The sequence below is a fragment of the Hippoglossus hippoglossus genome, chromosome 16, assembly GCF_009819705.1.
Source record: "Hippoglossus hippoglossus isolate fHipHip1 chromosome 16, fHipHip1.pri, whole genome shotgun sequence".
NCBI classification, from domain to species: domain Eukaryota; kingdom Metazoa; phylum Chordata; class Actinopteri; order Pleuronectiformes; family Pleuronectidae; genus Hippoglossus; species Hippoglossus hippoglossus.
Window position 1 is genome coordinate 2,900,731 of NC_047166.1, and position 125,869 is coordinate 3,026,599.

The following is a 125,869-nucleotide window of genomic DNA, read 5'->3' on the forward strand; positions in this document are numbered from 1 at the left end:
GAGAATGAACTGATTGTAAGTTTAGGTGTTTTAACAACGTGTTTCATTATTACTGTAAAGTTTGACAAGCTGTATGCAGTATCAATAAAAATATAGCTTAACATATATACATGTGTATTTAATATGTATATACATGCACACACTGTAAATGTATATGAGTATAAAACCGTTACACAACATTCAGTGTAGATCTGTTTGTGTGTGACATCATGAGATTAATAATATGAATCAGTGTGACATTGTGTAACGTTAATTATGATGACATCCGCTCACATCTGTTGTGTGTGTGTGTGGAAAAAGGGCGAAGGAGCAGAAGCAGGTGTGAATGTTAATGATGCGTCAGATTAGCAGGTCCACAGATGGCGTCGTGTGCAGGAGCGTTCACGGTGGTTTAGTGGAACAACAACGTTTGAGGGTATCGAACAGATGCAGATAACATCTGTCTCATCTGGATATACAGTATAAGATATAGGATATACATTTTTGCATATTTGCAAATTTCCACAACGCAGCGTGAAGTTCATCATTTCTTACTTTTGCTATAATCATAAATAATGTGGTTCTTACTTCTTATTTAAGCTGCTGATGATTGAAACTCTTTGTTTTTAAAGATATTTTTAGAGAAACTTGGCGGATTCACTGCTGTTCGAGCTCAAAGTCCAGTCTTTCATTTTTCCACTCAAAGAATAATCCGAACATATTTGACTTTGGCCTGTGAGAGGAAGTCGCTGGATTCAACGCCGCTGTTCCACCGTGGCGTCGGGATTCAGTTGATACAAATGACTGAATTACTGTTATACAACCTGTGTTGAGGTTTAACGAACACAGACGCTTCAGTGACTGGTTTGAGCTGCTTGAACATCATGTGATATGTTCTGACCTCAGTCACCTGATCCCGTCGGATCACCTGTAGCCGACTGGGAGTGACGCGTTCGATGACCTCATTGAAACAGCAGACGACTGGAGGAGTAACGTTCAGAGGAATCTACGAGAGGAAACAAGTGCCGACGCCCGATGTTGTTTCTTTGATTTTATTATTGTGCTTTATTACTTTTCCCAGTGTCAGCGCTCTCTGCTGTATGGGCCTATTTGGAATTGTGCTTCTGCTGTAACGCGGTGCTTTCACTGATTAACGTGACAGTGATTAGACAGTTAACACGGTTTCGGGCTCGTTAATGTTCAATCAATTTCTATAAACCATTTGTAGACGAGGAGAGAGAATGGGAGAGGAGCAGTGGGACTTGTTTTTACGAGGCCCTGTGGGGTCTCATCTGATTCCTTATTACCTGCACCGAGGAGGTTATGTTTTCACCTCTGTCTGCTTGTGTGGTTGTTTGTTTTGCAGGATTACGAAAAAAACTACAAAATGGATTTCTGCCAAACTTGGTGGAAGGAGGTGAGATGGGTCAAGAAAGAACCCAAAAAATGTTGGTGCAGATGCGGATCAGGGGGCAGATCAGATTTTCACTTTCTTCAACGTTGAGAAAAAGGACGTTTTTCGGACATTATCACAGATTTCTCAGGAAATAATTCATGGATCTTGATTTTAGAAATCTGGAATATTTAGCAGACAGATGTACGAGCGTAGGAATCCTTCTAAAAATCTGGATCTCTTGAATTGGGAGTTATTTTCAGCTGCTGTTGGATCTGGACGAACGCGAGGATCCATTAAACTTTTATCCCTTTCTTTAATATCGGGGCCTTGGCAGATAAACGCGCTCTACTCGGGGCCATTCTAGTTTCTAATGTCTTTAGATTTAGTGCAGAAATAAAAGCCGATTTAAACTGTAAAGCCTTTAACTCTCTTGACTCCAGACGTTAAAAAACAAGAAGATGATGAATATAATCGTGACCCTGTTAAAGTCTGAGAATATTCTCCAGCAAGCATCAGCTCCCTGTGCTCCTCTGCAGCTTTAATGATCTGTTGTGTTATTGAAGCTTCCCACCGACGTAACGAGATGAGAATCTGACGTATTGATCGCGGTGGAGAAGGATGTGGCCTTTACCTGTACATGAAATGCTACTATTAAGTGGTGAGAGAACGCCGCCCGGGGTCTCGCTTAATGGAACGAGGGAAATGTCGCTCAAGACGGACGATCGATGACGCTGTCAATAACAATTGGATCTCGTTGTAATTTAAAAGAAGAAGGAAAAAGGAGCAGAAACAAACCAGCAGTCGTCTCGTCCTCGGCAGCTTTTTTTAAAAACCCAACTGACGCCAGTAAATTCCCAGACTCGTGTAATGAAGTTATAAATATCAGCTGATCGGTTTAAACAGAAAATATTTGCAGCTACTGTGGTTATAATACAATGTAATATCTTAGAGCTAATTTATCCTCTGAATGTGAGTCTGTCTGTGTTTTGCTTTTTTATTTTCTGGATCATTACACAAAAAGCACTGAACCCATTTTCTGTCTGTTACGACCACAAACTGCAGATAAAGATGGACGACGTGTCTCTACTTCCTCCCACTATCCAGGAATATGGCAAAAATATCCTGAATTCAAACGCTGCCATCTTGTGTATTTTGGACTTTGGGTGGAGCCACGGTAGCGAGGTCCCGCTCAACCAATCATGGGTCGGTCTCAGCTGTCAATCATGACGTCTCACCTGGTTTTATCTCATCAAAAAAACTGAAACCAAATTCATCAGGAACATGAAGACTCGAACATCGGTGTGATAAGAACGACCTAAAGTTACAGACGCCGTCCTAGAGAAAAATGCTGCAATAATTTTTTCTACATTTCCGTCAATTTCTTAGGAAATAATCTGTTGCTCTTGATGTAGAAAAATTCTTGTAATTTTAAAATTTTATTCCAGACTTTGGACTCTACTGTTGTGAAAGAACAAAAAGCTCTAAACATAAAAATATGAAAAGACAAGTAGTAATGTCTGAAAAACCAGAAAGACAGAAGATAAATGAAGTGAGAACATAAATATTCACTCTTCTTCTTCTTCTTCGCGCGGCCACCGGGTAAAGAACGAAGCTGAATGAATATGATCACATGCCAGTTCCTTATCATCACAGCGCCTGTGCTCTCGTAAGAATTTGTTCTGTTCACTGGGTCGAGGACAGAATTGCATCAGCAGTGTTCAGAGGAAACCTGCAAACTGGGAAAACACCGGACGACTCCAACGCCTCACGGCCTCTGAGCTGCAGCATCTGGAGTAAACACGTGATTCTGTTACAGTTACAACTTTTCCTTTGCTCCAGCTTGTTAAACTGAGCTGTTCATTGCAGCAGTTATTGGTTATTTTATAGTGTTTGATGTAGAAAAGAGGGGAAATTATGTAAGAATTTGCTTATGCACAATTCTGAGCATAACGGCTACGATATCCATTAATTAATTAATGCTCTGTAAAGTGTAAACATAAACAAAAGTTATAACACACTTTCTTTGACTGACTTTCTGAAAAGTGCAGAATGAGCGAGATCCAAGCAACAAAGATGACAACACTGAAAAAGACACTGTGACGATCATCAGTCAAACTTTATTCTATAACTTTAAATCTACGTTTGTTCTACAGATACGAGTTTTATCTTTGCATGAACAGTTAAATCAACACATCGTATTCGTCTGTTTCCTTCTTCTCTCTTCGTTTGCTCGGTGGCAGATGGAAAAAACTGAACAAATGTGATGCTCTCCCTCAGCAACACAGATTCCTCCAGTGAGTCATTCTACGATAACATCACCAACTGTCCGCACAAAGTGTGTGTGTGTGTCTGTGTGTGCGTGTGTGTGTGTGTGTGTGTGTGTGTGTGTGTCCTACTACATACACATGCATGAATGCACAAATGTGGGCACATGCAAACACACGTCACTTACATGGAATCAGATCTGTGTGATGTTCTATCCTAACTCAGTATTTGCATGTGTTCTATGTTTCTGGAACCAGGAACCGTCGCTTCCTGCCAAACCAGTTTAAATAAAGTTTGATTCCCCAGGAAAGTCGGATTTCCCAGAGAAATAAATCTTGATGAGTAGGTTTCATTTTCATGAATTTAAATGTGGTTCCATGAGGGACTGGGGCCTTGGTGGAGGTATATGTTCTCTCAGTGACCTGTCAGTTAGTTCCTGTTTTATTTTGAAGCTTTCTTCCTCTTCTTGCTTCCCTTCCTCTCTGTGTGTGAGTTTCCTGTTTCCACCTCATGTGTCACACACACCTGAGTTTAATTAACCTGCTTCCTCCCTCTGCTCTGTTGGGGACGTCCCAGCTTTTCCTCCCACTTTGGTTTGACTGGTTCTGTCACATGTTGGATTCCCTGGTGTTTCCGTCCTTCTCCCTGTTGTGTCTCAGTTTGGTCTTTTCCACGTTGTTTGGACATTTAGATGATTCACCTTCCACCTGCTGACTGAACCGTGAGTCTGTTTTAATTCATCAAGTCCAACAGCTTCTTTCCTGCTCATCTGCAAACCTGAAACATGGCACTTCTTTTCCTTTTTAGAGATTTTAACTTACTGCTATTTCTCTGTGTATCATATATTTTTATAATGTCGTTGCTTATTTATTTCCCTAAAACTTGAATTATGACCTACGTGACCTAACTGCTGCTGCTCTGTTTCCTGTTCCTCTGTTTGTTTAATACTGAAATGCTTCTATTGTACTAGAAGCTTTGTTTATTTTGACCGTCTCATTCATGTGAGACCGAATCTCTCCAATCTTCTCTTGTCAGCGTGCTTTTAAGTACAATGTGGAAAAACATGGAGGCTGTAAACAACACACGTTGTATTTGTGTGTCTGGAGCGTTTAAACAACACAATGACGCCTCTTTCCAGGAATGAAGAGCAAAGAAGAAGGATGAGCTCCGACAGGCTGATAAATAAATTTAAAATGTATTCACATGAATCTCTACGAGCTAAAAGGTGTAAAGTTAGGTGCTTGTGAGAGATCAACACAGTTTGACATTAAAAGCCACGATTTAGAGCTTGATGTAAGATTCAGTTAATTGAAGTGATGAGTGAGGAGTTACTGTGATAATCAGATAGTTTGTGTTTATCCATGAATCGTTCTCAAGATCCCAAATAACATTTATCCTTTACAACTTTAAACAGTCACCTCCTCCCTTCATAGATCGACTCTCTGAGTCCCGATGGCGTCGATCATCCCGACGCCACGCAAACACACGTAATGTTGTGTGCACACGGCGGACGCTTTGAATGAAACTCTTCCACTAATGACCAGTGCTCCTCTAACATACTGAGAGATTAGCTGGAAATGGCAGATGCCCCCCGGGCTCATATTAAGTGTTCATACATTAACGTCACTCTCTCCCAACTCCTAATGCTGCTCCACTCCTGCCCGGGGACGTACACACTCGGCGAGGGAGACCCAGCTGTCGTTACCCAGCAAGAATCAATTTGGCCTGCGGCCTCCTGGGAAGAAGGACCCGGGGTCGGCCTGTGTGCTCGCTCAAGACAGGACCTTACGTATGGTCCCATTATGATACATGGTGTTCCGCAACTAGACTCGCTAGGCTATTTATAGCGCACGGGGCCAGAAGTGGGGGGGTGGAATTGATAACTGTACGTGCTGCTGTCACAGGCATGGATGGTGACGCCCCCCCCCCCCCCCCCCCCGGTCTCGGTAACGTACCGATTTGATTGGCTGTGTGCTGTTGTAACGTCGATGTGGGAATGTGATGTTTATTCTACGACCAATCTGCTCGCGGCAGATGGATCAAGATACAATATGTGGTGTTCAGGAATGTGTTGGAATCATCAGTTTATACCCGTGTGTCATAATACAGGCGACATAACCAGAGACTCACATCCTCTGCACAGGGGACTCACCTCGTCACCGGGGTTCTGGAGCTTCTAGATTTACTCTTCTTGTTACTGGTCTTTGTTTGGTCAGTTGGCATGAACCGCTTTTTTTTTTTTTACTATAAGCTGAACAGAGAAAGAAAATCCACCAAATAATACATTAATATGGTTTCCCTCGTAGACTTTATACAAACTATAGAAAGATGGATAATAAGCCAAATATTTAGATTTCCAAGACGCAGCCTCCTCCATGTTGGCAGATGGGACATGAGTCAAAATAGTTTAGTTATTTGATGCCACCAAAAACGAGGTGAAACGTCGTGATTGACAGCTGAGACTGACTAGCGATTGGTCGAGCACATTAATTGGTGGGACCTCGATACGGCTGCTCCGCCCCTCGACCACTACTGTCTTTGTATTTAGTCTTTTTTTTTGTATCATTAAGCCTTTTTATATAAAACAAACCCACATTTTTATACAGTAGATTTTTGTGTACAAGTCAAATGAAAGAGATGTGTTGTTTGGTAAATTTCTGAACTTTGGGAAAGACTCAGACAAGCTACTTAACCACTAGTCAATCTAGTCACTGGTTTACTCTGATAAAAATCCTGTTTAAGAAGTGAGGGACGACTTCTTACGCAGGTTAATGAATTTAATATAACGAGAAAGAAAGTAGGATCGACTCTATTCTCTGTATTGATGTCGTCATATCAGCAGAGTGCGTATGCAAAGCTTTTGGTTTTTAACGTTCTCTACTTCCTCACTGTTTGTTTCTGTGCATGTGTCCAACGCTGCTGAGTCACAAAGCAAATTTATTGCTAAACTGGTTTAACTGAATCACATTCGCAGCCACCGTGGAGACAAAGGGATTACATTATGATTCTCATTGATCCGGAGTGGGATGCAGTCAGCTGCCGGGGTGTGTGTGACCCACATGTTCGATGACTTCATGAGATCCCCTGATGATGCAGGTCCGATGCTGTCAGCGCTGACGGGCCTCGTCTGACGTGCGTCTTTTGTGTCATCTGCATGTTTACCACATCCTGTACAAAGAGGGAAGCGTCACAGAGGGAGGTGGTGGTTGTTGTTGTGTAGTGCGATGACGCTCAGGCAGGTGAATGTCAAGATCTAGATTCATCTACAACACAACCCTTAGAAATACAGAAGGCTGTCTATGACATCAGATCATCTCTTATTGCCTAAATGTAGACCACTGACACAGGGGGTCGGTGAATCAGTGTCCAGCAGCGGCTCAGAATAAATTAAGTTGAATTTAACTGCAGAGAATAAAATGTCTTCTGAGAAAAATCGTAGGAATTAATTTATCATTGTTGGAAGTTTACAGATTAACATTAGAATGTGGTTCAAATGGTAAATGGTCTCTATTTGCAGGACACTTTTTGCCATTCACACACATTTGCACGTTGCCCAAGGACACTTCGGCATGTAGAAGGGGAAGAGTTTGAACCAACAACCTTCTGTTTAGAGGACGACCCGCTCTACACCCTGTCTCAGTGACTGCTTTATTTTAGGTGTATATGATATTTTTTTTAATCTTTATTAGCTGATGTTATCATCAGGAACTTCTGTTTGTTACTACTACCACTAAACTTAACCTGCAGAATCAGCATATGCAGGCTACTGATTGGTCAGGGTATGGCAGCGAGGAGGAAGTCGTCTCTGGCTGTTCCGTTTACCTGCTGGTCCCCGTGTTTCACAGCTGAGGTAACAGCACGAGTGAAAGTTACTGTGCAAACACGGCAATAAAGTGAGCAACAGACTGCCTCCTTTATGCACCAGCACCACAATATTAACTTTTACTACAATTAGTTATTTAAAGACCTATAATCTAAATACTGTGTACTGTGAGTCCCGTTCACTGCTCGTCCCTGAGGAGCAGATGCCCTGTTTCCCGCTGAGCGTCACATGTGAAGGACGTGTCGATACTTCAGCAGCTTCTGCCTCTGACACAAATGTAAACACCCACATGACCTACACAGACGGCCTGGAGGCAGCGCTGAAACACAAATGTTATTGGCACACTGCTCAGCTACACACACACACACACACACACACACACACACACACACACACACACACACCCACACACCGCCCATATCTGGGTCATTGTTCCGCGATCTTTCACGAAAGTCGATCCGTGCTGACGCTGGTGGGTCGGTGGCTCCTGCAGGTGGGAGGCTACATAAACGGTGCGAGGGACTTAAAGGTCGTCGGTGAGCTGATGAATGAAATGTTATACTTTTGAGGTTTGTTTCAGGAAGCAGCTCAAGTCTTTTCTCCTCCGAACAATGGGGGCAGACGCTACTATTGAGTAACCTCTGTGCCTCCTGCAGAAAGGTTTGCTGTTTCCATAAAGGTGGAGATTTGTACTCCAGCAGTTCCCCTGGAGGAGCTGGAGGGTAAATGTCTGGCCCCTGATCCACTAGTCTTTTAAAAAATAGCTGCCGAAGAGTTGGTGCTTTGCCCAAATTTCACACCTTTGCCTCAAGACGCTTCACAACCAAACTAGACGTACGAGGGGGAATTGGAACGTGATCCCTCCCTCAGAGAATAGTCAGGTAGTTGAGAATCGGAGAATGTGTTGAAAATATTGGTGTTTTTTGTCGTATTCTTCAAATGATTCGTCTCCATATAAATGAAAAGGTCACTGAAGCTACTATCCAACCAGAGCGGATGATAAAAGTAGCCAACACAGTGAAAACTTAAATTTGATATAAGAATAATCCAAAAACCACATTATATAAATAGTCAATCCATCCTGCTGTAATGTTTGGAGTGCCACATGGCTCGATACTTGGTCCGCTGCATTTGTTATCTCATTACCTCCATGACGGAGGTAGATTTCTAACGAAAGACGTGGTATAGGGCTCACGGAAGAAAACAAATACATTTAGCTGTAGATATCTGGGGCAGATCCAGGATTTGAATTTAAAGGGCCTGTATATTTATCTTATATAAATATCTGGTAAATCCTTTAAGATTTACTTCCTTTTATTATTAGGTTGACTGACCTTTTCTCTTTGGGGTCAATTCCATTTTACGTCTGTCGTAATGTCGTGTAAACATACACGTGCATCCATTTACAGTTAAAGTAGCCGTATACATGAACAATGTGGATTTAAATGCTCGTCCTGTAATAAATATTTATTGTTTCTATTGATTTGTTTTGTGTTCATTGATCGACCTCTTGTTAATGTGAGCAGTGCTGAGAGAGAGTTTGTGCCTTTTTTTTAAAAAACGCAATATTATGAGTCACATTTTTCTAAAATATGCAGATTTTAATTCCCCCCCCCCCCCCATGTTCTTTCTTCTAGCAGTGTTTGTTTCCTTTCTGTGCCAACTTGAAGACTTTCTTACATTTGATGTGTTATTGACGAGGCTCTGACCCCCGGGGCTCATTGCTATTGATCGCTTCCAGTGAAGCCACCTAAGACACTGAGCTCATTCCGACGTGCGCGCTCGTCGTGCATCTCTCGGGACAAGTGAGTCGACTAAACGCCCAAAATGTCAATGACGCCGATTGAAACATATTTATGATGCATAAACACGAAGCGGCAGAATCTTCATTTCTGAATAAAATTAACTGAAAACATGTTATTTTATCCTCTGAGATGTGACAAGTCTTTTTGTTGATTGTCTTTTTTTTTTTATCAACCTTTTCTACGGACGTCAGACTCTTGATGATTCGTGTCTTTCATTCTTTTGTGTGTAAAGACAACAAAGGTGTGGAGGTCAGGGTCATAGTGGTTATTATTCTATTATTATTATGATGATGCTTGTTATCCAGAGCAAATCAACGTTACTTATGCTTCTTTTACGTGTTTATATTGAAGATGTAACAAGATAATACTCGATCATATCTTTAATCTAATTTATTATTTGGCCACCGACATTGGAGCTTATTGGTTTTTCACCAACACTGTGGGACTGTGTCCAAATCCTGAAAGAATTGTGCATTTTATTCTGCATTCATAAATTCTGATTGGATCTAGTTTTTCATTTACTCTAAATAACAATTACAAGGTTTTTCATTTCTATATTTTATCTCCACATTTTGTTTCTGCTTGAAATGTATTGATTTCAAATGTAAAATGAATTCCTGTATGAGAGCTTTCAAATCTCCTTTTTAGGAAACAAATTGGTCAAAGAATCCACCCTCCTCCTCCTCCTCCTCCTCCTCCTGCCTCAGCTTCATCCTCTCTCTCTCTCTCTCTCTCTCTCTCTCTCTCTCTCTCTCTCTCTCTCTCCGTCTTCTCTCACTCTATTTGTCCTCATTTCTCATCTTTTCATCTCTTTGTATGCTCCCCCCCCCCCCCCCCCCCCCCCCCCCCCCACCTCTCTTTTTCTGTTCTTTCTCCTCAGTCCTCTGGAGGAGAGAGATCCCACCAGTTGCTGCATTTACCGCCCATCGTGCTGAAAGCTAATGTGGCCGGATGACTGATGTGTGCCACCGTGACCGGAGAGATGGAGATGGACTGAAAGAAGCAGAGAGGTGGGGAGTAGAGAGAGAGAGAGAGAGGGAGAGAGAGAGGGAGACGGAGGGAGAAAAATAACAGGAGAGCATTGGACCTCAGGGTGTTTCAGAGGAGGGAGGGGAAGGTGAGCAGCAGAGCGATGGAGGGATGTGACGCGAGGGAGCGGGAGTATGGAAACTGATCATTGCAGGCAGCGCAGCGTTGGGTAACTCTCTCTCTCTCTCTCTCTCTCTCTCTCTCTCTCTCTCTCTCTCTCTCTCTCTCTCTCTCTCTCCCCTCCTCTCTCTCTCTCCCTCACATCCACAGTGATGCTGCTCTGACCAGAGACCAGACACCGCCGGAGAAAAACAAACACCACCCATCATCCTCACGCTCGCATGCATCAGAGAGGAGCTGCTGCTGCTGCTGCTCCATCTCCTCCATCCTCCTCTCCGTCTTTTTACGCACACCCACTTCAGCCGTGCAGCGGAGAGAGAGAAGAGCCAGAGGAGGCGATGAGGAGCTTCATCTGAAAACATCTGGCTGGACTGGAGGACGCCTCCCTCTCCTCCTCCTCTCTGCAGCAGGTGAGCAGCGTGTTGATCTCTCCTCTCTCGTCTCTATGCTGCTCTGTGTCGCAGTGTGGCCACGGCTGCTCCCCATCTCCTGTCGCGGCATCAGCTCAGATCTTGTTGGGGGGCATTGTTGCACATGGAGCCTCCTCACTGCAGCACTGCAGCACAGAGGAGCTGGTGTGATGGAGCTGGATTCAGAGGATGGCAGCCCTGTGTGTTGTGAGGGGTGCACTACAACAGCAGGAGCACACACGGCACGCATCGCTACTACAGTGTATGAAGCTGCTGGAATTATAGACTCACAGGAGACAGATGAGATGAATGAGAAGATTCTCCATCAGCTCCTTTTTTGTGCCGTCATGTGCAGAAACATGAAATAAAGACACTGCAGATCATTTTCTCGCCTGAGCTCCAGGGGCAGATCAAAGTTTATGCGAGGGAGGCAGATTCCCACGCACCCAGCGTGTTAACGCAGCAACACCGGTGGATTCTCACTGTTCTGACTCTTGCTTTTTATGTGTATCTACACAGTAATAACGATGCTCTGTTCATAATTTATACAGCTTATGTTTATGTCACAGCCTTTTCCTGCAGGGGTTGTTGATGGTTAACATTTTCTGCACATGCACACACACACACAAACACACACACACTTGCATAACAGTCCTCACAACATTGATGCCTAATTAAAACCACATTGGTGTTTGTTAGCTACACACATGCACGCAGAAACGCACACATCCTTCACATGAATGAACACGTCCACTTGTTGAGCTAATCATGAGCTGGAGGAATGATACACACACACTCACACACACACACACACACACACGATTGTACAAATGCACGTCCGCAGACCCACACAGATGCCTGAGTGACACCCACGCTAACATGCACGCTCATTACACAAACCAGAGGGAAAGCGAGGTCATGCAAAGCTCGACAGCAGAGCCGTGATGTTGTTCTAATCAATACAGCGAACAGGGACTGATGTGTGTCAAACTGATAAATCAGCTGGTTAACGCAAAAATATCACGTCGACACTTTGCTTCTGTGACATGGTGAATATTTATGAGGCGAGTGATCCACACTCTGACATGATGGAGAATCTCAGCCTCGGAGCACAAACCTGCTAAACCTCAAATTCAATTCATTCTTTTGCACGTTTTGGATTCATGTGATTGCTGCTGTGTGTTGTGCATCGTTCTCCCCTAAAGCAGCTGGAAACCTTGACTTACTGTATGTGACATAACGGTCGACACATCGTGTGAATGGCTTTTGGCGAAAACTCTCGCAGAAACACTCGTTTACCGCCAATGAAACGCTGGATACTGGACTCGGTTACAGAATATGAGTACCAGCCTGCAAAAAAACATTTTAGCTTGATCTCCATCATGTTGTCATCATCATAGCAACCAGCCGAGCTGATGCAAGGTCGTTTCAGAAACCAGCTCCAGCTTGTGAAGTGTTTTATGCCCAAATTAGCACAAAAACATTTAATGAGTAAACAGTTGAATTGATGTTAATTTATGTTTTTTTTTTTGTCGCTGCGGTTTTTTCTTAACAGAAATGCAACTTGTGATATTTTCTTGTCGGTCAGAAAACATCCTTGTGGATATTTTATGCGTTAAAGAAGTGAAAACGTGTGTTTACATTAGGAAGCGGGATGATGGGATGATTTATTCTGCAGTCCAGATGTTGCTAATTGGTCATTATCAGGTTTATTCGATCATTTTAACAGTTATTGGATCAATCTGTGACCTTTTGAAAATCTAGACATATAGATATAGGATGAGTAGAATGGCACCCAGCATGATGCACAGCTCCACCAATACTATGCTTTGATATATCAATATCTAAATTGATTCCATTATTCCTGAACCTTTCAAAATGCACCATGTTCTCGTTACGACCAGCAAGCGTCTCCCGTTCGGTGTCAGTTCCGCCACGTCTGTGCTGTTTTGTCATTTTCTCCGTCATTAAGTAAGGAGCTGCTAATGGGACAGGTGATCTGATGTGTGCTGCTGTTCCCCAGTGTGACGCCCCGCTGCGCCCGATGCTCGGCGCACGGAGAGACGAGGCCTGAACACGATGAGCTGCCAGGACAAATGGGTCACACTGACCCCGGCTGAGTTTGCCCTGCTACAGGAATACACCCAGTGTGAGTAGAGCTACTCTGTGTGTGTGTGTGTGTGTGTGTGTGTGTGTGTGTGTGTGTGTGTGTGATGTCGAGGAGATGCTGTAATTTTTTTGTTGTCGTTCCCTTCTCTGTGTGAAAAGTCCTTTTCCAAGTCACATCCTGTACCCCACCCTCAGGCTGCTTTCACAAAGAGCTGCCCACTGTGCTAAACTTTTTCACTTTCAAATTAAAGCTCGTGGTTAAGTTCAGGGATGTGTGAAACTGGAAGAGGAACATTTTGTCTGATGAATGAATGTCAAATTATTATGTGTAACGTACGAGCGGTTTCCTGCAGTGACAAAACCCGAAGTCTCTTTTTAACAGGTTTTGGTTTTTACTGCCCATTTATGGTTTTGATTCACACCCTCTGTTCTCATCAGCCCTGATAAATACACGTCTGACAGGTGAAGCTAAACTAAACTACAGCTGATGAAGAAACTCGGCCAATAGCAGCCAGTTATTCCCTGAACCACTCCCGGGTCATCAGTTGCACGCACGAGTGATTCAACAGACTGCTTCACACATTTTAGTTTCTCCAGGTGCAAATAGAAGTCACGTGTCAGTCGGGGTCATTTACAGATGATCTCCCTTTTTCCACGGGGGGAAAAACACTTGACATCAGGAATCTGAAGAATCCCAAGTTAGAAATGTCTCCGGCTTATTTATTATACTTTGGATTCAGTAGAGTTTGGAGGGAAATTCTCATATTAAATGAGATCACACTTTATTTCAGCTCTGACAGCGACGCAGCCGTGGTCATATTGTCGTCGTTCTGCAGGTTTTACTGGATGTGAAATGTTTGGCTGTTGATTTCTAAGAACAGATATTTAAGGTTTTGCAATTTGAACTTGTTTATGCATATTCTTGATAATGGAAGAAAAATTGTTGGAGATGTGCAATTGCAGATTGCATACTCGATATTGAAATCTAAATCTGCACGGCGACGGTCGTCAGATAATTTGCAAAGATAATTTTGTAAAGGAAATATTAGAGGATTCTACATTTATCTTTTTTTCATGGATTCTTTGTGTGGTTCTTTTGATGAGAACCTGAAGTTACCTCCTTTAAATGTTTGGATTTTAGCAGCCATCTTGTTTAGAAGGTGTATTTTTACCTCTCTTGATGAGGTTTAGCTGTTTGTGCTAAGCTAATGTCTTGAACCAGTGTCTCTAAAGAACACACTGACCCTCTTCAAGTGAATCTTGGTAAGACGACGTACAATCTTTCCCCAAACGTTGAATCTTCCTCGTCTCTTTCTTCGTGTCTGTTTTGCGTCCGTGCCGTTTCTTCTAGCTAAAAAAAAGTTGTCATTGTTTTGACGTGAGGTAAATTTTCCCTTTTATCTTGAGAAAAGTCAGTGCGACTCAGATTTAAGCCTCTAAACCGTCAGTGTTCCTCCTCCACAGACGCGGAAACACTGCTACAGCCGCAATTCAATTCACTGTGGTTAATCTCAAACATCCCCGGCTTCTAATGATGAATTTTTGATGTTTTAATCGTCGGCCGCGTGTTCGTCTCGCTGATGCTCGAGCTGCTCGGGCATTTAATCCGTGTGGTGCCGTTAGAGCTCTGAATGATTCATCCTCCGCCCCGACCAATGGCTCCCCGGCTCAGCAGACTGTGCTCTGGATGCCGGGAGTTTATGTTACGCTCCGAGACGTTGACACATTTCATCATTTGAAATGGTACCAGGGATGGAAAGTATGACGCTACCTGGCAGGCTCACCGCAGGATGTTGTGCACCGCCCACACACGCCGAGGTGTCGGGGCGGCTTTGAAAGTGCAAAAAACAACGTCCGTCACAGTAAATCGTTTGTGGGAAGACGAACGATGGCCAAGAAAGTCTTTTGGACGTCCAACGTTTTTTTAGATGCTGAGTGCTTCCTTGTCCGCTCGCTGTGTGATTGCAGCCCAATGCGAGTGGCTGAACAGTATCTCAGCTATTTTTAATGCAACGTCCTCAAGCCGTTTCAAACAATGTGTGTTGTATCTGCTCTTAAGAGAATCTTAATAATTAATGCTCTTCACGCAGGATCTGTTTTACTTGATAAACACATTTCTCCCTTTAATTGCTCTGTACCCGTTGACATTACACTCTAAGGGAGCTCTCTCTCTGTCTCTTTGCTACACACAACAGCCAATCAGCTTCTGGTCATGGGTTTTCATGTTTTGCAAATATTTGATTTGTGGGAGGCTCAGGAGTTGGTTGAATGAACGTTTCAGCGACGTGAGGCTTCACAATGCAGCTTCGAAATGAAAAATTGTGTGGGAATAATAAGCAGAGAGCAGAACTAGGAGGGGTGGGGGGGGGGAACACAAAGCATCAAGAGAGAACTAAAGTGTGTGTGTGTGTGTGTGTGTGTGTGTGTGTGTGTGTGTGTGTGTGTGTGTGTGTGTGTGTGTGTGTGTGTGTGTGTGTGTGTGTGTGTGTGTGTGTGTGTGTGTGTGTGTGTGTGTGTGTGTGTGTGTGTGTGTGCAGGCATTGTGTGCACGCGAGACAGATTTGGATAATCATGTTTCAACGAGCTCCGGGCGACTCTTTGTGTGCTGCCCTGCTACAGGTCATAAAATATCCCGTTCTCTCTGAGCAGCAACAATAGGCATCACATCACCTCACCTACTCATCTCTCCCTGCAGCCCCCCACCCTCCCCCCCTGTCTCTCTCATTAAAGCCGTGCACACTTTCATAACATTTTAATAGCTGTGCGCCCAGTCACGCACCTTAAGATCTGACTCACAACAATTAGAGTTTCTCTTTATGCGATGTATTTGCTCGTGCATGTGCAAAGTGCAGCAGAGTGCCACTTAAGAGATTTCTACTTTTTCAAAGGTTGAAAAACATCTTCAATGTGTTTATGATCCCGAAAAAACCCCGACGTCCTGATGACTCGGAGCCGCACACTGGTTAAATCATCAGCCTGATGGAGAGAATAAATTGTAATTTAGCGCTGGTGAATGTGACAGGCAATCAGCGGACACATAATCACTGTGCTCCGTAATGGTCGTGTGTGGATGGCGCGCTAATAATGATGACACGTGCTCGTTTAGTTCCAGACACTGATGGTAAAATTCACCCTGAGAAAAGAAAAGACACGAGGCCATTAGTGCGAGAAGGAGACGACATGAAGCTTTGAAGAGAAACTCAAATGCATCTAGAGAGACGGAGGTTTCTCTCACATTTATTCTCCAGCATCTACAGAATGTAAACACAAGATGTTATTGTAACTCACAGATTAACAGTGTGGCTCCAGAGGCATAAATCCCATTACTTTTATTATCTGCCATAATATTTTAACAGTCCACAAACTACGTGATTGTAAAACAATGTTATGCAAAAGTCACAAGTCCATGATGTCAACTGCATTTTAAGTAAACGACGAGGAGGACTACACTACCCATAATCCTTTGCTGTAGTAGCGACATCTCTGATTGGTGGAGCTTGTTGTTTCCATGGAAATGTTGACCACAACCATGAAAGTCACATCTGCTATGATGGGATGGACGGATGAGATTTTAAGGGATGAGAACAATAACCCAAACGGCTGAAAATCACTACAACAAGGTTTAATTCAAGAACTGATCATTTGCAATGGTTTATGGGAAGTGTAGTTCCTTCCCTCTCTATAAATCATGTACACCGTCTGGTACCTTTGCCTTTTTTTCCATTTTCCAACATTTATTAGCTCTTAATCAAATGTTTTATGGTCGTGATTCATCGTGTAGCCGGTCGTCATCGATCCACCATTAAAACTAGGATTTTCTGAGACGTCGAAACAGCAAATGAAATAAAAATTTACGGTGGGAACCTGATCTGTTCTAAAAGAGCCTGGTTCTTTATAAGCTTGAAATCGAATGAAAAACAAAAGCTTATGAATTATTACATTTCTTATTCTCTTCATCTGTGAGGACTTTTACTGTAACGTTCGTAACAAACCCAGTTTCAGTTACCTGCCGAACTCACCTGCTGATTATCCATCAGTGACACGCTGTGCGGTTCCATGAACGCCGCCACCGGAGGGTCTCCGGCTGCTCCATCGCTTTCGTTGGGCCTCGTTAAGGAAGAAGAGGAAACTGATACGAGAACTTAAACTAACCTCTTAATGTAATTTGCTGTGAGCAGCGATTGGCTCGTGCGTGGAGATGAACCAGGCCGTCCGGCGCCTGTGACAAAATGCTTCTTCTTATTAACTCCAGTAACATTAGAACCTGGTATCTGTGGCGCGGGGAATTGATTTAGCAGTAGGGCTCATAAACGCTCGGCAGCACGCGGTCATTATCACAGTGACTCTGTTCAAGTTATTTCCGTCTGTAAACCGAGTCGCTCTAATCTTCACACAAGTGGGGACACGTTAGCCTGTGCTTAGTTCAAATTTACACATTTTCTGGATTCGTTTAAGATTTTTCAACTCTTGACGAATTTTGACAAATATAATGACAGATTTAACTGATTATAATGATCAGAATGCAAACACTGGACGATTCGGACAGAACGTAAGACGACACGATCTCACATTGACGTTTCTATAGACAAAAACAAACATGGTGGAGGGTTGACGTCGCCTAGCAGAGGTTTACTGGAAGCAAGTTCATAAATATCCCAACCAACCATATCTCATTCATTTCACCTGTTTACAAACAATATACAGCCTAAAAACATGGTATTGGTTTTCTATGACCAAAGACATTTTACGGACATCTTTCTCTCGTGACATCATTTGCCAGCCACTAGGGGGCGATCAAGATGTTTTGGCTTTTCATGTCATAGCTGTCATGTCGTCCATCTTCGGTCGTTTTCCCAAGTTTTCCAAATGCTAACTTCTGTCTCGTTTTCTGACCAGTGTTGATCCTCTCGGTTCTTTCATACCCGTTTATCAGGAATTTACCTGTTAGCTTAATTGTTCCGTAGCTGCATTTATTTGAGTTACACCAGTTTCCTTTACAGCTGACACCAGTAAAATCACAACGTTTACAGGTTTGTCTGCAGGATAGTGGATCTCAAGTGAGGAGCACTTTGTGTACCGACATGACCTCGACTGTCTGGCTGCTTATTCACAACCTCCGACTCACAAACAGGGGACGTGCGCGTCTCCCTGCAGATGCTAAGTGAAAGTTTTAATGTCCTCACTACATGGGGAATCCAGTGTGTTTTTCTTTTTGAAGATTAACAGAAGAACATGGACACACATTCACTAACTTGTCCTGGATGTGTTCGCTCAGACTCGACCAAGAAGCTGAAGGATGTGCTGCAGGAGTTCCATGGAGATGGTGTGTTGGCTAAATACAATCCAGAGGAGGTATGTTCAGTTTACATTACATAACAGATGCTTTACGGCCTATTCAATCCAGATCGTCGTCATATACACACACAACAAAGGCTGTGTCTTCACATGCACTTGTTCGCCTTGTTGCTTTTCTCACAGATAATTAAACACCATGATTCAGAAGTATTCATTTTTTTAGACGAGCGGTTTCCTCTGCATATTCTCATTCACACATTTTCTGAAAAATATTGTGACGCCCAGGCTGAGCTGTAAGCTGCCGTTCTAGCAGGTAGAATAATTGGATTTACATCCCTGCAGCTGAATGGTTTCTCCAGGTATGTCACCATAATAAAAGCATTTCAAGGCTGGAAATTTTCTATTTTGGATTTGACATTTTGTGGGAGAATAATGAGGTGTGGAGAATAAAACTTTATTAAACTCTTGATTTTATAACTTTTTTTATATAGAAATTGATATCTAAATGAATATATATAATATCGAGCGTCTTCTTGGGTGCGGAGAGAAAACCGCAGCCTCAGTCTAATCCAGCTCACGGCTTTTAATCCAGTTTATACATTAATAATTGCTGCGTGATAGTTAAAACATCCATAATTCAGTGGCATTTTTATTGTGACTCTTTTTAAATGCAATATTTGCACGATGCATCCGTGAACTTGTTGGGTTTCTTTCCCTCTTCAATGCCACAGAAGCAGGAAATCCTCTGCCAGGTAACTGAAGTCTCCTCCTCTCTCTGTTGTTGCTGTGTTTTTGCTAAATGTTCATAAAGTTCCTCGCTGAATAACTCAACTGTCAAGCTGTGGTGGAGCAATAAAAAAAAAATATATATATATATCGGGGGGATGCAACCGCTTGCAGGCAGATATTACTCACCTGAACAGTCGCTTACACAGACTGGTAATAAGTCAGTTTCCACAGCACAATACAGCAAAATGCAACATGCAGGTCCACTAATGTGTCGTTCTGCACACGACTCATAGATTCAGGCAAGCAAGCAATCAACAGGACGGATGAAGCTGTCAGAAAAATAAAAAACACATTACATGCATTGTAAGCGAAGGAATGAGCTGCAGAAACAAGTGAACTACTTTAAGACGGATCTCACCACTTTCTCCGGCTGCAGCTGTAATTCCTGCAGCACGTTCTGAAAACCCAGTGTGTTTCTCTGCAGCTCTACCATGACACACAGCGTCTTCTCTTCCCGTTTGCAGGAGATTGACTTTGAGGGTTTTAAGGTCTTCATGCAGACGTTCCTGGAGAGCGAACTGCCAGAGGACTTCTGTCAACACCTCTTCATGTCGTTTAGCAACAAGGGAACCAAACCCAGTCCCTCATGTTCTGACAAACCCAAAGTCTCTGGTAAGTGTAGAGATGAAATATTTACTCCAACGAACGTTCGGAGTGTAAACACGACATCGTCCTGTGTCCGTTAATGATATATGAATCTGTTCCAGCGCCAGTGTGACAATTATTCTCTGTCCTCGCAGCATTTTAACAGAGTTTTAAAATAACACAGAAAACTGAGCTTCACCTCATTGATATGTAAAATAGCCTCTTTCTGTTTCGAGCCTTCAGACTAATAGAGCTGCTGCCAAGTCCAGCCGGATGGAGAACAATGTAAATCGTAGTGTAGACGCTGCCAATTGTCTTGGCAAGAGTCTTGTTTGTTTATAAGATTTTACACTAATGTCTCATTCTTATGCGGTGATGACTAACTGATGCATGGAACAGGACTGATCGTTGGTTCAGTCAGGAGGAAATACAGCTGTTCACTGACTGCTTGTGTAAAGTTTAATGAAACTGCAAAGTCCCACCAACCTCCCACACTTTGTCTAACGTCAGTTTGTGATGTTAATTCAAACAAAGTTAAGTTAAAGGTAAAGTGTGCATGATTTACGAGGCTCTATTGGCAGAAAATGAGTGTTTTCTATGTGAAATTCCATTATATTCAATTTTTAACAATGCTTTTGTATCATTGTGAGCTATAGGGCACAGTAGAAGCCCCATAAATGCTTGGAGTGGGAGGGGTGAGGGGAGGGGCAGCGTCCTGCACGGGGTCTTTTATTCAAACCAGTAAATCGGACCCGACTCGTTACCTCCAACTATCTCCAAGTGAAATCTGGACCCGCGACCCCATCACCTGTGATTAAACACACATGCTCCACTCCCAGTCGCTCACTCCAGATGGGCTCCGGCCTCCTTGTCCTCCTGATTCAGGCTGAGTTGTGTCTTGGAAGTTGTTGCAGCACCTTTGCTCCTGTCGATACGTCTCCTTAGCGATGACGTTGCTTAGTTTGTCAAATCTCGTACTTCTTACAAGCAGCATAGCCACTGAGAGCAGATTCACCTTTGGCTATTTCTATCTTTATGTAATCAACACTTTTTGGCTTCGCGCTTTGGAGCTGTCATGTCGTCCACCATTATATACAGTCTATGATCCATGCATCCACTCTCCGCTGCTTATACAAGTATGAAGGACGTCTCCTTAGCCACGTCTTCCCCCTCTTCAGGGATCTGGAGGTGCGTCTCAGCCAGGTTGGATATATAATCCCTCCAGCTTCTGTTCTGGGTCAGCCAAGTGTCTGCTCCCTCTCGGACTCACACACTCGTGTTCACCTCCACAGGGAAGCTCTGGAGAAGCCTCCCGATCAGCTGCCTGAGCCACTTCCACTGGCTGCCGCTTCACAGCCAAGGAGTGGTTCTCCAAACCCGTCGACTCCGCCTGCCAGGGAAACTCATAGAGGACGCTTGTGTTCATATTTTTTATTTTGGTCACTACCCAAAGCTCGGGAGCAAAGGTTAAAGGTTAGCAAACTGAATATTTCATGTAACAGAGAAAGAAAACTAGCATCTGCAGCACCACAGGGAATCCTGTATGTAAACTCTACTTTGAGATGATCGGCCATGTTTGAGAGAAGAACCAGTGGTGTTAATGACGTATCGCTCCTCATCATTAACTGTTAAACTCAGTGAGATGAGATGGAGACGTTCTCGTGTAGAATTCAAACAAATCCACAGTGAGAAAACGTCCCTGCTCCCAAACACAAAGCAAAATACGACTCTGACCTTTGGTTGAACTGGACACGATTGATCGGTTGAGTAATGCCAGGCTTCCTAACGCAGCAGGTTGTTGGGCTAACATTAGCCGCGATGCAGAGGATGCTTTGACCTTTTGTCTCCGTCCCCCCCCCCCCGCAGGGTTGAAGCTGATCAAAGGGAGCTCCACCCCCCTGAAGATGGCCGCTCTGCCGCAGCCTCTGGACATGGTGCAGCTCAAGGACATCGTGTGTTACCTGTCGTTGCTGGAGGGCGGACGTCCCGAGGACAAGCTGGAGTGTGAGTGTCATCCGGGGTTTTATTATCCTGTTATCATACAGCAAGCATCAGAGGCGCAGCGGTGTGCACACGGTGCCACTGCTCGATTCCTGGATCTCAGAGAAAACACACATAAAAAAGGTGAAATACAAAAGCCAGACGTCTGAGTTAAAGGGAGCAGATGTGATGTGACTGGTTGAGTAAAACCTCAGCGGGTGGAAAGACAACGTGAGGTCAGAGTGAAGCCCAGAGAAAAAGGCAAAGGGTAAGTGAGGACGGAGCTAATGCCACGAATTCTTCCTCTGCTGCCCTGTGGAAAAACGCAGCATCGAGTCCCCGAGAGCTGCAGAGTATCGGATATAAAAACAGGTGGATGGAAATCCTGAGTCTTATTCTGAAGACATCAGCCAATCAGAAAGTCGCCTGATGGACCAGAAAGTAGTTTAGTTTTGTCCACAACTGCATGAAACAATTTTCCCAAAAATGTTTACCTGTGAATCCTGGAAAAAAAACAACTTCTTATTTCAAAAAGAACGAAGTACATGAACTTAAACAAGCTCCAATACAGGAAATACTCGTTCAGCTTTTCATCGGAGTGAGACACTTTTCTCTTTTTCATTGTCATTAACAAGCACCTTTAATCCAACGTTTTCCTTAATTCAAATAAGTAGCTCACAACCAAAGTTTCTATCCCTCATGTTTTCATATTTTCTGCTCTGGAGCTCGTCCTCTTGATTTATTTCCAAATGAAATCCAGGTTATTCACCAGTTTCTTCTCTTTCCACCTGATCTTCTTTCTCTCTGCAGCTCTGATTCTACGAAGAGACGTTTGCAGTTTACTGACACAAATTCCCACGTCTCCTAATTGTGTTTATCACATCATTTATTCACAGGGTTACGCTGCGTAATTGGACATCAGTGTGATTCCTTTTTTTTTTTTTTTTTCGTGTTGCTGTAATTCTCATCCAGCTGCTGAATTATTGAGAGGAGCAGCGTTCATTAAGTGCAGGAACGACTAAATTATTCAGCTGCATGTGTGTGAGCACATCACGGATTTAACTGTGGATCAAGTCTCATTGAACATTAACTCCCTCCCTCCCTCCCTCCCTCCCTCTCTGCATCCCCCTCTCTCTCCCTCCCTCTCTGCATCCCCCTCTCCCTCCCTCCCTCTCTGTGGTCCACACTCATGTTCTGTAGTGGAGGGGTCCCTCTACTGGTTTGCTTGAGAAATGCTCCAACTTTATTTATACACCACTTTTCCTAACAGTGTTAGGAAATGAAGAAAAGAGGACGGAGGCCGAGAGGCTCAACGCACTGAAAACACAGACGTTATAAAGATGCATTAAAAATTAAAGAACGTTAAAGAATTAAAAAAACAGCTAAAACAGAATAAGTCAACATATAGTGACTTTGATTTTCTATAGAGATTAAAACCAAAAGGTCACAGCAAAACAACAAATCTGTTATTTAAATATCAAGTTATTAAATGTAGATAATAAACAGAGTTTGACTTGGATGCTTCTTTAAAACTTTAACTCCAACAACAACAAAATCCAGTGGAGACTCTGAATGACTCTCAGACATTTGGTAAAATCTGTTTTAAATACAGTCATCTGTCTTTTATTAATAGCAGCATTTTGTGAGTATTTGACTGTCTGAATAAAATATGAAGTGATTCAAATACAGGAACTCAACCCAAAACACATCTCGTTTCAATTAATACAACTTTATTTATCTCAAATCATTGCTGGAGGAGCATTTATAAATATATTTCTAGTTTTTTCTCATTTGGACTTGACACAGAAGTCAACAACAATCATCATGACCATGTTTTGCACTCTGTTGCCTCCTGGTGCGTCTTTGCGTCACCACAGGCGCCTTCTCGTTACACCACCAACATCCACCTCACCCCCGTTTCCCCCCCCCCCCCCCCCCTTCCACTCCTCCACTCCCTGTGCCTCAAAAAGTCTCCGTCTCTCAGGAAACTGCCAATTATCTCCTGGTTAGTGGCCCTGACCGGCCGCCATGTGACGTCCATCACTCCTCGTGATGTCAGCAGCCAATTCTATATATAACGGTCACTAAAGAAAATGATCGGCACACAGGTCGTGTTGTTGTTATTACAACTCGGCTGCGTTTAGACTTTACTGTGTGTGTGTGTGTGTGTGTGTGTGTGTGTGTGTGTGTGTGTGTGTGTGTGTGTGTGTGTGTGTGGGGGGGGGGGGGGGGCTCGTCATGACGCTCAGGAACGGCCAGTCACAGCTGGGATACTGGAGGTGACTGGTTTCCATGGTGAAACACCTGAAGTTGCAGGGGGGGTGCAGGTTTTTTCTAGTATTGGGTGAACAAGGTGAGAACAAGGTGCTTCTCCAGTAACTGAACTTCCCCCTGCGGGGAAGAGGAAGAGGAGGGAGTCCAGGGTGTTGATGCTGTGACCTGATGTTGTTTTTGTTTCTGTCTCCACAGTCATGTTCCGTCTCTATGACACCGATGGAAACGGGTCCTTAGACAGCTCGGTAAATATCGCTCCTCTTCAACTTTACTTCTTTTACTTTAACTGATCCTATTCACCAAGTCAAAGGGAGACAGGAGATATCATTCCCATTATTCCTAATTAGTGAATGATTTTATAAACAGAAATCTATCTTTCTATCTCTGTCTGTTTCTCTATCTTTCTCCATCACTCCATCTCTCTATCTGTCTGTCTCTCTCTTTCTCAACTTAATTACCTCTGTTCTCTCTCTCAATCATTCCTCTCTCTGTCTGTCTGTCTGTCCATCTATTTCCATCTCTCTATACCTACCCATCCCTTATTTATCTGTCTTTCTATCTTGTCTCTCTCTCTTTATATCTCTTCATCATTCCATCTCTATATCCCTCTTTGTCTAATACAAACACATGGTGCAGGTAAACGAATGGATGAAAGTAATGGTGGTGTGGTGTGATTATATTTATGAATGAGAGCATTAGTGTTATGTCTACATGTGTAGATATGTAGAAAGTGTAGAGGAGGGAGTGAGTGGAATATCGGGGTCAGGAGGGAGTGTGGAGGGAGTTTGTCATGGATCCAGTTATTAGTCACGTCCCACCATTACTTCCTGAAAGAGGAATGAAGTACACCTTGTAACCTTGTTTAGAAAAGTGCTGTACAAATAAACTTATTATTATAACATGTTTTTTAATTCAGTGACATATTTTTAGGACTTTTGTGGTTACATTTTTAAACGTGTGACCTCTTGGTCCACTCTGACTGATCCTCAGCATCACATGGCCTCACTTGCCTCCAGATAATAATGTCACCCCCTCTGCCCACCCACTCTGCCCCCCCCCCCAAGAAACCCAACCATTGTAATTAGCCCCTCAGCTCCGCAGCTCTTCCCACGCTGCCTTTGTTTTCCTGCGTGCAGCTCGTCTGTGCAGAAGAATGACGTCCCCACCCCTGTCATTACACACTGTGGATCAGTCTATTCAGGCCGCAGACGTTTAGTGACACGGGGTTTGTAAGGCTGCAATATACTGGAAAGGTAAACACAGTGTTTGTGTGGCTCTAATGATCGTCTGTGGTCTCGCCACAGGAGCTGGAGCACATTATCTCCCAGATGATGCACGTGGCAGAGTACCTGGAGTGGGACGTGACCGAGCTGAAACCAGTAAGAAAACACAGCCCCTGAATTAACACACAAAACTCCAGAGGCCGCTTCAGCTCGCTGTTCGATCTTATTTTTAGCTTTATTTATTTTTTATTTTTCAGACAGAGACCGTCCTTGTGCAGTTTTATCTTGTTTTTTTTTTGTCTTGGCTGTTTGCTTTATCTATTTATGTATCTCCTCTATTTTAACTGCTCAGCACTCGGGTCTGTGTCTCTATAATGTGTCTGTTTTTGTTTTTATTCTTATTTTTGTTGGTCATGGGGTCGTGAAGTGAGTTCACACCTCTGCACAGGCCGAACACCTCCTTCCACCTGATCCTGATCATTACGTGAATCAGCAAATTGTACAAACTCATAAATCTCAACACCTTAAATATGACTGATCTTGTTTTAATCCAGATCCAAACATTACTTCCCGAAAAATAAGGGAAATTATGAAAAATTCTGATAAAAACATAATTTCCCATGTAGATAAAACTTGATTAATACAATTTTGCTAAAGTTTTTTCCTACACAAAGAATATAATCATGCGATTTGCCTTGTGGTGATATCGTTCATCACGATAGTTTCTGTTTCCAGATCCTCCAGGAAATGATGCAGGAGATCGACTACGACCACGACGGCACCGTGTCCCTGGAGGAGTGGATCCAGGGCGGGATGACCACCATCCCTCTGCTGGTGCTGCTGGGCCTGGAGACGGTGAGTCCACACATCTTCTCTCACATCCTGCAAGATAAAGTTACTTAATACTTCACATTTCAATAAAGTCCTGGTTGGTCACTCAAACACCTCTAATGGCTATTTTCCATTTATACTGGATCATTTTAATAATATCCAGGATCCCTGCTGGTATACTCCCTCAAACCATCATCAGTTCTGTCTCCAGTTCATTATTTACCCACTAGATAGCAGCATTTGACCATCTCCAACAGAAATCCCCACCAGATCTCATATTTTATGAATGAGTGTCACTGCTAAGACCTGAACTCTGTCTGTGCTGCACTTTTGTTTAAAAAGTACAATATGATAGAAAATACTTATTCATAATATAAAATCCCTCATCAGGAGATGATCAACAAGCTGAATGACAAATAAATCGGTGAAAAGAAAAGCTGACGATCCTCAGAGACCACGAGATGATTAAAAGAGTCAGTTAATTGATATAGATTCAGTTAACTAACGGATCATCTGTTCCTCTTGCTGCAGAACGTGAAAGACGACGGTCAACACGTGTGGAGACTGAAGCATTTCAACAAACCAGCGTATTGCAACCTGTGTCTCAACATGCTGATCGGACTGGGGAAGCAGGGACTCTGCTGCTCATGTGAGTGATTCACACCCGAACGCTGGAGGATGTCCGGAGAACCGGGTCGGGACTTTCTCTGGAGTCTGTCTTTGTAGAAATCTCAGCAGGCGGAGGCAGGACGTGACGTATTAATGCACCTTAACGTATCTGCTGCGGAGAGATCACCTGTTTTTGTTTACTGCACATTGACACCAGCGTCGGCTCTTATCACCCAAAATCTCTCTCGACATCTTCTACATGTGTGACACAACTTCTTCATCCTGAGATATTTGTTTATTTCGAGTTAGAAACGTCACCAACACACCCACTTCGCTCTCTGTGAATCCTGCAGAGAATCTCCTGCTGTGTCGGACCTTCTGTGGACTTCAGGCTTTCAGGAGAAACTCCACAGAAAGTCTGGAGGCTCTCACTCAGACATTTGTGTCCACGGCCCCTCAGGAGAAAGTCAGGAGATTCTCCGGAGTTCAGTTCATGTCTGAGAATAGCTTAACTTTGAAGGGTTCGACAGATTCAGCCTCTTCAGCTACAGACACACAAACCTTTTGTTTATGTCACTTATAACTCTATGAAAAGTCTGTTTCTCTCTTTTCTGTGAGTGTTAAAAACTCTTCTCTTGTTCTTTCCCAGTCTGCAAGTACACGGTTCACGAGCGCTGCGTGGCGCGCGCTCCGCCGTCCTGCATCAAAACCTACGTCAAGTCCAAGAAAAACACGGAGGTGTGTCCGATTGGAGTGTTTGGCAGGTGGCACGCTTGGATCAGCGACGCTCGGCGGAGCTTAGCTCGAGAGTTTCTCTTCCTCTAATGGAATTAAAACAGTCTGCTGCGAAGCATCGCTAATGACTGAGAGCAGTTTGAAGACACAGATACAGAGAGCAACGCTTCTTTCTCTTTTCTTTCCTTCTCTCCTTCGCCTGAATTTCCTGTGGGATCAAAGTATCCATCTCTCGATATCTATACCTCTATCTCTCATTCTCTATATCTGTGTATCCATCTTTCTGTGTCTCTCTCTCTCTCTCTCTCTCTCTCTCTCTCTCTCTCTCTCTCTCTCTCATATCTCATATTTGTCTCTCTCACTCTATCTCTCTATCTTTGTCTCTCTCTGTCTGTTGTGTGTTGTCTCTGCATCTCTCTCTCTCTATATATATATATGTCTCTCTCTCCATCTCTCGCGCTCTCGCTCTCTCGCTCTCTCCACATCTCTCTCTCTCTCTCTCTCTCTCTCTCTCTCTCTCTCTCTCTCTCTCTCTCTCTCTGGTTGTGTTGTGTACTTCTTGTTTTTTCCTGCAGCAGGTTTCTCTTCTCACTTCTCTCCTGTGTGTTGTCTCTCTCTCTCTCTCTCTCTCTCTCTCTCTCTCTCTCTCTCTCTCTCTCTCTCTCTGTCTCTCTCTCTCGTGTGTTGTGTACTTCTTGTTTTTTCCTGCAGCACGTTTCTCTTCTCACTTCTCTCCTGTGTGTTGTCTCTCTCTCTCTCTCTCTCTCTCTCTCTCTCTCTCTCTCTCTCTCTCTCTCTCTCTCTCTCTCTCTCTGGTTGTGTACTTCTTGTTTTTTCCTGCAGCACGTTTCTCTTCTCACTTCTCTCCCGTGTGTTGTCTCTGCGTCTCTCTGCAGGTGATGCATCATTTCTGGGTGGAGGGGAACTGCCCCACCAAGTGCGACAAGTGTCACAAAACCATTAAGTGTTACCAGGGTCTGACTGGGCTCCACTGTGTGTGGTGTCAAATCACGGTGAGAGGCAGCCACCTCCTCATTATATTCCCACTGCTTATTGTTGTTTAACTTGTATTTCTGGAAGTCATCTCACCAATTTACACCCAGGAAAACACGTGTTTGTGGCTGAAAGTTGACACGTGAAACGCAAACAAAGTCCTGAACATGTACATAAAAACCTTTTGTGGTTAATAACACGAGTTTTCCCTCCAGCTCCATAACAAGTGTGCCTCCCACGTGAAGCCTGAGTGTGACTGCGGACCCCTGAAGGATCACATCCTGCCCCCCAGCTCCATCTGCCCCGTTGTGCTGGTAAGAGCTCGCTCCTCTCCGGTCAGGGCCCCCGTCACGTGGCCGACCTCGTTTGACACCGCGTTGATCTGAGAGGACGTGATGAGGCTTCATCGATCGTCTCAGGGGAAATTCACTCGCTACGGCGGCTCACAAGTGGAAGAGAGAGAGAGGATCCAGTCGTCGGGCTGCACATTCAGCTCTGAAATCACAATTATTGTTCTCATTCCTAGAGATTATTTCCAGAACGACACGAGCAAAGTTCAGGAGAAAAGACGGAATAAACTGCTCGTTGAAATATGAATTATTGATGCGTTTTTAATCTTTTAAAGGTTCAATGTGTAGGGTTTAGTCAAATCTAGTGGTGAAGTTGCATATTGCAACCAGCTGAATATACTTAGCTTCACCCTCTTCTTCCAAGCGTTGAGAAAAATTTAAGGTAACGTAAAAGAAAACAGGAATTATTTGGTTTGTCTGTTCTGGGCCACCGTAGAGAAAAGACTCGAGAATTTCAAGGGCTAATACAAAAATATGATGATTCATAGTTTCATTTGATTATATGAAAATTATTATTATAAGAAAACATAAAGATGAATATTATATATTTGATTTTGGTGATAGATCTAAATCATACACACTGGTAATTTAAAATCTTTTATTTGTTTGATTTATTTGTCCATTGAATTACATAAATTTCCCTATGGTTAATAAAAAGCAGTTCCTCAAAAGGAATTACTCTGAAAATCTAAATATTCTCAACTGAAATAGCTTTTCTCAGAACTGTCCCTATAATTAGAACGAGCTCAAAGAGGTCACTTCTAAAGTAATGAATTGTGGGGAAACTACAGTTTCATAAATCTCACCCTGTTACAGCAGAAATACCCACAAAGAAACTTGCTTTGCGATACGATACAAACAATGGTATTTTCCTAATAGTACAAATGATTTATTAATTTCTTAGTGGTTTGAAATGTAACGTCAACAATCACTGCTTGACCTTTGACCCCAGGAGAGACAGACGACGCTGAGGAAAGACTCCAGGTGCAGTCAGTCGAGTCGAGGGAAGATGCAGAGAGCGAACTCGGTCACAGTGGACGGACAAGGGCTGCAGGTAGGAGAAATACAGTAGGGTCCAAATATACAAAGTAAAATATGTAATAACAGTTTGATAAAACGTCAGTCTTTTGTTTACAGCTTTGTAAAATGAATGGAAACGGTAAAACACTGAATTTGACTTTGTCACAAGTCTGAACTGTGGATCTTTTTAACCCGTGGTTGTCAGACAGACGCAGGGAGATTTCCTCCATCTCGTATTTGCCAGCACAGATTTGATATTGTTAAAGTAAATTTAAGAGACTGTCCGAGTATAAAACCTTTTGTCATCGTTGTATGTCATGTTTTGAGCCTGTGCCTGGCGTCGTGTGGTCCGAGGGGATCTGCAGACGCTCAGTCGTACGTTCGAGTCCGGCCTGATCCTCTCGAGTATCTGTCAGCGATGGAAACCTGCCGTCGTCTGTGGCGACTGCTCGTCTGCTGCGCGGCTGAGAGAGAAATATGATGAATCATATCCCAGGCACATCCATCTCTGCCTCTCGCTGGCTAACCAGCGTAATAATCAAGATTATTATTTATAATTACAGGAAGTAATGGATCACTCCAGACTGGACAGGGAGCTCATTAATTCACCCTCGGCCTGCTGGGATAGCAGACAGGGGGGAGTTAAGCGCTTCATCTGTGTCAGGGTGAGCGCGGGGCGAGTTGTTGCAGACTAACTGCAGGAAGGACTCAAACAGGGGCCCGCTGGAGCAGCGCTTGTTTACGTGATGCCGTGTGGGCCGGGCCTCTGTCCGTCCACGGCTTCACCGGAGAAAACACGAGACAAGCTGCCCCGTCAATTAGGACGGATGAGACCGACGACCAAATTATGAGTCATGAGTTTTCCAGTTGAGAGGACCGAGGAAGACGAGGGTTGTTTTCACCGTCAGGTTTACTGAAAGTGCATCTGCTGAGCAATCATTCACATCTTCTACAGCAACATCAATATTCTTCATCAACTTTAATATCTGCTCAGTTTCGTGATGATTGATGTTATTTATTTTAGTGCGACACATCTGTGGTTCTTTTATTGTCCTTAAATATACTAATCTGAAAACGGCTGTAGATTGATGCACTGCAGACTTTTTTGCGGATATTCGTACATTTCTTTAATCGCACAAACCAAAGTCCATTAACTTCTTTCCCATTGAGCAGAGAAGTTTCAGTTTTTCCCTCAGTGCATCAAGTTCTACGTCACAAACACACAACAGCATATAGATGCTCTCTGAACTCCCAGGTTTTGCTAAATCAGCGCCTTCACCAGGTGTCGCAGCTGATTTAAAAACCTGTCTCCTGCAGAATCATTTGACCTGAGAGGGAAGCTGGATTGTGATGTTTCCTGCAGACACAAGCCAGATGTTAGAGGCTGTTATTGGGTTTTCTGACCAGTGGAAAACAAGCATAACGACCATATCACTGAAATAAACTACAGCAGAAGAGGAACATTGATGTTGTTGTGAAGAATACCCTTCCTGTGATTAGATCTCATGATTAACAGTAGATTAAACTCGTTCTGAAAGGTGCAGCCACACCTCACCTCCACGAGCAGGTATCAGGAAACCCACGGTTTCGTGAAACGCATGTTGCTCGATACGCCGTCTGAGGGGATATGGCTTGAAAGTGAATTCCTGTGAAGCATCCTGCGGTCTCCCAACACCGACGGTTTGTTTTGACATCTCCCATTCAGATCACAACAATAGAGGGCACTCATCCTCTGCTGGTGTTTGTCAATCCGAAGAGCGGGGGGAAGCAGGGAGAGAGGTGAGCGCACACGATCTGTCTCAACACGCTGCGAGAGGCCTCTCCAGCCCTGATCCTCCGCCACACAGCGGCGTGGCCTCTGGCTGCCGAGTGCTTTAGGCTCTCTCAGTCAAATAAAAACACAATAACATTTACCTAACGCTGGCCGCCTCCACCGTCACACACACACACACACACAGTCACACACACCCACTCACACACACACCCACACACACACACACAGACACACACCCCTCACTGTCACGGCCCTGGCTGGTCCCCCTTCTTTAACCCAGGGCTAATTGGGTTATTACTGAAACATATTCATTCACTTCTTATTACGCCGGCCCTCATTCGTTTAAATTATGAGATCAAAATATGACTTCAGCCAGTTGATATAATGAAATTGAAATTAAAATGAATTAGTCTTTCTAATGGTTTCTCCTCAAGGGGACATTGGCGATGTCCCCTCCCCGCTGCCCGGTCCGCCGCGGCGTCACGCTCTGATTGGACGCCGCCTGTCGCTGACACTTCTGACACTAAATCCATCTGTTTTTTCAGTCACATGCTTCGGTTGTTGTTGTGTGTTTCTCTGATGTTTTCTCATGTTGATCTCTTTGCATCTTCTCTCCTGAAGGATTTACAGAAAGTTCCAGTATCTTCTGAACCCGAGACAAGTTTACAACCTGGCCAAAAACGGACCCATGCCGGGGTACGTAGGTCACTGTCCAGAAACATGGACAAACATTAAAGTGTCTTACATTTTAACAAACTGCTGAAGGTAAAGCTTTGAATTGAAGTGACAGATTAAAGTAAAAAATCCAAATAACACGTTTCCATCGAAGAAATAATATATTTTTTGAAAGAATAAACAATATTGAAGCTTTAGGGTTTTTTAGTTTTAGGTTTTCAATAGTAAAATATACATGAAGTAGATTATCCATGACTCTTTATCCATAAACTGCAAAATCAATACTTTACATAGGAAGGAAGGAAGGACGGAAAAAACTAAGGAAGGAACAAGGGAACAAAAGAAGGAAAGAAGGCAGATGGTCACGATTCTTCCTTATATTTAAAAAACCATACTGACTAATGATGTGTTTACAAACACGCTGCTGTTTTCTGCTCAGTATAATAACCAGCATCTCATGCAGGAGAGGAGGCCGTCGGTATTAGAGCCTCCTCTCCGTTCCCTCGACCTCCACACACACAAATGAGGTGAGTTCCCTCGTAACGAATCCTGCAGCCTCGGACGAGCGGCGGCTCCTTATGCATAAAGTCTGTACGTGAACGAGGCGCCGCCGCCACAGATGAGGGGTGAAACTCCTGCTATACCACATGTGACCACGCATACAGACGAGCAGCTCTCTGCCGGCCCACACCTACAGCCGGCGTCTGGTTTCCTATGGTTCACATCTGTGATTAAGAAGATGAATGGATCATTTACATTCATAAGGCTCCTTCACTTTGCCGTTTGCGTCCAGCGGCGGCGAAATGCACAGGAATGCCTCGCCGCCGTGCTGCCTCGTTGTTTGGCTTTGATTAGCCCTGAGAACCACAATCTTTCTGCCTTTATACAAAATAAATACCCAGCGGCACACGCAGGAAACAGAAAAAACCTCCACGAGCCCCAAGTTTTTTGGGGGAAGTGACCTTGTGTCCTCTGTTATGTTTCGGCGTCCGTGCACGTGGCCGGAAACATCACCTGCTGGAAGCCGGAGCTCCTCCCTGTGACCTCACCCCGCTTGTAACCTTGTTAATATTCAGTGAAGAGCGAGGTGAACGGTCACCGTCGGACGCTGCAGGCCAAGGGCCGCCGCCGCCGCACGCAATGCTGTCAATTAGCTGCCTCGCTAACGCAATTACGGCAAATTAAGTGTTTGTTTCTTGGTATTTAAATATCCCCAAAGTTGCCTTTCATGTTAGTGGCTGTCTGTTTTGAGGCTAACGTGGTTTGTGGTCCCAGTCGGAGAGTAATTGAGCGAATCATTTAGCCGCCATACGAGGCTCGGAGGCCGGCTCATTCAGTTAGCGCTTTGTTATTGTGAAGGAACGGAAGAAGTTGGACTGAACATTGCCCGTCATGATCCAATTAACCCTCCAGCAGGCAGCGCAGCCCCTGAATGAGTGATTGTCGATGCCACATGTGTTACTTTGTGGGATCAGAGCGAGTTGTGGATGTTTCACGGGGGTTTAAGATCTGCTCGTGATCTGTTTCTCTGCGTCTGTGAGCAACAAATAGGCTGAAAGGTTTTAATTAAACATCCTTCACCGGAGCAGCTGTGGTATTTTTTTAAAACTGTCTCGGAATGAGAAGAAAGTTCACGCACCTCGAGGGATTCGACATGAAAAGGCAGTGGAGGCTCCAGACAACGATGATGATAACATACTTTACTATTAATGTTAAGTATTGATATATAGAGTATTGAAGTATAAATAATGTCATAGTTTACAGGAGTTAGTTTACTTATTTTAGCTCTTTAACTTAATCTAAGTTCATCTTAACCATCATGTTCTGTTTGGCCTCTTGTGAGGTTGTGTCTTGAATCTTTATTTCTTTCTTTTAAACATAATAACTTTATTATTTTATCATTGTAATGATTCAATAAATTCACTGCAGTTGCAAATTACACATTTACAGACCTGTTGATTCATGTTTTTAGTCCTTTAAACATGTGTTTATAGGAAACACTTAACGTTTTTTTAAATATGTTATTATATCTCTGTTATTTTATCTCTGTTAAACATTAAATATGTTCTCCAGAGCAACGGAGAAGTAAATATACGACTCAAAAAGTAGAAAGTAAAGTAAAGCCCAGCCTCTGTGTGTTTGTTCCAGGTTGAACTTCTTCAGAGACGTTCCTGATTTCCGAGTGTTGGCCTGCGGAGGGGACGGCACCGTCGGCTGGATCCTGGACTTCATAGGTACAGAAAAATATATATTCAAGATTTGTGCTGTTTGAGTTATTTTACAAAGAATTGCAAACTCCCCCGACCTCCCACTGTGCCACAGTACATGTATCCTACTGGCCCCCCAGATTCTGATAATGTACAACATGGTCCAAGTTAAACACCCCATTTCCTTTTCTTTTTTTGGAAAAAAATTGTTTGTTTTTTATTATATTTCAAAGCCGACTGCACTCTTGTTGTTCAGCCTGAAATGGTAAAGCGTACTTTATGGTTTGTGTATAAACACTTTCATTACGTCCGAGCCTGCATGTTCAGGGGAGGTAAAATGGGACGATTACGTGAGTTGGAAAACAACATATTAGCCGTCATTTGAAAAAAAGAATCACCCAGCATCCTCTCTGGTCTTGAAGACGCGTTACTTGTTTGGGTTCTCATAAATTGCCTCAATTTTTTATCAATCAGAACAAGAGAGGTAATAACCATCAGGCAAAATGCGTCTCTTGAAATAGACTGTGCAACTGGACGCTCATATTGACTTGTCGTTTTCTAAGTGGAGCCGCAAAATGGATTTGATGCTTCGTTCGCGAGTCTTTGCAGTGACTTTGTTTTCTGGCTTTGTTTGGCGCGGCGTCGTGATATTTGTCCCTCTGCTCCAGATAAGGCCAACCTGGACAGGAACCCCCCCGTGTGTATACTTCCTCTTGGCACCGGCAACGATCTGGCAAGATGTCTGCGGTGGGGAGGAGGTACCGACAGAAAATAGACGCTTTACAGTGAAAATACATTGTCCTCAATTAACCTCATCGCATTTATAGTTATATATAGGTCTGTACCTCTGATCTGCTCTGAAGCTCAGGAAGTGTTTTCTCTAGATAGAGCTGCAGATCACTCATTTTATCTAGTGAGGATTTTCTACATCAATCGTCAAACCCAAAGAAATAGATTTTTGGAAAATAGAAAAGCGGCAAATCTTTAAATTTGAGATATTTCAATGAGTTTTTCTTAAAAATACATCAATACATCAATTATGAACATTTCTTATAGATTTTCTGTTGATTTACTGAGCAATTAGTCAATTAATATTTTCTGCAGTGCACTAAACTAAACCACTAAGGGTTTAAGATTTAAAGATATCAAAACTAAATCATTTGCTGCACAACCTCAGGAGATTTAAGGACCAATATTTGTATTTATTCTCTAAATATAATGATTTTCATGTCAGAAATTGTAAATGTTATTCTCTCTCTCTCATCTATAGGAGAATCAAACCATCATGGAAACTAAAACCTATTTTTTAAACAGACACTAGGATTCATTCATTATAAGAACCACATCTAAAGCACATTTTGGATTTGATAATAACAAGGAAATGGTAATTAAAGTAAAAGTGTTATGTCTTATCTCAACAAAGACCAATACCAGTTTTAAAAATCATTTAATTAAATCAGAGTTCTTGATTATTGCCACTTGAAGGCTTCAGCCACATTCTGTCCTCATCTAAATGTCCAACCTGCTCGTGTGGTCTCTTCTTCTCGAGGATACGAGGGCGAGAGCCTCCTGAAGATCCTGCGGGACATCGAGAACAGCACGGAGCTGAGGCTGGACCGCTGGAAGATCGACGTCACGCCCACGGACAAAGAGGAGCGAGGGGACCTGGTGCCTTACAGCATTATAAACAACTACTTCTCCATCGGAGTGGTGAGTCCCACGTCAGTATCAGGTCTGTAGGCACACAGCAGCACAGACAGGGAGTGAATGAGCAGTGGGTGGATAAACGTAGAGAGAGTTCGGCTCTTAACACCACTCTCTCCAGTCAAGGCATTTAACAAATGCAAACTTGCAGGAAAGAGACGAGTCAACGTAAATTACAGTTTGATGTGTCGTTTTGCCTCCACACAAGCAATTGACAGCATTTTGTCTTGTTGTGAAACAAAGACACGTCTTCAAACTCAGTGCAGCTGAGATTCTGCTGATTCTCACTTTGAACGTGACAAATTCCAAAGTGGAAGAAAAAAGTTTCACTTTCTGATCCTGAGCAGCTTTTTTTTCATGAATTCAAAAGACAAAACTGAAAAACTCAAGTTGAATTTATAATAACTTAACTTTGTCACAGTTGATGCTAGGATGTCCCACTAAGTGCCTCACAGAACGACAGTTAAAACAACGATTGGCCTAAAAACAGTATATAATTAATTCGATATTAATTAAAAATAAGTACTAGCATAGACTTGTTTTAAATAGTTGGGATTACATTATTTGTAAATACAGACCGTACAATAGTGTATATTTGTTTGCGTACAGTAAAAGATTTGTACTTCTGATATTGTGTTTTAAATTCACAGTAATTCACCAGATTCCTCAATTAGTAAAACATTGTTTACATGGTGATTTTTAAAAAATATATTTATATCACCAGTTTTTTCCTAGTAAATGTCAATATAAAGTGAGAATTAAAAGCACAAAGATTATTATTGACTTTAGGTCATAATCTTATTTATTGTTGTACCATCGTGGAACAAAAAGATACAGCTAGAATATATCTGAATAGACTTTCTTTAAATTCTATTATTTCATACAAATCATTTTGTCATTTCTAACTGGATCGACTCCAGATTGGTTTAGCGTTAAACCTCCGAGCTGTATAAAACAGGCTGGTATCAGATATATAAACATTATAATTAGTACTATGATAACCACACTGCTCTCGACACAATGGGAACTACACTTGACTGTCGTTTCACAGTAGCGGTGAAGGAGACGACGCACATGACGCCTTTTCCAACCCTTCACACCAGAGGGAAGTTTATTCAGTGACAGAGAATCAAAGCTGCTGTAAACGATGAAAACACAAAACATTACGACGACTCTGAAAATCAAATTCTCTCTGTAAATAATTCCTGCGTCTGTTGTTTAAGGTGGAATTAAAAAAAAAACCCAGAATAAAACAGTGCACGGCAGCTGCAGTTACACGGTAATGACTCCATTTATTTGTTGTGATCACTTTCTGGTTAGGCCTTTATTGAGATGTGCTCAAGCCTCAACCGTCTGATCAATAAACGAGACTAGTTGTGCGTGGCGGCCGTCAGCGCCACTCCTGTCCATCTCCCGCGTAATGACACTGATTTTACATAGCTCATGTTGGCCATTACTGATAAATGTCAGGGGGGAAATATGGTAATTGACATTTGCAGGTGGCAGAGGAGGGAGCCACTCCGTTGCCGTGAGAGTCGTACGGACCGCGGCGGGGACGTAAGTGATGCATGGCCTCACAAATGTTAGTTGAATAACACCTCCAGCCCCCCGGGCCCCTAATGACGATGTTGGAGGATATTAGAGGAACAGCTCTTGTTAACATTGTGATGGAGGAGAACAGTGGTGCGGATCGGTCTGTGCACAACGTGTGGAGATGTGAAACTACCAGTGTTCATGTCAAAGTCATCACAAAGTACCAGTTACTTCATGTTTTAATTCAAACAACATGTTGAATGAGGATCTAGAGGATCAAGTGCATTTGTCGTGAGGGGGTCCAGATCAGATCAGATCGGATCAGATCATCTTAGTCCCACAACGAGGAAATGTTACAGCAGCAGGAGGGCGGTCAAACATATAATCAGTATTAGTATTATATTATTATTATAAGTAATAATAAGTAAACATACAATACTTATAACTGTAAGGAAATACAAAAAAATATAGAAAAACTAAAAGTTAATATATACATTGTGGGAATATATACAGATTCTACCCACCATGCAATCATTAGTGATGTTTCAATAAATTCAAACTTTAAATTGACTAGAGATAGATATTATAAAATGTGTTTTTCTGATGATCTCTTTATTCACCTTGACCTTTGGCTGAACCGCTCCCAAACTTAATTAGCCTGAAAAATTAATGTAGTTATTCACGGTAGAACAATTATGAAAATCCAGGTATCCCAAAGAGGGTTTTTGACCACTAGGAGTGCTGTGGAGCAGTGTTTTTTTTGTGAGCGAGTGGTGGAAACTGTCTGTATGTGTCTCTGATATCTCAAGAACCGTTCTTCTAAACAACTTCATACTTTACACGTGTGTTGTTCCGAGCTCAAGGAAGTGCAGTGTTGATTCTGGTGCAATTGGGACGTACTACACGTTCAATAATGTTGTGACCAGTCGAGCTTCACTGACCTTTTACAGTTTCAACCAGCACAGGCCCAGAAAACGGCCCATTCCCAACTGGCAGGTTCAGAACGGACACTGCACTGGTGTATTTAAAACTCGCAGACTTTTTATTGAGGAAGGAAATACACAGCACAATTATTGGGCCTCAAGGAAAAATAACATTAATGAATATAAAAAGAAAACATATGTATATGCACTGTTTGAACTGCAGACCTTCTGGTTTACGACCCTTCCTTTTAAAGGGACCAGTTGATTCCTTGTTGCTGAACCAAACTTGTGTTTTTATATAAAGATAAAACGTCTTTGTCCTGTCTGGCTGATAAAGTCGTTACATCCCCTGGTTGCTGTGTGTGGGATTAGTGCCCAGCAGGCGTGATGATGACAAATGAAGTTGTTTGTGGGGGATTACGGAGACTTTGAGCTCTCTATGGATTTAAGTGTGATATAATATTTTGTTGGCATCGAATTCTGTAAAAAAAAATTACAATAAAGATTATGCGACAAGTCAAGCTAATAATTACCTCAGAGATTATGCAGATGTGCAGCAGATTGTTTCTGTAATGACGCCGTCGAGAAAGCGAAAGATCAGCGGCGGCGGCGGCAGAGTCACGGCGCCAACGCTCGCTCGAAATCCGAAGTCAAGTTTCAATCTGTGTCTCGTTCCTCTGATACCAGACTCAAATCCTCGGTGACAAACTGAAATATTTACAGTAAAAACCTAAATTTCTAATTGATTCAAATCCCACAGATCAAGTGATTCTCCTCCCCCCCCAAAAAAAGGGCGATTCTAACCTCAGCATCTGCCACGGCCCCGTTCGGACGGAGAATTGATGGCGCCATCCCTTTGGGAGGATGTGGAAGTGACGTGAAGTGTAATGATCTCAATCAGGGCCCAGGGTGAGAGACAGAACTAATCACTGAGCACGCTCCACTACCATAATGCAGTCAGTCGCCCTAACGACCCTGGCCCTCCTGTCAAAGCCATTACTCTCCCCTGTAGTGAAAGGCACATCAAACCGCTGGGGCCCACTCATAATTGGACTAAACTTTGAGCTATGAGAGGACATTACACATGTCCTGTATTAATTTGGGTGCCAGATTTTTACATTGGTAATTATTTGAGGGCAGCTAGGGGGAGAGAGAGAGAGAGATAGAGAGAGAGATGAAGACGTCCCACTGCCGCGAGGAGGTCAAGGCTTGAAGATGTGTGTTGGTGTCGCTGACTCGTGCTGTAACCTTCAGGTTTCATGGTTTTGTTTTTTAAAATACACAACCAGGCTCCAGATGTTTTAGAAGTAAATAGAATTCAAGAATTTAAAGCTGACAATGACCACGAGGTCCCTTTAGCCGCTGTTCTCAAGCTTTTCACTCACACCACTCGATGGAGTTTCTCTCCAGAACGAACCTGCACGTCAACTTTTCAGCAAACGTGCAAAAGGAAAGATTGGGATTCAAACATCTGCGTCACGGTGAAATCTGGACAAACTCAATCTGTCAATGAAGAAGCTCATGTGATGCAGTTGAAAGATCCAGACCAGGCTCTGTCATTGTCTATCATGTGTTAAGAAACAGCAGATTTCACATTTTCCCGAAAACTCATTAAAAAGTATTTACAGATGTTGAAAACTAAACTCTTGAGCTCGACTTGAGCAACGACCTCTCGACCTGAAACGAGGTAACATCTTCTCAGAGGAGGATTCTCAGTTCAAACGCTGTAAACAAGCTCGAGTGGCAAAGTTTGTTCATTTAATCCGAGAGAGGAACCGAACTACTCGAGGATTTTAAAGGAAATTCTGTAATTAAACCCAAAACAACAACAGAGTGTTAATGTTGTTACCGAATTCTTTTTAACACACGTATAAAACTTTCAGTAATCTCTTTGTTTACTGTTTCTTTACTGTTTTATTAAACTGTGCAAATCACAGATTTCCAACATGGAGGTCGTGATTATACGCATTTAGTTTTTTTAAAGGATCATATTTCATAAAGTTGAGAACCACTCACCGCTCAAATAAATGATTTCAAGCATTTTGTGATTATAACCAAACAAAATAAGTGAAGTTGTGTTTTATATGTCAACACAGATTCATCAGTTTTATATATACATACCCATATTCAAACAAAATCTCTAAAATATGAACATATATAAACATATCACATATTTATTTCACCTCAAGGCAGCGTTTGGGCATCTTTGCAGCTTAGAGCGTTGCAGCGCAGCATCACTGCAGAACAACACGATGCTGTATCCACTCTCAGTTGCTTGAAATCACTGTTTACTGTTGCAAAGCTGCAGCTGCACTTGTACAGATCTCAGATAATAGAGCCCAAACCAAAGGGGAGACAACCTCCCCTCGCTTTTGCTCTCTTGTTTGCAGCTATTGTCCTGTTTGTTAGAAAAAATCAAGATGCCGTCTCTCAGATACATCCATCATCTCACCTCTCCGGCTCGTAGTGGAGGCGTGAGGCGAGTCTGCGGGGATCTTGAAGAATTCTTTTGGTCTTCTGCTTACAGCGTCTTGAAGAGACATCAAGAGGAGCTCCATTGATTTTCCTCTTTTTGGCTTCTCCTAAATTTCTGTACAGAGAGCTAGCAGGGGGTCCTCCCTGTAGGTGCTGTTTCAACGGTGCCACTCAAAACGGAGAGCGGGTCAAAACAGATTGCTTCAGTGGAGGGAGGAGAGGAACAAGGCCCCCCCCTCCCCCCAAAAGAAAAGTTTGGATCAACTTTCTCCAACCCTTTCTTGAGCTGTTTACAGAGCTGCACAACTTTCATGTGTTTTTCTTTTTCCTGTCGACATTTTCCTGTTGGAAACGACTTAGAAGTGGAAATTAAAGGAAATTTTAGTGTCACTTTTGCCCCTTGATAAAATCTGTTGACAAAAATCCAGTGCATCTTTATGACAAAGCTGATCTACAGTTTATGAGTGATGCAATATGCTGTGTTCTTTAAAGTTTATTACAACAAAAAACTGCCATTTGTTTTGCAGATTATTTGATTTATATCTAAATCCTTTAAAACCAATCGTACGGATGCATCGTTAGTACTTGATGATGAACACTCCACCTGGTGTTGTATGATCTGAATCAATATATAAACTGATGATATACGATCACGGACGTTTACTCCTGGTATAGATAATCTTACTTCATCGCTTTTTGTCCGTTTGTCTTCAGGATTACACAAAAACTACTGAGCTGATTTTATTTTAGAGACTTATATTCTTTGACAATTGTATTTTGATATAATCCAATTTGTTATTAAATCTATTAAATCTAAATTTATTTAGCTTCAGGATGAGATGATTTTTAGGAATTTTCTGGTGTCACAGGACTTTGTTCAGATTAAAACTGGTTTTGTTTGCTGTGACCGTTTCAGCTGTTTTTTTGCTGTAACACGAATTCCAGATCTAATTTCACTAATCGCACAACACTGTCCAAGTCCTGGTTGTGTTTAAGTGGAGCCGTGCGGCGTCTGTACATCCCTATAAATACACCTGATGCTATGAGTTCACGCTTGAATACTATATCACAGTCTTACCAGCCTGAGATGGTGTTGATACACTGGTGCAGCGTCTCCGTCAGTCACACCACGCTAACGTATCTAACATGAGCGGTATCGTCTTAACACCACGACTCCGACGTGGCTGCACTTTCTGCCCCAGGTCCTGCACAGAGAGAGACGGGGTGAGAGAGAGGTCGAGTGACATATAGCGAGAGGGAGGGAGGGAGGGAGGGAGAGAGAAAACAACTTGGTTGCCACGGCGTCGGCAGCATCCTGTAGGTAAGTTGGGAGCTGTGATTACTCGCAGTGCGTTTAATTAATTAGCCCGTGTGGAGGCGGCGTGCTGTTCATCAGGGTTTCTGTCGATACCGCTCCAGCCCGGGATCAACCCTGCTGCCACCTCCTGCACGCGGATCCCTCCATCTCACAGAAAGACACTCAGGGGACACACGGGGGGGGGGACTGCTGAAGTCAGGAGAGTCGATTAGAAAGAGCGCCACCTGGATGTGAAAGAGTTGTTGAGTAACTTTACACGTTGGCGCCAAAGGAATCGAATCCCAGAATAATACAAATACAATAACACATTTATAAACTGATGAGCACATCATAAAAATTGTTATAGTGGCTTTGGAGGCTTTATTTTTCCGGGTTGTCCATCCTATCCTTATGAACATGATATTTTAAAAACATCGTGAAGGAATTTCTTCAAATCTTCTACAAACGCCCAGTTGAACTTTTCCATGACGTGATTTGATTTTGGTGTTCAAACGTCAGGGTCGCTCAGTTTTGCATTGTGAACACAACATCTCAGGAAAACCTCCAGGAGAATCCCTTTTTTTTGCTTTATGAACGCGGTGTCTTAAAAACAACCTCGACAGAATCCATTAAAACTTGACCGAACTGTTCCCTCAGACTCGTAGATTGATTGATTCGATTTCGGTGGTCAAAGGTCAAGGTCACGGTGACCTCAAGAAACTTGGTTTAGGCCTCTTGGAAATGAACTGCTAAGATTTGAGGGGTCAAAGGTCGCGATGCCCTCATATGAGAGAAACTAATGTTTGAATATTTGCATTGTTATTGTCCCTTTTAATAAACATCAGGTTTTCTCTTTCAGGACGCCTCCATCGCACATCGCTTCCACGTCATGAGGGAGAAACATCCCGAGAAGTTCAACAGCAGGTATGTTTGTGTGTCTGCTTCTTTTTCTCCAATATACAAATGAAAATGTATGAACCAAGAATTTGTAGATATCGAGATATTTTAATTTATCCCCAAAAAAACCTTCTTCAGAATCTAAAATCTAGGAATTTGATACCCCAATTTTTTGGCGTAATTTCAAAATATTTTTTAAACCAATGACCCTGATGGAAATAAATGTAGAATAATAATAAAAAAAGATTTAAACAAATGAAATCAGTCTGAACAAACCTGGACCTCAGCGTCCTCAGGACACGCTGCTGTGGACAGCTAGCTGCTGTGGACAGCTAGCTGCTGTGGACAGCTAGCTGCAGCTCAGCAGGACCAATTGACGAGCGTCATATTTAGCATTGGTGATTACCTCGAGGAGATGTGTTCACCTTTGGAGAAGAGCAAATGTGGCATCTATGTTTCCATCAATATTTAACGTCTCCGATATGTCTCCACTAGCGCCGGGGAGTAATTGCGAGCCTAATTGAATTTGCTTGGCTAGTTTGACATCATGGATCAGTCAGAGTGATGACACACGGCGTCCTCATAATCCCATTTGTACTCATTATCATATTTTACCCCGGCCTTAGTGCAACGTTTAGCCAACTGTCCTCCTGCTGCTCACGGCTTGAACACGCGCATGCACCAGAGAAACGGTCCAAAGTGAAGAGACGGGGACGGACACGCGCGACTGTGATGTGATGGTTACCCATGGTTACAAGGGATGTGCCGCAACGGTGGAGAAAACACCAAAGAGCATGAGATACAGAAAACGAGTTTCTCAATCCCTCCATTTACTGTTTATATATTCCACTGCCACCTGTTGTGCCAAAATGAAGCCAGGAAAAACTCGCATGGGGGCCGCCATTTTGTGCTTTTGACATTATTTGGGGGCCAGAGGAGTAGTGGTTGTAGTTTGGAGCCACGGTTTCGAGTTCAAACACGAGTTGGTCTTAGAGGTCAATCGCGAGGTTTCACCACGTTTTCATATCACCAAATAACTAATTAAAACCTCAGCCATATATTTATACATATATATATACACAGTCAACAAAGAGCGTGTTGAGTAATTCAAACATGGCGGCACTTTCCCACTCGGTGTTGATGAACACTTTTCCCTCTCGGTTCAGATTCGGTCACTTTGGACACACGGACTCGTGCACTCTGTTGTTTTACCCCCTTTTTTAAAGCCTCTGTGAAAAATGATTGAGATATTTTAAGAAAATTATTCTGTCTGTTATTTGAAATCCCGTTAATAATTCAGGAGGGGGAATGGGTTTAGGATCTCTCTATTACACACTCTCCTTGCCAATTCAATAATGCATGATTATAGTTTTTCAAGGTAGCACAGATTTTGTGGGATTTGTCCGAGGGGCTCGTGTCCATTGGAAGTCTAGATCGCAACTTATCACGGAGTCGTTTTCCTGCAGCCGGAAGCTTCTCTCCCAGGAACTCTGGTGACACTGGAAGCAAAGTGCCGCTCGTCTCAGGGGGAATATTTTATATTTCAACAGTAACAGGTCCAAAGGTCTTTGTCACTGGAATGAATGAGGAGGATAAAGAGCAACTGCACCTTTTTCATTAGTTAAAAAACAGCATAAAACTCATTTACTACAGCAATGCACTGGAATTACAGTATATTTTGGTTTGTGATTCTTAAATTAATGGATAAGTAATCTACTGTTTCGGAGACTCAGTCATTATAAAGCATAAATCTGTATTTTACGTCTCAACATCTTTAGAGATGCAGCTGACTAACAACCTTGGCCTTAGTTATACAATAGTTTTATTCCAAATGTTGACCTCTTATTGTGAAAATTAAATAGTGTCTATATATACTTACATCTTTAAATGGTTATACATGTATAATATACTGCTATTTAGTATACTATGGTAGATTTATGCACACACACGTATATTTTCATATCTGCCTTTATACCTATAATAGTCTAATATGCATTTATATTTGTGTATTTCAATATCTCAAGATACTAACGCACAAATATAGTTTACAACCTCCAATCATTCTGTGCCACTGCACGATACTATAATTGTGTATTATGTTCATATGATCTGTATTTTTCTTTCATTTGTATTTTCAATCTATTGCGTTTTTATTCTCTTGTTTACCTCATTATGAATATCTGCTGCTGTAATAAGTGAATTTCCTCAGTTTAGGATCAATAGAGTTTTATTTTATCTCATTTTATCCCCAATAGATTTAAGAACCTTAAAAAATTGAAAATGCACTGTCTGCAAAAATAAAATATTGTATCATACAATCAGACATTATGCATTAATAAAACTTGATGATTATTTGTTCTCATGTTAACATTTGAAATTCTTCCTTAGCTGCAGTTTTCAAGGTCAGAATAAATCGTCAAATTATCATAAAAGACACAATCGGAAAGGGACAAATGTCAAATATTGAAGGATTTAGATTTTAATCTGGCAGCAGTAACGGCTCCGTACGTCTCACATGAACCAAATCTATACATTTTGTCACAGTTTGACCTTAAAGAAACTGAATATTTAATCAGCTTTAATTACCAACCAAACAACATCATGTAGCTTTTGTTAATTATGGCAGCAGAGGATTTTGTTGATGAAATGCAGAGGGGCCACGCTCTCTGTCTCCCGTCTCCCTTCCTTCTATCCGTCTTCTGTATTTGCACCTTGGGGTGATTACCAGGGTGAAGGTGTGAAGATTTGACACTCGGCAGATAGATTCATTTACTGCCACTGCCGGACCTGGAGGTGATAATGAGGTCGAGGATTAAAAGCAGACAATCAGTCGGCCCGTGACGAGGGCTGCGCCACCTCCTCCCCCGTCGCCACTCCTCCTCGATCGCCTTGTTAAAATACACTATGTGTTTTTGCTGAGCTCTCATGTAATTACACACTAATCTCTGACCTGGGGGGGAGGGGGAGGAAGGAGAGGAATAGAAAGACGGAGGGATTGGAAAATTAAGAAGTTTCTATTTGTTGTATTGCGTTTATATTTATGTTACTTTATTTCAGTTTCTTTGACCTTCGGATTGTTAAATCATGAGCCACACACGACTTCTCTCTGATCCCGATAACCAGTTTTCAGTGTGTGTGTGTTTGTGTGTCTGTGTGTCGCACACCCACTCTCCACAACCTTGCTTTCCACCTCACTAGATATAGGACACATTACTTCCTGCATTGGCAGTGAATGTTGGCACTGAACATAAATGGTGAGGTGTAGAATCCTCCAGGATGAAAACAAACTCCCTCACACAAAGACTTCCGACTGGATTCATGTTCCAGATCAGATGAGTTATTAGAAATATTCTCTTGTTAGTTTATATCTTGGTTTAATTTCTCGGGATCCTTGATGTGTATTTTCTGTTTCACCCAGATCATATTATGAAAATGAAACCGGAGAGGAACATTTTCTGATCCTTGTTTCACTTTGGATCCAGATCCAAATTGGTAAAATACCCCAATTTGTTATTGAATCTTTAAAACACATTTTTAGTTGAGTTTAGTTTCATCCCTTTTGCACAGTGACCTCACAATGTCCTTGAACTTTGACCTTCAACCACCAAAATCCAATCGGTTCATCTTTGCGTTCCAACTGAACATTTGTACCAAACTTCGAGAAAATTCCCGTCCGGCGTTCTTGAGATATCGTGTTCACAAGAATGAGACAGACGGAAAATCATAATGCCTCCAGCCACTAGATGTCGCTGGTGCAGAGGCAAAATACAAACAACTCGTAACGCTGTTGTAAAACAAACATGTTGGACAATCTCCAATGTTCCAAAGTGAAATAAAACATGTTTCAAACAAGTCATTTGTTTAAATATTTACATTTACGTTGTGAACTGTGCCTGTAGAACATCAATGACTCGTTTAGCAGCTCGTACAGTCGCAGCTCAGTCGACCCTGAGAGCAAGCGAGTGAGCACAGAGTTAATTAATGTCACGGAGCAGTGACACAACTCGTGGAGGAAGCCCTGCCCCCTTCGGCACATTGGAAACGTCCATGATTTAGGCCTGGTGGTTAATTAACGGTGTCATTCTTGTCTGGTAATTGGTCGATGAATCACAATTAAAATGTGTTATTACGTGATTAGAGGAAGAGGAAATCTTGAAAATCAAGTTATATATATATTTTTTGCACAAAAAACAATTGTTACAGTGAAATAAAAGATGACTCCCCACCAAATAAACTGAATTCAGATTCGATAAAATACTTTCCACGCACATTAGATATCTGTATCTGTATTGGGACATTAAAAGCTGCCGTGGCGTCGTGTGCAATGTTTTCATTCTGCCGCATCAGTCACGGCACCTTGATGTTCCCATGATATTTGCTCTGCATACCCAGATCTATTTTGGGTCTTGAGACATCTAACACCGTCAGCGCGCTCCTTCAGAGCCGCTCTGCCCCCGTGCGCCCACAGCCTCTCGCTGTGCTGTGTAACCATCCCGAGTTAACCTTTCCTGAAGGCACAGGGAAGCCCAGGCATGGAGCACTCTTTAGCATAATGAGTATGTTCATCAAAGCGCTGCGATGGGGCCGCCGGATTCACCAACACACACGCACCCATCAACACACCCGTGCTAATGTGTGTGCTCGCATGTACATGTGTGTGCGTGTTTCCCCGCCGAGCTGGCAACGGGGCCACAGGTGATGTGGCTCTAAATTACACATGCACTCGCACTCATTTACACACACACACACACACACGCACACGCACACACGCGCATGCATGGTGGACCTCAGCAGCGGCCGCCCTCAGACCTCATTTAAAGATGAAATCGTTTATGTGACCAAAGTGTCATCTATAATTAATGATCACTTGTGTGTAATTTAGAGGGATCTCACCTGTGGCCCTGTCCCCTGCTCAGTGGGAACACACACACACACACACACACACACACACACACACACACACACACACACACACACACACACACACACACACACACAGGCCTCTACGTGCAGTAGTAGGGCTCAGCAGAAAAAGAATAAAGCGATGGTAATAAAAAAAATGTCAATGGTATAATATAAACATTTTTAGATTTAACTACATTATTGTTATAGAGATCACGACTCCCTGATATTTGCCGTGAGCAAAAGCTAACGGAGCATTTTCAAAACCTTTTTTATGGAAGAAATATTAATACGTTTAGAAAATGAGCAGAATTGTGATTTGCAAAAAGCACAAAATGCCGTCAAACCTGAACAACCACATGTGTTGTTTGTCTTTACACACACTGTTAAGGTTGTGGAACAGCCGCATGTTTGCTTATAGGGACAAAATCGAATTGGTTAGGTTTATATAAAGATCATGGTTTGGGTTAAGATCAGTACCGACAATGATAAACACATGGTTAAAGGTTATGAGACACTCGTTGCCTTTAAATGTCGAACCAGAGCATCGATGCTTCATCGGCCTTCGTGTTCTCAACAAGGTGATGCCCACATAGTCTACAGGTTAAGTCTTATTCAATTATACAGCATACCCACATTTTGTATCCATGCAGCACAAGCATGAATATAAGAAAAGATGTCACACAAAGTAAAGTTTGTGTCCTCCGAAAGGAAAAGCAAAGAAAGTTGTCATGTCCAATTAGTTTACTGCAGATTTGATATTTAAAATCTTGTGTATTTACGACCTTTAACTTTGTCAAATTGTCATCGAGGAACTTTAACTATCAGCACAACAAACTCCTCTGAATGTGACTCTTGTCGTCCTCTACATCCACCTCATCTCCGACTTGCCCCTTTGCCCCTGTCATACGAACTGTGACCACTGGGGGGGGGGGCGCCTTCAAAATAAGATTTAACAATGTTTTTGTAACAGATGACGTGTGGGGCGCGCTAAAGAACGTTAGCGACTGATAGATAGCTGTGAAGAGCCATCTCCGACTGAGTCTCACTGTGGAAGCTAAAGAAACTTCTCGCTGATGAGCTGCTGGAGGTGTCAGACCTCAGATAAACACGTCGCTTAAACACCTCGGCTCACGTAAACAATATAAAAATCGTTAATTAGCACCGTTGCTTTGATAACGTCATGTCAGGTGTCAAACAAATCCCCAAAGTGAAAGCTGTAATCGATATATTGTGGTAGTACAGTGTCAGAAATAATTATCGTTTCAACTTTATGATGTACTGGTTTTGTTATTTACATATCTTCAGGTTTTCATGTGATATTTGGCTGAGTTTCTATTCTCGTGAGTCGCACTAGTTCAGTTGTTTGATTTCTTCCTAAAGATGTTGGAGGTTTTATTTCTCGCATCAGTAGCTACAAAAAAAACACTACAGGAAAAAAAAAGAAATACATTTTTCAAACCTGCTCGCTGCGTCTCTGAAGGCAAGACGACGCAACTGGGGTCATTTCTCAAACTGCCAGTCGGAGTCGGCGCGCTCCAGGCGGTGTCATGTTAAACAAAACAGTGCGTTGATGCAATGCACAGAGTTGGTTATGTCAATGTGATATTTATCACCTCTGATCAAGAAGGAATTAGTGTGAAAATAAGGTCGTAGATCATCGTGGGTTAGATTAAGTGTCAGAGGGGGGGAAAAAAAATCAATGGCGCTGTGCCTGGTGCTCGGTTTGTCCAGTGGACGGTGCAGCTGAAGGTGCTGTGGCCTCAGGACAGTGACGCTACACTGGAGCTGATCGTCTCCGACGTCCTTTTAATACGCCGACCAGACAGCGCAGGCTTGATGAACATGGGTTCAGTGTCAGACTGTTTGAGCCACATCTGTCTTCCTGATGTCCAGCCAAGTGGGAACTGTGACTTCACCCATGGGTTTGTGAGCTGCTGTTTTCAAGCCGTGAGTTCGGCATTTTGTCCGACGCCAATAGTAACCGTGGAGCCTGACTGGGAGCACCCCCACCTACACCTGAGACCCGCACCCATTGGATGGTCTTTCAATCACACGGCGTCCATGCTCCAACGCATACACTGCTTTCTGGTCTATTTGAGTCTAAACTTCTAAAAACTAGAGATTGAGAGGGTAAAGAAAATAGAAATGAAGCTAAAATATCCCAGATACAGACGGAGCCAGAGACTGTGCAGCAGTGATCGGGGGATGGAGCTGGAGGTAGCAAGGCCCCGCCGAAACATGCGCTCAATCACCGATACACATGCTTGACCAATAGGGAGTCAGTCTCAGCTTTCAATCATAACCTTTCACCTCAAGTTTATATCATATGTTCTTTGACTTTTAGTTTGGTCCATCTCCCAACCATTAACATGGAGGAGGCGGGATTTATGACCTATACAGCAGGCAGCTTTAGCTTCACTTTTGGGCAGTAGTCTTGTCCTCCATCTTTACGTAAGATTAGGTATAGAAATGTACTTAAAACCGGTGTAGTCGCCCTCTGGTGGTCAATTGAGAGAATACAGGTTTCAGGGACTCCCTCATTCGCTTCAAATCCTTTTTTATATAAAGTCGAAGTCGAGGTCACTTATTTACTTCTTCCTCTTTTGGTTTGTGATGGTTCTTTGACCTCGTTGTGTGTTGTTTTGCCTGCTGGCCACACACTTTGTATCTGCGCTCTTCTCTCGGTGTCGTATCATCATTTGTTTGTGCAAATCCTGTAAATGACTCCTCAGCGGCTCTGGAAACCCGAGCCAGTGTTTTTCTTTTGACCCGGCAGCTGCCACTTCTCCAGCCGATCTCACATGCACAGCACACCGCTATAGTTATCATTGCAGTGCACTTTGCATCGATACACTGCAGCTACGATCACAACCGAGGCCTTGTGGCCACTTGGGGAACTTTACAGAGAGAAGCAGCTTTATTCATGAAAAAACTCAAATCGCTTACAGCAGATTTAATGAATGAAACTTCTGAGACGTTCCTGGAAGGAAGCTTGACGTCAGCCAACATTTTAGGGAAATTGACACTTTATGTTCACTTTTATTGCACTTACCATAAAGTAAGGTTCCTCCTGATCCACCTTAAAAGTATCATGTTACTCAAATGGACTCCCTATTAATCCTGGGACGGGCGGGCCGCTGCTGAAGACCCAGTCTGTCTGTGGGATGAGCCCAGTTTGAGTTGATGAGTTTAGCATCAGTCGGCAGATAACAAACGACAATCCGATCCAGCCAATGAGATGCTCCTAATTACCTAATGAACAGGGATAGGAGGTGATTTGTTGCCATGGAGCGCTTGTTAGGTTAAGTGGTGGGAATCGACAGGACAGTCAGATGTTGTCTCTTCATCTCGATCGGTTCTTTTAAGGTGCTTCACTTTTCCTGCTTTTGGCTCCGGTCGCCCCAAGTGCAGTTTCGTTTGCTGTACTTGTAAAAGCGGAGATCTCCTAGAAGACGTCGAGCTGTAAACTTTAATGAGAATCACTGGAGTGTAAGAGGTTTCCGAAGTCTGAAGCACAAACTTCCGGTATTTTAATAGTTTAATTCGTGCAGAACTTTGCCTCAGTTCACCTACGGACCAAATCCACCCTTTTACACGTGCACTCATGTCTTTCCATTTATTTTGTATGCACCTCAAACAACAAAGAGTCCGATGATCCAAATCCTTTTCACAATATGCGGCTTCGCTCCCTCCATCAATCCCCAGCCACGAGTTTTGAATGCGCTTTTCAAAGTAGCCGCCTTCATTTGCTTGTTTGCAAAATGCCCCTGACCTGTGCTCGTGTGCTCGTCCTCCTGGGTTTGTCCAGAGACGTGAGGACGTGTTGTTGTGAAGAAGCCTCATCGGCTGCACGGCCCTGTCGCCCTCCTGCCTCTTCCCACCTCCCTCTGCTATTGACCAGGTTGCACATTATAAATCAACTGTGAGTTGAGCTACCTTGCAAGTACCCTAATGAAAGCTCATTTATAAAGTGGCTAAATGGTCCTGACAAAAGTCCTAATGAGGAAATCAATAATTCAGTGATTGTTACTCTGCTTATACTAATACGTCCTCCTTGTAGTGCTTTGATTCCAGCTAAGAGAAGGACATTTTTTACCCTTTTCACTTCTGCATGTCAGCACTGTTGTTGCTGTTTTTTTTTTGTTTTTTTTCTGCCCTTGAAGCTTTGAGATAAATCGTCTGTTGCTTGTTGGAAAGATAGAAATCCATCTGGGACCTGTGCTTCTGTATAGAATTAACCTGCACTCTTTTCTTATGAGAAATAGATATGAGTGATAGATTTAAAGGAGAGAATAGTCAGCCTGAGAAGATTGTTTTTTCACTCCTGTCCCTTTGTTTGGTTGTTGGTTATTTTGGTTGTTTATCAGCAGGATTATACAAAAGCTGTGAATGATGGGACGTAGGATGTGAAAGAACTGATTAAGGAGCTGATGCAGGAATTTAGTTTCTCTTTCTTTAACGTTGCAGGATCAGGTGTTTTTTCACAGATTTCCCTGGAACTAATGAGTGTATCCTTATTTTAAAAATCTGACATATGCACAAGCGATGTTGGAGAGTGACGCTGAAATTAAACGCTGGACTACTCAACCAATCATTCAGGTTCAGTGCTGTAGACCACAGAGGTTCCTGAACTTTAGTCCCATCCCCTGAGCAGGGACGTTTTTAGGTTAAAACAATTTTTCAGTTACTCCATTTAGACCCTGGTCCCTGTGGTCCATGCTCACAAAGTTCCTCCAGTGGAAACGTGGCTTTAGTGAGTTGAAGAGTTGTGGTTGTGGAGGGAAAAACCACGGCCACACATGAGGAACAATACTGGTGACTGTCTTTTATAGAAAGTAGCCAAGGTTTGTACAAACAATTTGCAGCTCTGTGCTTTGTGGAGAAAATAAAAAAACTTGCTGAAGGAGAAATCTGGAAATGTAGTGACTAAAACTGCCAAGTCAGCAAAATTGCTTGTAAATTCCTTGATGACGTAATAGGACGTGTTCCTTCACTTTGAAAGAGCAAAAGTCAGTCGTGACTGTAAAATGAATAATTAGTTAATATATTTAATGTGTTATATATAATTTTCTCCACATTATGTCTGTTTTGCATGATTAGCACGACCTCAGACACCAAACTGCTGCACTTACTAATACAAATAAAAACTAAATTAGACCAAGAAAAAAGCAACTTGTGTGTGATTCTCGCAGCCATGAGAGGACGTGAGCAGGACCCGGACAGATGGTGACTCGCCCCTGCAAGGTCGTTCATCACCGGCCTCGGTAATGGGAGTGTGTGCTGGAGGAAGCCCGGGGAGCAGCACCCCAGTCCTCTGTTAATTGCAGGGGCAGCTAGACGACCCTCTTACCCCCCTCACGGGGCCTTAATGTCGGGCATTGGGTACCCGGTGACCACCCTCAGTTCCCCTCCTTCACCGGCGTTAGATTCATCATCAGGCTTCAATATGTGATTAATGAAGCACATTATATTCTGTGGAGATTAATGACATTAGACGTTGGAGGTGTATTTCCTGTGTATTTTCTTCTCAAACATAAATACACCTTGTACAGAAGAGTCTGCTGCTGCTTCTTTCATTTTTCCACTCACTCAGCACTAAGAGAAGAGGAGACTTTGAGATTTTGATGTGTGGGGGGGGAACAAAAGAAACGCCCGTGTTCGCTCTCTTCTTGGTCCCATTGCAGTTCCTGCTGTCTTGTCTTTTTCAGAACAAAGAATAAGCTGTGGTACTTTGAGTTCGGCACTTCGGAGACCTTCTCGGCCACGTGCAAGAAGCTCCACGACTTTCTGGAGGTTGAGGTAAATCAAAACCGTGTGTGTTTTCTGTTTGTGGACACGGAAACGGAACAAAGAACAAGTCTCTGCTTGTGTTTGTATCGTATTATTATTATCACGAGAATCCGCCGCAGAGAAGCTTTCTTTGTTTTTATTAGGAGGATTCGAGTGAACGTGAAAGGCCCTGAGAGGAATAATGGTGCGTCTGGAAATTATTCTGGTCAACCAGTGTTCCATAAATAGCCCCAAATTTATACTAGTTTCAAATTCACCCAGACAAAGTGTTGATGGGTGAAGGCTATCTGTGCGTCTCCCCACCCGCTTCTCACTGAACCTCAGTTCAACACACAGGTAATTAGCCCTACATGACCCCGCTGCGTGTGATATTGAGTGATAATGAAGATGGTGTCTATACAATTCATCTTCCCCCTTCTCAGAGCCGTCCACACAGTGTACAGCTCTTTATTAATTAGTGTTGGAGCGGGAGCCGAGGTGAGGACAGATCCAGGCGGGTTTAAAAGCTACTGCTTTAAATATTATCCTTTTATTATAAGGCTGGGTGGTTCTGCTGGTTAAATTACCTGATCAAGCCTGCACAGAGGAAGTCTTCACACTTTTAAACACGACCCCAGGAGGAGCTGTAACGCCAATGTCCGAATCAGTCGGACCACACCTTCAGCAGACTCTACACCGCCGGCTCCCCCGTGTAATGTTCGATTGAGCCGACGTGTGAATGGAGCAGGTAACAGTTCGGAGGAGTCACGGCGAGCGAGTGGGCGCGTTGATGACGCTTCTGTCGCTCTGCCCGGGTGCCGCCCCCCTCCCATACACAAGAGTATTTTCAGAAGGTGAGAACAACAAGCGGATCTGTGGGCGCGTGCTGCACGTGTGAAAGGGCAACTCTGGACAACGTGCACACCTGAGTCATGTGTGAAGACAGCCACAGGGACAGACTCAGATGGCTTCAGACTGAGAGACGGGTTCAATCAGGCTCAGATTATACATTTAAAAGTTAAATGACCTGACCTGTTGAATTCTGCATCTTCTCCACCAAATTCTGTCTTTGACCTTTGTTTCCTTCTCCTTTTCTCACAGTGTGACGGTGTAACTCTGGACCTCAGCAGCATCTCCCTGGAAGGCATCGCCATTCTCAACATTCCCAGCATGCACGGCGGGTCCAACCTTTGGGGCGAGAGCAAGAAGAGACGGGGACACCGAAGGGGGGGAAAGAAGGGCCAGGACAAGAGGACGCCGCTGGTCGACCCCAAAGAGCTCATGTTTGCAGTTCAAGGTAACACTGAAAGTATCAAAGGCCGTAGAGAGGACCTCCCCCCAATGTTAATATGAAGTATTCAAATATAAAGGAACCATTTAAGGGTAAAGAAACCAACAATCCGTACAATTTATGATTTTAGCATTTAGCTCAAATTACTGAGAGCTATTAGAACGGCTGTAGACGCACAACCCTCTTTTGTAAAAGTAAAAAATCCTGACCCAAGGTGAAATAGCAGCACTTTCCAGGCCCTGAATGTATTTGACGGTGGTTTGTGCAGTTGGACATTAATATTGTGGATTAAACAGGTCTGACAGTGAGCGTCTCTCTCTCTCTAAAGCCGTGTGTGTCCTTGCTCCTATGAGACACATCAAAGACTAAACTTTGGGCGAAACTTTTCTCGAGCACATGAATATTTCACCCACGACAAGGTGAATCATCGCGGAGCAGCGTTTGTTTGCAAAGAAGAGGCACGTCAGTGTTTGGAGCTGTCACCTGTGTGTTAATGCTGTGTGTGTGTGTGTGTGTGTGTGTGGGCGCCAGTGGACGGGCTAAGTTAATAGGAGCGGACTTCAGGGGGTGTCGGGGCAAACCCCTGAATCCATTTGCGTCAGAAGGAAGCCCATCAATGGGAATACATGAATGAGCGGAGCAGGGTGAGTCCGCTGGGGAAGTGGTGGGAGCCTCGTGAAGGAGGTATTAGGAAAACTGTGGATTTACACCCAGAAGATAAATCCTGATCATTTTGATGTTCTCCTGACTTTTCATCTTCCTCCACCATCAACTCAAAATGTGCCTGAAAAGATGGAACGTTAAAGACTTTTTTAAAGATTTTTCCTCCGACTCCACCAGCAGGTCAAAATCTTTAATTCCTCCCATTGTTTGGTTTACGACCAAATGATTAAAATACCCATCAGCCTCAGCTGTTCTCTGTGTTTAGTGCTAATTAGCACATGTCAGCATGTCCATATGTCGAACTCGGGTTAAGCATATGGGCCTCAATATGTCGAGTCAGTCCAAATGTCAAAGATCATTCGATTTCAGCATATAATACACACAATAAACACACAATATACACAACACAGGATGAGAACTATAAACCTGACATTTAAATGCTAAATCAGGAGAAACGAGTATAAAATAAAAGTGTTTTAACATATTTTTCTCTTCTCACAAACGAACGACTGCTTTTTCAGGTTTTTAGATTTCTCTGTGTTTTATCTTTTATTTCCACGGTTCCGTCTGTTTGGAGGTTTCCTGCTGTGATGCTGTGTTTGTGCTCGGGGGTGAAAGTGGATGTTACGATCAGTGTCGGGTTTCAAACATGACGAGTCAGTGAGGACGTGCCGGTTGATCCCCGATGAGGCTTCACTGGTCAGAACATGACTGGTTGGAAAAACACGTCTCTGGGAAGCTGTCGACGAGGCTTTTCCATTTTCTGCTTCCTGATATTATTCAGTTTGTTGTTTTCTTTGGATTTAAGCAGCATTAACTCTTCTAGAGGAATCAAACAAACAAAACATTGGTCCTGACAAACACCGCTGCACATTTAGATGCTTATAACTCCTCTAATGCGATAATGTGTCCGTCATGCAGATGCATTGTGGGACAGATGAGGACGCACCGCGGGACACTGATCAATTCAAAGCTCCATTAATGCTCGAACAAAAATCAATCAGTTTGTTGTTGACGGTTTAAAAAGAAAATAGGCGACAGTCCGAACCTGGGAAGGCACTTAGTGTTAGTGGGGAGTGTCTTTGTGTGCCACTGTGTCTCCTTGTATGTACGTACCCATCTGTGTGCGTTTTATTGACGTGTGATGGAGTGCATGTGTGTGTGTCTGTGTGTGTGTGTCTGTGTGGACGTTCTTTGTTGAAGGTGCCCCCAAGGTGAGCGGCCCAACTTGTCAGAGCAAAAGAACGGCGTATTTAGAGGTAAACACGGGAGTGCATTAGCCCAGAGGGGGAACCGTGGAGCACGTTGCATGGATCAAACTGCTGGCAGGAATTGTGTGTGTGTGTGGAGTGTGTGTCTGTGTGTGTGTGTGTAGGTGAGTGGGTGGCTGGGACATGAAGGAAGAGGAAAAAAAAAAAAGCCCTGACCTTTCGGGAGCTGTTAAATCGTCCCGCTGGTGACGCCAGGAGACAAGCCCCTCAGGTGGAAGGGAATGGCTGCGGAGTGAATTATTTAGAATGGGACTGAGGTTTCAGGGTGGGGTGGGGTGGGGTGGGGGGGTGTTGATACGTGGGTGGAGGGGGTTGATTCTCGGGACTGATGCCCCCTGACAAGCCCCCGTGAAGCTTTCATTGGACGATCGGGCCTCCACACACACACACACACACACCTTCCCTCATCTTCCCGCCATTCCTCTTTAGTTTAACTTTCAGCTGATCCGCTCCCTCGCTCTCTCTCTCTCTCTCTTTTTAGTCCCCCGCTCTCGCCCTGTCGCTCCACATGCGTCCGGCCTCGACGGGTCTCGTCCCGCCCTCTGACGGGAGAGCCACAGGGCTGCGTTGGGTAAAGTCCCATATGGACGACACGCGTCACGGCGTCTGTGTTTGTGTTTATGGCTGTCATCACTCGGGTGAGGCAGATGATTGTGATTGTTAAGCGTCGGGTGTTTGTGTTTGGCCGCCAGCTGCTTATCTTGTGTGTTAATAATTCAACCTCCTCCTGGTGTAAACAGTCAGGTGACTCGGTTTCTCTCCCAGTTTATCTTGGGACAGTAAACACGGGGATTCTATATTTGGAAGGAGTCTGTTTTTTTTTTATTTTATTGTTCCAGGTGTTTCATTTGCTCCACTTATATGAGAAATAATAGCCGGTGATAAAAGATAAAAATGGAAATTAATGAAATCTGACTTGTTTTGAAATCATGTATCTGCACTTTAGGAAATACTAGATAATTTTAACATTATTTGTATTTAATTCATCAGCTCCAGGCTTTAGTTGCTGTGATTCATTCAGTTGAAATGTATTTCTCTACAGTTCTGACCCTGGATTTTGTTCGGTCACCAAAGATATTATAAACAGAAAACTTTATTTCAAAATAAAGCTCTGTAATTCAGCTTCTAAAGAACGGTAGCGACAAAACAAATGTTGTGCTTTTACTTAGAAGACAAATTGCTACAGAGGAAGTGATTCTCTGAATGTTGTTACCGTGACGATGGTCAGCACCCGTGACTCCCTTTAATGTCTGTGTCAGTCCAATGTTGTGAAATAGAAATAACCGGATCATCACATGTGATTGGCTGCAGGCTGCTGGTTGCTGGTCGCTGCTGTAGTTAATCCGAGGACGTAGAAAACTGCTGAGTGCCGCTCGTCTGTTTATTACACGTAAACCTATATTGTGTGTCTAAATCGCACTTAATCCAATGCTGCTGTTCCCTGAGCCATTAACAACACACATGCAGAGTGTGAAGCTGATAAGACGAACGCTTCGGCAGAGAGGACATACTGGAACCAGTAGGCAGACGTTATCTGAGATGGTGAGTGTGTTCAAATAGAGTCAAATATTGTCGTATTATCAGTGAAGATTCATATGAAGGTTAATAATTAAACCCAAAACTTGCAGGACAGAAACATTTTGCTGTGTTTTTACTGATTTAACTCACAGGCTGGAGCTCGTCCTCTGGTCCTCGTGGCCTTCAGCATGAAGCTCTCTGCTCTTTCCCACACTGAGCACTCTTGGGAATATTGTGTCTTTGTATCCCCGGGCAACGAGGCAGCCCTAACGCCGTAGTGACGCTGTCCATCATATGTGTCAGTGCAGGTCTGTGTGAGCTGTTTGCGTTAACGTGAGAAGTCCCGAGGGGGAGGGGGGGGGGGGGGAGCAGCTTTAAAGCCCAGTGTCAAGAGGTCTGCTGTGTGTGTACACACACCGCTCCACTCCGACCCTGGAAAGCACCGCACTCACAGTCCAGCACTCAGATAGGGACGGACGCGTGTCCATCACCATGGCGACAGCTGGACACCACAGCTTGGCAGCGACAACAACACCTCACGACAACAGCAACATTAGCTACGACACTCCCTCAGGAAACCTGACAGCGACTGAGCAGCACCGGTGACAGCGAGCTAACTCGCCCGCACGCACCCGGCGCCTAAAAATGGGTCTTAGTTTCAATTAGAGTGCGTGCGCTCCCGACAGCGAGGCAGCAGCTTCTTAATTTGTGGAGGGACGAGTCGATGGAGAGTCGGAGGCAGAGCGGCCCGGTGGAAACAGATGGGCCCTGCGTGACACGGGGCTTCCAGCAGGGGCAAAATCAATGCTCATAACTGCAAAACAAGAGAAATTAATAATTATATGATCACAAGATTGCTTCGCGTTGCCGGTGCAATCTAATTAATAACTGTTCTGTTTGTAGCTTGTTTTTCTTGATGCCATTTCTCCCTTTTTTTTAACAGCGAATGTTAAATGTCTCAGAAGAAGGTTACGTCTGAAGTCGTCTTTTATCCTCCTTCACTTTCTTCTTTTCTTCCCCGTCCTTTCTTTCTAACATACATGAACATACACGTTGCTTTTATTTGATATTTAATCATCAGCTCTGCTCCCAGTAAACCACATGCACTATGCAATATATGAGGTTTTAACAAATTCAACTGTGCAGTAATCGTTTTCTGTCTCTGCAATTTCAATTCATATAAGTGCAAGACTGTTACGCTGTAAATATTCTGTTTACTCTCTACATATCATTTTCTTTTAATATTTCCCTGGGTTGATATTGTATCTGTGTTCATTATCTCCTTTGCAGCCGTAACACAGCAAATGCCCTCTTTTCTTTCTGAATCATTACAACATTTGTGTAAAACACTACTTTGAAGTTATTAATGTCTTTAGTGTGCATACATTTTGAAACTTGCAATATTTGTGTGTGTGTGTTCTTCAGACCTGTCTGACCAGTTGCTGGAGGTGGTGGGGCTGGAAGGAGCCATGGAGATGGGTCAGATCTACACGGGCCTGAAGAGCGCAGGACGGCGTCTGGCACAGTGCTCCTCCGTGACCATCAGGTCGGTGCAAAGAACAAAATGACTTCATGTCACATGACAGTTGAGTTAGTCTTCAGTGTGTGTTCATCACTTCCTGTCCAACATGTGTTACGTTCTTACACAGATTGTGGTTTAATTTGTTTTCGTGACGTTCCACTGACACGATGTTTCCCTTCGTCACTTGCAGAACCAGTAAATCTCTCCCGATGCAGATTGATGGGGAGCCCTGGATGCAGACTCCCTGCACAGTAAGCTGTCAAATCTACTTCAGAACACATGCACAGGGGTGGAAACATAACCTCCTCGCTGGTGGGGAAATATGACAGAAAGACTCAGTGTTCATTTGGGTCTGAAAGGACTGATATCAAAATAAAAGACAGTTCTGCTCCTTCTATCTGTTCCTTGCATTTCCTCCACAGATAATTCACAAATACTTAATGATGCATGCATCACTTCTTCTAATTTGCTTAACGTCAACGTCTCACTCGTGAACCTCCACAAGTGTTTGCTCTCTATCCAAGTTTTCCAAATGAAACTCCTCGGTTTGTGTTGATTGCCGTCGTGTTTAGCTTTAATTACAACACCGCTGCAGATGAAGTGCTGCACACATTTACATACGGAAGCTAAAGAAACCCGGTGCATGACAAAATAAGTAGCCGCCCAAGTGCTCTTGTGTCTGCACCGAGCAAAGTTAGGATCTGACAACACATCTCTGTGCTGCAGTGAGATATTCATACTGTACCGTCGCAGCTGAATCAGTTGACCTGTTAAATGCTCATAAAAACACTAGAGATTAAATGGGATGTCATCTTACTAATTATTAACAACAACTATGCAAATGCGTCTGGGTTCCTCGGCATGCATATTTAACACCATCAACACATTTGCATTTTTGAAGTCACATATGACACGTAACTGTCTCTTTGATAAACAGAACCTGCAACAGCTGGAATTTTAAGTCTTGTAGGTAATTACCTCACATGTCTGTTGGTTTGGATCCTTTTTAAGGTCTCACACAAGAACAATAACAGATACAATACAATACACTGGAGAGTTTTGGGGGGCCTGTACCGTAACACTTCAAATAGACAAGCATCACATTTTAAGCGACACGACGTGCGATCATGACTATGTTTCTACAGTTGAGACCGAGTCCTCACCAGGTCTGCAGCCGGTCTTCACTTCCTGTAGCTCAACAACTGCCGTTCAAGAAAAGCTACAACACATCACCACAGTCCAAACACGCATGTTTACAATGAGCACTGCAGCAGTGAATGCAACTTCGACAAGAAGTGCGACAAAGCCTCTGCCGGGAGGAGATGAGAGCTCCACTCCTCGGTCTGTTGGAGTGAAGGAGTCAGTCGATGAGTGGCTCAGATTCAGGAAATCTTCTGTTTCCTAAAAAGCAAGAAGACAAGACTTGTCCGTGAACAAGTCGATGCTTTTAAAATCAAAGTTAATGGGAGCATCAACTGGTTTGTGGATATTTCTTGTCTTCTGGTTTCTTCATGTACTTTCTGTGGGTGTGAAGCTTCCCTATTCTTCACTGTGTCCGTCAGCACCAAACTAAATCTCCCTTCTGATCCTTTCTCACACCAGATTGAGATCGTCCACAAGAACCAGGCCCCCATGTTGATCGGGGTGCCACAAGGCCGGAGCTTCTTCTCCTCCGTCATCAGGAGGACGCACGCCGAGAGCAAAGACTGATCCGCCGCGGTCCGAGACCTTTGAGTCGTCACGAGCTCCCGCAGAGCAGTTGGTCCCAAGTGGACCTCCACTCGGCCCGTTGGTGAAGAGGGTCGTTGATGCCTGTTTGATTTCCCAGCGTACAGTAGCAGACTGTAGGTTCAGTGTGTGTTGCCTGCAGCATGGAGACCTCAGTGAGACGTCCTCGTTCACTCCGGGACGAGGTGTGTTTAGGACGCTTTGATCTACCGTGTGTTGTGTAGTTTAGCTCCGAAAATACTGAGGCTATTTCTGTGGGTCCACTTCTACGAGTTTTTTTCTAAAAGCCTGTTTTTATTTTTTTTCTGTTGTGATCTGTGCCAAGTGGGATCAGTCCACAGTTGAATGTGTTTTTGTTTCATGATGAAATTTTATTTATTCATATTTGGCTGCTATTGATGTTTTTTAAACTTTTTTTTTTGTGTTGGTTGCATTTGCATTCCCCCCCCTGCATGATGGACAGTGAACGAGTCGTCGTGCCGTTGTTGGATCTGACATATCTGGAGTTTGCGGCTGCCGTGTCGAGTGTGTTTAGTGAGAAGTGAAGTTTTCTTTTGCTCGGGCGTTTCTTCGGCGCTTCAGAATCTCTCTCTTTTTTTTGCTTTGTTTCTTTTACCGGCGCCTGCAAGTCATCTTTGTCATGTGTGGATCTGCCGTGTTGCTGCTCCGTGAGTGGAAAGATTAGGAATTATTATTGATCGCTCATAAAAAATGCATGACACTCTTTGTTTTTGTTTTTTTAAACGTCGCACGGGAGATTTCCGGACAGTTTTACCAATTGTGTGCACACGTTCTCCTGCATGAGTGACCGAGATCTGTTTTGACACTTGTGGAAATTGATCGTTTTTTGAATTTGCATCGACGGCGCCGCTCGGTTTTAATCATATCATACTTTATCCAAGAGAAGGCTGCAGTTTTCTGAGATTGTTCGTGTTTTCTGAGCCGATATTCAGGTACTTTTAAAATAGAAAAACGTAAAAAAAGAAAAGAGTCCAGTGTTTTACTCAGTTGGTTCTTTGACTGTTTAGTTGGACGTTGCCAAGAAGCAGTTTGACCTCCTCTGGTCATTGATTTGTTCTGATGTCTGTTGGGTGTTTATAGTCTGCTGCACATACAAGCCTACATCTGCCGATTAAAGTCTCAATGCAAAATGACCACTGACACATTTATAAGATTTAAAACTCGACTGAAAATCAATCCCATCCAGCGATTCGAGTTTTCAAGAGGCATTTTGCAGCCGCTCACGTCTGCACATACCAGCTGTAAAGTATTTCGTAGTACACTGGATGTTTTTCAGTACATTTCTGCAGTAATATTTATCTCACTCAGTCACACACCACTTTCAGATTTTTGCTGATTTCTTACACACACACACACACACACACACACACACACACACACACCTGCATGTTTTAAGACTCGACTGTTTTCAGTTTTTAAAAGTGCCAAACACCTGTGGAGACCGATCTCTCGTCTCTTTTGCTTTGTACGATGCCGCGTTTGTACAGTGAGGTTGTATTTTTGTACACAGTATTATTTATTTTTCTGCTTAACGCTTCACTCTAGAACTCACACCATGTTGTTCTGCCTAAAAAAAAATTATGCCTGCCAGTGTTGACTGAGAAATGTGATCATGGTAATAATAAAAAAAAAGATTTTGTTGTTTGACATTGTGTTCTCTGGTTCTGTTTGTATATTGATATCTTTGAGTGTCTATAACGATGCTGCAGCTGTTGTGCAAAGTTTTTCCAGTTTGCAAAAGAGAATAAAACTGTTTGTGACATATTTGTGGCAAAACATATTTAAGCATCAAGCTATAAACTTCACAATACATTTTTCAACCAGCCCATATATGTAGTGTCAGTATTGGTGCTAAACGCTGTCTCCTAAATATAATGTTTCTAAAGTATCTGGATGTGAAGATGGATGACACGTCTCCAATTCCTCTCATTAACCAGAAATGAATGCAACATTTCCCTGGCTACCGATGCTGCCATCTTGCCGAAGACGTCTTTTGGAGCCAGAGTCTGTGTCCGGGGACGGAGCCACGTTATCGAGACTCTAACAAAACAAGCGCTCGACCAATCACGGCTCAGTCTCAGCTGTCAGTCATGGCATCTTGTCCAGTTTGTATAATACATAGGTAATTAAAACCAAATTTACTGGAAAATGAACATAATATAAAATATACAGACAGACTATTTAAGAAAAATTTCGAACTTTTTAGTTTGTCCCATCGACTAACATAGAGGAGGTGGGGTGTATGACCTCTACTGCAGCCGGCCACCAGGGGGCGATCAAGATGTTTTGGCCTCACTTTTGTTGGGGCAGTAGTGTCGTCCATCTTTACATAGCTGTGTGTGTATAGAGAACATTAATGTGGTAGAAACATTTACTGCTGATTTCTCAGTTTCCAGTTTTACAGACATTATTAAACTGGAGAATCTTCAGATCATTTTCGGTAAAACCAGAGAATCTCCCTCTCCTGTAACCCGGTGGTGGCACTTACTGCGTGTCTCGGTGTCCGATGGGTGGACGCCTGCACTTGACCTGCGTTTCTCCGTCCTTGGGGGGGGGGGCGATTCAGCAGGAGTGACACGGTACTTCACTTCACATCCACTTCACCGGCCTGGTAATGGACCCCTGCCTGGATCCAAGATGGCATCAGTGTGACCACCACTGACTTCCGATACGTCCGTCTCTCAGTCAGGTGTTTAATGCAGTGGTACAAGTTCTCTCTCTGGGGTTTGGGCTCGATCTTCTGTGCACGAGCAGGAAAGTTTGATTGTTGTAATGTAGAGATACAATTTGAACTTGGCCACTAAAATCCAGCTTCGTTCAGGCAGGAGAGGAAACGTTTCATTACCTCCGGGAGGTTCTGATCTGCATTAATTTATTTATTTTGTCTGTTATTTAGAAGTATTACACAAAAACTACAAAACTGAATATCACAAAACGTGGTGGAAGATGCAGTTATGAAGTTACTTTAAATCAATTTAGAGAATTACTTGCTCTAAATCTAATCATTAGATGTGTTGCATTGAAACTAAAACCTTGCAATAATTATTTTTAAAGGATAAAATGCTTAAAATTTACAAGACGTATCAGGAGCAGATACCAATTTGGCTTTTAGTGATTAGTAGAGAATGTAATTACGCCTCTGAGAATTGACAGTTTGTGTGTTTACGTGCTCCTAGAAGGTCCTGCACCTCCCGAGCTGTGAAGTTGTTCTGTCCTCAGTGTCTTCATGTGCTTCAACATGTAGAGAGAAATCAAATCCCTGCAAAACAAACTGTTGTGTTTGTGTATTCGGAGCCTTTGAATCACACCTTGACTCGTCTTCTTCAATATTTACATGATAATGAAGAGCAAATTTGTGACGGATCATTTTTAAAACGAGCGTATTAATCACAAAAGCATCTGTATCGGCTAAAAGGTGGTTCACAAAAAGTTCACATCAACAGCTTCTATTTTAGAGCTGATTGTAAAACTATGTTCATTGGTTTTCATGTGTTTATTATTTCAAAGCATGAATCTGCAGCTGAACAGCCTGACACCAACTGAAGCAGCTTGGGGCTTGGACCCCTCCACCCTCCACCCTCTCATCCCTGTGTGTGGACGCAGTGTTCGAGGCCCTTTTGGACGCTCTCCTCGGTTCTGACCTCAGTTGACCTGAGCTTTACTTCCAGGTCAGTGTGTTTGCGCAGGACTCAAACAAACGTGTCCCTCGCAGGAGGGGGCAGAGCTTCAAAAACACCATCACCATGGACACGCGCTCCACCAGGAGAGGAGTGCGTGCGTGTGCGTGTGCGTGTGTGTACATAGAGGCATGTGTGTGTGTGTGAGGGGTGTAGGCTCAGTGCACTTTGCATATGAGTGTGAGTGCAACTTCTGAAAAAACTTGATAAAACAAACTGAAGCTCGGTTGCAAATTCAATATCATTTAACAAAAAGAACCACATTACGCGCACGTTGCCTCCGACCTTCTCCCGCGTCTCGCCGCCCGCAGCCGTGCGCGATCGACTGCCAGCGAAGTGATCCAGTGAAAGACACTGACGACCAATAGGAAGCGGAGCGCGGCTTGTTTCCGAGGGGAGGCCCCGGGAGGCGATGCCAAGCCGCTCGGAGGCGACTCAGTGAGCGGGGGGAGAAGCGCAGGCAGCAGCCGGGACCGTGGAGATCCTGCAGCCGCCTCACGGTGCCTGTGCGTGCGGGGGAAAGCGGCGCGGGGTCGCCCGGGTAAGAGCTCCAGGTTTTCATTCTTCCTCTCAACTCTCAAAAAAATAACACGGACACATTTCCGTGCGCTTTTTTTGTTTGTTTTTTGGCTCGACGCGCTCCAGCTTTACGCACGGATTTTGCAGACGGTTCCACGTAACTTTGCAACATTTGCCGGAACTGACTGTCGGTAAATCTGCTCTCGGAGGCTTCCTGATCTGTGTTTGAATGATTTCCACTCATCCACGTCCTCTCTCCCCCCCCCCTCTCTCTCTTCTTCCAGAGTGTGACGCCTGAGACGCAGCAGATTGATCGTCAGTTGGAGCCACGGTAGAGCAACATGGATGGATTTCATGACCAGCAAGTGCCTCACTGTAACTCCACAGTGAGTCTAAAGAAAGTTCCACCCTGACCACTCTTCATCGTCTCTAACTCTGAATCTAAGACAAGAAGCTCGCTCCTCATCTAAAGTCTATTTTCTCCTGTTACTCTCCATCTCTCTCGTCTTCCTCCTGCTGCTGCCAGGACTCATTCCTCCTCAGGGACCGTTTAAGTTTCATCAGACCATCAGAGATAAGCAGCTAAACAAGGTCCCCGCTACTTTACACAGTAGTGCTGGTTGTGCACCATGTTACCACTTGTTAATTAGGCTATGTCTGATGAGTGCAGCACAGGTCCCTGTGCATGTGCCAGACTTTAGAAGTGTGTGTGTGTGTGTGTGTGTGCGGCATCAATGAGTGGCTCACTGAGGCTCCTCCAGTCGTTCTCTCATTTAAACGCTGAACGTGCAGCCAAGAAAACACACTCTCTGCTCCAGTGAGGAACAGAAAACAATTGATTCGTGTGTGTCTCTCTCTCTCTCTCTTTCTTCTTTCCAGCGGCTGCAGGAGAAGACGAGGAGCTGCGAGAGGCCAGCAAATGACAGAAAGAGAAAATTCATTAAGTCCGACCTGGCTCAGGACACTGAAGGTAGGCGCAGGGCAGAGAGGGAGAAGTTAATTTCACGGCTCCTAAACATTTAGCAAAATTCAATTGGTTTGTGTCCACCTGCACTGCTAACTACAGAATCTCAATTACAACACGGCGGCCTGTGATGATTCTCTCAAGCCTCTGTCAGAGGTCAGAGACACAAATTGACTTGTTATTAGCTGCACAGTTGCCCACAATGCTCCAGTGGCACTGATGGCACATCAGCAGCGCCACAGTGGACTCAGTTGTTTCTGATGCTTCTCCTGGGCTTTGACTCCTTCTCCTGACTTGCCCTCTCTCCCCCCCTCTCCTCCTGCAGAGCTCTTCCAGGACCTCAGTCGGCTGCAGGAGACCTGGCTGGCAGAAGGTGAGTGTTTTAAATCTCCCAAGTAAAAAAAGGAACGAGGGGAGATGGGTAGAAACTGAGAGGTTGTGAGGGGTGAAAAAAAAAAGAAAGAAGCTGCCTGGAGTTACATGCCTCGCGTCGCAGTCCAATTAAAAGCCTGTGTGGAAGAGGCACCTTGTGTGTCATGCATACATTAGAGACTGTGAGCGAGGGGTCTTGAGGGAGACAGAGGAGGCTCTACCCAGAGAGTGTCATCACAAATTACCAGGAGAAGGCTCTCCGACGCTCACTGTCTCTTCTGCTTTTGGCAGGAGCTAACGCGCCGCACGCCAGCAGCCGCCACCTCCACCTCCACCAGAGCTCTGCTGTACTCCAGCCTCTCTCTCCCTCCCTCTCTCTTCCTCCCTCTCTCCCTCTCTCTCTCTCTCTCCCTCTGCTTCCTCTCAGCACACCTCTCTATCTTCTCCAGCTGTACCATCACCTTGTCTTCTTCAATTTCATTTCCTTGGCGCCAAAAAAAAAAAAAAAAAGAAAAGAGAGAATGGATTTATATCTTTTTTTATCGCAGACTTCCAAAACATCAGCCCTGGTCTCTTAGAGAGAGATTTTTTTTTTTTTTTTTATATAGTCGTCCTTTTCTTTTAATTTTTTTATTTATAAATCTTTTCCTCTCATGGCAAGACTTGCTCATTGTGGTCCGACTGAGACGTGATGCTTCAGGATTTAAGTACGAGTGTCCTGTTCCCGCCGTGTCTGCAGCACCGAAGTTTTGGTTCGTGGTGAATATTGCTCGTCTGTTGTTGTTTCGTGTGCATGTTTTACTGTTGGCTTGACTTTAGTGTTTGCACCTGACTCAGAATCGTACATGGAAGCTGAAAGTTTCTATTTCTGTAGTGTAGGAGTTTCATATTTTAGAGTTTGGAAGATTTGCAGTGAAAATCAGTAAAGAATTGTGGCGTTATTGTGAAAAGACAGACGTGTAAAGCTGATGATAACTTGCAGAAGATGATTTGAATTTAAATCTGACGTCAAACAAAGTTGTAGTATCTTCTCTGCAAATTTGCTAAATCATTTGAGTAAAATTATGTTTCTAAGACACATTAGTACAATAGTAATGCTGCTGTGTTATAAGGTAAAATAAAACTAAATATTTAGCACAAAACGTTTGCGTTAAGTTTTACATTCAAGTAAAAAGTATAGAATTTAAAAATGTTCTTAATTTGAAAGCGTTAAATTGCTGTTTTGTCCCTATACTGAAAGTTAAACAGAGAAACTACAAGAACGGTCTGAATAACATACAAATATCAACGTTTTTAAATATGTTTTTACTAAATATATGTTTTATTTATTTAAGTCAATTACAATTTTTTTCAGATTTTTTTTGGGCAATTTTATTTTCATGTTTTAATTAAAGCATCAAGTGCAAAAAAGATAATTTATATTTGAACATATCAGAGCTCAGGTTGAAAAGCTGCAATTCTTCTTTCTTCTCTCCTGTCATAAATATAATTGAATCAAGTGCAGTACTTTAAAGTAAAAAGAATTGAGTTGTACTACAGTCGAGTAGAATCGTAGCTCTCACTCTTCACACAGGTGGAAACGACTCTCCATCACTTACGGGCTCCATCTATTCTTTAACCCGTTTGAAAATGCTGCGAGTGCAAACCAAAGCTTTTTTTTTAAAAAAAAAAAAGAAAAGTATGCGATCTGGAAACAGATATTGAAGCAGCGGCGCCGACTCGGAGCAGCAGTCAGACCGTGAGGTGGCGCGGCGCCCACCGCAGGGCGTGTAAAAAGAATAAGACAGGATTTTAATATTTCAGTATCCAAAGTGAGAGGGGAGACGGCGGCGGGCGATAAGAGGTATTACTGTTAAGGATTTACAGTTCTGCCTGTCGTGGATCAATGTGATGATGAACGCTCGCAGATTGTGGATTTAATGAATGACTTCCTGTCCATTAAGATGAAAAGGAATACCTTCCCATTTGTAAGATTTATTAGTTCAGGTAATTGGAACAAGAGGAGGAATTATGAGAGACGGACTGAATTTCCGACTCCAAAGAGGTTGGAGGAGCTCGCCAGCTGACAGGCGTCTGTTCGACCCCCCCGCCCCCCCCCCCCGCCCCCCACCCCCGCACCACAGCGACCCGCCTCCTCCACTCAGGCTCCTACACTCATTTAAGTGTCTTTTTCATTCCCGGGAAAATCGTTTTAATCTCCAAATTCTCGCTTTAAAAAATGCGTCTCTTTTAGTTTAATGTTAAATCGGGTTAAAACCCGTTGTTGCAGGTTTTAGGAAAAACGCCTCCAACAGACTCGGGCCTCGTGTTCACAGCCTTTACAACTCCTCTCTTTTCATCCTCACTCCTCTTTTCTCCCCCCTCTCTGGATTTTTTTTTGTTTTGTGAATGGCGGCAGACTTCCAGCTCTGCCGTTTCTCCCCAGGAGTTTGTTGCAGGGATCAGCTGTCTCATTCACAGACTGAGGCCGCTGACGCATCCGTCCTGCTCCTCAGTTTGGACACCGATTTGGCTGCTGAGGTTTTTCACCACTAACGGGGAGGGGGGGCGTGATTAGACTCAGAGGGACGAGGGTTTTTAGAGGGTTTGAGTATGAAAGACTGTCCTTTATATCTTTTTTACTTTTTCTTTAAAGTCTTATGTCGTTACCCTTTAAAAAAAAAGCCGGCAGCACATCGGGAGTAGAGCAGCAGACGAGTCCCAGATCCTTCAACAGTAAATCAACCAGGCTAAAATCCAAATTGCATTTAAAAGAATTGCCCACAATAGTGTTTGAATAGGTTTAATTAGAGCAGATTCTAGAGAGACTTCCTCGCTGCTCTCTTCACCCGCCTGAGAACATGGAGCAATTGTCTCCTCTTGATCTGTTGATTGTTTACTCTCCTCAATTCACACCTTCTGCCGAGAAACAAAAAAAAAAACCATCCCCGATCACATCACGAGCGGCAGAGATGGGAAACCTGTGATTTCTCTTTTTTCTCTGAAGATCTCCAGACATGTGGAGACATGTTGCTGCTCCTGTGATAATGAGGATCCACCTCATTGTGCGTATAAATAGACGTGCTAATGACACATTTAAATCTCCTTTTGCCTTTCGCCGGCGAAGTGTCGAACTTGAGGGACACGAAGGGAAATGTCGCTGAGTGTAAATACGTGCCACACAAATGCGGACGTGCCCTAATTGGAGCCGGAGCGGGGCGGGCTTCATTATTTTAGCATTAGCCCGAGTGCAGGGGCGTTCGAAGCGCAGGTGAAGCGTTGGGAGGTTTGGAACAGACCTGACTCGGTAGGTACAGGTGGATTCAACAGTAGGGAAGAAGCCAATTAGACACTGTTAACAATGGGTGCTTGGCTGCTGGCGAGGAGCGAGAGCCGGGCCGCGGCGCTCACGTTTGACAAGGCGACCTCAGGAAGTGGAATTAGGAGGAAGTCAGTCACCTAAAGCAAAAAAATATCATGTCCCTCGCCGCCCGGCATTCCTAATTCCTAGTTAATTAGTTAATCATTGAAAACATATTGCTCAAAGCATTTCAAGGTTATTTGATGTGTGTAGCGCTGTTTGCTCATAAGCCAGTTTTTATTCTTAAAGGTCAAATTGTAGTAAAATAAGTGTTAAAATCTTCTAACTTGGTAAATTATTTTCACTATAAAACAACAAGTTAAAAAAAAAAATGTTTATACTGATACAAGACAAAAGAAAGGATAAAAACAATATTTAGATTTTATTTAATTTAGTTAAATTTTAGATCAACATGGATAAGAGATAATTTAGGTGCTTAGATTAAAAGGGAAATATGTATTTGTCTTTGGAGGACGACAGTGTGATATGTTTGAAAAGCTCCAGAATTACAACTAAATGGACCCTGTTGTGAGATTTCTATTTTTTATTAAATATTCCTTATATTTTTTCACATTGTTTTTAAATACGACTTAATAGTAGATATTAAAATACAGAAAATTGAGACTGTCAAAGGATTTAACATTTTGTTGCACATTGTAAAATAAAAATAAAAAACGCGGGCACCAAAGAGAAAACAAACGGATCCTCGCCCTGATTTCCTGTGAACTCTATTTCCCCGCAGCAGCGGCAGCAGGCGGCGCTGGGATAGGCCGAGCTCGCGTCCCAGGAGCCTGTTTGTCAGAGGAGGCTATTGGACCGGGGAGAGCTGTGATCAATGCTGCGTTGTCCATCAACATCACAAACAATCACGCTCTTTCTTCTTCTCTGCTTCTGTTTGCAGCTCAAGTTCCCGACAATGACGAGCAGTTCGTTCCAGACTTCCAGACTGAAAACTGTGAGTAAGAGACCACGTTGTTTTCCTCTCTGTTGTGTGTGTGTGTGTGTGTGTGTGCGTGTGTGCACGCATCACTGCTTGTGTTTACGTGTGTGTATATGTGGATTTTTTTTTTCTTTCACTTATCTCGACTGGTGTGTTTGTGTTCTGGGGGGGGGAGTGCACGTGGCGCTGTGTGTTTTTCCGTGCCCTCACCTTTGCTTACACAAGTGCTCTCTGGAGAGCTGCAGCAGTCTTGCAGGTTTGCAGACAGGTGCATGGGCAGGGGGTTATCTCTCTCGTTCTGTTTGTCTCTCCCTCCCTTCTGTCACCCGTGCACCTCTTCACACCACGGAGAGATTATCGCACTGTGACTTATTTGCATAGAGAAACATCAAAATATTGTGGTTGATGTTTTTCAGGGGGGTTGAAGTGATATTTTTAACTCCAGGTTGGAGAAACTGCTGTCAATCGATGGCTGTTTTGAATTTTTTTTAAATAAAATCTTTTAAAAAAAAATGCTCCTGCACGACCTCTCCTCAAAGTGCTGTTTGTGCAAAACCCTCCAGTGTGGTTAGATTTTCTAAATCAGGCAGCGTAATATTAGCTATTACCACATTTATCCTTTTCAGCTGCAGGTTTGTTGGCCTTCACGTGCACGGCCCAACCTTCACTGGGGATTTTACAGCAGGAAAAGAAGCCTTTTCACATATTCTCTATTTTCTTCCAACTAAAAGAACAAATTCACTCCTCGAGCTTTGATAAAATGTGTCTCTTGCAGTGATGAGGCAGTTAGCTGCACTTCACCTGGTCGTGCACGGTGGCTGCACACAGTGACTGGTGACTTGGCACCGTCCACTTCTGGAGGAAGTGGTGCCAAGATGGGGACAGAAATGGATTGAGTGGAGCTCAGTGGGACCCGGAGCAAGCACATGTCTTTCTGATGAGCCAAAACGCCCATGAAACTGTGAGAAAAGACACAGATCTGTGTGTCCCCAGGCTGCGTCTTCCCTCTGTCCCCCCCCCCGTCCTTTAACCTGGAAACAAGAGTTGAGGAAGGATTCTTCTCGAGAACAAAACGACAAGGTCACCTTAGTGTCAGTGTGGACTGTAAACTTTTAAAGGTCACAGACAGTAATTGGGTAAGCGGGGATGGATCTGGCACCGAAGTAGATCACACACCCTTTAACCCGGTGTGAGCCAGATTACAGATCCTGAATCAGGTTGTCCAAATTAAACTAGATCCTATTTGCACCAGCGCATTGTTTCCTTTCATTTGTCTTTGTTTCGCTTTGTTCAGCCCACGATCCAAACAATGAACCCAGCAGCTGCATGACAGATCAGGTGGTGAATTAGCCCTTATCCTAAAAAAATCCAAGATGGAGGAGCGATGCGTTTGTACAGTAGAGAACCAGAGGTCACAGAGACTTTCCCGTTGTCCTTCAGAGGTATAGCCAGGGTGGGTGGCCGCGGTGGCAGGAGACCGCTGACCATCTGAATTGTCCTGTTGGCAAACCTGCAGCAGACTGGAGAGGCACCGACAGATGGCGGGAGGGTGAGGGCACCGTGGTTGGGCGCTCGAGCAGGCGTCCCAGCCGGCAGCTCTCCCATATGGGTTTCACCGAGCCGAGAGATGGAGGGGCGGACGGCGAGATGGAGCGACGGACAGAGACGGACAGAGAGAGGGATAGAGACAGAAGTTGTGTAGAGAAGACAGTGAGAGGAGACAGACAGAGAGGTGCCGATGCTACATCTACCGATTGTCAAGCTGGAAACATCCCACGTTTTCCCTGATGTCAGCGAATTAAAGACAAACAGCGATGAACCGATCCAACAAAAACAGTTCGCTGTACGTCAGTCCTCCCACCTCCCCCCCCCGTCCTGCTGCCGCAAATACTCACTACTGCACTTAGTGTGTATTTTTGCAGAGACTGAAATAGTGCACGTTAACTGGTGTTTGTTAAAAACAGACAACTGCAGCGTTGTAGTTTATTTTGAGTCGATCCCAAATAAACAGGTAAAGATATTCCCCGACAAATGTGTCATTTACTCCTCAGGCTGTTTTGGCAACTCGCACAGCGGCCTTATAAAAACTAAAATTACTGTTTATACTTGTGACTTTAAAGATTCTCTCTACGTCTTTGAGTTAATATGCTGTTGGATTGTTGTTGGATTGTACTGACATTATAAATGATGGAAAATATCTGTTTTAGTAGCATAGTTAGCATTATGCTAAAAGTAGCCTAATTTACCCTTTAGCATCGTTAGTGGAGCTATCCAGTTAGCTGTCTGTGCTAGCATTAGCTAAAAAGTAGCGCAATTTTTTCATTAGCATTGTGAGTGTAGGTATCAATTGTGCTAGTTAAAAATACTGGACAATTTCTTTTATAGTAGAACAGTTAGCATCAGCTAAAAGCTAATTAGCATTAATTAAAAGAAGCATTCAGTTGTATTTTTAGGAAAAGATTATATTCAAATACACTTAACTATTAAAATATATGTGTTTTAAACTCACATACCAAGAAAACAAGATTAGCGTTAAAATGTTAGCTCCAATTCTCTGCTTGAATTTTACATCGGTAGTTGCAAATTTGCTTAAATGAAATGAGCAGCTCACGTAAAGCGACAGTATTTCACAGCCTTTTGTGTCAAAGTGGAAACTGGATAGAAGAGAAAGAGAAAAATTAAAGGAATCTCGATGGTTACTGTCGATCCGTCTTTTCCCGTCGGTGTTACTTCACATTTTCACGGAGTTAACGCCTCTCGAGAAGCTGCGTCTTCCCTCCACGTCGCAGCGTGTGAGCGTGGCCTCGAAGCAAAAGTGTCCTCGGGCTGAAGGAGAATTTTTCTTTGTCTCCAACTCCAACACAGATGCTTACCATTAGCATAACTTAGCGGGGAACGCAAGGAGTAGAGGAGGTGTAAAATGAGGCCACACGTTACCGGCAGATCCGAGCCTCCATCATTTAGCAGCGGTGGCGAGCACCTACAGTAGGTGAAAATGGAACGGAGGGGTTTTTTTCGCTGTTGCCAAAAGACCTGTATTTTCTCCTGAATGGGCTGGAGAAGTATCTGCCAAACGTCGGCTCGGGCTTCTGCCAAAACACACAATTTGTGGCTGAGTTTACACGACGTCCGGCGCCAACGGTTCTTTGATAGAAAAAAAATGTCAGATAAGGAAAATGTGAAATAATAATCTAGAGCACAAATTATTTCCTTACACGTATAACAGAGCTTGGGGGGAAAAAAACACGTTGTTTATTCCATTTGCGGCCGAGATTTCCGTCGAGTCTGAACAAACAAAGACCAAAGAAAATTACAGATTATTTGAGTTAATGGCACAGGGGGGGGAGAAGAGGAAAAAAAACAACCACATTTTGCATTCGAAATAGAGCCAGTAATTGTTCTAACTGCTTCTTTTTTTAAACACCCCACCATCGGAGTTAATCAATATGTAGATAATGAGAGCAATCAAGCAGTGATGGGCCTGACATTCTGGACTAAAAAGGAAGTCTCTTGTTTTAGTCGGAGGCGATGCCCCTCGCTATTGATTTGTGTACCTTGGCCCCCCACCGACGAAATCTATTGTGACATTTCCATTTCTAATTTAAGGCCCTGAGCTGCAGCGCATGTGAAGCTATTGTTCATAGCTGCTGTGACGCTGAGAGTTACACACAAGATGTCAAACAGATAAAAAGCCCAGTATCTGTTGATCCAGGGGTAAACGTGGCATTGAGCTGTGACGCAGACGTCCAGGGAGTCGGCTGAACTATAAAAAGAAAAACATATTCCTGTATGTTTATTGTCGCGGGTAATTAAAGTGACAGTTATTGTGACGTGAACAAGGGAAAACGCAAGTATTGCTTTGACTCCGCGAGACTTTTCCATGTCAGCGTCGTCAAAAGGTCTCCCCTCAGGAAGTGTCTCTTTGACCTCCGATCGATGACCCAGAAAGGTCAGGCCCCCAGCGAGGGCTGCGAACAACCCCTGAGCTTTGTCCTGCCGGGGCCGTGTGGCCCGTCCCCCGGGGGCTCGGCTGTGCATCAGATGGGGTGTTGGCAGATCGACCCCTGCTTGTACGACAGCTGTCAGTCAGCCGTGAGAAAAACTCCCCAAAACATCCTCCTCTCTCCCCCCAGCCCCTCTCAGCCCCCCCTCAGCCCCAGAGAGCTTCCTGCCTGTGGCTGGGTTTAAAATAAAAATACTCCCAAACCACAGATTTGGTGTTTTGGCTCATCAGATGTCTAAATGTTTGCTGGACCAGGAGTTGATGGATTTCCATTCGTGATTTCAGTTTTTAAACTCCCCTCAGCCTGAAACATCAGTTTGAAATCCTCCCCCCCCCCCCCGACCGCGACTGGCCCTCTCTGGTGTTCGGCAGAGCGCTGCGGGATTGGCCCCCGCCGCTGGTTTGTGTGCGGTGAGACGGCGATTGGCAAGGCAACCCCCGAGCCCGACTTCATTCTGACTGACTGGGGTTTTTTTTTTCGTCAGAAGCGCAGCCAATTGGATTAGCGTTGATCATGACTCGGGATGATGGGATGTTAATCAGGACTGATCAGGCACTTAACAGCCGCTCAGATGCATCGGGGCTCGTCGGCGGCCATAGGTAGAGAGCACAGCCCCCCCCCCCTCTCCCTCCAGATCAATGGGCCCGGTTGTTGTCGTCTGGAAGGTATTGACAGCCAGCTGAAAGCAGATAAAGCTTTCATAGGAGCTCGCCGCACACCCAGGTTCATGTTTGTCATATTTCACTAAGCGAGTCCCCGTCAGGAGAAAGGACGAACAAATGAGATTTGAAGTGAGCTGTTTGTGTAACTGATGATCTGAGATGTCAAATCCTGTCGGAGGACGGATGCTCGGAAGAAAGACTTTTAACTTAAACATGTTCATCCTGATCTATGATGGACTCGCTTGTATCTGTGCTGTAATATGGTTGTTTTTAAATCCAGGCTCACATCATTCAATGTAGCTACGTCTAAAATCTGCTGTATGTTTTTTTAACAGAATTGATTCATGTCATCACTTTTTTTTACAAAGGCAGCAACAATAATTTTAAAACGGTTGAAAATGCCTCTCTATAAATAAAATTGTAAGAAAAATCATCTTTATCTATTATTTCTGAAAACGTTCACGCTTGAAAACCTCAGCCATGAAAATTAAATTGCAGAAATGTGTCTAAACAGGGACAGAAATTTATATAAATTGCTGCTAACACTAAATTACTAAATTAATCTTTAACCTGTTTTCCTGCATAAATTCTATTTCAATTCCTTAATTCGCTTCTCTAAAAAATATCCTCTCGCGAAAAATGCAGAACCCTGACGTTCGCATCTGTTCTCAAAAGCCACATTTATACCATGTTCATTTGATTTATTGTCATGCAGTGTTCTGGAACAGTCTTCTCTTCTCCTGTTGCAGTGGCGTTCCACGGACTGCAGCTGAAGATCAAGAGAGAGCTGCACAGCCCGTGTTCGGAGCTGAGCTCCAACTGTTCTCAAGAGCGGCCCTTCAAACTCCAGTATGGAGAGAAGTGCCCGTACAGCGTCAGGTGAGCGTCTCTCAGAAACACCTCCGAGTGACACCTCGTTCACAGAGACAAGATCTGTGGTTCCCCATTCATTCATTCTTTAATAAACTAGTTACAGATGTAGAAACAGTTGAGAAGTCATCTCCTCATCTGGAGAACATATCCACACTTTTATACTTTACACTTTTTCTGCATCTTCAACGATGAACCTGTTTTCTATTCATTTTCAGTCATAAATCATTTTTGTCAAATTGTTATTTTTACTGTTTTTATCCATTCGTTTACAAACCTGATGAACATTTAAAATTAGATGGACATGGACGTGTCTCATTTTGAAATCCGACGCACATTGTGATAAGTACAGTCGTGCTGGGTGAGTTCTCTTGTGTTGCCTGGTTACACTCTGATTTGATTTGTAACACATCGCATTCATTCCACATGCGTGTTAGCGTAATGGCCTCGTGTGCAGGGAGTCGTCGTGTGTTTTATTTTTGGTGGTGAATCACATGTGAGGTTCATTTGCTCACCTGCTGATCAGAGGCTCAGAGCAACAGACAAACAGACATTTGGCTTCACGTGGAAAATCTCCGCACTGTAAAGATTGTTGTTGTGTTAATTAAAATGAGGAAACAAAAACGCATCTGAGCTCATATTTGATTTTGGAAGTTTTGGTATTGAAAGATGAATGTGTGGCAAAAAGGAAAAGTTTATAATAGTGCAAAAACAACTATTCCCTTAAATGTCACCTTGTAAATCAGTTTTAATTTGCCTTCTTTCCACTATAACTATCAAATAAAGGCCACAGGACAAAATATACTTAAATATATAAGAACCAAGTATATTTTAATCTATTTATATATATATTTTTTCCATCTGTACTATCTTCCAAATCTGGGCAGCATCAGTAAAGTATGTTCTAGTTTTACCAGAAGCTTCACTGACTCTTGTCTCTTTACCCCAGTGCCTATGAGCAGAAGCAGCCTGCAGGAATGAAGCCCTCCAGCCCAGTGACGCCCCCCTGTAGCACCCCTGTGTCCCCCCTCCACCATGCCTCACCCACGGCCGCCCCGACGCCCAAACCAGACAGGACCTACGCTCACATCCCGTCCTCCCAGCCGCTCGCTGACAACACCTACTCCATGGACCACAGGTGGGTCTGAGGCCTTTAGCTGCCGGTTCGACTCCGACGGCAGCAGATGCACATGATGTCGTTTAATGTCCGAAGTGACGTAATCCAGAATATCAACATTCTCTGCTTGTGACCCATTTAAATACAGAAATGTTGCATAATCTGTAACTTCACTGAGAATTACTCAGAATAACTGAAGCTATGATTAAAACCAGTCAGCGTAAAAATGTATTTATGTTGAGGAGGATTCTTGAGCTGTGAGAACTTTGCACGTCACAAAATTATCGCGGCTCAAAGACACGATTCACGATATGTTAAGTGTCAGTAAGTGTGAAACACTCAAATATAGTAAATAAGTCAAAAATACAATAAATACATAAGACGCTATAAAAGGTAGTCATATATACAATGTAAACAAAATATTTACAGTGTACAGTACATTACAAATATATGATATTGAAATTCCACGTATGGAAAATTATAAGTTTTGGTTTTAGACAGTTTAGAAGCTTTTGGAGCTTTCAACTAGTTAAATTGATTATTAGATTGTCATTAAAATGTCATTTCCAGCTTAATTAGTGGTTTTATTTGTTTTACGTGATAGCTCAGTGTTTTTCTTGAGACTTTGAAGATGTCAGGATGGGATTAAAGCAACTGACATTTTCTGATGTTTCATAGACTAAAGGTTTATCAACAAAATCAGTTCATGTCAAATTCAATTTCTATTCGCAAACAACTTGGCTTTCAGTCGCCTCTCGTTGACTTCTTTAATAAAAAAGTGAGTAACTGGGCCTTTAAGCTGATGTTGTTTTGCTCCGTCTTTAAGAAAAAACTTGTGATCAAAGATTTAAATTCTCTCTTTAACTGCTCGTTTGAAATTCATTTTCCAAAACAAGATCAAAACCAAACACTGTTAAGTTTCCGTCTTTGTCTCCTCTGGTGCGTCCGTCCTCCTCAGATTCCGACGTCAGCTCTCCGAGCCGTGCCACTCGTTCCCCTCCCCGCCCACGATGGCTCGGGACAGCCGGCCCATCTACCACAGGCAGATGTCGGAGCCCAACATCCCCTTCCCTCCTCAGGGCTTCAAGCAGGAGTACCCCGACCCGCTGTTCGAGCACCCGGCCATGATGGGGGCGCCGCTGCCCCACACGTACCCCACCACCATGATGATCAAGCAGGAGCCCCGGGACTTCACCTATGACTCAGGTGAGAGGTTTGCGTGTGTGTGTGCGTGTGCGTGTGCGTGTGTGTGTGTGTGTGTGTGTGTGTGTGTGTGTGTGTGTGTGTGAGGTACAAGAAGTGAAAGCAGCGTTTTTCTTCTGCCGGAGCGTTATCATCTCAGGAATGGGAGAAGACAAGGGAGGAGGGGGTCGGCGTTTATTGAGTTTGCCCATTATTAGGGCAGGGGATCTGGTTTTTGCAGGGTGTCTGCACCGGTCGCCATTTCCTGTGGCGCTGTAATAGAAAAGAGGAGGGGTGGGGGGGGGGCTGGGGTGGGGGTGGGGGGGGGGGGGGGGGGGGGGCTGTGCCTGTTTACAGTCCAACATCCACCCTCCCACACTTGTTCGCTCCCTTTAGTCAGAGTCAAGGGACCTAATCCTCCGCCTGCGGCCTCTGAGGAGCCCGAGGCTACACCAGGACATGAATGAACATACGCTGGACGGCTGGGTTCATTCACCAGGCGCTCAGCGACGACCCGGGAGAGAGCGTGTGACCAGTCAGGAAGAAAAGTAACCTCTTCCCGCGCTGATGAGCTCTGGGGCCGAGCTGTGGCTCCGCTCTCTCTCTGTCACGTCGTGAAGGAGCCTGGAAACTGGAGATCAGTTTCCAGTGGCAGGTTTACTTTGCCAGTCGTGTGTTTGCCGAGTTTCACAAAGACGCTCGGCTTCTAAATGCTAATTAACACCACTGGGTAATTTCAGAAAAAAACAGCCTCGGTGATAAAACACTTCCTCCTTTTGACAAACAGGTTTTAACTTGATATGTGACAGATTGAGTAAAGATCAGGAACAAACTGCAACTGAATTACTTTTTATTATTTTATCTAAAAAGCAGAGACAAGGTTTAGTTTGATTACATTTTCCAGACATTTAAGAAGCAGTGAATAATTGGTGTGTTTGCTTGATAAATGGCTTAAACAATTAATTAATAATTAGTGATCAAAGTTGTTATCGAATGGGCTCAGATTAATTTCAACACTCTCTCTTTGTGTCTGATAATGAGAGAAACAAAGGAACAATGGTGAATTATTAGTTTATCGACACTGAAAAATCTGGGTTTCTTTGGGTTCTTGAAAATAATCTGAATTTTACGCCTGAACAAATCTTGAATACCTTAGAATATTAAGTTAAATACTTGGTTAAACAGACGTTTTGGCAGTTTGTATAGTTTGTAATTTCTTCACGTGTTGTAGTTCAATTACATAGATATTAACACGCTGTGATAAAACTACAAATAAGACCAAAGTGGAACTGAAAACTAACATGGAAAAAACTATGTCGTTTGAGGGATAACGTGGAGTTATAGATTTTAAATTTAAATCAAAATGGTCTTAAAAAGTCTTAACTTGCTTTTATTATTTTTATTATCAATAAAGTGAGTGTAGGTAAAGAGAGGAGAAAGAATATCTCCGTCCTGTCCTGTGGATCCAGGACGCAGCATCCGAGTGGATTTATTATCCGTCACAGTGGAGCATGTTGACCGGGCCTGTTGGGAAGGATGGGAGGGGAGCTGGTAATTTCATTAGCAGCAATTTCCTCTACAAGCCCATTACTTTGATGAAGTTCAGAGAAATGTTTATGGGCCTAAATGAAGGGCCTCGGTCTGTTTATTGAACATTCACTTTGTAACCTGTTCGGCCCTTTTTTTTTTTTTTTTTTGTTGCTCACAAGCGATGACAGTGATGTCTGTACGTGGGAGGTTCTGACAAATACAGTAAATGGACAATTCAATCTGGACAGTGTCGTTAAACCAGCCAGTGATACAGGCATCAACGCTATATAGTTGTTTCTTTAGAGGATTATTGAGAATTCTGTTATTAGACATGAAAAGTGAAGTGATTTGATTTTAAAATGTTTAATTACATCCGTGAAATATTATGTTTTGTGGTTTAAAATGCAAATATCCAGTTTAAAGTTAGATTCTTGTCAGATCCATCGCAGTGATAAAGAAAATAAAGAATAGAAATGTGGGAAAAGGTTTGTAAACTATCAATATTCAAAATGCAGCAACAATAATTTGATAAACTAAAGGAAAAACCATCTTTCTCTTATTTATTAAGATGTTCAGACCCTCGGCTGATCGTCAGGACTGTGTGGGTGTGTCTTAATCTGATTTGATTGGCGGTCGCCTGGCAACTCGAACAAATACCCTTCTGCTGTTATTATATTTTCATTTAAAAAAAGTCCCGCCCCATCTCGAACCAGTGAACAGACCCAATCATCCGGGAGCAGCTTGATTGAGGAAACACATTTTCACGGCCTTGAAAATGAAAAACGACGCTTTCATCTGCGTTTAGCGAACGTGCTGCGTCGGCACAATATCCACCGAGAAAGTCAAAAGAAACCAACACCTGCAGGTCGCTGTGGTTTTTATCTTTAATAAAAAAAAGTAAAAGCACATTATTGAGCCGTCACGATATGAAAAGAATCTTATATCTTTTGTCAGGTTGTGTTTTCACGCCAGCGCCGGTGTTTTGTTCGGTAGTAAATCTTCCCTGCGAGTGGAGACGCTCCCAGGATCTATTAATGGTTTGATATAGTGAGTTCGCCGGTGGCTGGGAGCCATTGCCGTGCTGGCGCTGGAGGGCATCTTCTTTAATCAGAGCCAGTGGTGCATTGAGCGAACAGGCTTTGACTGCTCTCAGATAACTGAGATAGTGTTCTTAATGCTGCCTTCGGGCCCTTTAACACCCACTCTCCCGCTCTGGCTTTCAGCTGAAGTGCCGAGCTGCCATTCTGTCTACTTACGGCAAGACGGCTATCTGGCTCACACCACCAGGACTGAAGGTACAGACGATGACACGAGCGAACGCTGTGACGCTGCCACCTACGTGCGGATCGTATGTCTCACTTTACCCTTTATCTTGTCTTCCAGGGTGTATGTTTGAAAAGGTGGCGAGGCATTTCTACGATGACACCTGCGTCGTGCCAGAAAAGGCCGAAGGTGAGTTTTTTTTACCAACGTCAAATACTTGTAAACACTGCAATGAAACGTACTCAGAGTAATAATGATCCGCACTGTGTCCTGAAGGTGACATCAAGCAGGAGGCAGGCCTGTACCGCGAGGGCCCGTCGTACCAGCGCAGAGGCTCGCTGCAGCTCTGGCAGTTCCTGGTCGCTCTGCTCGACGACCCGTCCAACTCGCACTACATCGCCTGGACCGGCCGCGGCATGGAGTTCAAGCTCATCGAGCCGGAGGAGGTGAAGTTTGTTCCCAAATCCTGATTCTTCACACAGTTCTTGCACTTGCTTGTGTTACAATCAAGAGAAAAGCGTGAAATAATTCAAAGACGAATGTGAGAGCTTTGCTGCAGCAGCTGGAATGTGCGAGTTAAAATCCTCGTAAATGTGAAAATCTTCAGGGTTTTGAGCTGTTGAGCTGATTGTAAAATGTAAAATAATCAACGTGTTGGAAAGATGATGGAAACAATCTTCCAGTTTCAGCTCTGGCTGAAGTGTGGATTTACAGTACGTTGCAGTAAAAGCTAGTATAATAAATTAGCATTTGAAGAGGATTGAATAACGTGCTCGGCTCTCTGTGGTCAAACCAGGCCCGGATTCGCCATAACAGTTTATTTTTATTCATCTTTTATCTTTATTGATCAAACCAACCCCCCCCCCCCCCCCCCCCCCCCCCCCTTGCTGAATATCTCACAGGACATATTCCTAAAAATAATATCCCGTGTCGACGGTTGGGCCTTTTGAAATGGAAACAGAGGCCGGGTCTGTGTGCGCCCCCATCGCACACAGTGGGGCTCAGTCCCTGTTGCTCGCTGTTCGGAGGATGCGGGGTCGCAGGCGGGGGGGGGGGGGGGGGGGGGGGGGGGGGGGGGGGGGGGGGGGGGGGGGGGGGGAGGGAGATGGAGGGGTAACCTTGCAGCCGTCCACGCAGACCCAACGGTGTCTGGAGGCAGGGGCCAGCTGCAGCGAACAGGGGGGCCCATTCATGCCATCAGGTGACCAAACCCCCCCCCCCCCCGGGTGTTGGGACGCCACGGACAAACGACAGCGAGCGGCTTCTGCCTTTTCACCAGGTGGAGCACATCAAAAACATCAGAACAAGAGATTCAGGGGAAAGAAAACGGGAGCTGGAGGAGAAGCAGAGAGGAGAAGCTGAAGCTGAAGCTGAAGCGAGAGAGCGAGCGAGAGAGCGAGAGAGCGAGCGAGCGAGAGAGCGAGCGAGAGCGCCGTGGGGCTGTGGGTTTGGGCTGCGAGGCCGGGTGGTGGGTGGTCTGGTAGACAGGTGCTGTAACATCTGCTGCCTCCTCCGCTGGGTGTGTGACAAGCTCCTAATGAACACATCCCTGCTCAGGTCTGCTCCGGCCGGACGCTCTGTAATTACGCTTATTAGGAGAATGTGGATAAATAAGTTTGTTCAACGTTTCAGCTGCAGCGACGCTCCCTGTCAGGAACTCGGGTCGAGCGTCTGTGTTGCAGGGATCTCGTCTGGCGTCCTGGTCTGTTGTTTGTGTTTACTGACATTGTGCTGTGTGTGTGCGTGTGTGTGTGTTTGTTACGAAGGTGGCACGTCGGTGGGGGATACAGAAGAATCGACCGGCGATGAATTACGACAAGCTCAGCCGATCGTTGCGCTACTACTACGAGAAGGGGATCATGCAAAAGGTAACAGGACAGAGACTTTACAACAATAAACACACTGAATATTCATGATTGGATTCATAAGATTAATGAAATATCACAAAAAACGTATACAATAATACTTTAACACATTTCAAGGATGAAAAAGAAGCGGGGAGAAGATAAATCTTTCATTAACCTGCCTCCTTTCATATAAATAACTTGAGTGCAGATGGCCGTCCCCCCATTCTTTAACTTCCTTTCTTTTTCACATAACAACAAATCAATTGTCCATTGCCTGATCGACAGCAGCTGTGTTAAGCTCCTCCTCCTCCTCCTCTGTAGCTTAAAGAAGGAGGTGGAGCTTTTTAAAGATGGTGGAGCTGCTGAACAACAAAGGACTCAACGTTAATCCTGTGAAGTTAAATAAAAGTTTTTACATTTTCACCAAATTGTCCACAGAATAATTCCTGGATCTTCCTAAAAAAAAAAGTGAGATCTTTAGGGAGCTGATCTTTATGAGTGTGTGTAATTTGTTGCAGCTGTTTGGGCCTTGATGGAGATATGAGCTCTTCTGAGTGACGTGCTTAGATCTAAGGTAGAGCGGGTCGTCCACTAACCAGACAGTTGGTAGTTTGATCCCTGACTCCTCCAGTCCGGATGCCAAAGTGTCCAAGATACTGAACCCCAAATAGTTTGAGCTGTGTGTGATAGAATAATTGCAGCAGATAGTAAGTTGGAGACTTCACTTGCAGTTCGTACACATCCACATACTTAACAGTAGGAAATATCGTTGCTCCTTCACTGAGCATCAAACCAAATGAATGAAGTTTCCTCGTGTGTCATCACCATCCAGCTGTGAACCTGCTGCAGCTCCTCCAGGTCTTTTGTGTTCAATCAGTCAAACTTAATTTGTGCATCTTTAGACAATGTCTGCATCTGGTAAATGTTTTATGAAAACTTGAAACATGTTGCACAACTCTTCTTCTCTGTTTACCACATTTTTTTATCTGGTTCGCCTTTATCATGAGTCAGGATATATTCTAATTACAATTGATTTAAGGTGGTTTTTATAGATATATTTTTAGGATTTCAGGAGAATATTCAGAACAGATTTCGGCGTCATGGTTTTATATTTATGGTATTTTTTTATGTACATTTTAGTCTTTGTTTTTTTAATTAAATTTCTTTAAAAAAGGATGATGATGGTTTTATACACTTGGTTTTTGTTAAAAATGGATGTTACACCATTTTTAACCCATTGACGGTTAAGAGGAAAGTTTTTTTTGAGAATATTCTCAAAAATATGTCTGCAGGTTTCACAATTATCGTATTTTTGATGTATTCTCTCAATAAAATTGGATGAAAAGATGATGATAATGTTTCTTTACACTTGGTATCTAACTGATTTATTAAGTCACAGAAGTTACAACTTACTGAAACCCAAAAGTTCAACTCCCAAATTCATCCTCTCAACTATCTCCGCCTCTTCCTCCCTTGTCCAGGTGGCCGGCGAGAGATACGTCTACAAGTTCGTGTGCGACCCCGAGGCCTTGTTCTCGATGGCGTTCCCCGACAATCAGCGGCCGGTGCTGAAGACGGACATGGAGCGGCAGATCAACGAGGAGGACACGGTGCCGCTGTCGCACTTTGACGAGAACATGGCCTACGTGCAGGAGGCGCCCTACTGCCAACCGCACCCCTACAGCGAGGGCTACGTTTATTAACGGCAACCCCCCCCTCCTCCGCCTCCTCCTCCTCCTCCTCCTCCACCTCCTCACACACTCACACACTCATGCCCTCAAACACACACCTCCATTCTCCATCTCTTCTTCCATCCTCCGTCACTCCAGAGACTGTTGTGTCCTCTAATTCACAGTCGCTCCAGGAATAAGACTGAACACACACATGCAGCGGAGCTTTCTCTCTCTCTCTCTCTCTCTCTCTCTCTCTCTCTCTCTCTCTCTCTATCTATCTCTCTATCCCCCCCCCCCCCCCCTCTCTCTCTCTCTCTCTCTCTATCTATCTCTCTATCCCCCCCCCCCCCTCTCTCGCTCTCTCTCTCTCACATAAACACACACGTCCTCTGGTTCTTTTTGCTCTTGTCTTTCTGACGTCCACAGCAGGATGGAGAGTGCACTTTACGGACAGGAGGAGCGACGCGGCGTTAACCTGCTAGCTATGAGCTATGTGGTGGTTTATGTTTGTACATTAATGTGGGAATCGTTCTGTTTGTTTCTTCTGTTTTTTTTATTATTCTGATATTTGTTTGTCGGAGCATGTGGCTGCGTGTTGAGACGGGACCCAACGACGACGGACGAAGCGACCTCGTCCGCACGCGAGCAGCGAACGGGCGGACGAGCGCTTTCGTTCGACCTTTTCTCCGTCATCCTGGCGACGTATTGTACAACGATACTTTCGTGGTGAAGGGACACAATTTCAGACTTGACAGAGAAATGAAAGAGACGTTCAGCTACCGTCAGTGGGAACTGCGAGCGACGCCGCCATTTTGAACAGCGACCTCTGCCCCCCCTTGGTCCAATCAAACTGTAGATCTCACGTAGGTGTTTCTGCTGTGACGACACAAACTCCCCCGGAGACGAGACGAGGCGGCGCACACGGACGCGCGGGAACTGTTCTGAGCTGCGTGGATGAAACTTTTCTGCATCGCAGCCTGTGTTTAGGATAATCAATAAAGCCGCAGGCCGCTGTAAGATAACTCATTAACTGTAAACTGCAGTTTCCTTTGTTTCTCAAAGAGCCACTCATTTGTCATTCAGCTGTTTTTGGAAATGAATAACTGGGGGAAGCGTATGTACAGTACAAAGCAACACACTCGTGAGGGTTGAGAAGGTTTGCAGCCGATAAAAGGCTGAAAAATCAAACCCAAAATTCAACATGTCCCTGATTTCTGATTTCTTTTTGGTTCCAGGTGAACATGAGGTGTAAACTTTGCTTTAAAATGTTGCATCGCCATTGATAAGGTTGTTTTTCTTTTGGGGGGTTTAAAAAAAAAAATGTATAAGAAATATCTAGAGTTTTATAATGTGATGACAAACATTCATGTTATAACAAAAATAGTGTTCCATTGTATAATCAGGTAAATCCACATTTTGTTGCTGCTTCAAATTGTTTGTGTATTTTCTAGTCTCAAGATATTAAAAAAAAAAAGAAAAGAAAAAGAAGTGCGGCAGATATCGGCTTGCTATTCTTTCATTTCCAATTTTTTCTTATTTTTAATTTTGCTTTTTTTTAATTTGTTTTATTTGAACATTTAAAAAAATTAAAAAATGTCTGGTCTGTATGAGTTTTGTTCTCGAGGGCCACATGTCTGGGGCGGGATTGGCAATAGCAGAAATTCTGTAATAAAATATCCCTGAAAAACAACGATTGTTTACGATGTTTTTACGTAACGAGTCATTGCATCAAGGTTCTTATTGTCGTGTTTCCCCTTGTGGAGGTTTTATCTATTGAAAAATGCAATTTAGCGCTGATTTCCACATTCAAACGCACCATTCATCACTTGTCTCTCCACAGATAAGATGAGCTCTGGGTCATAAATGTACAATATGAACGTGAACTCCGAAGCAAATGTGTGTGTGTGGGTGTGTGTGTGTGTGTGTGTGTGTCAGTGAGTGTGTGACGACTAATAGATTAAAGGCTCTTGTCAATTTCCAGGTTCGAGAGAAAACTCCCAACCACAAAGCATTTAACCAAAGTGACACCTGAGGAAAAATCAATGGCTAATTTAAGACACCCCCTTGTTCGTGGAGGTGAATTGTCTCTGTCCTTTTGTTTCTGCTTCTCTCACAAGACTGGCAGTAATGAAAAAAAAAAAAACACCAACACGGTAACACTCCCTTAAAGTTATTATTTCCTTCTGCAAAGTGTCACTATCGCTAAAAATCAATGACTAATTTAAGGAAGCAGTGTTTAATTGCTTCCACTGATGGGAAAAAAAATGAAAACGGATGTGTAAGTAATGAAAAAACACGACTTGCCTTAATTTGTCAGCGCAGGTTGCGAACCGACCCCATTACAGTCCCCACTCTGCCACTTGTGTATCGATCGGTAACTTTAAACACCTGATTGTTTCCTCCGAGGATATTCAACAGCATCTGATCCGACATATACACACACACAAAAAAAACCAAGAGCAGCAACGCTTTTTAATATGATGAATGACACTTCTCCTTTTGGGGGGGGGGTTTCTCTTTAAAATGGCAATAATCTGCAGTAATAACCCGTCTGACACAGAGAACTGCAGATTATCTACGACTCTGCCCGGCACACAAAGCACTTAAAAGGTAGTTTAAGTGTAATTAAATCCGTCTTTATGAGCTGAAGGAGGATTTTTAAAAACCACATCTCTGATCTCAGAGACATTTTGTTCACGTCTCCTCGATGCTTTGGACGTTTCTTACTTTCAACAGTTAAAGTTTAAACATGGATGTTTCACAGGCCCATTTATATTTACATTAAATTTAATTTAATTTACACTTGAGTGCTTTTAGGCCAGAGACACACTAGACGCATATTCTGTGTAAAAAAAGACTTTGAAATTATTATAAAATTACAGTTAATTGAATAACAAGAAGTCTACAAATGATAACAACATTTTACGGACGTTCAAGCAGTGGTGAAAAGTAACTAAGTACATGAAGTACTGCACTCAAGTACAATTCTAACTTAACCAGAGAATATTCATTTGTTGCTACTTTATATTTCAATTCCACCAAATTTCAGATTATTGTACTTTTTTACGTTTTGGTTTACAGATGCAGTGACTTTGAAAAATGTAACATTTAATAATTATCGTATAAATTATGATGCATTTCTACAATAGTGTTAAATGGATTAAATTAGCTTCATCAGAGCCACTTTGACTTTTATACTTTATGTTTTTCCTCCCTATCTTGATGCAGGTTTGCTCATATTTGTGATTTTAGTCAAATAAAGGCTCTGAACACAGATTCCCGATGGACGGTCCCGGTTGGGGGAGTGAAGGGTCGGTGGTTGCAGCTGCTTCACTATATTTCTAAAGTCCTTCTGCCATGGGAACCAGTTGGTGGCTGTGGTTTGACTTTTGCAGTTCAAATGAACTTCACGGTTACAGACCGGACACGAGTGACTGCGGTTTTATTCAAACTCCCGTCATTGAAATCTCATGCAAATGCGTCCGTGCTTTAAATATGTGGGGAGGGTTTTTTTTTTTTTCCAGGGCAGTGGTGAGCTGCTGACGGGGGAGCAACAGCTCGGTGCCTGCCACTGGAGAGTCTTAAGGTCACTGGTAGGATTTACTCGTCTTACACCTTTTCTCAAGGCGTCGTGTCACCGAGGCTGAAAATCACCATGCAAATCCTGTTATCTGGCCCCGGTTCAGGGAATCGGGGCCTCAGCCGTCAACACATTTACCATTTATGGACATATGCTTTACATCCTGTGCCACCGGCCAAATCCTCCCCTCCTCCGCTGCACTAATATTCCGAGTATCTGAACTGTGAATTGTGGTTCCTCCCCCACTGTAACAAACAGATGGCCGCTCGATCTTGAGTCATCACAAACCCATTACCAGAGTGACTTGTCCTCAGCCCGGCCGCCGCGATTCGTGCCCCGATGGCTCTCGCCGGTGTTTGCTCAGGCTCTTAAGTCGTCCTCGGGCTCGGTGACACGCCGTGTTTGCTCAGGTTAAATGGCTCGTGTTGCCCGTGGAGGCCCCCGATTGGCCGGGACACGCCGGTGTTTGACGAGCGAGATGACACCCGAGCGGGCCCCCGTCGCCGCAAATGTGTTTGGCTGTTTGAAGCAAGTTGGCTTTTAATACAGTGTGTTTACCCACCGAAAAGCCCTAAGTGTGTTTCTATCTGTGTTGCCAGGGTCTAACAGGGGCCAGGGCAGTGAGCATAAATCATTCAGGGGTAATTCAGAGGAACAACAGAGGCTCCGAGAGGAAAAAGCAGGGAAATTATAAAGCCTCTATAATGGAGGCACCTATTACAGTGGCTGGTCCAGTTTAAGACGGCCTCATAAATGGTTTTATTATCCAGGAGGCTCTATTCTGTTCATCCAACCAACACTATCTGCTAAAAAAATCACTTTTACCTCTGAGCCCAAATCAGAAACTTCCAAAAACATCCCAATTTTCTTCACAAGTTCCCCCCCACTCTCTCTCACGTCCACATTTCTCTTTGTTGTTTTTCCATTTTCTTTCTTCGTCAATTACCGAGCACGCCGCGTTGTGCTGTAGGACAGAGCGCGGTCATACTGGTTTCCCAGAATTCCCTCCTGCTCGGGATCAAAGGTCTCTGCAGAGATGCTTTTTGCTGAACCCGGCGTCGTCGTGGTCTAATTTAACGGAGCAGGGTTGTTTTTTTTGCCAGCAGGTTTCGGGGCGACGCCATCGGTTCCCCACTCATTACACTTTTCACTATCTTGTTGATCCTGCTCCGGAGCAGATGAAACACAAAAGCCGCCCCCCCCACCCCCCATCCCCCCCTCCAACACAAAAGCCTGTGACAGTAATAAATAGCCTCCGTGATCCAGGTTTAGAAAGCTGTGAAATTGGATATTGAGACGCTCTCCGGAGCTGCGGGTCGGGAGTAGTTTCAGACTAGACTGCGGGGATCGTCTAATCCGATCACCGGGAACGTAAGACGGGCTAATCGCCAAACGGGCCCGGTGTCCTGTGCCCGCGGGGGAAGCGGCGGCGGCGGTGGCGGGGAAACTGATGCCGAGCTCGTTTTGAACGGGGATTCATCAAGTCTTCAGTTTCACAGACACTCGTGAAAACACGTTTACGTCCGAAGAGACAATAAAACATGAAACAATAAAATAATGAAACTACATTGATAAAAGGCTCTGGAGCCTCTCACACGCAGCACATGGTGCAAACTACCTGCTAACGCTCTGCTGTCACTGCAGTTTGCTTAGATACACAATGAATGGGAAATAAAACATTATACAGGTTAATTTTTATCAATAGTAATATAACAAAAGCACTGTACAAATCAATATAATGCTTATTTCATTGTGTACGTGTCACAGTGAGGAGGTTTAACACGTTTGATCAACCTCGGATTTGTAAAATGCTCATAAAGACGAGATTAAAACCTCAAACTTCACTCAGGAGAAAACTTAAAAGATAAATTACTGTTTCGTGATAATTATTGCTTTGTTTATATCATCCAGTTTGTCGTATGTTTGCACATTTGGTCACTTTCTATATTTGTTTAAGGACGTGATGTAAAATCATTTTTCTCTGAATTTCTTGGATTTCTTTATCGTCTGCGTGTGAAAAGTCTTCTTACACATTATTTAGATCATTGGTGAATAAATCAAACGTACAGTGAATGAGTTGTGGGTAAAGAAGCTGCATCAGAAATCACTCTCGTGTATTTCATGAATCAAAACCTCAGATTATATTAATTCAATAATAGTCGCAGCTTTTATTTTACCTCCCATTTACCTCCGCTTCTTATTCTAGGAACGTTTTTGAGCCAAAACTTGATTTTTAATCTTTTCTTTTAACTTTCCAGACCCTGAACATCAGCATCAAACAGCTCTGAGTGAGTTTGGCTTTAAAAAAAAATACCAGTGTTCTCCCTAATTCCTCCCAAACTTGAGAATCGGTGGAGCCCTGACCCCGTCTCTCCGGCTCCGGCCCTGGCACGCCACCCGTCTCTTCACCTTCCACAATGTCGTTTGATCCCCGCGACTCTGTCAGCTCCGCGGATCAGCCTCACGACAGACCTCGCAGCCACAGCCACCCAGCGAGGCGGGCTAACCATCTGTCACCGGGGCCCGGAGACCTTGGGGCCCAACCCCCACCCTCCACCTCTCCACCCGCACCCCCTCCCCGGGCCCATTAGCTCTCCCTAATGTAGCCACCGTAGCTCCGAGAGGGCCCCTAACAGGCACAAAATGGACTGCTACTTATCCTCCTTAATTCCCGAATGAGTTCTCTTTAGCGTATACATAATTAATTTCCTGAAGTCACTACGGGCGCCTTTCACCCGTTTAGCAAACACTGGTGTCAGGTTTATCTTTCAGGTGTGTCGGTCTGATCGCGGCGGCTGTAAACGATCCGCTCAGATTAATCTGGGTGGGAAGAGAAATATCTGTGTGTGTGTGAAATAAAGGAAAAAAGCTGGAAGTCGAAGTCATGCAATGTGATTTAAATAGCGTCTGCAGAGTATACTAATGTAGTCAGATGAAGATAGATATCACAGGGGTAAATTTAGAGCCACCTCACATTCATAATACCTAATGCACTTTAAATAGGCTTAAGAGGACGACTAGAAATAGGCTCCGATAGTTAATTATTTTCAGGATTCTTCTTCTTGCTTTCGTTTCCACGGGCGTATTAATTCTTTTCTCTGCGACTACGTGGCAGCCCGCATCAAATCTACTAAATAATGCACTTGTGACGATACACCTTAATTTCTCGGAGAGAGGAATTCATGGGGTGTTCGCCGATTAAGGCGAATGCAGGCGGGGATGTTATATTAATATTTTTTATTTTAAGTTTCCCTCTGCGAGTTGAACTGTGACGACTGATACGAGGGGGAACTGGGGGAAAAGGAGAGAAGATGAAGAGGAGGACTCTTTATTTAACAATGAAAACAAAGTAAGAATTTGTCATTTAACAGATTTAATTAATACATTTCATGAATATAAAGTAGTTCAATCCTCCGGAGTCTGTCTGTCAAATCGCTTTGTGTTGTGTTTTCAGGTCATTTACTTTGATATAATATGTCAAGGTGGAAAATTTATTATCAGGTCATATCGACAAAGTTGTGCCGAGAAAAAAGATACCAAACATTAGCAAGGTATATATTTTTGAATGTGAAATATAAAAGCAAAAATCAAAAGCATTCAAACACGACTCCAAAGGGTTAACCACTGTTTCCCTGTGTGTTATTGCATGAGGTAATTCTGAACCCCTCTATGCATCATGTCCTGGTCTTAAATTAGATCCCATGTACGGTAAATACAGACAAAGCAAACAATTGCAAACAGTTCACAGACTGTTAAAATGTCAGAATAACAAACCCTGCTGCGGTGGACGCTCGTATTTCAGACTCTGTCTCGAAAACACACGACACAAATAGGAGCGACAAAGATATCTCTGGTTATCACAAGAACCTGCAAAAACACGCGGGACAAGCACACCCTTCTCCTCGTGAGCCGCACGACAAACAAAGGCGTAGTGTGATAGTGCAAATGGCACCATTCCAGTATCCCCCCCCCCCTCTGCTAGAGACGAGGAAATACAGTCCGCTGGAGGAGCTGGAGGCGCAGACACAAAGGCTGCAGGCCGAGCTGAGCCGAGCTGACCATTACCGAGGCGCTCATGTGAGAAGAGATTCTGCTCTGGACCCCCGTCGTCTTGTTTTGGCAACAGAGGGCAGGGGGACCGAGCGCCGAGCCAGGACAATATGTTTTTTCAAATGCCCCTCAGCCAATATTTATTTAGCTACAAGCTGGCACGTCTGAGGAGCTCGGAGCAGCCAAGACGGGCGCGCACCCGTGATTCTGAAGATGCTACAAACATCAGGCTTCAACGTGAAGCTGACCTCGCTAATGTCCAATGAATTACACATGAGTTCTGTGTGGGGGGGGGGGAAACTGCAGCAGCGCCACATTCACTGATGTGACCTCAGGAGGAGTCGTTCAGTTAGCAGCAGAGCAGGTGGAATAAAAAAAAAGGTTTTCTCAAATAAGAAACTGGTTCATGTCTCATTCTGGGTCATTTGAAAATGGGCGGGAGAGATTTAAAATAGTCAGAGAAGTGTTTTTCACAGTCTCTGTAGTTTGTAAATGGCGAAGAGGGATAATAGCCGAGGTCTGCATTCTGCAAAACCGTGGTGGAAGGAGAAAGTGGGGAGAAAGGAGGCATAGAGAGGGAGAGAGAGGGAGAGAGAGGTAGAGAGAGAGAGAGGGGCCCTTTATTTATTTCTTTCTGGCTTTTAAAACAGATGGTTCCTTGTGTGCCGAGCGGAAGTGTCTGTTAACTCGGTTGGCTCACGACTGGTGGCTGCCGGCCAATGACAACAACGGGATCGGGGAGTGTGAGCAACAGTGCAGTTTGGTTTCTTCAGATGCGAACAGAAGGAATGGCAGCCTGCAGATACTGTTGCACGGCCGCCCGAGCCTGGCGGTGCCAGAGCCGGCACCCATCGCACCTCGCGGCGGCGCCCGCTCCGCCTCTCTGCTGCTGCGAGTGTTACAGGAGCGACCGAGGCCAAGAGCACGGGGAGGAGATCAAGTTGTAATGCTGAACATAAAGGTTCATTTAATTTGAGATGAGACCTGGGGGGGGGGGGGGAAGCTGGTTCAGAGGAAATGTCACACTTTTCTTTACTCACTTGTATTTTAAAGAATGACCCGAGATGTGTTTTATCCCATGATGCACAGGGACATTAAGTATTTCATATTCACTGCTGAAGAAACTTCCTTCACGAAGCTGAGGTGGTGAAAGTTCATTTTTGTTGCATCATTTTTGCTTTGAACACAAACTACAGTACAAAGTAAATAAAACAATTTTGTAATTTCGTCTCATCCAGACTCCGACCGGGGAAAATGGACAAATCCTGTATTTTAATTTCACATTTCACATCGTGCAGAGAGACAGCGGAAGGTCAACGTGGCGAAATGAGGAAGGGTAGAAGTTTCTGAAGGCAAAACATTTATCTAGAAAAACTAAATCTAGTGGATAAATACCATTAAGAACATTATGGATGAATCTCTTGAGTTAAACCAGTACAAGTTTGAACCAACTGATTTCCCTGAAGTTTATTAAAAGTTTCAGTTCCCTCCTTCAAATGGGTCTCGATTCATGAAAGTTTCAACATTTCAACTATTGTGAAAGTATCTTATCAAAGAAATCATCGTATTTACTCCCATGAGCATTTTGAAGTCACAGCTGCCTCCTCTTCAACTTCAGTCACGTTATCAGATACTAGAAGTTTCTGTCAACTGGACAGGAAACGATAGAAAGTAACGGACATCTTGGTTTTTTTCAAACTCTGGTTTGAAACCGAGTTAAAGACAGAAGAACTTTTCTTAACTTTCCATGGTTCGTACTTGTGATGTTAATAATGCAATTAACAATATATTTATTCACATCAATAGAAGCAGTAACCCTAACCCTCAAAGGCACGAGGGACACAGGCAGACATTCTGCATCACAACAGCATCTCAACACTGATTAATATTTAACATACAGAATAACATATGTATGTTATCCTGCAGACATATGTAGCATGTGGAGTGCGTCTGTATAATTTTATCTACACGTAGATTTCTGCCTTTGTGTGTTTGTGCCTTTGTGTGTTTGTGCCTTTGTGTGTTTGTGCCTTTGTGTGTTTGTGCCTTTGTGTGTTTGTGCCATACAGAAAAAACAACACCTCACTTTGGCTCGTCTGACAGAATAATGAAATTACTGATGAACTCTATACGTCTTCACACCACGAGGCCCGGGGAAGCATAATCAGCCTATAGGAAATTTGTCTAATTAACCAGTTGATTAATCAGTATGCTAATGAAACCATATTGATACAGTTCCATGTATCTGGTTCGGGGCCAGGCGAGGGACGGGATCACATCACGGCAGTGGGACAGTTGCTGCTGTCTGGCAATATGTCCCTGCACACGGAGGCAAGAAAACAACACACAGAAACACATCTCCGTGGATCCATATGGCTGCGACTGCACTGCATCTGGCTCAGCATGTCGTATACAGTTACCAACCTATATTTCTGGTTGTATTCGCACCTCACGGTGCCGCGCGCAAAGTGAAAATTAAAGGCAGAAGGCTTGTGTGACGGGATTAATTAGACGGAGGCCAAGTGAAGTCACACTCCTCGTGGCAAACATGCTCCAGTCCTCAATTACTCACAGTGAACAAAGCAATTAAAAGGTCTTTCCTATGGAGTTACCTGGGACTGGGTTGTGAGCTGTGTACAGTGAAACCCCCGGGGGCCAGAGGAGCTCTGCTCGCCAGGTCCACAGGTTGGTAATTACTATTGATCAACTGGCATTAGAGCATGTGAAACAACATTGTTATCTTTGCCAGGGCTCTATTTCAGGTGTCCACTGCAACAGCAGGGTTGTTAGATGGATAGAAGACAGACAGAGAGACAGATAGATGGATAGAGAGACAGATTGAGAGATAGATAGATAGATAGATAGATAGATAGATAGATAGATAGATAGATAGATAGATAGATAGATAGATAGAGAGATGGATCGAGAGATGACTAGAGAGATAGATAGATAGATAGATAGATAGATAGATAGATAGATAGAGAGATAGAGAGATAGATAGATAGATAGATAGATAGATAGATAGATAGATAGATAGATAGATAGATAGATAGATAGATAGATAGATAGAGAGATAGAGAGATAGATAGACACCTCGCATATACCACTTTTATAGAAAATGAGCTAAATGACTGTAAACAAATCAGAGATTTTAATTGCAATCATCCAGTGTAACAATTAGGTTTAAGGTTACAGATTAATTGGAGATGCAGAAGAAGGAAGATATAAACGGAACGGAAATCTCTGACTTTTGAGATAAATAAAACACACTATTCACACAAAAGAACTCTAATAAAAAACCTGTTAAAAAGGTGAGTTTGGTGTCTTTCTCTTTTCCCCCCCTTACGTCAAGTTCGTCATCACAAACCCTCTGAAAGCTGAGGCGCTTTCTCACCTCGCAGCCAAAATCACGCTCATTTCCATTAGTGCCAATCGGAGCCTGAGCCAATAAAAATGTCCAAATCAGACGTTTTTTCCGGAGTTCGTGTCTGAAAACAGCCTCAGATACGATTGGAAAAAGTACGACTGCTGTGCCACTGTACGTCACAACAACATCCTCCGCACACAAAGAACTCATTCTCTCCTGAACTGACACTGGACCTAAACTGTGAGACGCTCCATCATCGGATGTGTAGTCATAGAAACGCTGAGCTGGAACCAGACTGACACACATCGCAGTGGACTTCCTGTATGAGCTTCCTCTCCTGCTAATGCTCAACATACGACAACAACACAAACAATGTGCACTCCTATTAATTGTGCGCAGACTGTTGTCCCACAATGCCCCTTCCTGTACACACACACAGACACACACACACACACAATGCTCTCTTATTAACCCTTCAATGGACTCATTCACACACACTTACACGGACACACACACACACGTGTATTTCACTTCCCTGCGAGCAGCGCGGTGACCTCGGGGCAGGGTACACCCCGTCACCGCCCTGACACCACCCGCAGTGATTCAGATTGATCGCTGCAGTGTCGTGTTTGGTCCAGAAGCTCGGCCGCCGAAGACGTTTACTTCGTTTGACTCCTTGACGGAGCCATTGTCTTATTCACACTCCCTCCTGAGTTGTTTTTTTTCACCCCCCCCCCCCCCCCCTCCTCCTCTCCCTCCTCTCGTCTCTTTCTCCGCCTTTCGGTGTCGCCTCACTTTCCTCATTTTCCTCCCTGCTCCTGCAGCTATTCTTAGCCGGGAGCTGTGTGCCGTCACTGTCTCTACCTCACGAACAAGAAACCTTGAGGGGAGAATGATTAGAAAATACAGGTTCGCACCTCAAAGCGACGACTTTCTGTAGAAGTCCGTCCAAAGAAAGTGGCTGCGCGCCGGGTCCTTGGAGGCCGTTCAAAGTTTAATGTGCTGTAATTGAAGCTCCGACAGAGGATCCAAAGAGTTTTCCAAGAAAACGATCCTCTAGCATCAAACTCACTTTGACTTAACGGGAGATTTTTCTTCAGATGTTGGCTTTTATATTTAAAATTAAAATCATAACTTTTACGGTATCCGATACGATTTGACTTTATTCTAGAGTTGGGCTAGAAGACGAGGATTTGAATTAGGGGAGATTTTGGCTGTGAAGAAACTCTTTTTTATGCCTTAAGTAAATAAGTACATAAGTACATAAAAGTTGTATATTCACACAAGATACGATTTTATACATTAATATTGTAGCAATAACTTGTTTCAATCTAATTTATACAGCATGAGTCCTGAGCAGTCAGAGAAATCGGTGTTGTGAGCGTGTTCTTTGGTTCAGCAGCCAGTCGAGGTGCGAGTTCGTGTAATTGCACGTTAGCATGTTAGCAGATGTGTTTCCCTCATGTTGACGACTGACGCCATTGGCCCTTCCCACATTTTCGTGAATGTAACAGTAACGTGAACATGACACCTGGGCGGAGAAGCTAATTTCCTCCATTTTCTCCGACATGTCGTGTTTCAGAGCAAACACGACACACTGTAAACAAAGGGTACGTTAATTTTATGTTATTCTGGTTATGTGTTAGGGGGCCGGCTTTCATTGGGCTTCACAACACCTGTAGACTGAAGACACAACACTGGCGTTGTCACAAAGGAAGCATTTGTTGCCGAGAGGTTTTCACACCTGAAAGTCAAATGAACGTCCTCGTTAATCAAAGCAGAGCAGCTGCTTCCTCCTCGTTCTCTTCTTCTATATGACCTTTAAATGTCTGGGCAAACGTCAACTGCGGATGAAGATTATGAAGCTTGATAGAAAAGCTCCAGGGCTTTTAAATTGAAGTGAGACTGTTTTTCAAAGACTTTGAAACTTAACTTGGAAGCGAGCTTGAGTGAGAAGTCTTCGGGAAAAGTGATTTTTAAACATCAATACTTTAAGGCCAACACTAAATGGACCGTGAGGTGAGGATGTTTCCCAGGCCAAGAATAATTTTTTTTTTAAATTAGCTTAAGGGAGAAAAGAAAAAGGAACAACAACCTCACGACTAAATGAAAATAAAGATATTTGCTTCTCGGGAAATACCAAAGCTGCAAAACATTTACCTCAGCTCCTTTCCGGTTCAACATCAACACATCAATCAGGGATTACAAATTAATTCTTGAATATCGGATTGACTCAGAAACAGCTCTGTGTCTGTTCTGCTGCTGTTAGTGTGTGTGTGTGTGTGTGTGTGTGTGTGTGTGTGTGTCTGTGTGTGTGTGTGTGTGTGTGTGTGTGTGTGTGTGTGTGTGTGTGTGTGTGTCTGTGTGTGTGTGTGTGTGTGTGTCTGTGTTTGTGTATGTGTGCGCACAGCTAACGAAATCAAACCTTCCTAGAAGAAAAAAAAAAGAAACAGGCTCAACTTGAACAATCCTTGGCTTAATTCTCATTGAAGCCCAAAATTGACATGTCTCCCTTCTGATCTTGACATATTATTAAGATTTAATGGTGGAATTATGATCATTAAAACAACATGACTGATACAGGGGGCAGATGATGAGCTATTCATTTAACCTACTCTTCCTGTAATAATATTGAAACAGACAGTCTGCCAGTTATTAGATCATAATTAGCTGGTGCAATCTGTACGGAATCTGAGGAAATGACGCCAAGTTAGCGGCGCGCTGCGGCGCAGCTCGCTCTGTGTTTAGCCCGAGAGAGACGCGCGGGTTTCAAGCAGCCGTTTTCTGTCAGTTTCACGAAACGGGGGCAGGAGTCCATGTTTGAATAAGCAGGGACATAATGAACCAGATGGTTGCTAATGAAAATAACTGGCAGTGTTTTAATGATGCACCCAAACATCGGGCGTTGTTGTGACTGACATTCAACGTGTGTTGTGGTGAATTCCTTTTTTTGGGGCGTCGCATTGAAACCAAGAAAAGTACAAGTGAGCGTTTGGATCATTTTTGTCCATTTGTCTTTATCCGTCTTTCATTTTTCTCTGTTTTTCCCGAGCGCCACACACAGGAAACACATGAAGATCTGTGCTTTTCATGTGTGACCGGCTAACGCAACCTGGCTGCCTGGTTTCCACCGTGTGTGTGTGTGTGTGTGTGTGTGTGTGTGTATGTGTGTATGTGTGTGTGTGTGTGTGTGTGTGTGTGTGTGCGACTGTGCCAGTTTAGCAATGAAAAATCTGCACCCTCAGCTGTTTTCCCCCCCTTTTTGCCCAGAAGACAGAGAAAGTGCACCACTCCACTGTAGGCATCCCTCCCTCCTCGCTCCCGCCGCCGGCATTTCTCCAGGTAGCGTTCGCCAAAGTCGCCCCATTAATAAGCAACATATTTGATTTTCAATGTGAAAAACGCGTCGTCTCGGGGCCCCCCCCCCCCCCACCCCGAAACGGCATGAGATGTGAGACGTGTGGTCGGGGGCAGAATTATTCAGAGGAGTCGGAGAGTGTGGGAGAGGTGTCACGCCGCCCTGGGGCGAGCAACATGCTTCAGTGAGAACGTGGAGACGCCCCAGGTGAGCAGCGAGCCGAGAACGCCAAACCCCTCACAGTTACATTTCATTCTCCTTGTCACATCATTGTTTACCACAGACAAAAAGCCCCAGAAGGATCAGATGACGTCTGTTACAGATTGAAATGAGTTCATCTCGTCATTCTGCACAAAAACATATGTAACACAGGTAAAAAATCTAAAGTTGTGCTTTGACGGAAGTTGTGTCAAAGCTAAACTAAGCAGCTCCCGGCTCCAGCTCTACAGTTAATACACAGATATGAGAAGAGGTACAATAGTAAAAATAATATTGACAATAAACCTTATTTATTGAGCACTTTTCCAAGCAAACATTGTAAAGTTATCTACGTGTTAGCACAATGTTAGCACATTGTAGAGCACTAAATACAAAATAAGATACAGGGAAAAAAAGAATTAAAAAGGTGTCAAAACAGGGAATGTTGTTAAAATGATAAAATAGATGAAATAATGCGAAGCTAAATTAGCTAAAATCAAGGTAAACAAGTTTAATGCTAATGTGTTCACTAACAATTATAAGATTTGGACCGTACGACAAGATGGACGACATTGTAGCTTCCCTTGATCGCCCCCTGGTGGTGACGTGGTGTCGATGACTGACATAAGAATTTAATGAGTTTAGTATAGGTTATAAACCCTGCCTCCTCCATGTTAGCAGATGGGACATGGACCAAACAAAAAAAAATCAATGCACACAATGAATATATTTTTTCTCAAAGATATTTTCTGCAATATCGCTGGTGTAAGTTTGGTTTGGATTAGTTATCTGATGATATAAAAAAGAGGTAATACTTCATGATTGACGTCACCAGAACAAAATGGCGGCGCAGAATATTTTGGCTTAACTTATGAACATTGGGAGGAAGTCGAGATATGTTTTCCATCTTTATTCACAGTCTAGCGATTTGCTAGTTGACAAAAGATTTGCATCCATCGAATCACCCGTCGCTGCCTTAACGAGTCAATGGATTTATCTTTATTCTACTGGTGATGTCTTTGCTGATATTAGATCCATGTCTTGTGTGTCGGTTGCATCAAAGTTATATGATTGTAGGTGCTTAAAATCTAAATAAAATGTACGTCAAGTAATTTAATTATATGTTAAAAATATTGTGTGTTGAAGAACACAAAGCGTGTTACTGTGGAGATCCTGAGCCGTTCTGCAGACACACATCTGTTTGTGTTGCCCCCTTAACTCAAGAAGTTAAACTCACAATTCACTTCTTCACACACTTCACTGATTTCACTGGGATCCTGGTTCAAGGCTTTTATAGCAAGAGGGGAAATATTTATTTAAAGGAGCCTGATAATAAAATAAAATCAAGCAATATGACTCAAATGACATCTGACATTACAGCACGTTTGACACACAGGACACAGGCAGATAATATGCGGTGGTATTTTACTTTAAAATCACTTGATATAAAAAAAGTGTGACAAAACAACTAAAGTACTCATTCTAAAGATTTGTAGTTTTTGCAGGTGTGTGTGTGAACTGCTTTCTTCATCGTTTTCCTCAGTTTTATATTTTATTTTGTTCTGTATCATCGATGTTTCAGTTCTTTTCGTTTGAAGAGAAGTTGTCATGAGTCTTAATCAGTGTGATGAGGATTAGCTGGAGTCTGTGTCCACACACCTGAGACGTGTGGTCCGTTACTGCTGCTCCTGAATGAAACAGCGTCAGTCGGCTGATTCTCTGTTTGACACCAAGACCTGAAGGTTGAACTTTGCACTTTCAAACTTTGTTTTGTCTCCTCTGTATTTTCCTCTTTACAAGTGATACTCTGGAAAACTTTACTCATGATCTCAACTCCAAACAGATCACGTCTCCGAGTCACAAAGTTTCCAGGAGCAGACTAAACATTATCATGAGACGGGAGCCTGCTGCTCGGCCCATTGCTGCCCTTGGTTCGGGAGCAGCGAGCAGCGGTGACTGTGTCCTGTGCTGATTACAGTACTGATGGGCCTCCGTTTGTCAGAGCTCTCGCTTGCTCCAGCGCTGAGCAGCAGGGTTCCCTGATTACTTAATTGCTTGTAAGAGCTCATTAAAGCTTCCTATCCATCATAAGTCGTATGGCGAGTGTCAATTTCAGAGCGAGAGAGAGAGAGGGAGCGAGAGAAGAGACGCTAAGAACTCTGATGAGCAATTAGTGACGTGAAACGCCTTTGAATTGTTATAGTTTAATTTCTTTGGGAAATATGTGGAATTCATCACATGGATGGATGCTGCTGTGTTACCAAGTGATAAACACAACTCTCGTCTCTCCCTCCTTCACCTCGGAAAGTTTCAGTGAGGAAATGGATGAATAAAGTTGTTTATCGCAGAAAACAGAAATATATTTGTCTCTTATTTTCACAATAATAAGAGAATGTGGTTGTTTTCTTTCTCTTTGTGGAATATTTCTGTTGTTGCATGAAGATAAAAGAAGCCACACTTTCTCTCACCTCTTCATCATCACGGCACGTTTCAAGTTTAAAGGTCATTTCTGTGGCTTCCCCCTGATGTCGACGGGTTCTGGACTTTTGAAATCTTAAATTTTTTTTTTTTTTCAGCTGTGATCCCAAAAGGTAGAAAACAGAAAAAAAAAAAAAATCCCAGTAATTTGGATCCACGGCTTCGAAGAGCTTTTTACAAGATACTCACAATCTTACCAGGTGCAGAATTAGAATTGGATGCTGTTCGTATTAATTGGTGATCATTTGCAAAGCGGGTGGAAAAAAACGTCTTTTGCCAAGAGCAAGTCTTACAAGCCCCCAGCTGGGGTTGTCAGGGGCAGGCTTGTTGGCATTGTGGCAGCATATGTTTGGTGCCAAGAACACCATTGATTTGCATTTCTTTTATATGAATTTTACAAAGCAGAAATGCTCTTTTGTGCAGAAGTGATCCCAAAAGTGAGCGTTGCAATTAATCACAAGTGAAATTTATCGGCTGATGAAAAGCCATAATTCTACTTGCAATCTTTTTTTATTTTTTTATTTTTTTAAGAAAAAGTGGCAGCATCTGCAGTGCACCCGCGCTCGCTTTTTTGATGAATGTGCCTTTAAAGCCGTGCAGTGTGGCTCCATTTAAAAGTGGCTTGAAGGAAGAAAAACAGCAGTGCGATTCTTTGAGACACTGCAAACGCCATAAGTCATGAAAATAGTTCTTCTGTCTGGGAAAAACAAGCACGGCATAATGTCGCGGTGGAGTGACGCCAACATGAAAAAGTGCCGGCGTGATTGAGGCGAGATTGTGACATGAGCAAATGGAAATTAAATATGATTTGAAACCTGTGCCGAATTGTCTCAATATCGTGAAATGGAGAAGCAAATAGCTCTCGGCACTAAAGGACCTGAATTCAACAACCGCACGGTTCTTTCAAATATTGACTGAGGTTTGGATCATCTTTTTTTTTTTTTTTTTCATGCACCTACCGCTCGTCTTTGGGACCTATTGGGACGTCTAATTGATCCAATTAAGCAATTAATTCTTTGGTGGGATTAGAGACGATCAGCCTTGTAAGTGCAGGGAGAAAATGGCTCCTGCCAAGAGATGGACAAGCTCCAGATTTCTGCTTCATCTCCAAGATGGCTCCAGATGGGTCGGGGGGCTCGAGGCTCATCTGTGGCCAACTGGTCTGAACCACACACTGAGAGTCGCCTACAGTATCAGAAAACACACAGTCCCCAAACAACGCTGTGCAAATTATCCCTGCATCAGCTCAATGTGGGAGAACCCGTGATGAAATATGCATTTCCCCGCTGACCTCTCTCCTCTCCGTTGCCCTGTGGAGTTTCCCTGTGAACAAACACTTGTGTTTACGTTCTCTGCTTCACTGTCTGCTCCAGGTCCAACAGAATGTGTTCTACATTAAAACCTCAATCATTTTCACGATGCATCAAATGACAATGTGAAGACAATGTGAGAGGTTTGGAACCATCACAAGAATTAACTCAAATCTGCAGCTTCCCTCGGCTTGACACAGTTTAAGAGTGATTTTTAAGACCATTGTTTATTTGTACTGGTCTCCTCACTCACTGCTTCCACAGTGTTGATTTAAAGCAGCAACCAGACGCTATTAGCTGTTGAAGATATGAGCATCTATAAGTTTAAATGCTGGATATTTCCCCCAGACGTTGGTGAGGAACAAAACGGAGCTAAAAGAGAGTGAATAATGGACTTTGATTCATCAGGTCGACAGAATCATGACTTTAAAATAATGACACGGTTTCCCTGTCCTGCAGGATGAGTGGATTCTGAATCGTTGGCATGTCATGTTCACCAAATGGACTTTCACATGGAGTTCACAGCCTGTTTCCCCAAGTGGCTACGATCAGTATGTATTTTATAGAAAAGCTTTATGAATGAATCTGTGTGAGTGGGACTGAACCAAAATAAACTACAGTGTGATAGTAGAACTCTGTGGCAGAGAAGAATAAACGTTATCAGGCCGACTTTGACTGATTTGGTTTTTACATGATCGTTTTATCCTCAAACTTTTATTCGCACGAGAGAATAAAAGTTCCACCGACATGTAACTGGATGTGGAACACGGAGCAGGGCAGGTGATGGGCGGCAGATCGCTCCTGTCGAGCAGCACGACTGAAAAAGTACTTTGTTGTTTTTGTGACATTTGTGAGAAAGAGTAAACTGTTGATCCAACAAAGTTTCGCTGCCTCCGAGGCGACTTTGTGTCCTCCAAGAGATCCCCAGTGATCAATATTAAAGAGGGGAAGGACAGAGTTCCACCAAGGGCTCCGTGGATGAAACCGCTCCCCCTCCTCCTCCTCCTCCTCCTCCTCCTTCTCCTCCTGCTCCCCGACTGCAGCGACTCTCTGAAAGCCTTGAGTTATGTTCCTGTAATTAGCTAAGTATCCACACCGGCTCCATCGCACACAGAGCTCCTGCTCCAGTCCCTGTCGGCCCGGTGCTGCTCATCCCTGTAGATAGAAAATCTGAAAAACACGGGAGGTGAAGGTGGGGGGAGAAAAAAATCAACGCATCAAACAACAAACTTTAAACAATGACCCCACTTCTTGCCGGCAACTTTTTCCCCTTACACCTAGTATTTTTTCTTCTGTCACGAGTATAAGGGGGCAAGAGCGATGCATCCCCTTTTTTCCTCTTCCAAGGATAATGATTTACAAAATGCCTCTCATCAAAGAATTCATTACCAAGGAACGTTAATTAAAAAATAAATGAGTAAACATCAATATCAAATCTCAGCACTGTGGAAGGGAATACATTATGCAGAGTAATGATGTTTGAAAGGGGCTTTAGCACCTCTGTGGGACTCTTTTAAACCCCTTACCTCTTAGGCAGTTGCTTATTTTGCAACCCTTTGTTGTTAAACAACAAAGAGAATGGGCTCTCATAATGTTATATTAATCAGCGGATTAATATTTCAATTTGATTTGCTTTATAGTTGAGGTGCTGTTGGCATTTCCATTTTCCCTCCATATGTGCAGCGATGTTAAGTGGTATCATTACCATTTTCTACCTGGGGGTTCGGGGAGATAACAGGCACCCGTGATAGCTCTATTCTGCGGAGGGAGAGGGAGGTTTTGGGGGGGGGCGCTCATGCATTTTTAAAGGGCGTGTTTGGTGGGGCGCCTTCACATCCATTATTCTCCAGTGTTGCGTGCAAACCGCTGAGTCACAGCCTTTCTGCCCGCCACAGGACAACGTGAAACAATAACGAGCTCAAAGTCAAAAGTAGAGTGCCCGGTGTAAAGGTGTCGGCAGATATACCGTCCACGGGGATTTATTTATTCTGAAATGTCGCTGCTGCTGCTGCTGCTGCTGCTGCTGCAGGAGGAGTCTGCAGATGAAGTCGAGAAGTGGGTTGTGATTGAACGGGACACTGGAGAGGGACTGGGGATTAGTTCCTGTTCAGCTTGTGCTCTTCCACAACGCACTGACTTATAGAATAAACTTTTTCCTCTTTGAGCATCGACACAATTTGAGTAATAACCAAATAGAATAGAATTCAAGTCCTCCACCAAGGTCCAACAGTCTTCTTATGCAAACACATTTAAATCCAGATTTGTATTTGGATCTGCACCAGATTGTTCACGCTCGTAGATCTGAGGCCCCTGTGCTCCACTTCGTGATTTCTGCATCGTCCACGAGAACTTTGGAAACTCTGCAGGACCCGTTTTACTTCATAAACTCTGCCGCTGTGTCGAAGTCGGAGAAGAGATGTTTAGAAATGACGTCACGTGCACTGGCTTCCTGATTGGTTCTCACCAGTCGCGACTCGACGACCAGCAGTGGACGCAAAGCGTTGCTAACACTTTCTGTCAGTAACGGTTCCACCTCATCATCGGTCAAAGGAAAAACATCCCTGCTCTTACTTTTCATAACTGCTGTTCCCCGTTTTTCTGTAACTAAGCAACCAGAGTAGACAATCTGCCCATGTTGGTGTGAACGTTCTCGTTATAAACTTTTTCAGGTGTGTCTATGTAGAAATAACTAGAAAGCCTCAACTTCACAACTTTTAATACTTGATATCGTTTTTTAGCAGCCATCCACAATTAGTTTCTGCAAAATCTAGATTTCCCTAAACACTCGTGAAAAAATCTTTCTCTCTTTTCTCCCACTGAAAAAGTTCTGGGAAGAATAATTGAGGTTAGGGTATGATTATTATAAAAAAAAAAATGATAAAGTTACTGTGATCTTGACATAATACAAGGATTCTCAGAGATCACTTCTTCGCAAATTGCTTTCGTCTTCGTAAAGAAACTCGTAACCTCATCGCGATTGAAAACTTTTCCGTGTTGACTCATTACTTTGTATCTCAAAACCACACGATGTGTCTCAACAGGCATCAACAACCTCCCTCTGCTGCTGAACACAACCTGTGTGATCCTTCTCAACTTCTCTTTACCCTTAACTCCGATCCAGCTAATCACATCCGATCAGCGGCGCACGTCTTAAGGAAAACAGAAAAGCAATTAGGCCACGGATTATTTGTCATAAACACCATTCGCTGCCATGCAAATGCGTCCTAATTGCCCAGCAGACCTTGAGTGACAAGTCATTAGATGATTGTTCACGAGGGTTGATTATGATACGACAGGCGTGTCTCACTGGAGACGTCGCTGAAGTTAAGTGTTGACATCAGGCCTCTGCTCGTCAAACACTAAACACACAGCTACACTCAGCTACACAACCATGTTTAGTGAGATGTTTGCATGTGGCAGATTTACAGGTCAGCTCGTGCACACTGACCACGACGTGTTGAGAGGCCGTTCACACCCAACGTGATGAGGGAGTTATTTATTCATCTAAGATTGTGTCTCTAATGTAACTGGTTGCAAACGTTAATGCATCACTCCTCTACATGATGAAATCTTCTGGCTTCGTGGTAACGTCATGACGACATCGTTCCAACCACATGATCATCGATTATTTATTTATCCATCTATAGAAGTGAAACTTGAGGTTGTGCCTGATGCAGATTCCTGGAAACTGAGTGACACGATTTTCTGACTTCTTCATTACGTCAATTCTATGACGTCATATGATGGGAAATCATTTTCTGAACAATCTAAGCTTTGCGTGTTTTTTTGTATGATATTTTTGTTGAACCTTCACTTATGGCCATTCAGCTCCAAAGGTTTTGTATCTGGAGATAAACTCCGAAGATATGACCCCACTAAGTTTGGTAAAATGCATTGTTGACACACACACACACACACACACACACACACACACACACACACACACACACACACACACACACACACACACACACACACACACACACACACACACACAGGTAGAAAAACAATGTGCTTCTTCCAGCTGAGAGCAGGGATATAAGGAAGTGAAGATGAAGAGAAGGTGCTGGAGAACGTTTTGTGTTTCTTGACAGAACTCAATCCAACACTGACCAGATATTTATCTCAGTGTTTTGAATTAGTAGAAAGAAAACAAACGTGTTTACGCACAAAAGCCACGAAATAATGAATCAACTTCAAAAGGAGAAACTTACTGAAGATGTGCAGCGACAGCTAACGACGCCCACTGTTTGAATTTATAATCAAACTTCACGGTCCAGACGATAAGTGAATGAATCTTATGCACATGTTACAGCATATGTAAATAAATATGTAATTGATGTCATACACACATTCACTGATACACACACACTTTTGCTTCTGTGACATATGAGACACATCAGCAACAAAAACACAACTGTGATTCTTGAAATTGGTCATTTGTATATTTGATCTCTATATTTATTTAGCTGTATGGATCTGTCATCCATCCTCTAACCTTAACACCACCATAAGTGATTTATTTAGAGAAATATCGTCCTCATGGGCAAGTTCATTTGTTCTCTTTCAATAAATATTTGCTAAATAACTGAACTGACAAAATATAAATACAGTGGGAAGTAAATAAACTTATATGTTTGTAGAAAATACTGTAAAAACATATCTGATAAATACAGTAAAGTTTAATTAAACCTGTTTGTTTGTAAACATTTTTCATTTGCGTTTCCATTTTGTGCAAATGATCAGTTTATGTGTGTTTTAATAATGACGTAAAAAGCAGAAAGTCTTTGTCGAGTGGTCACAAACATACTTTTCATTCACACAATTCGATTTGTTATTCATTACCTCCTTACAGAGAAATGAGTGTTTTATCTGTCAGGGTCATGCTCCATATTATCCTCTGTAATGCCTCCTGAATACCACGGTGACCCCTGTGTCTGCATCTGTGAGTGTGTGAGTGTGTCTACATGCGCTCACTTACACGTATGTAAATATGTGTGTATGAGCACGTGCACCGCTGCCCTTCATAATCAGGGGTCTGAAAGGGCCCCCACTCTGCCAGTGAATTGCTCACAGCTGCGGGCCCCTTGTCGCGCTGGCAGCCTCGGCCCTGTCATCGTGCGTCCGCCTATCTGACCTGCTAATTTGGAGCATATGTAAGTGCTCTTAAAGTGGCGGGCCTTTTGACGTGCCACAAACAGCAGCTGTGGCAGCTGCCCCAAAGGAAAGCTTTATTTAATTCAATTACATCTTTTGGAGATATGTAAACGAGGAGCTGAGGGGCTGGGAGGTGGGGGAGGGAAAGGTGGGTGACGGGGGAGGAGAGATGAGGACAGGAGGGTGGTCCGTCCTCCTCTTCCCTCATCACACCCCTCAAGCTTTCCCTTCTTGTCCCCAAAAGACCCTCCACCCTTCCTCATCACCAGCCTTCTCCAACTTGAAACCCCAAAGTGTCGAGGCCCAGGTGGCTCGATGGGCAAATGATTGGGTGAGTAACTGTTGCAAAGCCCCTCGCCTCCCCTCCTGAGCGCCTCCTCACCCCCGCCACCACCCCTGCTCCCTGTCTCTGCAGCGAGGGGAGTGTGAGGGGGGATAATCAGGGTCAGGATCCTCTGCCACACTGATCAGTGCGTCTCAACCCCCGGGCAGCCCTGCAATTAATGCGCCATTGAAAGGGAGCGAAAATATTCACCATCTGGCAATTAGGGCTCATCGGCTCCCTCTTTCTGTCGCTGCTCTCCTTCTCCCTCTCTGGGCTTTAAATGCAATTGTGATCTTATTCTTGTTCCAGCTCCAGCGGCTCCCACTGGCCCAAGGCCCATTCGCCGCTCACAGGGCCTATGCAGGAATGAACGAGCGCAGGATCGCAATCCAGGGCAATTCAGAAACCCTCTCAGTCGCCGAAATGGAGACGCGATAACGACTCTTCTTGTTCCCCTCCCCCTGCACCTCGCTCTGCGGAGGACTCATCCCGTCTCTTGCTCCTCCAGCCCCAGCTGCTGCTGGCCTGAAAAGGGGCTTGAAAGAGCCTGGTGTCATCATCACCAGCAAATTAACTCTTTCTCTGTGGATGGGAGCAAAGGTTGTCAATGGTTCTGTCGTCTGTAGTCGTTTTTCTCTTTTTTAAACACATCAATGATGTTATGATTAGTCATTTTGCTGCCGACAATGGTCGCCAAATGCGTATGAATGCCCTTCCCCGGCAAAGAGGAGTGGAGGGCTGTTGAAAGACATTGATTCCGAGAGAAGTCAGACGTCTTATATGTATTTTTTTGTCCCTCCCTCCTCCAACTTCTCCAATGGGCTCATTGTGAAATTCAAATCTGGGGATGACAAATAGAGTGATTACGTTCGCCATTGATCTGGCGAGTTTTGAGTTGCAAATGTGCAAACCTCGACATTTGGCTGAGGCGAGCTGGGGGACAATGGAGAAGCAAATGTGAGGAAGCAGTAGGTCGCAGATGCCGCATACAGGCGGCGGCGGGAGATGCTGCGGAGAAAAGACACAACAGAGGCCGAGACGGTTTCCCATTAATCGACAAATGTGTTTTTTTGTTTGTAACATCCAGTAAAAACACCTGTGAGGTCAGCATCCGCCACGAGAGCCCGCCGCCGCCGCCGCCGCCGCCTCGATCCGCTGACCCCGATCTTTCTCGTCTTTAATTGCTACCACCATCCCTACAGCAAGCCGCCGCCGCCGCCGCCGCCATCGTGCTTTCCTGTAAAGCGATAATTACACATATTGAATTATTAACAGTCATTATCAAAGCTTGTGCTTATCTTGTTTTGTTGTAGTGTCAGGTTCCTGTGATCTCGGGCAGTCATTACTTATTAACGCTCTGGATGCTTTTCCCCCAGTTGCCGCGTGCCGACGTGTGGCGTTAATGACGCGCTCATCCTGTTTGCCCCCGTTTTAGCGCCAGATAAACGGCAGAAATAATATTGGGGTTACACTACGGGGGGAGAAGGCATCGCAAAGATTACTACTTATTGGCCCAGATGAAATCATTATCATAAAGGCAGATTAATTAAACCAGTATTTTGAATCATCTGTTTACATAGCAGAGGAGTGTGTTTTTTATTATTATCTGGGCTCAGCTCAGATTTAATGGCTCAGTTTCTTCAGGGAGAAGTTAGATTTGAATTTTAAACCAGGTGGACAAACAGTGAATTAACCTGTTAAATTCAATATTTTTCATATTTATTTACTGTAAGATTTTATTTTATTGTATGAAGCTTGTACCAAACAGGGTGATTTGATGAAATAAACATTTATTAGTAATTTGATTAACAGTAAATAGTGATTTTTATTCAAGGACGTATATTTTTACATATTGAGTCAACACCTTGAGTTATGAGTAAGAATGTTTGAAAAGTTAGAAAGTAAAAAGAAGAAATTAGTAAACAGATAAACTTAAATCGTGGATGAATTGTGAGACCATTCAGTTTCTGTCATTCCAAATAACAGTATGAATGTAAAATGAATCCAACACTCCAAAATTATACTTTTATACCTTTTTAAAAGTGAATTATCTTATTTAAAATGCATTGAAATTAACATATTTCAAGGAAAAAGTTAAGAAGAAATGTGTGTCAACCTGGTAACATGGTAAAGAAAGAATCCTCCACGTGACAGAACAGGTTTATAGGTGAAGAACCACATTGTGTTTAAAATGGAAACAGATTTTAAAATGGAAACAGATTTTAAAATATCACGATGACTTGCAATGTTCCTGATGATTTAGAAGAGACAAACTTTCCCTCTGTTCTTCTTCTGTCCACATTTCACCGTCGCTGTTGAAAAACAGAAATAAATCTTCGTAAACGCTCACTTCGGTTTAATTACCCACAAACCTCTGCTCTCGAAACCCCTGCAGCTGGATGAGTCGTGTCACATTTACAACATGTGAGACGGCTGGAAACAGTCGAGCCTAACATTAGTCTCTCAGGTGGACCTTTGTGGACAGGTTCTCCTGAAATACCCCGAGTGACCTTCAAAAACAACCACGTGGCTCTAAATGCAGCAGCGTATGGAAATAGAAACACAAACACTGAGGCCAGAAACCGTGACAGACAACTGTGACCTGCACTTTCTGACCCCCCCCCCCCCCCCCTGCTCCGAGGGATCTCCTGGAAATAACCCAGGAGACTGGAAGAGACGGGTGTTACATGTCAAAACAAAACATCAGGTCTGAGAGGCAGACTGCGGTCGTGCATCAGGAGCTTTCATAAGCACTTAAACAAATCGTAAACAGGTCGACCGCACAGGCTGCAACCAGGAGGGCAGCGGAGGGCCAGGGGGGGGGGGGGGGGGGGGGGGGTCGCCGCTGCAGCACTTCAACACGGGGCTTTTTTGCACATGCAAATGCGGCGCTGGTGTGAGAGGCTCGCCGAGCTGCAGCCAGGAGCCGCTCTCAGATGTGACCTGCGGGTAAAACCCGGAAGAATTGGCTCCGGGAGTTTACCCAGAGTTCGTCTTTCACACCCGCACAACGCAGCAGAGATCACGTGATCGTCTTCACAACACACACACACTGTTGTTGCCTCTTGTGACTCTTGACATCTTCGTTTGGGATGTCATTCGTCTGGGTCTTCTATACCAACGCTTTTTCACCAGGAGATATTTGTTTTTTTATTTGATGCGTCTGTCACTTCCACTAGGAGGTCGGGTGCAGATAAAGTCTATAGATAAATTTGCGTTCACACACGCAGCCAACCGAACAACCGAACAACCGCCAGGCTAACCAACTAACCAGCAAGTCAACAAGCTAACCAACCAACCAACCAACCAACCAACCAACCAACCAGGACGTAAACCCTTTAATACATAAAGTCAAACAAGCCAAACTTCAACTCACATCCCCTCTTTTCTTCTTGTGTTGTCGTCTCCTCTGTTTTTAATGTCAATCGTCTGTTCAGATGCTTTTTGCTTTATCCAGCAATACTTTACAATTCAGTTTTATTTTATTTGAATAGCCCCAAATCATAATATTCATCTCGAGGAACTTTACATAGAAGGTCAAGACTTTAAAAATGTAAGAGAAACCAACCGTTCCCACAATGAGCAGCACTTTGGCGACTTTCCTCATCTATTATAACATCCCAAAATTCAGATTGAGAAACTATTCAAGCTAATAAAAGGCTCTGTTACAAGTAAACATCCTGTTTTCTGAATATCACGTCAAATGTAATGTACTTAATCAGTTTGACTGATTTTTAAAAGTGGAAACGACATTTTAATGTTTCAGGGGTTGAGACTGTTTCAACAACTTCATCTGTTAATTTATAATAATTCATGTTTTTTTTTCTCAAATTCTCCAGCTGTCAATTAAATGTAAAGAGTCTGTTTCCTTCTGAAATGTGACGAGTAGGAATTAGAAAACACTCAAATGCTCAAATTCCTCAAACTTACAGGCTTCAGTTATATTTAGGATCTTTTAACTATTTATATATGTGCAAGTTTATTCACTTTATATGATTAAAATGAGGATTTTATTTCTAATCTCAGACAGGAGGCCTCACACTGTCACCTTTTCATTGTTCCTCCTCCTCCTCTTCGATTCTTCCTTTCTCTGCCCTTTCGGACCGACCTCCTCCTCTTCATCCCCCTCTCGTTTCCCCTCTTCCTCTCCTCGTCCCACTCATCAGCTGTGTTAAGCGAGCTGCCATTCTCTCCCCTCCACTCTCCCTGTCTCTCTCCCTCTCTCCCTCCCTCTCTCTCTCTCTCTCTCTGCTCTTCTTTCCCTGCGTTGAACAAATGGGTAATAAGCGCCACTTTGTACCTCTCTCCTCTTTCAGATCCAGAGTGAAGAGTCTGATTAAATAATCATTGGAGGAGTGGTGTGCGTGCGGCTTTCCCCCTGCTCCTCACCTTGGGGACATATTGTCCCCTGTCACTGAAACCTCAGGGACAGAAGGCGCCGCCGTGGGGAGGCTCAGCGGGGGAGCGAGGAGCTGATGAAACGAAGATCGGGTAATGAAGGCATGGCCCATGGCTTCCGTGGCTCTGCCATATGTTTCACCAAATGCAAATTGCCCCCAATTCAAACAACTTTTTCATCTTGATATATGCAAATGTGTTTATAAATACTGGCTTATAAATATAGCATTACAGTTTTTAAGGAGGGAGCTTTGAATCATTTTCTCCGTCGCGCTGCTGTTGTTATGTGTGGCAGCGGCGCAGCGTGACAGGTTTTAACGAACAGGCTTGGACCTGGCGGCGCCTAATGGTGTCCTGGGGGACAGGAAGTGCTGTGGTCAGAGGGAGGGGGGCGCCGGCCGGCCTGCGAACCAATGAGAGCGCCCCTGACGGCTGCCTCATCCAATTAAAACGAGGCCAGTTATCACACAAGCCAATGAAGAATCAAAGCGGACACATTACAAATGAGGGGTGGAGGTGGAGCGGCCACATGTTTGAACTCCTGACATTTCTAAACCTGGATTTTATTTAATATTCCCCTCAACACACAGCACACTAATTTAACCTCTGCTCGGGACACGGGATCAATAATCTATAATCAACACTAATGATGATAACTGGAGGAACAAATAAGAAGTTAATTGTGTTTGTCTGAGTTGTGTGGAGCAGATCCTGTGGGGCAACCTCCCCTAAATACTAAGAGCTGGTGCATTGTGAGTGTGCACGTGCACGAGTCTGTGCTCAGAGCAACGAGCACAAAACATCAACATCAAAGAAATGTTAAATAATGATAAAGCCTTGATTACAGTCTAATTAACTTGATTGAGTTACCCGAGAGCGAAACAGTTTTTTATTTCTGTTTCGACCTGGAAAACTTTGCGACACGTCTTCATCCCACAGTGGAGAAATAAAAAACATGGATAATTCATCGTTTCATCCGAACACTGGGACGGAGTTCGCTCGCCTCGAGTCACATCAGGTCACGTGGCGTCCCCGCGCCTCGTTCGGGGGCCCGTTAGGAGGCAGCTGACAGCGTTAGCCGCTCCAGGTTGGGGGGTGCAGTCAGGTGTCAGTCGCCGCGGAGATGATCAGATTGTCACAGTCCCGCTGGTTCCCTCGGAGACGGCACCTGAGTCGACGTCTCCCGTGCCAACATCTTCATCATCACCCGCGGCAACAGCAGCTGGCGGCTCTGGACTGGACCGCGAGGCCGACACGGAGGCCAAGTGGGTCAAACCTCACTGAGCGCGTGGAGGCCTGTTGTCGTAGAGCCTGGTGCATTATGGGAGAGGACTGTATTCTTCACAGTCTGGACTCAGAGTTTGGTTTTCTGGGAAACGTTTGTTGATGATGAAATCTTTTTAACATATATTGAACATCAGTATCCAGCATGAAGGCCGTTATGAATTCAATATCGACCATCAAACGTGCATCACCTCTGTTCACATGACAATAATGACGTTTGTACATTTGTAAAGGATTATAGTTTGAGAACGAAGTACTTAGATTATGTTACTAGTACCAGTTACTTTCAACATTTGGGTGTGAGCTTGTTCGGAGTTTGATGGAAGGTTGATATCAGTTTGGTCCATAAGTTGGACGCAATGAAAGTAAAGCCAAAACATAATGATCGCCCCCTGGTGGCTGGCTCCGGTATATCATAAAAACACCTTGCCTCCTCCATGTTAGCAAACCGGACATGGGCCAAATTAAAAAGTCAAAGCACACGTTAAATACATTTTTGTCAAACATGATTTCTGTCAAGTGTTTTTATGTTTTGTTTCAATACATTTTTGTATTATATTGTAATGAGGTGGAACGTCATGATTGACAGCTGAGACTGACTCGTGATTGGTCGAGTGCGTGTAGCAGAGGGACCTCGACACCACGGCTCCGCTCCACCATCACTTTCACAGAACGCTGTCATGTCTGGAAACCTCATTCAGATCTTTACATATCTAACAAAACTACTGGAAAATGTGGCGAGCGCACACTCGCGTCATCCGGCACGTGGAACACCCCGTCCAGCTGATCCGAGGCCTGTGTGAGTCCACCGAGTCCTCGGGTCCTGACGGATGAGTTGCGCCGGTTATCGTGACCTCCGGGTTCTCAGTCAGCTCATTAGCCCAAGTGCTCTGCTCCTGCTAATTCAGGGGGGCTACGAACTGGATGCTAATTAATCACAGAAGGAGACGACCTGGCACGTAACTGCAGACAAAGCAGCAGTGAGCGCTGCTGCCGTCTACTGTAGGCGTCACACTCGAGTGTTGTTTGTGTTTGAACGTGGCACGGAAAGGGTGAGTGTGTACGCCGAGGGAACAGAACGAGAGAAAGTACAGAAAGAGAAACAAGTGTGTGATCACAGGGAGATTATAGACGAGCTGGTTAGAGGGTGTGAATGGAGCCTTTTAATTGCTCTTCACGTGAAAGTAAAGTTTTGAAAATAGATCCACTGAAAAAGATGAATTCACATGTTTTTCGGCTTTGCAAGAAAAAATCTTTCGGTTTGTTTCGATTTTTTTTTCATTTATTCGTGTTTTCATTCAAACCAGTCACCTTTCACCCCTTTTCAAAATAAAGCTACTGATTCTTCTTGACGTTTAAGAACATCCACTTCCTGCTGGTGAAGTTGGAGCACGCTACTGGTCAAACTGGTCGACTGTGAGTCATAAAGATCAATGTTTTCCATGTGTGAATTCAAACTGACGGGGAAATTTAAAATAAAAAATGAGCTCAGAGGAAAAGTCTAAAGTTTAAATGTTCATTTCAGTTCAGGACACGACGGCACGATATAAATAAAGTTTGGTTGAAGATTAAATGGAAGTTGAAATGACAGATGGTGTGTGTGTGAGTGTGTGAGTGTGTGTGTGTGTGTGTGTGTGTGTGTGCGTTTGCGTGTGCGTGCATGTGCATGTCTTCATCAGAGCTACAATGGCTCCCTCTTGAGGGTTAGTTGTGAGGAAGCAGGAGAGAGCAGAGGACGAAGGAGACACAGAGTCTTCATCATTATTGTCAGGGATTTATTTATCATCTATAACCTCATCGTGCAATAGTCCAAAACAACAACAGCACTTTTTGTTTAATGTGTATATTGTGTAACCAACATTGCAAAAATCTGACTTTAACCGATTGTTACTGTTCTTTTGTTTTACTTTTACTGTCACGACTATCACAGGGATGTTGATTTGATTTAAGCAGATTTTAGTCTTTACAGTAAATGTATAAACTATTAACTTTTGCTGGTTTTAATAGATGCTTCAGTTTAATGCATCACAACCTTTTATTGTGTCGTTGTTTTTTGGTTTGTCTGCATTTCTGCAGAATCTTCGTTTAGATAAAACAAACCTTTCTTTTTAAATAATGCACATTTCCTGTTTATCTATTTATACTTTGTGGAAATTATGTGATTGGAATGTTACAATATTCAGATTATCATGTTATCAGAACACATGTTGGTGATGTTTGTAGATGTAGAACATTAAATGTATGATTGCATCAATAATAAATGACTGTAAATGATGGAGAGCTGACATAACAACACCTGTACAGACACCTACAGATACTGTGTGTGTGTGTGTGTGTGTGTGTGTGTGTGTGTGTGTGTGTGTGTGTGTGTGTGTGTGTGTCCCTGGTGCCCTCATTAACACCACAGTATCTTGACTGAAATGAAACACCAGCCAGCTGTATTGTTGATCACATGACAATGAGATGTGTGTGTGTGTGTGTGTGTGTGTGTGTGTGTGTGTGTGTGTGTGTGTGTGTGTGTGTGTGTGTGTGTGTGTGTGTGTGTGTGTGTGTGTGTGTTTAAACTGGTTTTAACCATATCTTTGGGACCTTTTCCATCATAAACACTGATCTTGTCAGGACCAGTCGACCTCATGGGGACAGATCTCCGTCCTAATGATGAAAAACATCTTGTCTGAGCTCCTTCTGGTTATTGAGGTAAATGTTTGATCCTGGTTGAGGTTGGAATAAGGTTTTGTTTAGTCGACAATGAATGAAAGTCAGTTTAAAGTCCAAATAATAAGTACGGCTGTGCGAACTTGTGCAGTCGACTGATTCCACTCGTATCAATCAGTGTGATTCAGTGATAAAATGCTGTTTGTTTAAATATCTGCATGAAGAGAGCCGGTCGCCACACTCGTACACCAGAGGGCAGCAAATAACAACACGTCACTTTGAGTCAGAGCAGAAGATGAGACAGCAGCTGGAAAATGTGACAAAATAAATACAGTGAATTATTCTTTATTCTTCATTTTCTAATTGTGCTGCTGCTTCTCCTGTTACTACAACCTTTACCTCTGCCACCTCGTTAGCTGGTGGTATTATTATCATGAGTTCTATACCAATAAGTTTTGTTTTATGGCCGAAAGAACAAGAATGGTTACAGCAATAATATAAATGATTGTGTATTTTTATTGTGAAAAAATGTTTACGTTATAATAACTGAAACTATTTATAGAGCAGAACAAGTCCTGTTCAAAAAGGGAAGCAAATGGTTGAAATACAGAAGGAAGTGCATAAATAATGATGGTAATAATAAAAGTAGAGAAAAGGGACCAAAGTAGACTGGAACCCGAAGTGAATTCAGGAATATGTCTTTTAGCTGATACTCAAAAGAAGATTTATTCCTTCCAGAAGATGCAGAAATGTGATTTGGTTTGTTCTGGTATTTTTTGTATCTGTTGATCCTGAGTGAACCAGAAGTTGTGCTTTAGAAACAAAAGCTAAAAGACACTAAAAGACTCGACAGAGGGGAACTGAGAGATACACAAAGTAGTTTGACCCACATTAGTTCACATGAGAAAACATTAGATTATACTATATTAGATCAATGCAGCTTTAACATCTTCCACCAGAGAATCAGATAATTCCATTTCCCCTGTGATGAACCCCAGAGTGACGGCAGTTTGCAAACAGTCCCACGGGCTGATCGTGCGTCAGCGTCCCAGTGTGCTCAGGGGACGAGAGGACGAGAGGACGAGAGGAGCACTGAGGGACGGGACGTCTTCTCTGCTGCAGCACTGAACAAAACAAATGTCTTCACTATCAGCCCCACCCCCCCAGAGCTCAATGCTGTTAACCCCCTGTGGATCAGACACGACTCTCTCCACACACACACAGAGCGACGTGCAGCTCTTGTGTTTTCTACTCCTTTTCTCTCTCACATTATAAGAATTCCCTCCAGACACTCATGTATTAAACAGCCGGGGAGTTGAATGTATGCATGTGCTGTAATTGGGCGGATTATAAATTCCTACACACTGTGGCACTGTTGACAATCTCTGATCCCCCAGTGGATTCATTTCAAAGGCCTCCATTTGCAGGCTTTTGGTGAAAAACCACAGTTTAATGGGAGTCCTGCAGCCCCAGAGTGGTGGTAATGGTAATACACACACACACGTTATAATTGGGTCCTTTTACACAGCGATAAATTATGAATGAAGTTAATGGTCGGGGTTTGTGGCCCCTGCTGAAATGGAAACTGCACGGGTTTGAAAACCCTCTGTGGGGAATCAGCAGGAAAGATAAAAACATACATTACATACCTTGGGTCTGCTCATATATTCATTAAAATCATATGTGGCTGTTTCACTGTAATCCTTGTAATCATGAGATAAAAATATATCAGTGAGACTTTTTTCCTTTCCCAGTTTCATGTGCTTTTAAACGCTGACGTGTTCCTGCACATGTGACTAATTTCGACACGTATGTGGCGTTTCTCGCCAAATGAGCTCACGCTGCTTCTGATTAGAGACGATGTTGTTTCTTCCAAATTCGTTCAGATAAGAATAAAAACTGCGGCTTCGTCCGACCAGTCAGCAACAACAACAAAGAGAGTTTGCGTTGAAGTACTTTTTAAGATTTGGGACATGTAGAGACTTGAACACTTTACACACACACACACACTTTGAATGTCAGTGTCACAAACAGGGTGGAGAACTAACCACCGGCTAAATGCTGCTGGCTGTGACAAGTTTTTCTACTTTACCAGTTCGGTTACTGGCAGGAGACCAACCTTTATTTTGAAGGCCTGATCTGGAATATAACATCCACACGTATATTTGGTGGTTTAAAGCTGCACTCATGGAACTACTGGTTGAGGCTGATGGGAGAACGAGCTGCTTTCCTGCTCAAGTTTAGAGTCATAACCATATATTTTTTTTAACTTTCAATCATGTGACACGTCTCCTGTTATTATTCCCTGATACCTCGAGTCCTGCCCTGAACACCATGTGCTTATATTTAAGTGTGGGTGGCACCAGCAGTGTCATGTCCGTGGTGAACTGGGCCAAGTCCTGACATGAACACTGTGAGTGAGAAGCTGTAACTGACGGCCGGAGGAAAAGAAAAGGACGTTTTGGTTTTGGATGATTTACTGATTTAAATGTAAAAATAATAGAAAAGTCGATTAAAAAAACCACAAAACAGTCACAAAACATGACTGTGTCTTGATCCTTGGTTTGTTATCGTATAAACAAACGGACGTAGATTGTGACGCGTTCCCTGACACCTCGGAGCTCGGCCCTCGGAACGACGTCACACCCGAAGAACCCGAGTTGTCCATTTGCACAGGAACAATGTTTACGTTAGCCAGCTATCTGTTGTTAGTGACAACTGTTCATAATAACACATGACGCATAACTTCCAACTCGGGGGTCGGACATTTTGAAGCTAGAAGTGAAGCCAATGCATAAGGGTCTGAAACCTGTATTCTCTCAGATTACCAGCAGAGGGCGACTCCACTAATCGTTTCAATGGACGTCTATGAGAAAATGACTTTTAACGTCGAACTCAATCTCTGGTTTCAAGTCTTTTTCAAGACATCGTGTGAAACTCTATCAGTAGCATGTTTACGGTTTGTTATTCTGCCCCCTGGTGGCCAAAGAAACACACAAACAGCAGATGGACTGATTGAATCATGGAACAATCCATTAGACGTAAAGGTCGACGTCAGCTGATGGTAGTTTCAGATGAGTCAAAGGTCAAATTACATTTTTTCTGACTGTCTCAGCTGTTTGATAGTCGATAGAGTTTATGACTGATCAGTGAAACATGTCAATTGAAAATCTAATTAAAACTTAAACCTTTTATCTCCTTCTTCGACTTGACGCCTCAGTCGGTTTTCGGTTTTCCTCCTTCACAGTAGATGTGTGTCTTAGATGTGTGTCCCACCTGACTGCAGACTGGGTCAGCACCAGTCACGGTGTGTTACCGTCCTCACTCCTCCACCTCTCTCTCTCTCTCTCTCTCCCCCTCTCTCTCTCTCTCTCTCTCTCTCTCTCTCTCTCTCTCCCCCTCTCTATCTCTCTCTATCTCTCTCTCTCTCTCTCTGGCTCAGTGAATGTGGGGAATGTGGTTTCAGATGAGCTCTGGCCACCGTGTGGGATTTACCGTTAAACCAATTACTCATGAGTTCGTGGGAAGTGCTCACGTTCGAGCGGCCGCTGATAAAACCAGAGAGTTTATCAGGCTTCAGAGTCGCAGAGGAAAACAAACAGAAAGGTGAAGCTACAACGATGAAAGACTAATTAAATCTGCAAGAGCAATTCAAAAATAACATAATTAAATATAATAGTGTAGCTGTGTCACTTCCTTTGTTCTTTTGCAAATAAATTGGCGAACAGGCTTAAATCAGCTTTCTGCAAAGTCACATGATTTGGATCGACCACACACACACACACACACACACACACACACACACACACACACACACGCACACACACGTGTTATATTATCTGACTGCAGTTCTTTGTCTGGAGAAAAAGAGCTTTAACGTGATGTTTTGGTTTGGGAGCAGATTTTATTTTATTTTATTCTTTAAATAAAGATGGATGAACTTCCTCCCACTATCTAGAAACATCCCAGATACAAACACCAGTTTGCAGTCTCAGCTGTCAATCATGATGCTTCACCTTGTTTTTATAGCATCAACTAACAAACTAACTTCTAATTATTAATAAAAGTAAAGTGAAGTAAAAGCTGTAATAGTCTGAATGTATAGTTTCTGTATTTCACTGACTCTGCTTCTGGTCGTCTTTCGGTTTCCATCAGAACCAGTGAACATCCATAATGCAACAGGCCACAACAGCTCAAATGTCTTTGTTGTTGTTATTTGACTTCACAGCCTGTAATTTAGGGTTTGAGTTACACTTTTGTCCCACACACACCCACAGACACACAGACACACACACAGACACACACCCCCCCCCTCACACACACACACACGCACCTACCTGGTGGAGCAGCAGGAACATTATGATTAACCCGCTGGCTTTTGTTCCTGTTTGCTCAGTGACATCATGGCAGATCATCATGTTTGTTTGTGGAGGGCGGATCGACCACGTCAGCTCAGAGAAATGAAGTTTGTCTTCTCTCTCCCTTTTGTTTCAGTTTAATGAATGAAAGTGTCTGTCTGACTTTGATCCAGACGGAAACGTCTCAGCAGGAACTGAACATGTTTATATAAAGAAGATTGGCACACATATTGATGAGGCCGTAATGAATTGTATTTACACTTGTAGTTGAACTTAACTTCTAAAACTTACAACCCATGATTCCCTACTGATGTTGAAATGTGACATTAAGACGTAGATATTAATTATTCTCTTAAATTTGACTAACAGGGACATTTTCTGACTCCAGCTCAAACTGTTTGTGTTTGATTTGTGTTGGATGTGAGACAAATATCAAGATGAAAAAGAGGAGTCGTACACGTAGAAGATGTCGACTTGGAAAGACGGCGAGTCCCTGATTGTGTTGTGCTGTAAACAACAACCACTGGGATGTTGGTTGTGATGGGAGGAGGAAGAGGAGGAAGAGGAGGAGGAGGAGGAGGAAACACCCAACAGGCAGAGAGGCTGTGGCGACAGCTCGACCAGTCTGGCCTCCCTTTCTGTCAATGTTCAGCATCATGTCGACGTCACTCAAAACTTAAATTCCTTCTGACTCATAAATGGGTCGTGTGTCTCAGGAATCAGGTTAAAAACCAGCTCAGATCTTGTGTGTGTGTCCAGTTTTAGAATTAATAACTTTAACACTTCTTTCAATTTGCCTCTAGCGCCATCATCAGGTCAAACATCCAGATATATAAAGAACAAAAATATTATAAGTCTGCTCTCTAGGCCCCCCCCCCCTCTCTATTTTTAGTGGGAAACTTCTCAAAGATAGTTTCACATCACTCTCCTCTGATATATTCAGAGGTTCCTAAACCCCCATCAAAGTGTCTGGTTTAACAGGAAATGAACACAGTCCAACCTGCGTCCTGAGCTTAAATAATTCAGGTTTTCATCTGGGGAGACACTCGCCATCCATCAGCTGCAGGAGAGAAGGGACGTCCCTATTAGGGAAATGCAAATTCAGCGAAGCTTCGCCCGACCTGCCTGGTTGCGTGATGTTGTGTGTGTGTGTGTGTTGTGTGCAGGTTTGTGGCATGTTTGCTAACAGGAGCGCCAACCTACTAAAAACAGAGTGGCCCTGATTAAAACGTCTTTCCCTCCTTATCACAACCAGGGGCCCATTGTGTGGCTGTGTGGCTCTTTGTGTTTCCTGGTCAGCGAGCATACTAACTAGAGGGAGAGAGAGTGGACGTCCCTCCACCCTCACCTCATTAGGATGCAAGTGGGGCCGAGGTCTCCGGTGGATACGAGGGGCCTTTTGTCTGCGTCTGAGCCGGAGTGGGACCCATTTGTCCCCCCTGTCTCAACGGGGACGCAGCATTTTAATGGCCCCGAGGTTGACCTAGTTGCCTCGTCTCGCCCAGCGCTTGTCTCGCTGAGCATTTGAGAGTGAAAGAAGGGGCAGGGAGGAGAGGGGAGAAGAAAGGGAGGAACTGGGGTATGTCCCCCTCCCCTGCTGAGTGATGGGACAGCTGAGGGCAGGAAAAACAAACCCACATATTCTCACCGCTCCCGCTGCAGAAATAGAACGGCAGCATCCACGAAGGCATGTGCGCCGCCAGCTGAGGGTCAAGGGGCGAGATGCTGCTGCAGACACTTTCTAAAAAACCTTCACGTGTAAATAACCTATCACCGGAGTCGCATGAATCAAGAATCAGCCACGTTTGGAAAAACTGGTGAAATCCAGTGGCCGGGAAAGTATTTTAACCATTTAACAAAGACTTTATTTCATTGTTTAGATGTCACATCACATTTTAGTGTTTTGATTCAGTCTCATCAAACTCTAAACTCTCTTCTGACCTTCGTTATTTACATGACATCAATGTTAAAATGTGTATTTCCACGAATCTCTGTCTGTGTCTGAGTCCATCACATCTCACTTATCGAGAGCACACCCACAATCTGACAAAGAAACGTATTTATAATGAAATTCGATCATATCTGTCACATTCTGTTTCTGACTCATATCTACACACTATCATTCTTTCAACAATAAACTGTCTCACAATCGGGTCGAGGACATTACAACCTCCCAAACATAATATGAATAAATAACAATGAAGCTTCGACCGGGGACCAAATAAAATCTAAACAGTACATTTTTATTCGTGTTAATTAGGGAAAATATCCAAACTATCTATCGTCAGAGCGACGATGAGTTGACGTACGTGTTTGAGTAAACACGGGTGTCAGGTGAGCTCTGTAAATATGTGGAGCTGGTGCCCAGATGCATTTTATTGACTGAACATACAGTGTAACACACAGCACCCGTCCCAGTGGCCTCATTTCACTGTTTCCATCAGGAAGCAACATGTTTACAGCCTCTATTACCTTCTACCTCTTTGTTTTACAGCCTGTTCTCTCCTCTGTGCTGCTGGGAATCACCGAGTTTCCTCCTCTGGGTTCCATAAAGTCCGTCTCATCATATCTCAGCCGTCCTCGGGGTGTTTTAGGAAGAAATGTGTTGTCAGCTCTCAAACGTGGGCGTGTTGAAGAGCTACAGGGGACATTTAAAGTCGTCTTATCCACCCAAACACTCAGAGAAACACAGACATGCCCCGAGACAAAAGAAATCAAACAGGAGGAGATGTTTTGTCTGGATCCTGGATCCCTGTAGGACGGGATTTAAAGAAACCAGGGATTCAGAGCAAAGCCCTGAAAAATGTCGGAGTCGGGCCTCGACATGTTGCGTGGAATTCTCTCGGCAGCGTTATTGACCTGAGTTATAAAAACATGCTGACGCTGACAATAGCTGATGAGTGATTGTTTGCTACTTCCCTAGATGTGCCTGTGCCCACGTGTTTGTCCGTCGGAGAGCGTGCACGGCCTGTGCCACAGACTTCCTGCAGGGCCAGGATGCACCTGCCCTGGTTGAACAGGTCGTTCGTTTCAGGAGGAGGAGGAGGAGGAAGAGGAGGAGGAGGAGGAGGAAGAGGAGGAGGAAGAGGGGACCATTGTGCTGAAAGCTGCTGAACTTGTAGAACAGTATCCAGTCTTCAAGGAACACAAGGCACAGGCTGCTGTGTTTATTTTTCTGTGTGTGTGTGTGTGTGTGTGTGTGTGTGTGTGTGTGTGTGTGTGTGTGTGTGTGTGTGTGTGTGTGTGTGTGTGTGTGTGTGTGTGTGTGTGTGCGCGGATGTAGTTCATTTCTTTATTTACTTTTCTCATTTGAAAAATATTTCTGTTTTTGTTTCCTGGTTTAAATGGAAGCGTTTTGAATTAAAGTTACACTTAAACATTACAAGTGTTGACAATCACTTTAATTATGTGACTTAAAACTGGATATTTGTGTCTCATCAAAGTGGACATCAACAAATACAAACAAGATCTTAACATTCCTATTAGTAATTAATATAAATTAATTATTTGCATATTTTTCTTTGACACTTTCTTTTCTGTTTAATAAACATATTGATTTAACTTTCATTCAGTGTTGTAAACCAACTAATCCACCCGT

At 43.6% G+C, this 125,869-nt stretch overlaps 2 protein-coding genes across 7 annotated transcripts; both read left to right on the forward strand.

Moving 5' to 3' along the window:
• Nucleotides 1–4,313: 4,313 nt before the first annotated feature.
• On the forward strand, nucleotides 4,314–62,617 carry dgkb (diacylglycerol kinase, beta). 2 transcript variants are annotated; one of them, XM_034611394.1, is made up of 26 exons: nucleotides 4,314–4,361; nucleotides 10,149–10,278; nucleotides 10,568–10,827; nucleotides 12,851–12,976; nucleotides 18,212–18,288; nucleotides 19,485–19,632; nucleotides 21,472–21,609; nucleotides 24,055–24,104; nucleotides 25,164–25,238; nucleotides 25,818–25,937; nucleotides 26,445–26,562; nucleotides 27,172–27,260; nucleotides 28,154–28,270; nucleotides 28,466–28,564; nucleotides 29,553–29,654; nucleotides 31,326–31,399; nucleotides 32,016–32,090; nucleotides 34,218–34,303; nucleotides 34,945–35,034; nucleotides 35,826–35,986; nucleotides 43,068–43,132; nucleotides 53,719–53,809; nucleotides 54,881–55,076; nucleotides 59,948–60,068; nucleotides 60,235–60,295; nucleotides 61,647–62,617. In XM_034611394.1, the coding sequence occupies exons 4-26, from the start codon at nucleotides 12,907–12,909 to the stop codon at nucleotides 61,752–61,754; spliced, it is 2,331 nt and encodes a 776-aa protein (XP_034467285.1). In that variant the 5' UTR covers nucleotides 4,314–4,361; nucleotides 10,149–10,278; nucleotides 10,568–10,827; nucleotides 12,851–12,906; the 3' UTR covers nucleotides 61,755–62,617. The 2 variants fall into 2 exon arrangements, with proteins under 2 accessions (XP_034467285.1, XP_034467284.1); XM_034611393.1 differs by lacking the exon at nucleotides 4,314–4,361 and adding an exon at nucleotides 18,963–18,983 and having other exon boundaries at nucleotides 10,094–10,278.
• Nucleotides 62,618–65,718: 3,101 nt separating this feature from the next.
• On the forward strand, nucleotides 65,719–86,030 carry etv1 (ETS variant transcription factor 1). Of its 5 annotated transcripts, none has more exons than XM_034611750.1 (13): nucleotides 65,719–66,011; nucleotides 66,274–66,375; nucleotides 66,869–66,959; nucleotides 67,279–67,326; nucleotides 71,567–71,620; nucleotides 77,000–77,150; nucleotides 78,091–78,279; nucleotides 79,217–79,464; nucleotides 82,194–82,265; nucleotides 82,354–82,422; nucleotides 82,510–82,679; nucleotides 84,000–84,101; nucleotides 85,562–86,030. In XM_034611750.1, the coding sequence occupies exons 2-13, from the start codon at nucleotides 66,331–66,333 to the stop codon at nucleotides 85,781–85,783; spliced, it is 1,461 nt and encodes a 486-aa protein (XP_034467641.1). In that variant the 5' UTR covers nucleotides 65,719–66,011; nucleotides 66,274–66,330; the 3' UTR covers nucleotides 85,784–86,030. The 5 variants fall into 5 exon arrangements, with proteins under 5 accessions (XP_034467641.1, XP_034467643.1, XP_034467644.1 ...); XM_034611752.1 differs by having other exon boundaries at nucleotides 65,726–66,011; nucleotides 77,021–77,150; XM_034611753.1 differs by lacking the exons at nucleotides 65,719–66,011; nucleotides 66,274–66,375; nucleotides 66,869–66,959; nucleotides 67,279–67,326 and adding an exon at nucleotides 67,437–68,077.
• The last annotated feature ends 39,839 nt before the right edge of the window (nucleotides 86,031–125,869 follow it).

Bases quoted from the DNA above. Each gene is read 5' to 3' on its own strand.
- dgkb (XM_034611393.1), top strand. From the start codon at position 12,907: ATGAGCTGCCAGGACAAATGGGTCACACTGACCCCGGCTGAGTTTGCC. The intron at 35,035-35,825 runs GTACCGACAGAA...CTTCTTCTCGAG, and splicing joins ATGTCTGCGGTGGGGAGGAG to GATACGAGGGCGAGAGCCTC. The intron at 60,069-60,234 runs GTCGGTGCAAAG...CGTCACTTGCAG, and splicing joins TGCTCCTCCGTGACCATCAG to AACCAGTAAATCTCTCCCGA.
- etv1 (XM_034611750.1), top strand. From the start codon at position 66,331: ATGGATGGATTTCATGACCAGCAAGTGCCTCACTGTAACTCCACA. The intron at 67,327-71,566 runs GTGAGTGTTTTA...TTCTGTTTGCAG, and splicing joins GGAGACCTGGCTGGCAGAAG to CTCAAGTTCCCGACAATGAC. The intron at 82,680-83,999 runs GTGAAGTTTGTT...TTTGTTACGAAG, and splicing joins AGCTCATCGAGCCGGAGGAG to GTGGCACGTCGGTGGGGGAT.